The sequence below is a fragment of the Ostrinia furnacalis genome, unplaced genomic scaffold (genome assembly GCF_004193835.3).
Source record: "Ostrinia furnacalis isolate ACB-3 unplaced genomic scaffold, ASM419383v2 OfSCF7585, whole genome shotgun sequence".
NCBI classification, from domain to species: domain Eukaryota; kingdom Metazoa; phylum Arthropoda; class Insecta; order Lepidoptera; family Crambidae; genus Ostrinia; species Ostrinia furnacalis.
In genome coordinates, this window is record NW_021137824.1 from 138,846 (window position 1) to 281,650 (window position 142,805).

Below are 142,805 nucleotides of genomic sequence, written 5' to 3' on the forward strand. Positions count from 1 at the left end.
TTTCCCGCTAATTCCAGTTCCCGTGGGAATTTTGCAATATCCTATTGTAACTAAGCTTTAAGTTTACTAAGGTACCTGCATGCCAAATTTCAAGCGTCTATCTTACGTGGCTTAGATTTTTTCATACAAATGTTTTTTCTCGCTAATTCCCGTTCCCGTAGGAATTTTGCAATATCCTGTTATAACTAAGCTTTAAGTTTACTAAGGTACCTACTTGCCAAATTTCAAGCGTCTAACTTAAGCGGTTTAGATTTTTTATACAAAAGGATTTTCCCGCTAATACCCGTTCCCTTGGGAATTCCTAAGTATCCTATAACCTGCCCAGGAGTATGAAGAATAATTGTACCAAGTTTCGTTAAAATCCGTCAAGTAGTTTTTGTTTCTATAAGGAACATACAGACAGACAGACAGACAGACAAAATTTTTACTGATTGCATTTTTGGCATCAGTATCGATCACTAATCACCCCCTGATAGTTATTTTGAAAATATATTTCATGTGCAGAATTGACCTCTCTACAGATTTATTATAAGTATAGATTTTAGTTGTATCTCAATCTCAGAGCCTTGGTACAAATTACAATACAATTTAGCACCAAAGTGCTCGAAAAGAGAAATCCAACAAACTCAAACTCGATAAGCTTCCACCGTTTCGTTTAGGAATTCCTATGGCCACCTCTTGACTCCATCATCAGGACCCTGAGCCCCGATTACGGTAATTTTTAACGTCTCCAATCCAGACACGCTTCTCGATTCTGCGATACGATTGGTCGTTTAACAGCGTACGTCAGCTGTTTTGACCAATCGTATCGCAAAATCAGAAGCGCGTCTGGATTGGAAACGTTAAAAGTTACCGTAATCGGGGCTCTGGACATCATTTAGTACTAAAGTGCTCAAAATCCAACGAACCCAAATTCGATGCAATTCCGCCGTTTCATTTAGGAGTTTCTATGGCCACCTCTTGACTCCATCATCAGACCAGCTCAATGGTACTATAAAATTGCATTGTCAACATACTTACATAAGTATACCCAGCTCAATCGGTTGAGGAAAACTGAAATTCAGTTGTAAATAAATAAAAAAAAATCATTTTTTACATTGTTGCGTTGGTGATCGGTTACAAAAACTGTTGTTTTGGGTTCTGGAAGTTCTGGAAGCCCGAACGTACTTGTCAGAACGCGTTTTTCAGCGTGTCTGCTGTATGTTTTTGGTAAATAGTAGGTACTGGATTAACGATTAACGGACTTAGGATAATTTAACGGAAGTTAACGAGTCCGTTAACATTTTTTAAAGTTAACTTAAAAGTTAATCCGTTAATAGAAATGTTAACTTCGTTAATTAACGATTAACGGATTAACGAGTTAATGCCCAGCTATGCAATTAATTATGATTTATTCGTTTCAGCCGAAGCCGAAAGACGTCCACCGCTGGTCAAAGGCCTCCCCCAAGGATTTCCACAAAGACCGGTTCTGCGCCGCTCGCATCCAGGCACCTCCCGCGACCTTCACCAGATCGTCGGTACACCTAGTGGGAGGCCTGCCCACGCTACGTCTTCCGGCTCGTGGTCGCCTCTCAAGAATTTTCCTGCCCCAGCGGCCATCAGCTCTACGAGCTATGTGCCGCGTAGTTCGATAGTGGGAATCGAACCACGGACATAGGCCTAAGTAAGTACCTAAGCACTATGCCCAATATTGATGAAATAAACGCGGCTGCAACAGCGTATTAAAAAATTCAATACACTTTAAAATGTCGACTGGTTCATCTAGTGTCTAAGTAGCTCATGGAGAAGCAGGTTCGATTCCCGCCTTAGGCAGTTCGCTTTTTCAAGTCAACTTTAACTTTAATGAAAAACGTTATAGTTACGTTCTTTAACCCATCAGAAATAGGTTAGGGAAATGTTATCTTTTTAATTGGGCATTATGTAAGTAGAATTTTTTTCAAACTTCTATTACTTCTACTTTCATTAGAAGTGGAACTGACTGAATGCAAGAAAGCCAAGGAACAAACATACAGAGACATCTAGCAAAGCCTAATAGAACTATTTTATTTTTCAATCCGCTCAAAATGAATTTCGTGAAATTATGACTTAATCTTTTTTTTTATTTCTTCTTTATTCTTATTACCTAATAACTATAAAATTATTATTTACTTATGATCATGATAGTTAGTTAAATAATTAATGCAATAAAATATGTTAAGTTTTTTTATCGAACAAAACGTAAGTTTTGTCAACGTCAGGCGAATGCGATAAACGTCAATGTCATTGTCATATTCTACCACGAACGTACCTTGTGGTGTGTCATCATTGTAATTGAGAAATATTGTAATATAATAATTAAATGGATCAATTAATTAATAAAAATGCCCATACTTTAACAAGAGACATAGCCTCGTTTAAAAAGAAGTGACAGCAAGTGCCTTAAACTCTCGAAGCCGTCTACATTCCAGTGAAAAAAAAGCATTATCTATTCAGCTTTAAAACAGGTGTTTAAATCCGAGATTTCTCGTGAAATTCTAGTCAAATTGTTGATGAAAACCATTATGAATTGATGATATGTATGACCTCTACGAATTCGAAGACAGAAAAATGAGAGGCACTTTGCGCGATTGGCGGAAAGCCCTCAGAACTCCAGCTACGTACAGAGTGGGCAATGCGGTGAGACTTCAACCCCAGTTCATGTTTTTGATGGTGTTGCTGGGTTTGTTTCTTCTAATAATCATTTACTACAACTGGTGGACGACACAGATACCAACAGTCCATAGATGGTTGAATACTGGCAGGCCGTACAACGCGACGTATCCTCTCACGCCGCCAATAGTGACAGGTGATCTCGTGGCGTTCAGAATAGGCATCGTCGCGGACCTAGACACTAACTCCAAGAGTGCTACTAAGCCTCATACTTACAATAGCTACTTAAAGAAAGGGTACCTGAGTTATCACAAGACTAGACATTATGCGGAGATTTCCTGGGACCTATTGCCGGCCACACAGTTGTCGTCAACTTATTCCCATAAAGGCAGAGGGATGGAGTTGTCGGAACTCATTGTATACGATGGAAGATTGCTCAGTTTTGATGATAGGTCTGGAATTGTAAGTTATTTAAAATTGTCTACTGCTTTTGAATGATCAAAGTAGAATCCTACTTAGGTAATTGTAGAAAGATTATACACATCCTGCATGACCAAAGAATGCCCATGATTGTGGCTTGAATTGGTTATTTTATCTTTATAACAAAGTGATAAGAGATCTTTTTATAGATTGTTAAACACTTAAACCTATAACAATATAATATATCAAACATTATATCTCTCCCTGTAAATTGACCTTGGTATCCATAAACCTTGAAATCTATTTAGTAATTTTTTCATACAAAAATGTTACAAACTTTCACAATTCTTAGGTTTCCAAATAATTCAACATACAAAAAATACTAATTCTACTACCATTTGCAGGTATTCGAGATCATAGACGATAAAAAAATGGTGCCATGGATCGTCCTCACCGATGGCAATGGTCATACAGAGAAAGGACTCAAGTCTGAATGGGCCACTGTCAAAGATGAGATCTTGCACGTAGGGTCGATGGGCAAAGAGTGGACCACAGCAAGCGGAGAGTTTTCAAGTTATGATCCTATGTGGGTTAAGGCCATCAATGTAAATGGAGAGGTAGGATATTTTATAGTAGGTAAACATTTATTCTCGCTTGCAAAACTTCAATTTGTCCTTGCCCACATGTAATGTGAATTTGAAGTATTTGTCAGATAAACACATGTGATGGTGGGTTAAGCGTTCAGTATATAATAACTGAGTTGATTAAGATAACAGAAACATTAATATTAATGGACTGTTCAATAGTTTATCTTTTATTTAGCCTCTAGCACACATATTGTGCCTAGAGCTCATAATATTAACAACACTGTTGTTCATAGATACAGATCAAAATTCATGTTAGCCATCATTTACTATGCAAATTAATTTTAACCATTTAAAAATTAATTTTATTTGTACATTACAGGTTCACCATCAAAGCTGGATAAACCAATACAAAGCAATAAGAAGATCAATCGGCATCCACTGGCCAGGGTACATGATCCATGAATCCGGAGTTTGGTCACCGATCAAACAGAAATGGCATTTCCTACCTCGGCGGTGTAGCCACGATTCGTACAACGAAACAAAGGACGAAGTGATGGGCTGCAATTATTTGATTACAGCGGACAATAGCTTTAATAATGTACAAGCCATAGAGGTTGGTATCTTTTATGTTTGAATCGGTTCATTTGTTTCAGCCGAAAAATGTCCACTGCTGGACAAAGGCCTCCCCCAAGGATTTCCACAAAGACCGGTCCTGCGCCGCACGCATCCAGGCACCACCCGCGACCTTCACCAGATCGTCGGTCCACCTAGTGGGAGGCCTGCCCACGCTATGTCTTCCAGTCTTAAATCGATTGTTACACTTCTAATATTTTAAAATTTGTTATCCATTAATTTTAAGCAAGAATTAACAAAGTATTCAATTTATCATATTGAATTAATAGACGTGGAAATGAAACATAATGTTACTAGCTATTTCTTGAGTATTGAGTATGTACAGTCACGGAATGAAAAGGTTCGTCAGTTTTCAAATTGATTCCTTCAACGAATCGCGAGCACATATTACCTTTTGAAACTATGTTACAGAATAATCTCGAGTTAGAGAAAATAATCTTTAACTGTTCGTCAGTAAAGTTCAAAATTATTCAGATCAAAGTTGTTTGACGATTTATCTTGTCAAGAAGATTATTATGATTGATAAACTAAAACCTTCTTGTTGGTTCAACCTGCCATTATTATTTCTATTAAATAAAAAAAAACTATTGTCAATTGGTCAATGTCATCATTGCATTGCACTGATGGGATAGAAAAATAAACAAGCAAAACCTTATTTGTTAGCAAACGTCATATTTATTTAAATGTTAGCAGCTCTGTTTCTTGCACTGTTATGTTGGCAGGTTTGACTCTTACAGTATAGTTCCAAAATACTGGACTGTCCTGTCGATGACATTGACAGTGGGGCGCCACCGTCAATACCGGATCGCTGGTTCAGATTTTTGCCATGTTGGAAACCATATAGTTGAACGATGGTAGCGCCCCCCTGTCATTGAGTTTAGCGGGACAGTTCAGCGTGGGTCATCTATACCTAGTGCAAGCGAAAACCGACACTAAGATGACGAACCTTTTCATTCTGCGACTGTACTTCAGAATGTTTTGTAGTGTTCTAATTAAATTTCCCAAAGGAGTAAGAGCCAATAAAAATGTCATCTTATTTTTTCACATTTCAGATCACCAAGCATCAGCCAAAGCATGGTTTCTCTTCGTTCAAGTTCATTCCAGGAACAGAAGATGAAGCCATAGTCGCTTTGAAAACCACAGAGTTCGAGGGCAAGACTGCTACATACATTTGTGCATTTAAAACTGACGGCACAGTGTTATTGCACGACACTCTCATAGAGAACCTCAAATATGAAGGCCTTGAGTTTATATGAGACAAACTAGCCATTTATAGTAAATATCAAGTGTTGGCCTAGGCGCAGACCACCAACTGTTAGTTGGCCGATATTTGGGTCGGGCTGTTGATCAGTATGAACATGTATGGAAGTGCTAACACTACACAGATTTGGTATCGGCCGATTCTTCATACAAATTAGAAGTAACAAGGCCAACTAAAAGTCGGTGGTCTGCGCCTAGGCTTAACGAGATTGTAACAGTAAAACAATTGTGTAAATATGTAAAATAAATGACTAATAGTTTTGTTATATTTTATCTTGTTTCATTTATGGCAGTCTTCTCTTTATTTATGTAGTAAATGAAGATATTAACGTTTGCACGATCTAACCAAACTGCCGCTTGAAAAATCGCTAACTTACTCTGGATTCGCTTTACACTAATAGATAGAGCCACTGCGTTTAATGAAAAGTTTGCAAATAATTAGGTTTTCCCATGCGCTCACCAGTTGGCGCCACTAGCGGGTGACGATAAGACCCAGAAGAACACTCGAAAGCAACAATGTCTATGTGATTGAAATAATGCGATTTAATCCAACTATTTTGAAACGTCAAGTGGCAAAAACGGCTTATTCCACTATTCCCAGTATTGATAGTAGCGCCTTCCTGTAAATTTAATGTCATAATTATTATTATGGTCGCCATGCCAGGAACTAATAATCCAGTATAGATAGTAGCGCTCTCCTAGCAATGTCATAGCTGGGACGGTTCAGTGTATAGTTCCAAAATACTGAACTGTCCTATCAATGACATTGACAGTGGGGCGCCACCATCAATACCGGATCGCTGGTTCCGATTTTTGCCATGTTGGAAACCATATAGTTGAACGATGGTAGCGCCCCCCTGTCATTGAGTTTGGCGGGACAGTTCAGCGTGGGTCATCTATAGGTCATTTAAACTCCTCCTACCGCTTCAGCGCTCACTAGTTGACGCCACTGTCTTAGCCTCAAGCAAAATATCAATAAAGTTACTCGCCATTGGCGCCAATCGGTAAGCGCAGTTTAGTCGATTTATGGACACTCAAAGGTAAACAACATTAGTTCTGTGCATTTTTTATTCAACAAAATATCACATTTCATAACTATAACTAGAGTATTAACAAGTTAAATTCACAATATACAAATAATATGGTAACATAACGGCGATTCTACTCACTAACATTATAATTCTCGAAAAGCCCTTATGGTTAAATGTAAACTTAAAAAATAAAGACAAACATTGTAAAAGGATTATAAAATATAACAACGCATTTGATTACATAAATGACTAAATAAACAATTATTAAAAACTACGAATTAAAGCAATAACTATTCGAAAACGAAACCACTAGGAACTTAGCACCCTTCATGTCCAAATTTTAACTGCTCTGATATCAATTCAATTCTGTATTATTATTATTCAAAATTCATCCAAATGTTGTTTTAATTAAAGTACAATTTATATAATTTTCCACAAAAGGCAACATTTAAAATCAAGAAAAATTTAAATCTTAATTTCACTTAGTGCAATTTTTTTCAAAACCTCATTTAAACTCTGATACAAGAAGTAACATCTACTCTACTTTCAAGGACAACACAAAAATATAGTATTGGCAGATACAAAAATATTCCTAAAACTCCCCACAGAGGGCAGTCTATATCATTTCAATGTGGGCAGCTGAATCATTTCAAACCAATGGTTCGAGTTATTTCTTCAAATACCGTCCAAGCCATGGCAGCCATGAGGGTTCTACGCAACATTCTTGGCACTGCTCCCTTGAAGTAGCCCTTGATACCGTATGTCTGGAACAAAAAGAAACAATTGGTTAGCTCTATATTCAACCTTATTCTATAGTGTAAGGTTTTAAGGTTGTGTTTGCAATAATTAGAAAATCCATGATTATTTTTGTAAACAACAAATTCATAGAAAACGTTATAATAGACATGACAGTTCTCCCTCAAATTCTTTATTATGATTATCATACATATGGCTCGCGCAAGCAAAGCATTTAGCCAATGTGACGCCGCGTCATATCATAGACATGACAGTATTTGACTAAGGCTGGGTTGCATCATCTTACTTTGACATTAAAAACGCAAAAAAATTGTCAAGCTCCATACAAAAAACACCGGTTCTTGTTATAGTTACTGTTAAAGTTAGGTGGTGCAACTCAGCCTTAGTGAGCCACTGTAGGCATATGACAGCATGGCATGTCGACATAAACTACATTATTTTTTAACAAATCTAACTACCTACCTATTTGATTTAGACTTTCAGCACGCGTCGACATCAATATCATGCGATACCTAATTAAGTTTCAGATAATCTTTGACCATTTGAAGAATGCTATCACAATAATTGACATAATATACATATAAAAGCGCCCCCAGCATTGACCCCTGCGGGAGCCATGTATAATAGGTATTCATGGTCCGATAAGTAAAGAAACTGCGCAATTATGTATATGGCAAAAAACCGTTATCAATTATATCAGTCAACATTCTACTGTTCCTTAATAATTGTCGTTGAACCATTAGCAATATTGATGACTTTTTTTATACAGTGTAGACAAAACTATAAAAAAGAATACTGATAATTTGCTTATTCCGGGATATAAAGGTTACGTATCGTTTGACTAGTAGGTATTATTAATTCATTTACAAATTAAGTGCGAGAATTTAAGTACATTATTATCTTTAATTCAACGACCAGACCAACCGCGAAGACGCGTAGACATGTCAATAACATTGTATTATTATACAAACAACTCCATATTATCTCGTCTACTGTCCATTTCTAATAGACAAAAGAAAGTTATTCAATTTTGAAAATATGACAGGTGTAGAAAAGCAAGAAAATGTGACATTGTATTATTGGATTTCGAGAGACTTAGTTGAAAAATGTTTTAATATTTAATATGTAATAGATTTTGATAATGATTTAAACAATAATTAAGTGTGAGTATTGAAGTGTTGTTATGATTGAAGAATAACCTCCTAGGGTTGGGGTAAGAGTTCCCAGGAGTTATGTAATGAGAGGAACACTCCCGAACATGCTGTAGATGAGCGACGAGCGTATCGTTTACGATAAGTTTCTCGCCCAATTTAGCAATGATTTAAAGCACAGCTGCAAGTAAATTTGCACTTTATTGCTAAGAATCGAGAATAGTTACTTGCTTAACTCAGGCTGTGCTAATTTTGTTCTGTTCTGACACGCTAAACGCTCGTAAAAGAAAAAAACTATTAAAAGTGGCGCCGCCTGGCGATCAATCCTATAACCTTTTTTCTATTCGCATTTATGAAGTAACCAAAACCTATTCCTAACGACTTTTTAACACTTAACTATTGGTACTTCTGAGGGCTTAGTGGGAGTTTACATCAAAATTAAATGTCGTCACTAGCGAGCGCGTTAAAAAAATATATGACGATTTTAATTCTTGAAAGTTCCCGCTAGGGGCGCTGTACAATATCAAATGGCGGGACAGTCCATCCCAACAAAAAAGACATAAATTCACACTAGGCCCTCTGTACAGAAAGTGTAGAATTCTTACCTGATGAATATACAACGCAGCACCAAAAGCGTTTGGGAACTTATCAGGGTACAACTGCATTTTGGTCTTGAGTACGTCAGCCGGGTTGGTAGCGAGAGACGCAGCGATCCCAGCCACAATACCGCAACTGAAGTGTATGAGGCTGGCAGCCGTTGGTGTTTGCAGCCATTCTGTGGAAGAAGAAATGAAGTTAGCAAGCGAAATTAACTTTTATTTAAACTAAAGTATAGTGTAATTTCCTTTGGATAGATCTAGAAATTGTTTTTTTAAACCAAAGATAAGATGCTCCGAAATATAGTGAAATATTGCGTCATTCTACTACTTTATTATTTAATTTTATTATCAATCAAGTAAGTATATTTCGTCATCATCATCAGATCTTAAGCTGGCTTGAAGGGTTGGGGAGGCCTAATATTCGCGTAATCGTCCCTCAGTTGTATTTAAGAATAAGGACTACGTTGTCTCTCCTTTTCTCTTTATAAAAGTTTAAAAGAAACAGATATAATGTTTATGTCACGGTGACAAAACAAAAAAAAACCGTGAGCGCATATTCTTAGAAATTCAATCACGTTTTTTTACTACGTTAAGACAATGGTCTAGGTTAAAAAGTATGGTAAAAACACTAATGTGTCATCGAACTATCTGTTAACACGTTTGTTATTTATTATTTGCTCAAAGCCGCGTGCTAGGAAGGAAGTGAACTTGTAGGTACATAAGTGTTGACTAAAATAGTTGAATTTAAATTAAGCCTTTGCGTCACTTGTTAAGAAATGTTATGTGTTTACGTAGGTAAAAACATAACCCTTCTTCTGGCGCAATTGGGTAAAAATTAGAGAAGAGAATAAACAGTTTTAATATTAAGGATCTTTTTTGCTTATCACTAATTTAAAAAGTGCATTGTCCTTGCTAAAACTGATAACTACCTGAACAAACAGTTTTAAGCCTTGATAACAATGACGTATTGTTCAAAACATGTTTTGATGAACATCCATGATGATTGCAAGTACGTGTTGACTGACAAATATTGAATATCTGATAATTATGTAGTTTATCTAGAAATTGCTGGTGTAATAATGATATCTAAGATAATGTCATGGCGACTGTTTTTAACAGAATGGGAAAAACATTATTTAAAACCTTGAGTCGATATTAAAACATTGATAAGCCAATAAAATTATCAGTAATAAAACAATGGAATTTTCTAGAGATCTACATAAGGAAGAGTTATGGTATTGTATTTCCATTAATCTAATGATATTGAGGTGAGTTTTGGAGAAAGGATGTAATTTTTATCCGACGAAAAAACGGAGGAGGTTCTCAACGCGTATTTTTTAATGTAGGTATTTTACATTTCAATTTGTTGGCTTGCAAACCTAGGCTCTTCTGTGAACCTGACTATCGCGAAATAACTAACTATATCTCGAGATGCAACTAAAGGTTTTTTTTAAAAAGGTGTCTACAACTCTCTGAAATAGTAAAGCTGTTTATTGGTAGCAAAATTTCTAGAATTGTATTTATATAGGGTGTGGTTTTGTAAAACTACGCCCATTTCAGGGGTGGTGGTACACATGAAAGTAATTACAAGAAAAGTAGTACCGAGGATTAATATGCTTCTGTTATTTGTTGACCTTAATCGACCTTTCAGCAGGCGTGCACGGGTACGGCTGATAGCAACGAGCGTTCGGATAAGGGTGTGCTTAATTCATAATCGCCACAAATCGTCCGATTTCTAATCAATTGACGTCACTAATTTCAGATTGGCACAATCACGGTCAGTCAACTTTAAAATCCAGTCGCGTAGGACCGATAGTGATTTTGGTATGTTACTTTGTTTGATTAGAAAAATTATATTTTTAGTTAGTTATTTGAGATAGTAAAGTAACATTTTCAAAGGTTCGTATTCAGAAACTGCTCCCAATATAGATCCAAAGTAGTGATTGGTAGTATTTGAATTGAGCCCAAGTTTAAACTTCTTCAGCTTAGTGTAGTAGATACCTAGCTGATGCATACCTATTCACGAAAATAACATTTGAATGCGCAAGCACGGTTTAAATTAATCGACCAATTGAACGATTCTAACCAGATTGAGTACCTCAAAAATCGGCAGATGATGAAAATGGCTATGATAGCAGGTCCTCGCTAAATAGTAACATAGAGGTGATATATGATTCCTAAAAGTACAAAAAGTATATACAAAATACATGGTCTTAGCAATCGTTCATACCTTTAGGTACTGCTTGCTTGGTTTGTGTGTAGAACATCAGGTAGAGACCAGAAAACGGCGCATCCCTAGCTAGTGTAGGCCCGAGACCGCAAGAGAGGCCTCGGATTCCCTCCGCCCTGTATATGGCCTTTAGGGCACCACCCAGGCTGTTGTATTTGTACACTCCGGATTCGTATCTGTAAAGAGGGATGAATCTTTAAGTCTTAAGACAAGGAAAGTAAACATTTGAAGATCTCTAGCAAGATATTGACTTTATAGAGAGACTATAAAATAAGCCATTGGGTTCATCATTAACATTATTGTCAGCGTATTTTAAGCTGCAGGCCAGGTTTAGTAGTAGTTTCGCACGAATTACCCACCCAATCTTCTGTCAGGTTCTCTACACCTTTGAACTGATTTGATTTTGGCTATACAGAGGCGTTTTAAAAGCCTGTTTGTAGAAAATGCATTACTTTCATGACTTCTAACCACATAAAGATAGCCAAAAACAAATTATTTTCATTAATTTTAATGTAATTGTTTTTAAGTAACATAGGTGTGTTGCTTTCGTCACATATTTATCAAGACCCCCACAAACAACGCAATCATGATTGTAATTGTATGTTAATCTGAAATCAACTGCGTCGCGCCCGAATTACAGTGAAATGACCCGTTTGCGTATCATTTCATTGATATTTTAATCAAAGAACGCACTTCCTACTTTAAGTAGGTACTTACATGCATATTAATCGGAATTAATATTAATCACCATTGTTTACTTGGTCGGTAGAAATATTATGTTGTGCCACAGGTATATTGCCCACTAAATGAGGTGTTTGTTCGTGGGGTGTAATAAATCCTTTCAGTTATAGATAAGCATGTTTTGATTTAAGGTAATGAAATCAATAAGTAGATATTATGCAATTTTATCAGCAAGAAATTTTTGAATAACGCTTAAATGGGAATCACATTCCGCACATTTTAACTAGGATTTAAAATAGTTTGAATAGGTTCGTTCGTTCGTTTCAGCCAAATGACGTCCACTGCTGGACAAAGGCCTTCCCCAAGGTTTTCCAACAATGAACGGTCCTGCGCTGCCCGCATCCAGGCTCTTCCCGCGACCAATTACCAGATCGTCGGTCCATCTAGTATGCAGAATAGGTGCCTATTCATAATAAAAAACGTATAAAGTAGTCTAAGGTGCTATCGATCGGACTTACGCAATGTTGAAAATCACAACATAAACTATGAAGAAAACCCATTGAAATCTTATGAGGTAGAGAGAGACAAATAAATATTACAGAAGAGAAACTAACCTGGTCTTAATCACTGTCATCGGGATCAAGGCGACTCCGCTCATTCCCCTAGCCACCACTCCTAAAGCGACTGCCTCCAACGGCCCCAGGTCTTGGTTCCTGGTCTTCCCAAGCTTGGCCTTCAGCCAATGCAGCGACGAGAAGTATAAGCCCACTCCTGGCACGCATCTAGCTATGGACGGCACCATGCCACGCCATAGCCCGACGATTTGCTCTTGCCTAATGATGTTGGTGAAGATAGTTATCATGCCGGGTTGGATTCGGCCGCTGGAAAAGATGATTTAGATTAGTAACTAGACCATTTAGAACTTCTTTCCTTCACATGGGCGATAGCCTACGAAAACCCTGGTCACAGATTTTGATACTATTGCTTGATGTCAAACTTTATGAACCGGCATATCATAGGTGTCTGACAAACTACGGCTAACACCCTTCTTAGACTATGAACATCTACAAAATGGGATTTTTCACTTTATTTGTATGTAGGTACTACGACCTAGGAACCGAACTACAGGGACTGGTTCTTTTAATCAATCTCTATTCAAGAAATTGACGAATTAAAGTAAGGTTCTTAGGACGTGAATTCCATAGCAAAGATGATGATGATCTCCTAATAATATTTAATAGATATTATTATTAGATGAATTTCAAGTTCAATAATATATTTGTTTTAAAATTATCTCGATTTCGTAATCAATTAGGTAATTACAATTCCTTTGTATCTCCAAATACTTACTCTGAACCCATTTCAAAGTCAATGTTAATACATAATTCTTCGCAAATACTGATAAAACAACAAAACTATATTCAACATAGTAACAGGCGATTAAAATCATTATCTTGTTTACTTGAAATAATTCTACTCGAGTAATAATAAAAATAAAATACTCGTGTTTGTAATAAGTTTGTATGGAAAAAGCGACAATGTTTACATAGTAACAACTCGTGTTTGTGTAGATTAATAATCTTTGATAACTGTATTTTTTAAATGCTGTAGACAAGGAAATGATATAGCGTAATTTTATCTTCTGGCTACATACATTTTTTTATGATACCAGTCTCCTGATAAAGAGATCTAAAACAAATGAATTTGCTAGACAGACAATATGCCAAATTGTTGCTAAGCAAATTCAAGATAAGCATTAAAATTACTGTGGCATTCTAAAAAAGAAAAGGTAAAAACTGTACCACATGAGAAAGAAGATTTCATACAGCCTGTAGATACATTAGGCAGAAGGCAGTTAAATTAGCAAACAACGACAAACATGTAGGTTTTGGTGTACCTACCTACATACGTAAATCAAAGGACTTTGAAAGGTTTTTGCATTGTCATGAGATATTACAAATCTTTTAACGACAAACATGACAGAACTTTCATTATATGTAGGTAACTACTTACATTACATTACGTAAATCAAAGGTTGGAAAGGTTTTTTGCATTGTCATGGCATATGACTAGTCTAGATAAATATTAAAAAAAATAAAACCGACTTCAAATGCGTGAACACAAATAATACCTATTCAACAAAAAAATAATCGTTCAAATTGGTTCATAATCGGCGGAGATATTGCGTATAAAAAAGTTCATCCCCAATTTCCCACCCTTGGGGGTGAAATATTTTCTTCAAATTCGCATGAAACCACCCTTTTGATAATACCTATTCAACAAAAAAATAATCGTTCAAATTGGTTTATTATAATCGGCGGAGATATTGCGTATAAAAAAGTTCATCCCCAATTTTCCACCCTTGGGGGTTGTTTTTTTTATTATTAAATTTAAATGGGACCACCCTTGAGGTATTACCTATACGCCGAAAAAAGATTTGTCCAAATCGGTTCATAATTGGCGGAGTTATCGCGTAACAAACATAGAAAAAAAAAACATACGGGTCGAATTGAGAACCTCCTCCTTTTTTTGAAGTCGGTTAAAAATCATCTTTTTTTAATAAAAACAAAATCAGTAAAACTTCAGCACTTACTTGACAGTCGCCGCAACAACATTGTGAGTAGGGTTCTGCAGCCTCGTCTTCACCAAATCCAGAGGCTGGAACAGTATCGTGCTGAACGTCCCCGAGAACGACCCAGCCAAGAAGGCCTTGAAGACCGGGTGGTACTGTTAACAAAATAATAAACGCTATAAAACACTTCGATTAAGCAAAGAGAACGCAGGCAGATACACTATGACCCTCGTCATAAAATAATACATCGATAACAAAAGTTCAGCTACCGATTGTATACTTACATTTGCCACGATATCCATGATGATGAAATAAAAATTTCACAAGAGGAAGATAAACCAGCGTCAAGTAATATCCTTCGAATAAACTCCGAACTTGTAGTACTCGAAATGGTATAGCCAATGGCAGAAGGTGCTTTTAGCATAAAATAATTTCAGGTACAAGCCTAAATCGTATCCGAATAGTCCGAATAATATATGGGGTTTACACGGAACTTCAGGGAAATGGTCATTTTTTGCAGGAGATCGTTGTAAAAATGCATGTATGCTCTTGCCAGCTCGAATCGTAGCGAAGATCGGTGCCTGCGAGACTGAATCACAGGCGTTTTTACGCGCTTTCTCGTACCAGTCCAATGTTTATTAACACACAAACTAATTAATTTGGTGATAGGAAGTCACAGTACTTGATGAACTTAGCCATGGATGAAACTTGAAAATGGGATAGAAACAAAAGAGAAACGGTTAATTGGCTTCAAAATTTCACTGTTTGATAGACGTGTGTTCAGAGAGCAAACGCGGGGCGCACTGACAACTGAAGAATGGTGCGTTGCGATAACGTGTCCAATTTATAGGCGTCTGTTATCAGCAGCAGACGACTGCCGCGGGTGACGAGGCTAAGGGTCATGTAGCTCGTCCACCCCTGATAAGGCAGTGTCCGTGCCTGCTAACTAGGGGGTAATGAGTAAATGATAAGTGCCCAACAAAGACTGTTTGTCTTGATAGTTAATTGTTCCACTGGGACGATTCGATGTGCAAACAATTTATCTTTCTACTGAATTATTGGATGAGAGGGGAAATGAATGGCCAATAATATTATGTCATCTATGAAGGACTAGCTAATACAGAACAAATATGATGATACCAATTAAAATATCAGGTAGGAACCTAAAGATAAACCAAATAACCAGATTCAGTTGAAGTTTGGAAAAGAGACGGCAGCAGCTGTAAATGGCATGGTGACACCGCCTAATATTATTTCGTCATGCGCAGCACTAAAAATATTAAGTGAAATAACTTGATGAAACTTTTTACAAGGTGTAATCATATTAATTCAATCAAACATATTTTTACTTTATTTTAAGCAATTCTGCGAGCTATGTCGGTTACTTTGGTTCTCCTGCGGATCTCCTCATTTCTGATTCGATCACGCAGGGAAACTCCGAGCATAACCCGCTCCATCGCCCTTCGGGTGACCTTAAGCCTTCTTATGAGGCCCATAGTAAGCGACCACGTCTCAGATCCGTATACCATCACTCGGCGGGCGGGGCAGCTCGTAGAGACGATGGCCGTTGGGGCAGGAAAGTTCTCGAGTGGCGACCACGGGCTGAAAGACGTAGCGTGGGCAGGCCTCCTACTAGGTGGACCGACGATCTGGTAAAGGTCGCGGGAAGAGCATGGATGCGGGCAGCGCAGGACCGTTCATTGTGGAAAACCTTGGGGGAGGCCTTTGTCCAGCAGTGGACGTCATTTGGCTGAAACGATGACGATGATATTTTTACTTATTTTTTTAAATACTACCACTTTAAATATTCTATTTTTTAACTATAGGTGAAGTTTTATCTCCATGTTATTTATGTAAAATTATACCAACGTAATTCAAATTACCAACGTAATGACGTCAACATTTCCGTAGTGGAAATATGAAAGAAATAATATTAGTTATTATTGTTCATTGTTCAAAATATTTATCATTCAAAAGATTTTAAATCATAAACATCTAAAGATAGTGATAATGTACGTAATCAAATAACGCAAATGATCAATTACGTTACTTAGTCAAAGATAGCACAGTATCGGATGATGTGACCTCTATGCTAATTATAATGTAGGTTAAAATTATTATTTTTTTGCGCCTTAAAGTAGTATTTAATGTATAAAGTCTAGAAGTATGTATAAAGGTATACTCACATTATGTTCAATGTAAAAGTTAACATTAAATTTTTTGGAACACTAAAATTATGTAAATAAATAGTTATGCAATTATTGTATTTTGAACTTTTTTCCATTTTCTAATAACAACAGATTATAGACAAATCATTGTGAACGGAATAGAAGTTTGATTTCAGTTGGTTGGGTTAAGTAAATTATTATGTTGATTTTAATCAGGTTTTTACATCTAGATAAGGTAAGTATGTATTCATTGACACATAGGTACATGTATAATATTGACTTATCATTAGTCAAAAAGTAATTATCTTTTGACCAATGACTATTAATATCACTAAATAATTATGAATGAAACTTGTGACTGAAAATGTTAGATAACCTCAAAAAAGTTTCATTACCTGAATACAGGCTTCCACAACTTCCATGAAAACGAATTAAACTGCAATTTTTTCTTCAGTGTTCAGCACACAGTGTCTATACTTCTGCGTGTGGTAATAATATGAGTAAGAATAATAACAAAATATTCGCATCATGAAGAAGTGATGCCACAGACCTAAGACTTGCAGGAGCCTCTGATAAGCCAGGAATAAACGGCAATTTACGATCGGGTCAAAATAGAGGACGTTCGATAAGCAACACAAACAACTCTGCTGGGGGCAACTCACGTCCTTATCAGGAAGTTCGCTCTGGAGGTCAGGAGGCGGAGTGGTGTCGATCGCCCAACCATTCGCGTAAGCATCTGTTTGTGACATACTATTTATTCAAGTAATTTCATCAATACGAAAAACCGATTCTCTTCATCTTCACAAACATTGCAATTAATTTAGATTACCAACTATTAAAAATTTACACCAAAACAAACTTCGTACGAATTCAAAATTTTATTCTCTGTTGTAATTTTTATGTCAGCTGTGAAACGTCAATTTTTTAGCCAATCAAATTGTTGGAAAAAGGAAAACAAACCTCTATTGGCCAATGAAAAAAGTTTATTTTCAAAGATAAACAATTTTGACACATTGAAAACAGACAACTTTTTGACATTGACATTGATGCTGCACCAAAGAAACGTTCACCTTGAAAAATTAATAGGTATGCATTCCATTCAAAAATTTCCATAAATCTAGAGTCCAAAAGTATTTTTAAATCCACGCTATTTTTACGTGCACTCTTACTTGGAAACAATAGCAAGAAAATATGCTTGCATACTTCTTGAATATATTTATTTTTATTGTAAGTCATAAGTCCATCCTTATTTATAATTTTAGTAAATAACGACTATAAAGTAACGACATCATTAGGTTATCGCGGTGGGCATTTGTGATAAAAGCACTGCTGGGGGTGTCTGAGCATAAAAACTGAATAAGCATAGAAGGGAAACTTCTCACAATGATGAAGTTTGATGCTTTTTACCCGACTGCGCCAGAAGGAGAGTTATGTTTTAAACTGTAATTACCTAATTCGTTCACACTTTCACTACCGTGACTTAGTGGTTTTTTTTTAATCTAAAATTGTAAAGGTTTTAAAATGAAATATTTTTAAGAACTTTTTATGTAAGTTTTCCGTTTAAAAACAAGGGAAAATTCCGTGACAAGGAGGCGATACTTTTTAGGGCCATTTTACTAGGTATGCTAAATTATGAATTTTAAAACATTTAAAATTCAATCAATGATTTTATAAAAATGAGTGTTTAGTGTGTGAGTAAGTAGGTAGGAGAGGAGGATACAATAAGTACATTTTTATAATTTTTTACTTCTAAAACTTTTCAGTTATTCTCATCGTCTGAGTGCCTACGATCATGCGGTCGTCATGTGAACCTCGTTGTTAGTTGTAAGTAAGTAAACCTAATTAAAAATTGCACAGCTATCTTGTCTCTGTGAGGATTTTTTAGTCTTGTAACTAAGAAATTATTTGTTGATTATTCTTACATATTGTTACCGTTTGCGTTAATTGAATAAGCTTACCTTAAGCCTTATACTTTATAGCTTTAGGGTAGGTAACCATAACCATACATACAGTGGGTAAGTAGGTAGGTAGACCCAGCAAAATATGCAGTAACCTCCTAAGTAAGTAGGTACTTGCACAATTTGATTAAGTAAATATTTTTATTTTTAATCGATTTCAAAAAAGTTCAACTTTCTTAAAATTGGTTCAGTAGTTTAGTTCTAAGGCAAAAATTAATGGTAACTGGAACCTGGAAATAACTATGCCTTAATAAATGAATGTAAATAAAAATTGTACGTAGAATAGATAAACCATCGTGCCATCCTACACAAAAAATAAATAATGTTTCGCGATTTTATGGAATTACATTAGAAAATAATTGCGTTATCCTATAAGCTTTATTCTTATCGTAGTAAAGTAAACTATAAGGGTTCCGTTATTTGCCATTTGGCTACGGAACCCTAAAAAGGTAATGTACCAAAACCCTATTGAGTCAGTGAGGGCTAACTGGGGGGTTAACCGCTCAGTGGCGCCAACTAACTTCATGAGCGAAAATTCCGTAAGAAAAGCAGAAAAGCTTTGTGTACATGCGATTCGACACTTTATTCCTAGATGGCGCTAAATACGCTGCTATTATAATTAGTACAAACTACCCCAGTAGATGGCAATACCAGTCCGCAACTTTCGTCGGTCTAGTTGCTTTTTGTCTCCTTTTTTGATAAGTTAACAAGTTCTTATTTTACTTGTTTAATTTTAATTAAAAAAGAGTATTAATAAATTGTCTACTTATAAAATAGTAGGTATTTAAGTCATATTTATTTATAACGCGCATGATTTAGACTAGAAAAAAAAACACCCAATATATTTTTTACTTATTTATTTTATTCTACGTACTTCCATAAAGTAAAAGTACTTCATGAAACTTACATTCTTAATATTACGCGTCAAAGTACATAACTATAAATACGAAAATATAGTTAGAGATGTACATAATAATAAAATCATTAATCACAGTGTGTACTACAATTACTACAAAAACTGGAATGATGAGTTTTAATACGATATAATTATTTTAAATAAAGAGACAACTACAAGCCTTTAAAAAACTTTGCTGTTAGCCACGTATTAGTTTTAAAGTCCTTGGGAGCTTAAAAGGCACAATATAATAGAATTGTATTCAATTTTCAATATAATAGAATTTAGTGTAATAACTACACTTAGTAAGTTATATAAATTTGAAAAATATTATTTAACAAATTGTACTGTTAAGTGAAAAAGTGTCAATAAGTAAAAATAATATTGGCACATTATTAAGAAAAATAAATGTATAAACTTTATTATAATCAATCCTAAAAATTACAAAAATAGTTATGAATTAAACACGTAATTCTACATGACTTATAGTAATGAAATATAAATAAAACAAACCACTTTTTCATCAACATTAAAACAGCACAAAAATAAATTCCAAAATGCGGAATGACTCCGGAATGGTTATATTTTATACAAAACTAAATGCTAAATTATACGAATTAATGACTGACAGTCTGAGACTATACTTTTACAAAAATAAATTTTGACACCCAGAGATTCGAGTCCATAGAATCCTGTCTATTTTCAGGATGGTCCTTTAAACTAAGTCTTCTAAGTTTTAAGTAGAATCTAAGTACTGAGAAGTAACTTTATGTAAAGAGATAATTTGATTGATCAACACGGATAATAGTGAACTATTTCAATTCTAACATCCATTATAAAATAGGAGGTGTTAAAAATAGGCAGATAAAAACTTTAACATTGACTTTTGACTGTGTCCAGAGAGAGAAATTTACGAATTTCCCTTTTATTCAAAGCAAACAAAAGTGAAAATAATGTGAAGAAAAGACTTCCAAGATTGTGCGGTCTCGTAGTCAAATATGAAAGTTTTTGCCAACCTTTTCTTTACACCCTGTATATTCTGTTTCATTCTAAGCAAAAAATACTTGGAGATTAACTTGAGAAGAAAATGAGTATGTCATCGAGGTACGTCTTATCCTCTACAAATATACGTTTATATAACGGTAATAATTAGTTGCCAGAGTAGACAGACAAATAGGTAAAAAGAGGTATCGTATACACAAAGTAGACAAAGTTATTTAAACATTACCAAAACTAGAAGGTAGTTATACAACTGCAGAAATCTATAGCTTTTTGCTTAGAACGATCCTGTTTTAAATTAAATTTTAATGTCAACCAGTTCAATGTGATGTTAGGATGTCGGGGTTTACATGTGTCTCGTGTTGCCGAAGTTGATGCCACTCTGGTTGGCGCCCTTGTTGGAGCCATACTGGAGGGAGATCACTCCCTGGCCAGCCCTCAGCTGCTCCTCCGAGAAGTTCCGAACGTTTTTCTCGGCTTCCTTCGGGCCTATGGATGGCTTGCCGAAATTGTGGGCCTGGAACGAAGAGAGAAATGTTAAAATGACGCAATTCTAAAACCATTTTTATACTAACATTTTGCAACAGAAAATGTAGTTAGCCTTCTACTTATGTAAGTATACGGTAACGCAAGAAATATTGCTGCTACTTGAGCCCATGAAAGAAAATTACAATAAATTCCTTACGGAAAACTTCTGTGCTTCTGTGTCATTAATATTTCGAAACAAACTTCATGATGATTTTTTCTTGCAGAACATGGCATACCTATTTGGCGACAATTTTAAAGAAACACGTCACGAGCTGGGGAGAAATTAAATTCCAGTTGTCCTTATAGTCACCATTTTATGGTGGTTCAAACTACGCTATTGAACGGATAGTTACCTTCCTGCCAAGACTCTGGAGGCATATGACCACGGAGTTCAGGTTCTGTCTCTCCCACAGATCGACAGTCTGGAAGGTCTCCTGCGCAGGCACGCCGAGGTTCTTTGCCGCTTCCAGGAACGCGTTGATGTTCTCCATGCATTTGAACGCCATCTTTGATTCGTTTACCTTCTTCACTATGCCAGGCTGGATGTTGTTCACCAACCTGTAAAGAATGAGTTGTTGTCGTCAGTAAATGTAAATTGTTTCATTCCTAAGTAAATGGCGACGTCTGTTATCGGAGGTCAATACACTCTTTCGAGTCGCTGTACCATAGGAGTAGCCTAGGTAAACTTAAGAAAATATGTATTAATAATAATATTCCAGCAGGATGTTGTGATGGTGTAGTAAAAGAGTTTGACTTGACTTGATTTGATTCGAGGGTTCCTAGTTAAGTTACTAGATAGGACACACAAATTGAAAAATCACTTTTCTTTGCAATATTTAAAGTTCTGATTAATTTCGTTGCGGGGTCCAATGACAGTTTAACTTTCCCTGGAACAAACTTGGCCTTCACTGGTTGGGTTTTTATTGGCGGTAGTGTAGATCCTGGCTACACAGGAATTGCAGTGGTGGAAATAAGAGATGGGAATAGTCCCGTTTTTTCTTTGCAATAATTCTAAATCTGACACTAAAATTACATAAGAAAGAAGAAGTCCAAAAACTGAATGCTACTCACTTGCACAGCAAAGTCCCGTCTTTCAGGACTTCATAGAAGTTGTCCATGTCCCCAGACACGTTTTCCGGCTGGCCGGTGATCGTGCGCACCCACTCCAGGCATTCCTGAGCGAGCTCCTCGCTGTATTTGCTGTTGATCTGCAAAGATGGAGAGGATTTTTTGAACTAGTGGTCTATAATAATTGGAAGCGTTGTCTGATCAATGGCAGAAGTGGAAGAATTTTTTGAGCTAATGGTCTGTTGCAAGCCGTCAGGCCTGGTGGTTGCAAGGGCAGTGGGCTCGAGTCTTGCGGGTTTCAAAATATGCAGGTAAAGTGTAATGAGCATTAGTGGTAATGGTTTCCAACTAACACCATTGGCAAGTACGTCTATCGCCACACGATTTTAAGTAGTCTAAAATGTCGCTAAATTCGCTGTCCACCACATTTCGTTTGGCCATAACCAGAACTGCGATGGAGAAGTTGAGGAAGTTATGGAGGAATCGCAACATTACCAAAGCCACCAAAGTTAGACTTGTGCGAGCGCTTGTATTCCCCGTCTTTCTTTACGCAGCAGAGACATGGACAGTACGCGACTTGGAAAAGAGGAAGATAGATGCCCTAGAGATGTGGTGCTGGAGAAAGATGCTCGGGATATCATGGACAGAGTTCCGTACCAATGTGTCCATACTCCAGGAGCTCGGTGTCACTCAGCGTTTATCAACCGTAGTACAGTCGCGCATACTGCAATACTTCGGACATGTCTCGAGGCGGGATGACAACTCCATAGAACGACTGGTCGTCCAGGGATAAGTCGAAGGAACCCGATCACGTGGCAGGTCACCAATGCGCTGGACCGACCAAGTGAAAGCAGCAGTGGGAGACGGCTTATGTGACTGCACCAGAAAGTCTGCCAATAGAGAGAGATGGAGGGAGATCGTGCGGAGAGTTGTATCCGCCTCTACAACCGATGTAAACAACGCCTCAACGTGACCACGACCGCTCTGCCAAGAGCGTAACGACTAAGAAGAAGACATTTCGTTTTAGGACTCTACATTGTAAATACCCATTAATCTAGTCAAAACACAAGAAATGCTATCATCTGATCCTTAACTAATTAATTGTATACTTCGTACTTATTTATGTCATATTGTGATTAGTATTATCAGTGCAGTCCACAGGGGACTCTATAAGCAATGTAGGTAAGTAAGCTACAGTGCTGCCTTTTCCCTGGGGCCGACAATGAGGATGGTTGTGCACGCCATCGAAATTATTAAACGAGTCGACCATTCATACATGCTTATCGTTGGTATATGACCAGAAATAATAAATAACTATGCAGCAGTGTGTCTATGCGATGAATTCGATTCAGAATAGGTAGTACAGAATGAAACTAAGTCATATTTATCATATTAGCATGATGAAAATTCTAAATTCTCGATTTAAGTCATTAGAAAAGTTTGTCAATATTGCTGAAATATGGTTTTTAGTCTCAACTTATTATAAAGAAAACAAGTTTATTATATTACGTATGATGTCATAAAGCACACAAAATATTGTAATTTTACTACTTGGTATCATTAAAGTAAAGGATAATAAAATTAAAATATTATTAATACCAGAAATCAAACTGAAATGTCACGCGTAAATCATGGTAGAGCCACAGAATAACTTAATTAGTAGAGTTTTGTTTTCCGCAATATTTAGTTCAAGGATGAAATAAAATCATATTCGTCATTATTCATGTTCCTGTAGGTATTTTAATGAGACCACATCATAATGATGTCAAGCATTTCACAATAAACAATACATAGGAATTTCATGACGAATACTTTAGGCTTTATATAGATAAAGGGATGCCCCCTGAAGGGGCATTCTATGTGCATTGAATTTTATTTAAATAAATAGGTAGGTACGTAGTAATTTCAACTTTAAAGCCACACAAGACTATTTCTAATAGGTACAAGTATTATTGAGGAAATAGTTATCTGGCGAAATTTTTTAAATATCATGCAGGATTATTCATTCATCAACAAAAACCAGAAATGACGTAATGCGTTAAGGATGCGTGCACGTGACTCAGAAACCTGCTAATGTTTGCAAAAAACACTGACAAATGTTAGTAGAATTCAGACTGTGTGGGTTCCGTATCCGCATGAAAAAAAGAAAAGGAAAAATGGAACGTTGCAATGAGGGTTTTCGCGATTGAAAAATCCGCCAGATGGCAATACGTATTTTTGACATAACATTGACAGATATGTCAAAATCCACCAATCACGCAGCATTTGGACCTCGCGTCTACGTATTGCCATCTGGCGGATTTTTCAATCGCGAAAACCCTCATTCGCAAATTTAAAATTTTAAAAATAGAATTATTGAGGAGCTGAACAACGATGAAAAGTCTAAAAAAGATCATATTTTTTTACTTTAAAATGTTATCGCTGGCCAGGATTCTTGTGTAAAAAGGCTTGTAAAAATGGCTTCTAATAGCTAACCTGTTTGTTGGAACAGTGTGGTTATAAAAGGCGGGACTTTGCTTACTATGATGTCATCGTTTCCCTACCCTAGTTTCATGGGATTTCTCATGTTAGTTATGTCATGAGGACTACGTGACATACGCTAAAGAATGTTATCTAAAATGTTCGAATACACGTACAAATGATTCAAAGTCGGTATTTGTGTCATCAGTAATGAGTGTTCAACAATCACCTTGTTCTCAAAGCCTGTCAAAAAGTATGAGCCTGTTCTAATACTTTCTTTCAAACAAAATCATATTATAATTTTTTGCCTGTTTTGTAGCCATGTTTATGTTTAAAACCTTTTGTGCAAAATTATAAACGCGAACGCGGAACATTAATAAAATTGATAGTGGGAAACATCTTGCATTTAAATTAATTATTAATTCATAATTCAAATCAAATGCAAAATATTAAATAAATTCAAGAATATAAATAAAAAGAGAATGGCTGTTGCAGCGATATTTATTAATAACAACCCATTTATGCAATCATACATTTCCATAATAGATTTTTTCTATGACATTATGAGACATGATAAATATGATAGAATAATAAAGTTTTGCACTACGGACTTCTATTTGAAAGGTCCTCACTAGATTTAAAACTAGAGGTTTATGAATATTTACTTAGAACCCAATTTTCAAATTGACAGAATAGAAACAATTTTGCATTTTGTAGAACATTCCTTTGCAGTTATTTGAAAAAAATCGCTGGCCATTTTAATCTTAGTAACTGTATTTGTGATTTTTTTTAAACTCTAATAGAAAGCTTATTATTATGCTTGTGTAAACGATAACCGGTGCTTTTTGTATAGAGTTTGACACATTTTTGACGTTAGTCAAAGTTAAAGTAAGATGGTGCAACCCAGCCTAAGTGTTACGAGTGGGTTAAATGCAATAGTCCAGCAGTAGCGGGGTTGAACCAATGTCTGTCGGCCGTTTGGTGTAGTGGTTTGAAACGGACTACTATTCCGGAGGTAGCGGGTTCGATTCCCGCACAGTACAAACACTTGTGTGCATGAACATAATATTTGTTTGTACTGGACTGGGTGTTTTCTATGTATAATAAGTATGTATTTACAAAAAAAAAAAGTATTTAAGTATATTTATATCCGTTGTCTAGTACCCATAGTACAAGCTTTGCTTAGTTTGGGACTAGAAGCGCAGTGTAAAATGTCTAAGGATATTTATTTATTTATTTATAATGTTCTTCGGATCATTCAGCCAGTCTACAAAATCATTGGGCTATTGTCGCTTCGATATCGAAAGTCGATATTCTTTTAACATCACTAACTGACCGCAGTTCGTTTCTTGCATTGTAATTCTAAGGCGCTATCTAATTTGTGTTCCAATACAAAGGAAGTGGTTCTTGTAAGCTATGTCCTGTTTGGCCCGTTTTAGGCATCTGCCACATTGTAACAAATTAGAATGTGGGACTGTGTATTTTTATTAAGTTCCTTTGAATATAAACTGCGAGAGACTGTTAATTTTAAGTTCGTTAAAAGTGAGGACAAGAACGTCAATGACATTATTTATGGCCAGTGATAACGCCGTTTTTAAAAGACGAAGCGCCGTTGTCTTCTTTTTTTTGTTTTATTGGATTTTTTTAATTCAATGCAATTCGATTTTCGAACTTCAGCACTCCATGATCCAGCTTCTACTGGCAGTCGTGTTTATTTTTAAATGGCATTTTGTCTCAAGTCACGGTAATACTATCTATACAGTATTCCAACTCGGCCATATTTTTGAAATAAATGTCAACAGCCCCGCGGTACGTCACGGTATGACAACATGCGATAGGGCTGCTCACCTATAGTACCCATTCTAATTACATCTGTCTACTTAGAATTTCTATCTAGTTTTGTGATTGTAATTTTTTTTTTATTTAGACAAACAAAATACTTTGTGAATGGAATAGGATAAGAATGCTTGTTGTTTTGTGATTAGTAGATTTAATTTAAAAAAAATATAGGTACCTACTAAAATAATTTTGAATCTACTAATCATAATGAGTACTTAATGACCTGTTACTTTAATTTCAGGGGGGCGAAGTCGTGGGCCAAAGCTGGTTTTTTACAATATAATTTTCATTTCAAATCAAACTGACTGAAAATGACCATTTCTGACAGTTAATGACTAGTTTTTGACAAATTTGATCGTTTAAGACGGTCAGTCAAATTCCATCACCTTAGTCATTTTCAACGGTAGGCCATCGACGTCCGTTCGGCACTTTCGTGACACCCCTAACTTTTGGATTTCGACCACGTCCCGAGATTTGAAATTCGAAGGAAAGCTCGCGTTTCGTCGGTTTATGAAGTTACAATACTGTATGATATTATTACCGTGCTCAAGTCTTGCTTAATATTCGGTTGGCATTTGTTGTTTTAAAGCAAAATTGATTTGGCCAATATTAATTTCAACTAACACACTACCCAATGCAGCAAACGCCAGTGTTATCAATATGTTACTCATTACGTTTCTATCAAACTAACGCAGAAGGTCGTCGGGTTGAAATAATCCTGATAGCATGCATACCTACCTCGTTAGTTGGGTTTATGAAGCAAACTATTACGAAATTAATAACTTTATTTATCTGTACATAGAATTTATCAAAAATATGATAAATTACAATGTCAAAAATGTTGACGACCACAGATGTTTCCATAAATTGGTCATTGTCAAATAAATAATAACTCGGTCAAATTATTGATCTCAGGGATCTCGATTAATGATTTTGTAGTTCGTTCGTTCGTTTCAGCCGAAAGACGTCTACTACTGGAAAAAGGCCTTTTTAGTTAACTAATCGCTTTTATATTCATGTTAAGGACTTTTAGAAGTTTTTTTTCTAGCACTGAACCACAGATTACCTACTAATAATAAGTTACTACTGAACTTTCAATGAGTAGGAAAATTTTAGGCATGTTATTGCTATGTTCGTGGTTGCTAACCAGTACAGTATAGTTTAGTCAAGATAATTAGGTACCAACTGCAGCTAAATCTGCTGCTCTTAATTGCAACATCAAAGGCCTTTCTTAGTGCACCATATGTAAAAAGAGGTCAAGATAGATGGTATTACGGATATCAATGCTCCGGTAATGATATTAAGGCACGCGCTCACAGGCCACTGCTAATCTTTGTCCGGTCCAGCCATACACGGCTCAGCAACAAAAACGGTTGTAGCCATAAATAACTATGATTCAATGTCAACGGTTTCTGAGGCATCGTTGCGTCAGAGGCTGCCTTTATACCACACGCTGCTGGTGCGTTCCGTTTTTGGAGAATAAACTAGACAGGCGTCAAAAATGATTGAAATGCAGCAGCATGCATATTGCATCGAGGTAAAAACCGGATAGCCTTGCTGAGAATCATCGACAATAGTCCGGCGACTTGTAAGGAAGAAAGAATGGGGTCACCAGCGAGGTTGTTCCTCCGGTCAATGAAATGCACTGAGAAATCGATTCGCAAGAGCTGCCTTTAGAGCGCTTTGTAAGCTGCACGAGCTTGTGGCGAATGTTGCACATAAAATATCGCAAGATGAAGTAAAGAGGAGTTAGCCAATTGAGATGTAAATGTGAGGTCAGTCTGACTGACTAGATTAGGACCACAAATTCATTGAATTAACCATAAAAGGATATGACAGTTGGCAAGCCAAAGAATCATATCTGATTACATGAGGAGCTAGATACAATCTAAGGTTGAAGGACTATTTTGTCTAATTCATACAAATGTTTTAAACTACCAGGATGGTATGGAAACCGCAATATCGCAAGGAATGTTACATGAGGCCCGTAGAATACATGGCAATAGCCGATTGAAGGCCAAGGTTAGAACGATTAAACCATTGTTAAGCGTCTAGCCCCATGTCAGACGATACTTTATCTCAAATCAATCGAAAAGTTAATAGTGCGAGAAGAAGCACCAGAATTAAGTTAGTTAAAAATTGAAATATTATACAAATAAGGATTTATAGGAAAATTATAGCTATAGCAAAAGGAGAATGCATTTAACCCTCCGTGTACGAGGTGACTAAAAGTTACGTCCCGTACCAGGTGGGGTATGACACACCCCAATATACAAAGTGATAAAATTTTCATTCAACATTTTTTTAGGTGGAATTTAATATTTAATATTGATTATTTACGTATGCTAATTAGGTTTAAGAAATGCTCTGAGCTGAAAATATGTATCATAACATTTTTATCATAAAAAAACAATAAGACACAATTTCCGTTGTTCTTGTAATTTAGGAATCAGTTTCCTATGTATAATTTTTAATTAGTGCCTTTAATTATGACAACCGTTTTTATTTAACAAAGTACAAGTATTTACTTATAATTTAAAAGTAAATTAAAAACTAGAAGGGTGTAAATTTGTTTTGATCATCGGTTTTCAATTTACCACAATTCTGATGAAAGAAAATGAGTATGCTCAATGCATAAAATGGGAGCGTAACAATTTTATTTATTTATAAAATATGTTATTCCATTTCAGTAGCCCATAAATTGTATCACCAAGTATAAATTGTAGCCCATAAGTGTATGCTCACATACATCTTCGGATCTCAGTACTAAACTTCCAGATTCGCACTAAAAGTCATCTCATTTGACTAAAAGTGCTTGAAAATTTCAGATACCGTAAAAATCACGAAAAATAATATTTGTATTGAATTTTATTCAATTGACAAAGCTAAAAATATATAAATTACACCAAAACTGTTAGATTTTTTTTTAAACTTTTTAACAACGTCCCGTACCAGGTGGGGTGTGTGACACCCACACGCACTTTAAAGGCATGTAACTCAGTTGGTAGTCACCGCTGGACTGATTTTGCATCGCTGATCGAAGCAGCAGTGTCATAATTCCAGCTACTGAGAATTTCAAATTCAGCACTTGCAAATTTTTAAAATTGTGGCTATTTTTAATGGACTGGGGTGTGTCACACCCCACCTCGTACAGCGAGGGTTAAAGTGAATTCATCAAAATAATGGGTTTCTTTGCACCGTGCAGTGGACTTTGACTCATTACTCATTGTCTCATATTACAAAGTCATAAGAATTCATACTTTAGAATATAAACATGTCATTTGAACTGCAGAAAACAGAATTTAAGGCTATTCAATTTACATCAAGGAAACAGTGCTAGTAATATAAATAGAACCATACTTGAATCGAACGATATTTCGATAGTACGAGATAATTTAACATTACGATGCCACGGTTTAGTTAAATACTTAAATAAATATTGACAATAGATAATAACCACAAGGTTGGAGTTATGGTCGATTTGGTGGGCCGAATGGATGATCACAATGACAAAATGTATTCGTAAGAAGACGCCTTTGATTTGGCTTGTCTAGACGAATGAATATTCAAATCACAAAAACATACAATATCGAATTTCCTACTAAAGTGAAGGTGTCAAAGTATACGTTACAGCCTAGGCGTGTGGTAGCAATACGTTATAAACAAAGGGGCAATACAACAATAACATTAGTGGACGTATAGAATTTCATCCTAGGCCACACATTGTGTTTTGCTGAAGGTGGAAAGTTATGACGAATGTCAAACCTCTTGTACAAATAGAACTTGGGTATTCGTTCCTTTAAATTACTTGTTTTCTTTGTAGTAACTTACTTTTTCTATTTCATTTTATTCAAGAAACTATCACAGGGAGAGCCAAATGTTTAAAACAGAGTTGAAGACCAAAAAATTTGGAATCAACATTATTATCGTTGTAAATTTATATTACTGGAAGGGGTGTGGTGGTAACTGTCTATATGCGTGACCTTTTATATAAAAATTATGCCACGCAAAACACGAAAAATTAAAGAGAAATTCTGGCCAGTCAATCACAAACATATGGTTGGTTTTTGAAAGTGACCCGTATTATGCCTTATAAATATATCCTGCGTAAGGCCATACCATATAAGGCGTGGTTTGTGTTGTAAGTGAACTGCGAGTGAGTCACCGTTCCGACGATTTAGTATAAAGTAAACTCTGTGCTAATCGAACATCTGTTCTTTACCTGTTTGTTCACATGAGTACACAAATACGGTGACTACATAGGCCAAATTAAGTCACAAATTGATTGGCTATTTCAGTAATTCAGGTTTAAATTAACTGTAAATTCACAGTCGCAATTGACTTCCATTCATTCCCTTAAAGCATTATTTCTACCTTTTTATTTTCTACTTTATAAGACTTTCTACTTGTCGCTTGTAGTTTTGTTTTGTGAACTATGTAAAATTAGTTTTGTATTGCATCTTATTGATAGTCATGTGTTTCCTTATTTGAAATATCAAGAAACGGACTGTTAACTTTGCAGTAGATACGAGTATTAGTGACGCAAATATTGGCTGGTTCGAGCATGAAATGCTGATAAAGTGCATACCGACACGTTTCAAAAGAAATATAATAAAGGACAACAATTTTGTTTTGAACAACCCGACAAACGTTTTTGTAAACGTCTCGTACATATTCTTAATTAATATCGAAATTGATACACGAATTGATGAGTCTAATGAAGATAATTCATATTTGACAGTTACATTTTTTGTACAAGAGAAATCACGACGAATTACGAAAAATGCTAGTGTTTCAGACAAAGCTGATGCTAAAGAATGGAAACCGTTAATTTTTCCGTTATTCATATCGTCGTCTTCGCTAAGTTCATAAGTAAGATTATAGTCTTCAATAATAAGATCGTCGATACCGACTCAAATATCAGCTTCGTCTTAAAGCAAGTAATAAATGTTTTCACGTCGAACGTTAAACTCAGTACAAGTCCTTATAAGCGCGGGTCCATCACCTGCAGTGGCCCCAAATGTTTACAGAACCGGTTGTAAAAGCCGCATCGGTCCAATCTCCTTGACCCAAATTGTATGAAGAAAGGTGTCCTGACTGACCATTTTAAAATTTTCTTGTATTATTTGAATATTCCCACAGAAACCATGATCATTTTGGCGCTATTGACGTAGATCTAGTAGGTACATGTAGCTAAGTTATAGGAAATTGATTCTTATGTTTTTGTAATTTTTAATGTTTTGAGCTATAGAGCACGACCCCTTCCTACACCATACACTACGATCAAGTTGCTATACACATTGTAATAGTTATTAATTTGACAAAACAATATCGGAAATGGCTTACAGTAAATGATAAAATAAAAATACAAAGTACATTAAAGAAAAGTTTCACAAAACATTGAAATTGTTGCTCAGACCAGTTCCTACTTCAATTTAAAAAAAACACGTAGTAAATTTTAAGATAACGGGTTTACCAATTTATGGACTTAAAGTGGTGGAAGTTGCATAAGTGCAAGAGCAGTTCCGTGCAAAGTCTTATGTCTTTGACACACGTTATCTTAATTCTTATTAGATTCAGTTAGCCAATATTGGTAGAAATGATCCTAGTGTGATGCCTTTGTGCCACATGTAAGCCAGACCACAGAGTAATTTCCTTATATGATGGGCCATTGCAGTCAGTCCACTATAGCATAGAGGTTCCTACCTTCACTGTGGTATAAGCTTGGTTGACAGAGCGTATGACATGGGTCGACGAACTCACAAGCAACTAAATGTCTTAAGTTGTAAGCTTGGGTGGACCCAGGGGTATGCACGTTTGTACCTCCTGATAATTTAAGCAAAACTGTAAATTTTGGTGTAAAATTCCGCACATTGAAGTTAAAAACCGTTTCGGGGGTAATGAATATTTAATTTGTAACTGTTGATAACGTAAAAGATAATGGTTCAGTTCGAGTTAAACAAAAGTAGGCAGTCAGTTTTAAGTCAGGTCTTTATCAATCAAATTCCATTTACCTCATAAATTCCAGGATAAAAAGGCTGAAAGCTATCATGATCCTGAAAGGATATTACCTACTCATTCGAAGTGTTTAACGGAGTCCTGGAGGTAACATTAATGTGGGCTTATTAATGTGTAGAATGAAAAAGCTGCACATAGTAAGTAGTGATTGGAATAAGATCCATAGAGCTGATTCTAAGGACAGATAATCTGTAGCATAATAATGATAATAGATTTTAATAACAGTAGCATCACTAAATTCTTGAAGCCCATTAAAAATAACGCTCAATAAACATACATAATCTCAAACATGATTTTACTTTGTTCGTGGGACCAAGTCTCAGACGATTTTTGCGAGAGAAAAATGTTGCTTTCACTCATTGTTAAGTTTATTGATTCAAAATTAAGAAACACTTCGAATGAACATGATTGTTGTATTAAGGTGACTGTTGGCTACATTTACTGGAGAGTGGAAATACAGGTCTACTATCAAATTCGTATCATCATCATCAGGTAATTCTGGAACCATTTACGACCCTTTCCAATGAGAGGTAGGATAATCTTTTCTTAAAGGTTTTAAACCTTTGTTTGTCACCTGTCATCCGTTTTGCAATGGAGGGAAGTCGAACCTTAATTTCGAACTCCTATGTTCTTCTGATTAATTTCGTTGCGGGTCCAATGACAGTTTAACTTTCCCCCGGGACAAACTTGACCTTCATTGGTTGGGTTTTTGTGGCGGTCAAGCTGTAGATCCTGGCTACACAAGAGTTGCAGTGGTGGGAACGAGAGGTGGGAATAGTCCCGATTTCCAATGAGAGGGTCGTGTTCCTGCAGTGGAGACATGGAGATGTCAAGATGATGATACGAAATAGGCAAATGGAGGATTTGGTCTACACTTCTTACGATGGGACTGAAAGATTGGGGAGGCAAATTCATATTAAATGTCTAGCGTTCAACTCAGTGCCTGAGGTATGGAAGCGGCACAGGAGGGTGTTTTTGTGACGTCAAACTCCAGCGAGACTTCAGATGTCACGTCACAATATGTCAATGTCACCCCTCCTGTGCCGCTCCTTTGCCTCAGGTACTGATTGAGTTCACCGCTAGACCTATTGATAAGTAGATTTGTTATATTCCGTAATATGAATCGGAATTCTATCTAATGCTTCGAAAATACGTACGTTACTGCATTTTCTTCAACTATGCTGTTAACCTTGCTTCTATGAGGGAAATAAAATAAATTATTCACAGGAGATACGCTACATGTTTGCTAAAGAGGAACCTTGTCATTCAAATCGCCATTCTTGTATGAGAAAACAAACGTAGTACCTATAAATTGTCTGACTCTGGTGTAATCCAAAACTCTAGAATTAAATTATTAAAAAATAAAAATATCTACACCGTTTACCTAAATGATTGATTATTATAGTAATCAATATAAGAAATAAATTCATATTCTAACGTTCAACTGAATAATATAAAAAAAAACAAACGAATTATTATTAATAAAAAATAGTGACGTGAAAAACCTTTCACTGCATTTGAAATGTATCGATGAATTATTGCAGATTAAAAGCTATGTTTTTACGTTCAGAACATCGCAAAAAGTTGATTGCTCCAGGGATTTTCCTACTCAATGCGATAAGTCGATAATTTTAACCGACATGTCAACGAACTATTTACAAATTTACATAACCATCCGGTATTGAGGAATAGCAAAGCGTGCGGGTAATAAAACTTATTAGAGTAAGTAATTTATTAACGTAAATACAAGTGGTGACTAAGTTGCCGATTATTTATAACCGTGACATAGTATGTCACGTCATTTTCGTGTGACTAAATTATGAAACGCAGTGAGTAGGTATTACTATCAAAGGCGCATATTTCGCGCCGAAATCAACTCTAAATAAACTTTTTTATTTAACTGAAGCAGAAAATGGACTGTATTCGTCAACTATTTCACTTTCAATCAAATATTTTAGTTAAATCTTAAACTTTGACAAACATTTGTACGAAAAACCAGTCACACACACGAGTATGTTGATACGAATCCACATCAAGTTTAAAATCTTTGTTCTGATCAATGTTAATGACCCATTTTGGGACATGCCCTTGTCTCCAAGACGTCGGTTTTTGCTCTAAACGGGTTTATGTAGCTTACAAGGGTTACCTATGGGTATTATTATTCGTGTAGTACCGCTTAATATTATATGCATGGCTGGTGACATGGTGTATAAAAGTAAAAAATAAACATTTCAAATGTAAAAGAGTAAATCAACTGTAAAGTCACAATTTTATCGACAGTCTCCATGTTTTAAAACGGCTGTTATTACCATCACTAAAATGCTGTCATTGAACCGCTAAATATCGTTAATAGGATTAAAAGGTTTAAATTAGACCAAGCTGGTGGATTCATTTACTTAAATAGCCTTTTGGTAGAATATCGTTCACGTGGAAAGTGACAAATGAGAATGTTTTTATTATAGCTGCTTGATTATGTCACATGTTTTATGTTCAACAATCAGTAGAGTATTGACGTGCGGGTAGCTTGGAATAAGATTAGCTAAAAGAATTTCTAATGCCAAATCAGAAGTTAAAGATCATTGTAATTAGTTTTAATCGGTATTTTTGTTTCCAGCTTTGTGAAGATTCTGAGATTAATCCAAATATAAAACTAAGTTATGATTAATATTATTAGTAGCAAATCTAATTCGTTTCTACAGTAGAATCTTGATAACTCGAACCTTGTTAAGTCGTAATCCTCGGTAAATCGAAAAGATATGCTATTCCCTTCCGCCGAACCCCGAACGACGCTGTAACTCGAATTTTTTAGACTCGGTAACTCGAACAATAAGTTATTTCCCTGTGAGGCATTACTCGTACATGTTAATACTCAGTAACTCGAACTGCAAATACCTACCTCAGTAAGTCGAAGTTCATAAAATATAATGATTTCTTACTCGGGATTCCCGGAGCTCAAAACTCGTGGCAATAAAATCAAAAAGGAATGTTCGGAGCTCGGGGCCTCTTATCTATTGTTTTTGTTTTGCACACGTGCAAGGAATGAATACATTCAATAAACTTTCTAATGTCTAAGAAACACAGATGTTATGTTTCTTCATTTTTGGTCACTTTTGGTTACTTGGCTCAGTCAGTATTTGTTTGGCTGTTAACAAGCATCATATTATTATCTCGAAATTCTTGTTAAGTCGAAAACTTGCTATCTCGAATTTTTTTTGGTTTCCCTTGACATTCGAGTTATCAAGATTCTACTGTATTAGGTCTACAAATCCAAGTAAAGCAAGCATTTAAAATACCAGCCTAACTGCTTCGTACTCGTAGCACCGACTCGTTGGCATCTCAGTACATCACCGTACGTGTCCAATATTCACAAGCCTGCAATCCTGCATTGCCCATAATAATATTTAATGAACATCTGGCGCCCATGTCGCAAGTACCTACAACATGTGCCCAAATGTAGGTCAGGGCTGAGTCCTTGTAACACAATTCTGGACCTCACAGCATCCCGAATCAATACCTAGCCGCCATGCGACCTATTTACAGAGATCTAGGCTGAAAAGCGCGAGCGATTATGCACATAACTATGTAAAATAGCCGGTTAATAGCCCGGTCGAGATGAAAAAGTTTTGAAAACTCACCTTTCTCTGAGCTTCGGCGGCGAATCCAGATTTGGCGGCCCTGTTGTTTGCCATGTTGAACTAGGTAACTAATAACTATGTATTATAAATAATTAAATAAATAAATCACAGACACGGATTGTCGCCGTGAAGTCACTGCGTTCAGAATGTAAACAGCGCGGTTGCTTGCGAGCGGGCTCTATGTGTGAGTGTGTGCTGATGAATGACATCATGCAGCGGCGTCGCGACCGCCCGGCACACGGGTCTCGAGCAGGGCGAAGGCCTGGCTGCTATCGACGTTATTGCCGTCATATCGATAGCTTCAAAGGCGGCAAATACTCTCAGAGGTTAATTAATTTATTATTTCAGATATCTACCTAATTGGCATTCACTATACTTAACTTATTGCTCGATTATGACCTCAATTACGATCATTGTTATGTGCTCATCATGCTTTCAATGAAAACAAAATGCATTTTTACTAACTGTATATATTATGCATGCCTATGGATTTCAAGAGCTGTGTTACCTACAAATTCGCATAATTTTGTCATTGTAACCTTAATAAATTCGAAAATCTTTAACACGTTTGATTTTGTAGTAAAAAGTACGCAAGAGCGTAATACAACATTATAAGCTAAAGTTTCTTTCCTATTTGACATTTTACCATCAACATCAACAAGTCTCAGTGACTTTTATAGGAATCAAAGCCTTCTCGAAGGCTCTATTGTCGATACGCCCAAAAACTCGATAACCGCACATCACTATTAGCTCGAAATGTAAAACGAAAACCAAGTATGGAATACAATGAGTGTGAGAGAGCGAGGTGACTAGCTATTTCGCTCTACCGTCTCGACTAAACGGCGGCACCGCGCCGGGCATGGAAAGGTGATTGGGTCCAACCGAATGTTACAAATAATTTCCAAGAACTTTTGATAAGTGACCACAAAATATTACGTGGATATAGAAGTTTCATTAAGCTGCAGTGAACATGTATCATCTCAGTCTTGTTGCAAAAGAAAAATATTTTCAGTAATTATTTTATTAGGTAAATGCAGTTAGGTCTTAAAATAAGTAGTTTGGATGGTTTTTGAGTATATAAATAATACTCGTAGAAAACTTATGATCTAATGCCTGGATTCAGCATTTATAATAATTGTCAAATAATAATCGGTAATGGCATAATAGTTGAAGTAAAAGAAAAATTTTCATTATTTGAAAATTTAATTGCATGTCCGCGTTATTTTTCATCAATTAAAACAGTAGTTAATAAAAATCAACTATTTATAATTTAGGTGGCTCTAGTTGGCAATGCCCTCTATATTAACTTTTAAACATTAGGTGCCAGTATCAGTAGTGTTGTTATTTTGAGAGTAAAGAACCTACCGAGTATGTTGGTTCTAAACGGTAAGAAGTTAGTAGTTAATCCACCAGATGGCTCTAAATCATCACTTGAATTTTATACCACACAACTTTGCAGAACTTTTCATAAAAGATGTTGAAAAAATCCATAAGCCTAAAATTTTTTGATCAAAAACATACATAATATAGTGATGGATGAAAAAGTAGAATCGAGGCATCGAGGATTGGTTTACTCAAGGGTGTGTGTGCGTGTGCTATTTCTTGGAAGATGGAGGAGGAGAAGAGGATATAGACTAGAAAGTTAAGGTAACTGGCACACATAAATTATTAAAAAATCTAAAATAGGTACGACATATCAACTGGAAACATCTGTCAGAAAAGTTGAAAATAAAACATGACAGAAGCAAAATAGTGATTGCAAAAATTCAATAAAATCCGAAAAAATATTGGAAATGTAAATTAAAACCTGAAACGGCACATGAGAGTGGTTCAAAATCATTTGGATCTAAATTGGAAGTTGTAAAAAGCAAAAATGGATAGAAGAAGAAATCGCAGAGGACGTGGCCACTCTCATTCCAATCGGAATCTTCCACATACGTTTGTGCATCCCCAGAACTCCAAACCTTGGTCCTTTCTAGGAGGATTATACAGCTTTGTTATCATGACAAGTCTGATTGCACTGATCTATCTGATGCTGGAGTATCATTGCAATAATTGCAAAGATAAATGCGATTTTAAAAACATTACGAAGAGCATTGACGACATTGCGGTAAATATTTTTACAGTATAAGTACCTACTAAACTTTTGAATTAAATTACATTTCAGAATTTGTCATAGTATTTTGATCGGACACTTTTTGCATCCAATCGTTACAGAAATTAATAAGAAATCTAAAATGGTTCATTTCGTTTTATTTCAGAAAAATCTGTCGATAATAAAAGATAGTTACTACGACTTAGAGGTGAAGATTTCAAGATTCTCCCAAGATTTACCAAAACTGGAAGGTCAGATCGATATTTTGGAGGCACTAGCCAACACTATGGAGAAAAGCCATCATGGATGGGATCCCAAGACACAGTTGTCTCTTCCCAACGTCGATGTTTATCTAAACAAACCATTAGAAAAAAATATTTCGAAATGTTCCGCCCGTGTACCGAGAACTGTTGAAGTGAATCAAGATCAAGATTGACTAGATTTAGCGAAAATTGGAAGAAATCAATGTTTTGGAACGTTTTGATGCCCTTTAAGTGCAATAAAACCAAATAATTTAATGTAAAAAAAACTTTTATTGACCTTCAAAACTTTTCAGTCCCAACAATCTGGAATTTCTGGAAATAGTAAAAACACTTGGGTAGATCATAATGAATTAATAATAGTTATGAAGTTACACATTAAAATTTCCAATTATAAATGGGATTATAACAATCATACTCTTTACAACATTCATGTACATCGCTACTAGACTTTTTATACTTGCAGTATTCTTCATTTGGGCATACAATTTTACATTTGTTGGTATCCAAACCAACTCCTATGGACTTTTTAGGATACCTCGTCAAAGTTGAAATGTTTTTACCACTACATCTACTTTTCTCATGTACTAAATTTTGTGTTGTTTTATCCTTTTTCATATCCGGCATATTGTACTGGTTTGTTTTGTCAAAAAGGAGGGGAGTAGTTAATGTTGTGTGGTTTTTCTTTGTTTTCAATACTTTTACAGGAATGTTATCATGTTCTTTTATACACTGTTTCTTCTTACTTTGTGGCGTTTCTGGTTTGTGTTCGATAGGAGCTTCTGGAGGGTCTGGAGATTCCTTAGATTGTTTTTTTTCAGCGATTTCAGCTAAACCTAGTAGTTCTCGATGTAGATTATCATATGCGTAGCCAATTCTGTTTATTGTTTCCTGTGAAAATGAAATTCTCATAAATTTATGAATATACCAGATGAAAATGCAGCGTGAGATCTAGCTGATAGTTGGGTGGCTATAGGTTGGAGGTTGCAAAAAGAATTGATACAGGTTTTAGTTCGGTATGTCGAGAACCGACGTTCACAGTAAGTTCGTTCGTTCGTTTCAGCCAAATGACGTCCACTGCTGGACAACAGCCTCCCCCAAGGTTTTCCACAATGAACGGTCCTGCGCTGCCCGCAGAATTGCTAAAATCAAGTGGCAGTAGGCGGGGCACATAGCTCGTAGAGACAATGGCCGTTGGGGCAGGAAAGTTCTCGAGTGGCGACCACGGGCTGGAAGACGTAGCGTGGGCAGGCCTCCTACTAGGTGGACCGACGATCTGGTAAAGGTCGCGGGAAGAGCCTGGATGCGGGCAGCGCAGGACTATTCACAGTAAGTAGATAGACAGAAACGATATTGATAAAGCGAGTTTGATGAAATTTAATCTTACCTTTAACGAATGTAAGCTGGTCTTCATATTGGAAAGCTCGCTCTGGATAACAAATCGCTCCCAAAAGTTTATAGAGAGATGCCCCAGTAGTGCGAACATTCCAACGAACACGACCATGTCAATGAAAATTGATCTAAGAGTTCTCTGACGAGGCATTTTGCTGTATTATAATGATTTATTTCCCTACAAATAATTTTGTCTTTAACATTTTATTTTTATTAAATCATCGTGTAAATCCAAACATTAATTTCGAAATGTCATTTTGTGACCAATTTCAAAACATGTTCAAAACCAATTTGTAACTTCACAAAACTTTTTTTAAGATTTACAGACTTGGACGTTTCTATACAGCCGAAAATATTTTATGAATCCTATCTGTGGAAGGATTTAAATAGGTTCGGAATAAATTCTTCTCGGAGGGATTTTGTACTGGTATAGAGGCTTGGGAGTTTGCAACGCCTGAAATATAGCCTTGCATTTCGCGCTTCTCTGCGACTTTGCAGTTTTCAGGGGCTGGACTGAACGGCTATAGGACTATTTCCACTTTCCACTACCATCCTCCCATCACTGCTTCTCCTGTATGTGGGTAATGGTTAATCAATGATTAAAAGAATGTAAATGAACCAAAGTCGCTGACATAGCCCGATGGATTAGCAAGCTGAAGTGGCAATGGGCAGGGCACATAGTACGCAGAACTGACGGCCGATGGGGCAGAAGGTTCTGGAATGGAGGCCGCATACCGGAAAACGCAGCGTGGGACGTTTACCTACAAGGTGGTCCGACGACATCGTAAAGGTAGCAGGGAAGCGCTGGACGCAGGCCGCTACCAATCGATCAACATGGAAAGCATTGGGGGAGGCCTATGTTCAGCAGTGGACGTCCTATGGCTGAAATGATGATGATGATGATGAATCAATGATTGACATCTATTGAAACTGAAAGGGCGATAGGGCTATGTTGGTCCCGGTGAAAGTTAAAGTACTGTCATAGGATCGCAACAAAATCAGTTAAAAGAAAATTGGAGGAGTTTGAACTGTGGTTTAAAGTTCACCTTCCTCACTACAAAGCAAAAACGAATGAAATAGCCTCTCAATTCCGAAATATAATAAAAAAACCATAGAAAAGGGATAAATTGAACTGTACTTGTAGTAATAGAGCCATACTTACATATATACCTGTAGCCTGTAGGCATTACTCACTACCGTGATTAACGAATTGTCGATTACAGTTAAAAATTATGCTCCAGTTTAATCATAAAATGTTCCGAATGTTGTCTGGAACGCTTAATCCAGACTCCAGGGAGCTGATTTTTGAATAATTTATTGGTCATTAAACATGAAAGAGTAATTGTTGCACATTAATAACAGCTGATAAGCCTGCTGCTCATTTCCAATCAAATAAGTAAAACGAATCATCAATAAGATAATTTGTATTTATAATTTGCATTAGAGTGCAGTGATAAATAAATAGTTATGTGCGTTCCCTTCGAGAGGCCACTGTGGAAAACGAAGGTTTCGTATACATAAAGATTTAGCAGAACCTCTAAAAGAAATGTAGCCAGAATGATAAATTTGTAGATGTTGTAAGTTGGACGCTACAACTCGCCGTTTGGATATGTTGGTAGAAATAATGTATTATTAAGAGCCCTTCTGACCCTATTTATAGGAATATTTTTTCCCTTCTGCACTACCAAGTTACCGTACCTAACATGTACATAAGCCCTTTTAGGTAATATTTTATTTTCAGTAAATTCCGTCAAACAGCAAAATTGCACAGAGATTAGGGTTGCATATAAACATAATTTATTACAAAACAATCCAAAATTTTATAAATTTTACATTTAGTTATGGTAGTAGTGTCGATGGGAATGAAGATGTAAGGCCCTTAAAAATTACCCACGACACTACTGGCTTGGTAGTGTAGAAGGGAAAAAATATTCCCCACGACACTACTGGTAGTGTGGTTTGGTAGTGCGGTGGGTCAGAAGGGATTAAGAGTATTTATACAGCTTAGTTATGGAGTGCTTTGAGAGATACAAATTCCTGCTGCGTTTCATCACAAAATAATTCATAAATTCATAGATGGGTGTGTAACTATGTGTTTTGCATCAGGATCAGGTGTTAAGTGTAATCATTTATCAAGCTGTAACTTAGCGCTTAGCTTAATCAGTGCCTGAGGTTTGAGAGCGGCCCGGAAAAGGTAACATTGACATATTATTATTAGGACATGACAGAGCATATAACTCTGAAGTTTCGCTAACGTTTGACGGTTACAAAAACTGACCCTCCCGTGCCGTTCCCTTTCCTCAGGCACTGACTCAGTTAATCGCTATACCTATAGTAATTATTAAGCAACAACAAAATAGGTAAGCAATAGTTTATTTCCCTGTATTTTCCTGTTCAAATTGATAGACTTTATATGGTATGTGGACTGTGGATGGATAGAATTATTCACAATTTATCTTCAAGAACGGCAGCAGATCGGGACGGCAACACATCATATCCATCGGAGAGGTTTATCGTCTTTTGAGCGTCGAATGAGTTCGTGTATACGTAGGACATGATGGCGATTTCCTGGAAAAAAGGAATCCATTGTAAATTGCAGCACTTTTTGGCTCGTGTTGTAGAAAAAAGAGACAATAGCCCAATGGGGATACGGTCGGACTGATCGACTCGAGTCGAGGACCGAGGAGCTTGAGTGGAGAACCGAGGAACTTGAGTGGAGAACCGAGGAACTTGAGTGGAGAATCGAGGAACTTTAGTGAAGATCCGAGAAACGTGGGTTCGAAGAACCCCACCACCGTTGGACTGTTGGAATGAAACCACAAGTAACACAAGCATAATATTTAGCTTACAACGAGGCGGGGTTACAAAAAATATGTAGATGTACTTCTTCGGTCACATCGAGATAGTATCCACCCTTTTGAAGTCTTCGAGCTTCAAATGAGACGTCAACTTCGTACTCAACTCGATCAACTTATTGTTTAATTTCAAATTTTAACAGTATTTAGAGCTATATTTACTTTGTGGGATGTGTTTCTGTTGGGGTAGAATATTCTTCTGAAGAAACCAATCTTCCTTTCGACTTGTACGGGCTCGGACATGGTGGGTCGGATGCAGTGGCTGGTGCAGACTGACAGGTCTTTAACGTTTCTGGACTAAAATAATATAAGGTTGCATTAGTTCCCCTGTTCATGACAGTTTAACTTTCCCCCGGGGCAAACTTGACCTTCATTGGTTGGGTTTTTATTGGCGGTCAAGCTGTAGATCCTGGCTACATTGGAGTTGCAGTGGTGGGAACGAGAGGTGGGAATAGTCCCGTTCCCCTGTTCATGCAGCTAAAAGCACATATAGGACAGAAGACAAACTTCATACTAAGCGCCTAAAAGCTAGAAAGAAATAGAACACTTTAAAGGACTTATCCAATAGACTGTTCAACAATATAATAACTTAAACTTTAGAGGTGAAGACTTTTTAAGAAAGGCGACAATTCTAACAATAAGACTCCCATCAGACTACAATTTTTGTCGGCCGATAGATCGGCTTCTAATTTATATGAGGATTGGGCCGATATCAAATTGATCTAATGTGCGCACTTTCATATCATATTCATATTTTATAATGCTGACTAAACTATCGCCGACAAAAAGTCTGTAAACTGTAGTTGGCGGGGTCTCTAAGGGTTAGATCGACTTCTTTTAGAAGTAAAAAGTAAAACTATTACATAATATGAAAGAAATTGGTTTGTAATGACCTAATACTAACAGTTTCCGTGGCACCATCATGCATGGAGCAGTGGAGGTAGCAGATCTCATCGGCGGCTGTCAGGCACGCCACCTCGGCGCGGCTTACTTCGTTCTGTTAGAGAAAAAAGTATTTGGTATAGGAACTTTATTCCTTTTGTATAGGGGTCAAAAATCATGTGAGAATAGCCTTTAGCAAGAAGGCTGAATCTTGTGATCCTCACAAACCTTTATGGAATATGATCGATAGATTTTAAATGATTCGTTTGACATAAAATCCCATAATATCCAAAGCTCAAAAGGATTTCAGTGATAGTCATGTAATCACGAAATAAAATACCCACCTAACAAGGCAGTCCACGAAATAGTATGATTTAAGGAATTTAATAGAGTTCTCATTTTACCAGTCAAAGCAATGTTAATATTTGTATAGAGAACAATAGTGTCTATGTTATAGTCAAACCTCGAAGTTCCGGCACTCCTAGGTTTGACTAGTCAATCCTCAGGTCTGACTAGAAGTCTTAGTCAAAGCCCAAACATTTCGGCCTTTGACTAAAGAATATTAGTCAAACCTAGGAGTAACTAGTTTGGTCAGGCAAACGTCGAAACTCAATTTAATGAAATCGGGGTTTGACTAGTCAAACCTCAATAGACTTTAAACTAAACTTACTTTATTCAGATCTCGAACTTATTGCATAGGCGTTACGGTCGGTTTCTTATTAGGTGAAGGTACGAGTAACTAAACTTATTTACTGCGGTTGTACCTATGTCAGTGTTTCTAGACCGATCTTGAAATTACTAATTTTTAGGGTTCTGTTACCTTAAAGAATAAATACACTCAGCGGCACGGAATTTGGCCCAAGCCTAAACAACCAGATATGAGGCCAAATAGGTGTTGTATACCTAAGTTTCGTGTGACATGTTAACAGAACATTTGTTTTTGTTAATTTAAGAGGCTAGATTAATAAAAAAATGCGTCTGTTTAACTTTTTTGACTCTAGAAACTCATTTCGTTGTTGGAGCGTAAAGAGTACGGGTAGGTTTAAATTCGATATTAAATGTTGTAAGGGTTTGGCGTTTTATTTTTTGTTTTTAAATTAATCTTAGGGTTATTTTCGTTTCCATAATTTGAGAATAATGTCCATTACTTCAGCTCAAGTTGCTCAAAAAGTGCTGCTTAGAAGTCAAGGGCGTATACAGCGGGAGATGGCTGAAACTTTCAATTTATGGCGTACAAACTTAAGATACACGTTAAAAAGGCATGACCATACCGCCTTTTACACAAGAAGACCAAGAAGTGGGGAATTAAGGTGTAAATCAGCGCGCGATGACCCGATTATCGTGCTTGCAATATCAAGAAATCGGGTTCTCACTACGTTTGAGATACGCCAGCGTTTACAAACAGCAAGCCCAGTGAATGTCAGTGAGCACACAATAAGAAGAAGGATGGAGGATCATAACCTGCATACTCGAAGACCAGCTCGAGGACCAGAACTTCTCCGATACCTTCGCGAAGTGCGACTTACGTTTTCTAGAGAACATGCAAATTGTACGTTAGACTAATGGAGTAAACTCTTTATGAAAACTGTCTGTTTGCGTAGTAACTCTTCTCCGCACCTTCTCTATACACTTCCACGGCCGTCTGGAGCTCTTAAAGTGACTCTGCAATCATCGATCCATAGAACTTTACTCCATTAGCCTTGCGCCCAATTTGCATGTTCTCTAGAAAACGTAAGTCGCACTTCGCGGAGGTATCGGAGAAGTTCTGGTCCTCGAGCTGGTCTTCGAGTATGCAGGTTATGATCCTCCATCCTTCTTCTTATTGTGTGCTCACTAACATTCACTGGGCTTGCTGTTTGTAAACGCTGGCGTATCTCAAACGTAGTGAGAACCCGATTTCTTGATATTGCAAGCACGATTATCGGGTCATCGCGAGCTGATTTACTCCTTAATTCCCCACTTCTTGGTCTTCTTGTGTAAAAGGCGATCTAGTCATGCCTTTTTAACGTGTATCTTAAGTTTGTACGCTATAAATTCAAAGTTTCAGCCATCTCCCGCTGCATACCCCCTTGACTTCTAAGCAACACTATTTGAGCAACTTGAGCTGAAGTAATGGACATTATTCTCAAATTATGGAAACGAGAATAACCCTAAGATTAATTTAGAAACAAAAAACAAAACGCCAAACCCTTACAACATTTAATATCGAATTTAAACTTACCCGTACTCTTTACGCTCCAACAACGAAATGCGTTTCTAGAGTCAAAAAAGTTAAACAGACGCATTTTTTTATTAATCTAGCCTCTTAAATTAACAAAAACAAATGTTCTGTTAACATGTCACACGAAACTTAGGTATACAACACCTATTTGGCCTCATATCTGGTTGTTTAGGCTTGGGCCAAATTCCGTGCCGCTGAGTGTAGTTCAAACGGGACCCTATTACTATGACTTCGCTAAATGTTGTCTGTCACCCACCAGACTCGTATCTCATGAATCATTCTCAAAATATTTATGTTTCTATTCACTTTAAAAATAAATAAATAATTCAATAAAATACTTAAATATTTAAGGGAGCTCCTATACGCAAACGTGACTTTTTTGCAATTTTCTGCTTGATATTAAAATGTAAACAGGTGAACACTTGAAATATTCACATAATATTTAGTTGCATAAGTATCTACTTTAAAAATAAAGCACAACATTAAAATAAAAAAAAAATTAAGGGGGTGCTCCCATACAACAACAGAGTCGCACGGAACTCTTCGTGAGCGAATCCGACTCGCACTTGGCTGGTTTTCTATTTGCCGTCTACTTTTGATCGAGTCTGCCAGTCGTTTCTAGGATTGACTAGGCAAAGCCCGAAACAGATCATTTTAGTTAGTTTCGGCGTTTGACTGAACAGTTTAGGCACTTCTAGGTTTAACTTAGTCAAAGGCCGAAATAAGAATTCACTTCGGGGTTTGCCTGAAGACCTTGGTCAAACCTAGGATAGACCAGTCATTCCGCGAAGAGACTGCATATCGACCTTTGACTATGACATCTAGACAAACCTAAAGAGGATTTAGGACGCTATTTGGATCAAATATGTAATTGCTCAATAATGAATAATCTATACTTATAATAAATCTGTAGAGAGGTCAATTCTGTACATGAAATATATTTTCAAAATAACTATCAGGGGGTGATTAGTGATCGATACTGATGCCAAAAATGCAATCAGTAAAATTTTTGTCTGTCTGTCTGTCTGTCTGTCTGTCTGTCTGTCTGTGTGAATGTATGAACACCGATTCGCGAAAAATGTTTTGTATTGTCGTCACGCCGAGTCGCAGCCAAATAGTATAAAATAATAGAACAAGTTTTAGAAATACAACTCGGCATTCCACTTTTATAATATGCCCACATATTGCACGTAAATAAACAACATGAATCGTAGGTTGTTTCCACCCTTGTCATCTGACACATGAAATAAACTCCTATTGTATTATAGATATCGAAGCCGAATCGTATATAATAATAGAATGGGTTTTGGAGATCACTCGGGGTTCCACTTTTATAAAATACCTACATATTGCATAAAAATAACACGAATCATGAGTTTTCTTTTCACCATTTACATCTGACAAGAGATAACAAACTCCTATCTCCATGACTACCGTCGTAGTCTATGCCAAAGACTACAATATTTTAAGCAAGAAGTTTCAAACCTTAGCGGCTACGGTAACCCCTGGGCCACATACATCATGATAACATTCGGTCGACACCGGAACGAAGTCTTGCGATTATACAAAAAAGCATCGTATTCTAGTGCGGCTATATCACGTTCAACCGGGATTTTAATTATATTATATTATATTATACTAAAACGTTTGTTTTTATTTGTATAGAGAACAATAGTGTCTATGTTATAGTCAAACCTCGAAGTTCCGGCACTCCTAGGTTTGACTAGTCAATCCTCAGGTCTGACTAGAAGTCTTAGTCAAAGCCCAAACATTTCGGCCTTTGACTAAAGAATGTTAGTCAAACCTAGGAGTAACTAATTTGGTTAGGCAAACGTCGAAACTCAATTTTATGAAATCGGGGTTTGACTAGTCAAACCTCAATATTAAGAATTAGAATGTCTTACTTTGTTAGATTAGGTGTAATAAAACGATTTTTACTTTTGCCTTTGTATTGGGGCGCCGCTTATCCTACTTTAATATTATAAATTCTAAAGTTTGGATTTCCGGATGTCTGGATGGATGTTTGTTACTCTTTCACGTAAAACGGACTACTGAACGGATTTTGATGTAACTTTACAGTATTATTTTTTATAACCCAGAATAACATATAGGCTATATGACGATCTGTGACAAACTAAATTTCACGCGGGTGAAGCCGCGGGCAAAAGCTAGTTTACTATAATATAACTGAAGGTATCTAAACTTATTTACTGCGGTTATTTATCAGTCATAGTCATTTATTCCATAAACAATAAAGTGTTTCAAGACCGATGTTGAAATTACTATTTTACGGTTTTGTACCTTGAAGGATAAAAGAGTCGCACGGAACCCTTCGTGAGCGAATCCGAAGGCACTTGGCCGGTTTTCTATAATTGCCGTCTACTTTTAACCGAGTCTGCCAGTCGTTTCTAGGATTGACTAGGCAAAGCCCGAAACAGATTATTTTAGTTTCGACGTTTGACTGAACAGTTTAGGCACTTCTAGGTTTGACTAAGTCAAAGGCCGAAATAAGAATTTACTTCGGGGTTTGCCTGAAAGCCTTGGTCAATCCTAGGATAAACCAGACATTCCGCGGAGAGACTGCATATCGACCTTTGACTATGACATCTAGACAAACCTAAAGAGGATTTAGGACGCTATTTGGATCAAATATGTAATTGCTCAATAATGAATAATAAATAAATAAATAAATTCGACTAAAGTCCTGACTAAAGACTGGAAGAAAATACGCCGCATTGTATGAGCACTTCGTGTTCGTTAAAGCGGCTTCAGATCTAGAGCCCACATAGTTTTCTTTCCAATAATATCCGCAAGTAGCGCTGCATGATCTTTACAACAAAAACGGCAATAGTTATTAAGGTGCCAAAATTATATGATTACTTTGGCACGGTATTATACACGTTCGAAGATTTGTCATCATCATCATTTCAGCCACAGGACGTCCACTACTGAACATAGGCCTCCCCCAATGACTTCCACATCGCACGGTTGGTAGCGGCCTGCATCCAGCGCCTTCCCGCTACCTTTATCAGGTCGTCGGTCCACCTTGTGGTGGGTTGACATTGCAGAATATGACTTTTGATAGGTTCATCATAGAATTCAACGGGGATATCCTCACGGAGGAAGTTCGTAAAAGGGCGGAACAAGAACTTATAATAATGCAAGGCCGAAGCTGTAACTCGCGTGCTCCTACGTGTGATCCGGCGAGTATGCAATAAATAGTAATGTCTGGTAAATAGTACCACTATTTTCGTTCGTTCGNAAAATTTGGCATACAGGTACCTTAGTAAACTTAAAGCTTAGTTACAACAGGATATTGCAAAATTCCCACCTGAACGGGATAACTCCCGTTAGCGGGAAAAAAAAATTGTATGAAAAAATCTAAACCGCGTAAGATAATATATGAAGGGGGTAAAACGGGATCCACGCGTACAAAGTCGCGGGCGGCCGCTAGTAAATAAATAAAATAAAATAAATAAAAATATAATTAAAAAGCTTCCATTGCCAAAGTCTGGAGTGTAAGTGAAAATACGTAATAATCCTGTGCTTACTGTTGAGTTAAGAAACATAATTTACGATGAGACGGCGTAGAAAGTCGGAATGTTAATCAAAGGCACACTAATAAGCTCAGTTGTTATTATAATCATGCAAAACGAGAAAAAAAAATGTGGGCTACATTAAAAACATTTGTAATGACGTGTTTAGATAAACAAAAGCCTAATAATTTGGTTAGCCTGCGCAAAGGTTTCTAAAAAATTCTGGCCATTAATTACTTCATTGCATACTTCAATTCATTGATACCTTGGGACGAATTAAATTGATACACTTAGCAATAGTCAAATCTGGCCACGTCTTTCGAAATATTTTCCCAGAAACATCTCGTTCTCAGTCGTGAAGCCGTAGCCTTAGGGTTTTGTAAGGTAGGATTTTTCTTGTTGCGATGCAACAAGTTAAGCTGGATAAAGTAGTGCGGAACAATGGGTGGGAAGAATGTTTATTTTTAGACAAAACTCAGCCGGGGTCGTGGATGTGCTATCTTTTTTGTTTGCAAGTTACGTAAGAAATAGTTTACTTTTATTCTCTATTTGTGCATCAGATGTAAGTTTAAGTAGAACTAGAATAAATTATTGCTAATAAATTGCACAATGGACAAAGATCCCTAATAGAAGATGGCTTGTTTAAGAAGAATCCTAAAATTTTAGCAGCATAGTTTCCTAAATCTTGAAATTCACCTTAGTTAGTTTGCCTTAGCAAACGTAAATAGTATCACGTAAGTTAAAAACATCTGTGATTCAGATTTAGTATAAATTAATATTTTAATCGTTGATCACATCCTGACTATTAGAACTAATACTTGTAATCTTGATGCGCTGTGCACTCCACCAGTTTATCCTATTTGCATATTTTGCTAGACTTTTTCAAAAATCGTTTCCTTTAATCATTCAAAACGCTTGTCCATTATAAAAGCGGATCACGTTCCCAGCGAAATAAAATCGCTTGAACCGATTTTTTAGTTTGCCCAATACCATTTTCATTCTGCTGTGTCCATTAAATGTAGCATTTTCAGAGTATTTACTTGTTTCAATTGGGTTACAGCGAGCAATTGCCATGATTTTTTACTTTGAACTACGCAAAATAAATTGCAATACGCAAATAAATGTATCGCAACAAGTGTCTACTTTTCAAAAATCGTTAATTCGTGGAGCAGCAGAATTATTTCACATTTTGCATTTACTGGTTTTCATAGGGGTCTGATCTCACTTAACTTTTGACCTGTTTCTATCTAAGCAGTTGCTTTATTTATTCAAACGTCATGATAATGTGATGAATCAATCAAAGTTTTATCACAAATCATCATGTACCATACGATTGAGGTCAAACAGACTCAGGTCCAAAGAAAAAACAAAACGTTCAGGCTTACCGTCATCAAATTGAGCACCTTCTTCATATTCTTCAGCTCGCTGGTCGCGTGGATCTTCTGCGAGATGTCTGGTATTAAGAAACTCAGCAGCACCACGGCTATCACTGTGGCTAGAGCCAGGTAGTTCCCGTTCATCATGTTGTATGCTGCCCAGACGTACTGGGTGGCCAGGTTGGCGAGGCTCCGAAGGTCTTTGGGGGACTGCCGAGCGTTCTGGGCCATTGCTGCAGGACGGCGATGGAGGCGAGTATACATTCCTTGAAGTAAACCAGTAAATTGTCTAGTTTTTTTATCAATAAATATTTGAGTGACAGAGTGACACCCATTTTTTTTTTCACCAATTTTGGCAAAAATTAAATCACGCAACTTCGTCAAGTTTGGTAAAGATAGAACATGGAGAACAACAACGAAAAATTAAACTTAAAGAGGACGAGAAAAAATTGGAGAATCAATAGGCATATTATAGGTATTATGTGGAATATGGAACAAATAATTCCTCATTTCGCATCTGAACATATCATCTCGATTTCCTATGTAAATCTTACCATGGGACCTAGGAAGCTTTAACCCATGGCTTTAACTATATTTTTTAGTTACTTTTAGAAAAATGCCGTGCTTAGTTGATAGGTAACTTACCTGTATAAATATGCCGTCTCGCCATTATTGTTATTTGCAATATTTCAAACTACATAATGATAATTACTTAAATTGAAGAGTCTTTTAGCATCTTTTTATTTGATTTTGTAATTTTGTACATGGACCTATAAAAAAAGTCGGACGGATTCTCATCAAAAAAATACTGTGACATTAGGATACACCAGCTTGCCTGTACGTACAGGCCGGCACGCACACATTCACACCCTGTTACACCACTTCGAGTGCAAACTTCACACAGTTGACACATTTAAGCAGCGAAAAAACAACACGAATACGACATGTCTTGTGTGATGAAATTGTGTAAAAAACGTTCTGTTCGAACAAACAAAAATTAAGGAATCACATTTCACAGGCAAAATAATAATCCAATCACTTATTTCCCGATATTAAAATATTGAAATTATTTGAAATCAAACGTCATTCACTCGAAAAAATAATACGTCAAAGACCAGTGTTCTCAGTTATTTACGTGGGAAAATTACCCAAAATATGGGAAATTAATAATAATTTTAGGACTTTTTAGTTATTTATTACGCATACTATGGAAATAAAATAATTTATCATAATAATTGTGTTTTAGTGGGATATAATTTCATCGGCTTTGATCCTTCCCAAAAATGTGGAACTGCGAAATTCAAATTTTCTTACATTGATTGCAAGTCAGTGTCAGGTTGTATGTTAAAAAAATCTATCAGAGATAATAATAATATATTGATGATGTATAAGATTATAATTTACACAAGATTCGTAATTTGTAACTGCGAGAACCATTTTTGATCAACATTATGTACATACCCTGACACACTGACTTGCAAACAATGTAAGAAAATTTGAACATTGAAAATTTCGCGCCTACCTCAACGCATTCACCTTTCATCCTTTTAAAATGGCACGGAATAATTCTGTCTACATTTCCAAGTAACATCTGCCGATCTATGTTTTTCTTAAAATAAATGGGTAACATGTTTTGGCTAACATGGCATTCCTAAATTCACTCACACAATAGACAAACGCCAAAATTTTGCGTCACAGTTTTGTTGTAGCGCGAGTTCCGTCCGCCTTTTTTTATAGGTCCATGATTTTGTATTTTTTTGGGTTTTTGAAAGTTTCTAGATTTTTTTGGGTTTTTGAAAGTTTCTTTGATGCAGTCAACTGCAGTCAACCGTCAAACCTAGTCAACACATCAAGACATTGACAGAATACAAATCCTAGAGAATTTAAGGTCGTATTTAATTTTTTTTCTCGTCTTCTTTATTATTTTCTGTTGTTTTCTGTTAATAATATCTCTTTAATAAAGTATCTCTTAATGTAATGAGAAGTCTCACTAGGTCACGGACTAGGTGGACCGACGATCTGGTGAAGGTCGCGGGAGGTGCCTGGATGCGAGCGGAGCAGGACCGGTCTTTGTGAAAATCTTGGGGGAGGCCTTTGTCCAGCAGTGGACGTCTTTCGGCTGAAACGAACGAACGAATGAGAAGTCCAAACTTCAAACTACAAGGTATCTAATAATGCTCCAAATTATAATGATCTACTTTTGAATGGTAGGTAGGTAAGCATAGAATCGTTGGCTAATAATTTACTCCCCTATGTATTTTGATTTGTTGAATTATTGTAATGGTAAAGTAATAAATAAAAAACGTCATGTTCAAAATTCATTTTAATATAAAAAACAAAATACAATTTTGACAAAACTAAATATTTTTCCTAAAAACATTACATAATAAATACAAAAATAACATCCTATGCGCACCAACAAGAAATACTTTCATATTCTTACGATTCTACAATAAATTAAGACAATCGCATGAATAAATTTTAACATTATTCGATAATTTCTTTTACAATGTTGTAAATTGTTTTCATGTGACCATTCCAACTAGTATTTTTGTACTAAAAATATTTTGTTTTGTATTAATTTATTTAAAAGATAGCCTGGTATTAATTAATAATTTGGAAAATACACAAATCTTACTGTGTTTACCAATCTTTCAAAATTTTATTTTATAATAAAATTGCACCTGATGAGAGATAGAACTTAAATCAATTGCCTTATCTGATCAGTGTTGATGTTTTGACTGATCATCGTTGACCTTTGACTGATCATGACGTTGATGTTCACTTGTTCGTCATCGCCGATCGTCGTCTGCGCAGCACATCGAGCAGCAAGAGTTTCGGCTGGCCACGAACTTGGAGCAGGGGCGAGGAGTTGATATGTGGTCTGTGGATTAAAAAAAAGTTGGGGTGTCGTAAGTTTATTGGTAGCTATAGATCTTACGCATTAACTGAGTCAGTGCTTGTGAGGTATGGAAGCGGCACGGGACTGTGTTTTTGTGACGTCAAATGTCAGCGAGACTTCAGATGCGCTTCAGACTTGTCATTAAGTCACGTCATTATGACGTCATCTCTCCCGTGCCGCTTCCATCCCTAGGGTACAAAGTTATGCTTTAAACTTGTAAGTATAAAACAATGCAAGGTTGCAATTTTAATACTCACGATTTGGAATGCACGTTGGCATACTTGGAATTGCAAGCCTGAAAATAAGACACATAATTTTAATGAAATTATGTCGAGATACGAACAAAAATATTGTCTTGCATTTTGTGCCTTTACTTTTTGGGAAGAAAAGGACTTTTCCAATCAATGAAACCGATGTAAAAAATAAAGAGAAACTTACCTAGAAGCCGAACCATTACGTATCATATGCCGTTTGCTCTGAACGCAGCTCTGAAAAGAAACAATGTATGTTTCATTCCTTGTTTTCTGAATTCCCTGTATTTTTTCGAGGCACTGACTTCAGCAGCGTACACTGCTCGCCCTGGTGGTGTCCAAACGAAATTGAAATTGGTTAATTCTTTCGCGTTTAAAGCGATTCCTTTCAGTGAAATTTCGAGGTGAGGTAGAATTTTGAATAAATGAAATAGTTCTTTACGTACTTTTGTGGAAGTATAACCACGAAAGTGAGTAGATGTAATGGTTTTATTTGTTGGAGCCTTAATGGTCCCGGATTTGAATTATTAGTCGGGTCAGTTTTAAATTCAACCTGATGCCTAACGCTCGTATTTCTAAACTCAAAACTTGATTTAACTTAAGCATTGATATAAATTCTGTGATTGACTGATTTTAGATAATTTCTTTATACTTTGCTTGGCCTAAATAGGCAGGTGCCATGATATATTTTCAGCGCAAGAGAGTCTTAAATTACGATTTATCATCAATCATCATCATCATCATTTCAGCTACAGGACGTCCACTGCTGAACATAGACCCCCCAATGACTTCCACAATGACCGGTTAGTAGCGGCCTGCATCCAGCGCCTGCTACCTTGATGAGGTCTTAAAATGACCTTTATGAGAATTAAATTACGATTGATCATTTCACAACTTACTTTAGAACAGCTCGACAATCCAATATTCCTTAGCACTTTCTCATCAAAGCTCGGTGTGCTTGACAGAGGACCAGTATTCGCTGCAGCTGACATGGTCTTCCTGCAGTCCTTCCTGAAGCAAGGCATGGCTATGCTGTTGGTAGACTTTTGGGGGAGAGTGCTACTTTTGGACTTCTGGAGGTCATTCTGCACGTCAGGTTGGCTCGTTCGAGCTGAGCTGCAGCTTTGGGGGCACGAAGTTCTAGTCGTGTCTATTTGCTGAGCTACGGCTGAAAAATTTAAGGTATTTTGCATTTCATATTCCTTGCAAAGTGAACTTGCTCAGAAATTAATTTGTGCGTGCATTAGCATAGTTACTATCTAAGGGATTGCTACGGAGTTACTCCGTGATCATGGTCCTTGCAATAGTGCCGAAATATCGGAGGCTCGTAAATAAAAAGGTACATGGCAAGCAATAGCTATAGCAAGTTTAAACTTTTTTGACTTTCCAACTCGTCTGAGCAGCACTGATTGAGTGTACCTATGTCAAATTCTTCATTTACGTATCTAGTCAATTAGAGAAGGTCATGCTCTTGAGGATACTGAATGATGATGATGATTTGTTTCAAAAATTTTTTCACCTGGTGATCCCAAGAGTGGGACTTGCGCTCTCTCAGAGATGATCTTCAGAACGTATCCCAGCATCACGATGAGTGCTCCCACTGCTACGGAGATGATGAGGAGGGACTTCTTGACGAAATCCTCAAAGCAGTCCACCAGGTCGTCCATATAACACTCCAGGCTGTTCACTAGGCGTGCTGAGTTTGTACACATTTGTATTTTTTTTTTTCACTTAGAATGTATAATAAATATACCTAGAAGATAATAGAAATACATAATAGATACTGCGAAAAAATCCACAATTTATCTAGTGATAAAGGCATCATCCACATAATATTGGCTATTATTATGTATTTTCTCATCACAAAATGATTGGTGAAACTAATGCCCTATGTATGAAATACATTTCTATGATATCCACATGTAATTCATCATCATCAATCATCAGCGCCAACCTTGGTACCTAAACGATCATGCATGCCATTGTAAGGGCAATAATCTCTACATATTCGAATACAAAAAATGAGGATCCGAAGAAGCAGTTATTATGCAGCTCTAATGGCTTACAGTAAATAATGAACATCATTTTCTGACCAAAAGTGCACCAAAGGAGCACTGCCATTAAGTCCAAGTAAGTCCCTAATTTGTGCTTAAAAGACAATTGTGCTCCATGGGCCCACGTACTAGATTAACAAACAAAGTTGTAGCAAGGGTTTGCTAAGACCCCTTGAAGTAAATTCAAGTTAGAGAAGAACATTAACCCTTTTCCATTTAGCAACCAAGATTTATCGGTGCTGGCCAGGTATAGAAGTGGTGATTAGTCTTTGAAGTAAGCGACCTAGTCGTTATAGTTACAGGAGACGTTTTTAGGATATTGCCCTTGCTTTTAGACATTTTGGATTGCATTCAAGCGAATCTAAATTCTAATTTACCTTGATGTGAACTATATCTGATAAATAAACTATCCCTAATAATAATAATAGCCTTAGACTTGAAGAATAGGTAACTAAAAACGAAATAGAAGTTGTTGAGAGATTTTTGCCCTAAAATTATAAATACATAAATAATTCAATTACTTTACCAAACAATCCTTTTTACATTTTTAAAATATTGTGAATACTTCTTGTATACGAAAACGGGGCGCATAGTATGTTAAGTTTTGTTAATTTTTCACAAAATTCAGCGTCGCATATTATGACAGTCTTAAATCGACTGACAACACTGACATTTTGTTATTCTTCAGACACTTTACAGACTCAGAAAGAAATGATAAATGAGGTTACGTCCATATTTATGATATCTATGAAAGAAATAAATCGTCCCTTCAAGTAAAGTGTCTCAACACCGACGAGAAAAAGACTTTAACTTTACTTAGCAATAAACTGTTTTTACACGGATTTTTCACTCCTAAGCTCCCAAGATAACTTTTATCTGAAGCGAATTACCTAGACTGTCAATATGTCGAACTTATTCTTTAAGATAGTGAAAAAGTTACGTATCTGACTGAAAACATGTCCCTAAGTAATCTAGAAGTTTTATAAAAGGTCTGGAAGTATCTCTCACCCTTAATTTTGATACGATTAGACAGAATACGGTAAGTGTAGAGAAATTAAAGCTAGTTGTGGTAGCAGGTTAGAATTTCCCAGGGGTACCTATGATGAAAATTAAGGTTATGTTTTTTGAGTCCTTGCGGCCTTGTAAGGTCATAAACGAAATCAACCAAAGGTCCATCTTCATTCTAGAACTGATACTGCGACTCTGTGACAGTGAAAAACAGACACCAAACGTTAACCAGACCTCTATAAATGGACCCACTATAATCTGGCGGACTCCATAAATAAATTCCCTATCCCTACAGTTGGGACTTATCGCTAGCGACCGTTTTACCATAATCCATAGTAAAACGGCCATATTTTGCACGTCGCGTCACCGCGCCCGGTGATGGATAGTCCGGATCCGCTTTGATTTATTTCACTATTACGGATAGAAAAACGACTTTTATTATGTTTTTGTCTAGTGCTGATGGGCGATCCGGGAATTTATCGTGTTGGATTGGGATAAGTTCACTGCGTTTCTATAGTGGGGAGAAGGAAGTGTCTAGACAAAATGTTTTTAATGTTTGATTGATGAGTTCTGCAGTCTGTGGTGACTGTGACATGATATAGATCGATAAATATTTCGTGACATGTGAAACAGAGCAAACTTTGGAAAGACAGTATCCTCCAGGCCCAATTACATAAGACTCAGTATTATTCAGACAGTAGGTTTGTGGTCGACACGGCAAGAAGAAGTTTCAGACATTTTTGTGACTCTGCTTTAGATCCTCACATAGATTTACAAACTATGAGCTGAAAAGTTCTTTCATGAAGTCATCTTCTACATTTATTTTAGAGTCAGTAGGTATCCAACGACCTCTTTTAAATTTTAATGGAACTATAAATAAAGTAGATAACATTTTTGGTGAAACTTAATCTTAATAAAGTCACATGATCGGACAAAATATCTTCGCAGGGCCATTTAAGTAGAGTGGAAAAAGCATTGTTCTACCAAAGTTCTGAACCACAAACATAAACAAATACCTTGTAGTTATTAGTTCCATAATAGAAAGTCCCTTTGGATCAGGGATTTACCCAGCTAAATCCTGTTTTAGGACGGGCCACAATACCAACGAATTGGGTGTTTTATTTCTTTGTTGATGTCGGACGGAGATTTGTTAGTATGTGAATCGCGAGTAAGAACCTAAATGATTATTATAATTGTGGAGGAAAGTACAAATTATAGCCCAGCTTATTGGCAGATATTGTGCAAAGAAACATAAGGAATCATGCTATAGTTTTTAGTATTATGTTATTTTTTTAAACTATCTATTAGAGCTGTTGCTGACGACATGGTGAAGGTTGCTGAAGAACCTGGATGCGGGCAGCGCAGGACCGGTTGTTATGGAAATCTTTGGGAGAGATCTTTGTCCAGCAGTGGACGTCATTTGGCTGAAACGAAGAACAAAGAGATATTTGTAGTGCAGAATTACTATACTTGCTAACCCCTTCAGCTGAGTGTTAGTAGTGGATTTATCACAAGAATCGATTTATCCAGCGGTTGACGAGTATCGAAGTTCGAACTAGCTTGAAATTCTCCAATTAGCGATGTCTTAACCGTTGACATAATTATTGTAGCTTTAATTTTAAAGGGCAGAATTTAGTCAAAAACTAAGCAAAACTTGTCTCTAGTTTAAAAGAGTTATAGTAGTATAATCAAGAATAGATCAAAACGATATAGCGAATGTAATATTTGTAATTTCCATACCAAAAGTCACTTCCAAACCACAATTACCTAACATGCGAGGGTAAGAAACCGTCTAACTTACATTCCATTAGTTCTTATTCCCATAGCATTAGCGCATCCATCTCCCGTCGCCGCGCACATCAATCACTGTAACCCTCGGCATATGACCACTTAACATAGTAAAGAGTGTTTTGTTTTCTTTTTGGGTAGGAAAAATAAAGGCATAGGCATAATTTTCATTCGGCCGCACTATTTACGTATATGTATGAACGATAGAACGATAGGGATCATACAACTGCAACTCCTTACTGTCAAAATAGCGAATTTTAGCTTGGCTGGTTGTCCAACTACCCTGGACCTCTTAATCGGTTCTTCCATCTGATGTTCAGTTCAAAAAGTAATCTTAGAAGAATCCAAAAGTCAGTCATAAAAGGTTGTAAGATTTCATTACCTGATAGACAGTGTGCTGAATTTTTTTTACTAGAAAGTTGTTTTTTTACTCCTCATTTAGGAAATTTTCTGATTCACCTATTTTTTCAAGGGATTTTCTAATTTGTATACTTTAACTTCATGATAAAGGGAGGCTAGTCTAGCATTAGACTCAAGTCTCCTACTTATTTTTCATAATTTATATTTATCATAGAACAAACTTTTTTGCCTTATTGGTTTACCTTAATTTATAGCTAAGCTAAACTCTTATTTATTATTTCAAAATTACATTACAAATGATTACAAACCAAATTAGTGCACATGTAAGTACTAACACTACGGGTTGTTTCGCCTCTTCAATGGTAATTACCTTCTCTTAGTCCTGCCCTTTTCCTTTGAGAATTAGAAAAGTGCCACACTAATTAACTTAATTTAGATGAATTAGTTAATTTACCGGCTTGGGGAATGTAATGGACGAGAGTAATGTTTATTTTCGGAAAGTAAAAGAATATGGAGTGGATGTTTAAGATTATCCGTTTAGGTATATCAGTAGTTATTATTACTGTGCCTTTATTTTGAATGACCGAAATCTAAACAGTGCCAACTGCCAATAGATTTTGGCAAACTTAAATAGGATAATTCAATAAGAAAAACCTGTTCCACAAAATTAAATGATTTACGATCAGTTTTTTATTCAACTGCTTCACAAACAGTTTGTAACGAAAACCATTTCAATTAATTATCATCATTTCAGCCACAGGACGTCCACTGCTGAACATAGGCCTCCCCCAATGCTTTCCATGTTGATCGATTGGTAGCGGCCTGCGTCCAGCGCTTCCCTGCTATCTTTACAATTAATTATATTAAATGTAATAGTTCAATTGAAATAATAATAACGGGTACGGTACTACTAATCTAAGAGAAGAAGAAGAAATGAAGAAGAATGATACTGCTAATTTCAACTACTTCAAGCACGTGTCTCGAAATCTAGAAAATAAAAAAATAGTTGCTTTCGTTGAATCTTTAGAGGTGCCATGTCGTTTTAAAAAACTATGTTGTTTATTTTAGTTAGGAATCTTATATTTTTTATTGTAATAATCTCACGAAATAAATCCACACGTCAAACACAAAATAAGGGGCAAATGTTTACCATTTCCGTCGTCGAAATTGATTTTGGCGAAAAGTCAAAGAGCAAACGGGAAAAATAAGAAGGCGAAGCTTTAAACGTGGTATGTACGCACAATATTGACAGTGGGAATTTCAGTGAAGTCAGTAAGGAATAAGATTTGTGTGTCTAAACAAATTCACATTCACAAACGAAACTAAGGCTGAGTTACACCACCTTACTGGTGTGTTTTTGAATAGAGTTTGACAGGCTTTTGTCGTTTGTTATAGTTTAAGGTTAAAGTAAGATGGTAATAACCCAGCCCTAATAACGATTAAATTATACATTTGACTGTATGCCCATTTACATGTTTAACGTTCCAGAGTTTAATAAATAGCGATGTCCGTATGTTTTAGAAAAAGACCCAAAGGTGGAACCTCAAGTCGGTATATACGCGTATCAAGTTGCGAGTTGCGACCAAATCAAATAAGTACTATTTCTTGAGAATCAGTTTAATGAAAAATTATGGCTATAATAGGTACTAATCATTTAATGTCAATGTATTAATCAATTTATTCGGTGTTTAATGTAGAAACCATTAAATATGTGTATTGTATTAGGTAGTAAAGCAGTTTATAATTTGTTAGTGACTGATATCCCGTCCGTAATAATGCACGTCTATACTTTTTTATAATAAACACGTAAAAATGCCGATTTTAAGAAAAATACTTCTGTATTTTTCGTACGCGACTTTGTTATTTTTCGTGACAATACTTAGGATTTTAATCAACATATCAAAACCGAACAACAATGGTGACGTGAAAGTGCTTAGTCAAAGTAGAGACATGACATTAATGAATGAACCAAAATACGTAACAGGTATGAAGTACATTCTTCAATGGACATCGCCACAAAATATACCGTTGACCTATATGGGCCAAGGTCAAGAAGGATTCACGAGTAGGGACTGTCCTCACCAAAATTGCTATGTAACGGGTGACAAAAAGTATTTCAACGATATAACAAACTTCGATGTGGTTATTTTCTCTGGACCTGAAGTATTAACTCACCCAGAAATACTATTACCATCCAAAAGAGCTCAGCACCAAAAATATGTATTTGCGTCAATAGAATCATCTGATTATTACCCAGCTTGTACAAACAAATATGATGGATACTTCAACTGGACGTGGACGTTTAGACTTGACTCTGAAGTGCGATGGGGCTACTTAGATATAAGGGACTCAAAGAACAACCTTATTGGCCCTAATAAAGTAATGCACTGGCTGAAATTGGAAGAAATGGATCCCGTGAGTGAAGAGTTCAAGCATAAATTGAAAACTAAGAAAAAAGCAGCTGCGTGGTTTGTTTCTAATTGCAGGGACAAAGCAGAACGGATGAAAGTCGCTATGGAACTTAAAGATGAACTCGAAACGTATGGTCTTGAACTTGACATATACGGCAAGTGTGGAACACTGGAATGTTCTACATTAAATCATGAAGAATGCTTGAAAATGGTCGAAGAAACATACTACTTCTATTTGTCGTTTGAGAACTCGTTTAGCGAGGATTATGTGACTGAAAAATTGCTTCAACCTCTACGACATAACGTTGTGCCTATTGTTTATGGGGCAGCTAATTACACGAGGTAGGCACGGGCTTAAATTACCAACTACATAATATTATAACAAACGTCAATAGTCTGTCCAACTCCATACAAAAAATCACCAGTTATGGTTACAACCAGAACGAAACACCAAATTCTTGAGAATCTGTTTTAAAAACTATATGGCCATAATAGGTAATTATGACCTTTGCTAGTGAATCAAAAGTTGAGTTGAGCTTAAGCTGAAAATTCACGAGGCCAAAGCAAAAATCTTTAAAAATTACGATTGTGTTAAGTGATTGAATCTAAAATACTTAGGTCATTGCATCTTTTCATTATGAGTCACTACGAGTACTTGTTATCACATAATTTGTACGTACCATTAGATATCTAATTTTAATAAATGATAGCAGTAGTCATGATTATTTTCTCTTCCGATCACTAACAATAATTATCATCATCCATCAAGTACCGATTTTAATTTATGAATTATTTTACCTCCATTGTTAACACGAAACTTCTTTAAATTTGTATTATTAGTTTACCTTACTTAATTCCCATTACATGTGTGTATTTGTATTTGTAGTAGAGCAATTTGTATTTTGTTAGTAACTGATAGCCCGTCCGTAATAATGCACGTGTATACTTTTTGATAAAACTACGTTAAAAATGGGAACGCCGTTTCTAAGAAAAATTTTTTTGTGTCTTTCGTACGCGACTTTGTTATATTTCGTGTTTCTTTTAATAAGAGATTTAAACAATTTATCAAAAACGAACAAAAATGGTGAAGTGAAAGTGCTCACTCAAAGTGGAAACCTAATATTATTGAATGAACCAAAATACGTCACAGGTATGAAATACATTCTTCAATGGACATCGCCTCGAAATGTACCTTTGGCCTACATGGGCAAAGGTCAAGAAGGATTCACGAGCAGGGACTGCCCTTACCAAAATTGCTATGTTACGGGTGAAAAAAAGTATTTCAACGATATAACAAACTTCGATGTGGTTATTTTCTCTGGACCTGAAGTATTAACTCACCCAGAAATGCTCTTACCATCCAAAAGAGCTCAGCATCAAAAATATGTATTTGCCTCAATAGAATCATCTGATTATTACCCAGCTTGTACAAACAAATATGATGGATACTTCAACTGGACGTGGACGTTTAGACTTGACTCTGAAGTGCGATGGGGCTACTTAGATGTAAGGGACTCAAAGGACAACCTTATTGGCCCTAATAAAGTAATGCACTGGCTGAAATTGGAAGAAATGGATCCCGTGAGTGAAGAGTTCAAGCATAAATTGAAAACTAAGAAAAAAGCAGCTGCGTGGTTTGTTTCTAATTGCAGGGACAAAGCAGAACGGATGAAAGTCGCTATGGAACTTAAAAATGAACTCGAAACGTATGGTCTTGAACTTGACATATACGGCAAGTGTGGAACACTGGAATGTTCTACATTAAATCATGAAGAATGCTTGAAAATGGTCGAAGAAACATACTACTTCTATTTGTCGTTTGAGAACTCGTTTAGCGAGGATTATGTGACTGAAAAATTGCTTCAACCTCTACGACATAACGTTGTGCCTATTGTTTATGGGGCAGCTAATTACACGAGGTAGGCACGGGCTTAAATTACCAACTACATAATATTATAACAAACGTCAATAGTCTGTCCAACTCCATACAAAAAATCACCAGTTATGGTTACAACCAGAACGAAACACCAAATTCTTGAGAATCTGTTTTAAAAACTATATGGCCATAATAGGTAATTATGACCTTTGCTAGTGAATCAAAAGTTGAGTTGAGCTTAAGCTGAAAATTCACGAGGCCAAAGCAAAAATCTTTAAAAATTACGATTGTGTTAAGTGATTGAATCTAAAATACTTAGGTCATTGCATCTTTTCATTATGAGTCACTACGAGTACTTGTTATCACATAATTTGTACGTACCATTAGATATCTAATTTTAATAAATGATAGCAGTAGTCATGATTATTTTCTCTTCCGATCACTAACAATAATTATCATCATCCATCAAGTACCGATTTTAATTTATGAATTATTTTACCTCCATTGTTAACACGAAACTTCTTTAAATTTGTATTATTAGTTTACCTTACTTAATTCCCATTACATGTGTGTATTTGTATTTGTAGTAGAGCAATTTGTATTTTGTTAGTAACTGATAGCCCGTCCGTAATAATGCACGTGTATACTTTTTGATAAAACTACGTTAAAAATGGGAACGCCGTTTCTAAGAAAAATTTTTTTGTGTCTTTCGTACGCGACTTTGTTATATTTCGTGTTTCTTTTAATAAGAGATTTAAACAATTTATCAAAAACGAACAAAAATGGTGAAGTGAAAGTGCTCACTCAAAGTGGAAACCTAATATTATTGAATGAACCAAAATACGTCACAGGTATGAAATACATTCTTCAATGGACATCGCCTCGAAATGTACCTTTGGCCTACATGGGCAAAGGTCAAGAAGGATTCACGAGCAGGGACTGCCCTTACCAAAATTGCTATGTTACGGGTGAAAAAAAGTATTTCAACGATATAACAAACTTCGATGTGGTTATTTTCTCTGGACCTGAAGTATTAACTCACCCAGAAATGCTCTTACCATCCAAAAGAGCTCAGCATCAAAAATATGTATTTGCCTCAATAGAATCATCTGATTATTACCCAGCTTGTACAAACAAATATGATGGATACTTCAACTGGACGTGGACGTTTAGACTTGACTCTGAAGTGCGATGGGGCTACTTAGATGTAAGGGACTCAAAGGACAACCTTATTGGCCCTAATAAAGTAATGCACTGGCTGAAATTGAAAGAAATGGATCCTGTGAGTAAAGAGTTCAAGCAGAACTTGAAAACTAAGAACAAAGCGGCTGCGTGGTTTGTTTCTAATTGCAGGGACAAAGCAGGACGGATGAAAGTCGCTAAGGAACTTAAAGATGAACTCGAAACGTATGGTCTTGAACTTGATATATACGGCAAGTGTGGAACACTAGAATGTTCTACATCAAATCAAGAAGAATGCCTGAAAATGGTCGAAGACACATACTACTTTTATTTGTCGTTTGAGAACTCGTTTAGTGAGGATTATGTGACAGAAAAATTGCTTCAACCTCTACGACATAACGCTGTGCCTATTGTTTATGGGGCAGCTAATTACACGAGGTAGGCACATGCTTAAATTACCAACTACATAATATTATAACAAACGTTAAAAGTCTGTCCAACTTCATACAAAAACACCGGTTAATATGGCTATAATCAAAATGAAACACTAATTTCTGGAGAATTTGTTTAAAATAAAAAAATGGCTATAATAGGTAATTTTGACCTTTGCCAGTGAATCAAAAGTTGATTTGAGGTTAAACTGAAAATTCCCGAGGCAAAAGCAAAAAATCTTTAAAAAATACGATTGTGTTAAGTGATTGAATCTAAAATACTTAGGTCATTGCATCTTTTCATTATGAGTCACTACGAGTACTTGTTATCACATAATTTGTGCGTACCATTAGATATCTAATTTCAATAAATGATAGCAGTAGTCATGATTATTTTCTCTTCCGATCACTAACAATAATTATCATCATCCATCAAGTACCGATTTTAATTTATGAATTATTTTACCTCCATTCTTTATCAGCCAAATGACGTCCACTGCTGGACAAAGGCCTCCCCCAAGGTTTTCCACAATGAACGGTCCTGCGCTGCCCGCATCCAGGCTCTTCCCGCGACCTTTACCAGATCGTCGGTCCACCTAGTAGGAGGCCTGCCCACGCTACGTCTTCCAGCCCGTGGTCGCCACTCGAGAACTTTCCTGCCCTCCTTACCTCCATTGTTAACACGAAACTGCTTTAAATTTGTATTATTAGTTTACCTTACTTAATTTCCATTACATGTGTGTATTTGTATTTGTATTAGAGCAATTTGTATTTGAAGTTTGTTTTGGGCAGCCTTCGGGAGTGGACGTGCGCAACACGTGCGCTCCAGACGGTCCGACGACCCCAAAAGGCACTTACAAAGCCCTATGGCGTTTGTCGCCGATGCGGCGGTGAAACCCAAATGTTCTAACAGTTACACGAAATCATAGTCGCGATTAACTATTAACATAGTTAGCAGTGTAAAAATTAGTGGTTATAGATCAATTTTTTGAGTGAGAAAAACTGTACGTGAGAAAAAAGCATCGAGTGCACAGTGACTGGCACAGCGCCTAAGCTAAAAGCCTAGAAAACTAATCCGATGAAACCCGGTGAGATCGTTCCTTATCTTTCTTTCTTTAAAAATATTTGGTGGCAATTCTTCTTCTTGCCAAAAAACACCAAGACGAACGCATAATTATTATGATCTAGTATTTTCATTTTAAAATAATTATGTAACATAGATCATATAGGTAGTTTGTCAAATGAAAGACTCTTAACATTTGGTCCATCCATAAACTTTACTTTTTTATTAATAATTTTGATACATACAGATTCTACATTGCTCTAATGTCTACATAATTTATTTAGCCCAAGCCAGAAAAGAAAAAAACAATAATCAAGAAACATAAGAAACATTCGACCCAGGCAACAAAGACAACGAAGAAGACGACAAAAACCCAAAAATACAGTTATCGACAGAGTAATTAGTAAAAAACAAGAAAGTCAAGTGTTTCAGAGATTGTGGATAAATGGAACTAAAATTTAAACATCTACTATCCAAGAAATATAACAAAGTGAACTCAATTACGACAAAAAGAAATAAGAAATGAAGCATAAGAAATATCTGACCCGGAAGATGAAGCAAAGAAGAAGACGTCAACAACTCAGCAGTACCTACCTAACACAGACCTCAGGAGAAAAATGAAGCTAGTCTAGCAGCAGTACAAGAACCAAGACATCTCACCAAAGGCTAGACCGCCCATCTCATTGCATCAACGCTCAGTCCTACTAACGATATCAAGAAAAGAAGCATAAAATCGGAAAAACAATGAAGCTAGTCCAACATGCAAGAACCAAGAATAAACAAGCCACCTCTCTCACCAAAGGCTAGACCGCCCATCTCATCGCACCACGCGTTTAGTTCTTCCTTCCAACGACATTAAGAAAAGAAGTAGAAGAAATATTTAATCTGAAAGATACAGCGACGACAAAAACGTAGTACCACAAAAATCAAGAAAACAACTAAGCTAGTCTAGCAGCATTACAAGAACCAAGAACAACCAAAGCCATCTCATCAAAGGCCAGACTGCCCATCTCATCGCACCAACGCTCAGTCCTATCAACGATAACCCGTCTTTACCTATTTTCCTAGACCAGGCTCAGGATGCATATCTACTTGGTTGTGGTCGACCGGTTGCGGTTTAAAGACGCAGCGGCTAGTCGGCCGTCCTCTCCCATCCCAGAGCGTGTCTTTCCTTAAAATCGTGCCTCCTGGTATGCCGGTTTGACCGGAGCAGGCATCGTCCTGGCTGGGTGAGCACTATCGTATCGTATCGTATCGTATCGTAGTAGAGCAATTTGTATTTTGTTAGTAACTGATAGCCCGTCCTTAATAATGCACGTGTATACTTTTTGATAAAACCACTTTAAAAATGGGATCGCCGTTTCTAAGAAAAATATTTTTGTGTCTTTCGTACGCGACTTTGTTATATTTCGTGTTTCTTTTAATAAGAGATTTAAACAATTTATCAAAAACGAACAAAAATGGTGAAGTGAAAGTGCTCACTCAAAGTGGAGACCTAATATTATTGAATGAACCAAAATACGTCACAGGTATGAAATACATTCTTCAATGGACATCGCCTCGAAATGTACCTTTGGCCTACATGGGCAAAGGTCAAGAAGGATTCACGAGCAGGGACTGCCCTTACCAAAATTGCTATGTTACGGGTGACAAAAAGTATTTCAACGACATAACAAACTTCGATGTGGTTATTTTCTCTGGACCTGAAGTAGTAACTCACCGAGGAATCATCTTACCATCCAAAAGAGCTCCGCACCAAAAATATGTATTTGCGTCAATAGAATCATCTCATTATTACCCAGCTTGTACAAACAAATATGACGGATACTTCAACTGGACGTGGACGTTTAGACTTGACTCTGAAGTGCGATGGGGCTACTTAGATGTAAGGGACTCAAAGGACAACCTTATTGGCCCTAACAAAGTAATGCACTGGCTAAAATTGGAAGAAATGGATCCTGTGAGTGAAGAGTTCAAGCAGAAATTGAAAACTAAGAACAAAGCGGCTGCGTGGTTTGTTTCTAATTGCAGGGATAAAGCAGGAAGGATGAAAGTCGCTAAGGAACTTAAAGATGAACTCGAAACGTATGGTCTTGAACTTGATATATACGGCAAGTGTGGAACACTGAAATGTTCTGCATCAAATCAAGAAGAATGCTTGAAAATGGTCGAAGAAACATACTACTTTTATTTGTCGTTTGAGAACTCGTTTAGTGAGGATTATGTGACTGAAAAATTGCTTCAACCTCTACGACATAACGCTGTGCCTATTGTTTATGGGGCAGCTAATTACACGAGGTAGGTATGAGCTTAATTATCAACCTTTATACGACAATAATAAGGATAAATAAAATTCATTCTAACACGCAGCACCTGCGATAGTGATGAGTATTTTTAACCAATATATTTGCTTTGACATGCCTGTAGTATTTGATGTCAATTGTTAGTTTATTTAGATTTGCATAACAACTGTTTGCCTTGAAGGTTAGATTTCTTTTCATGAAATGGGCCAACTGAATTATCACTATGGTTATGGCTAGGATACTATCGACGCCAATAACTGAATTTAGAAAGACTTTAGAAAGTTTATGGTGTCTTTCTAATAATTGCTAAAATAAAATGGCAGTGAGCGGGAACATAGCTCCTAGAGCTGATAGCCGTAACGTGGGTAGCCCCCTAGTTTGACCGACGATCTGGTGAAGGTCGCTGGAAGAACCTGGATGCGGGCAGCGCAGGACCAGTCGTTATGGAAATTCTTGAGGGGTCTTTTGTCCAGCAGTCGAAGTCATTTGGCTGAAACGAACGAATGGTGTCTTTATAATACATAATTATAGATAATGATTCATCATGACACACACCTTTTGCATGATTAGCTCGATAATAATCCGGCATAGAAGATAAGGGGTGACTGAAAGATAAGATTGTGGTTCATTCAGGTGAATCAATATGATGGGCGGCGTGTAGTTACAGTTGTTGCATCTTAAACAGTTGTGATACGGGCGATTTTGCAGCAATGATTTGATGTGCTGTCATCCGTACGTTAACGAAAAAGTTACAAACTCACTCTAGACAAAATTTAATATTCATCGCGGTTGTTTGTTCGGTCTGACATTATGGCTCTAAAAAGAGAATCACCTCATTTGAAAAACAAATTACGAATTAAGGGGGGGTTAAAAATAGGCAATATTGTCTCACGTAATTAATGGACGCCCCCTAACACTGAAAAATAAGTCAACAAATTTTATTTTCACCGATTTCATTTTCAAGGTGAAAAGATTTAAGTGTAATAGCTGAAACATTATAAACATGTTTGATTTTTACAGCAACATTATATTTAATTGTTTAAAAGTACGTGACATTGGGTAAACATTGTGCACTAATTTCAAATAGGTACTACCTTTAAATAATTCGTAAACTCTGATTTTTAATTCGACGGAATTTTGACATTTCAGAAGTGTTGTCAACATTGAAACATTCCCATTATGAATGGAGAGCATTTTCACAAATTAAAAAATAATCCTTTCTTGAATTTAAGGTTTCACTTGATAAACTAAGGCTTAAAAATGTACTGATCATTTCAAAATGGTTATTTGAATTTTTATTATCATATTTTTGAAGTTACAAAAAAAATTGGGAAATTATTTTTCTATCACTGGACTCCCTGGCCAATAATCCATGGGTTACAAACCTTTTTTATGAAAATCCTTTTGTTAATAAAATCTTAGGTTCATAAAATAACCAATTTAACAAGATGCCAATTTTATAATCCAAGTTGATTATGACGACGATAATGTTGATTGATGATCAATACATATTTTCGTTAGTGATTTATGTTGTTTTACTGTGTTAAAAACACGTTTTTTTTCTATTTAAACTCTAAAATGTACATAATAATTAGGGTACATTGAATTGACACAACAAACAATAGTTCATTCTTGTAAGTTGTACTTGATGAAATTTCATTTCATATTATTTATTAATAATTCAAAGCAAAAATCTGAATTGTCAAAAAATGACAGCTGTCAGAATTCCGTCGAATTAAAAATCGGACTATAGGTTACTTAGGTACTTAGGAAGGATGATGAAGGTCACACCTGAATGCGGGCAGTACCGGATCAGTCGTTGTGGTAATTTATACAACATTGGACTTTATTTGGCTAAAAACAAACGAACCTATTAATACGGCTGCGATTTATTGAAAACTAGCTGACCCGGCGAACTTTGTTCCGCCTTAATGGCAATAAATAAGCAGACTTTTTTTTTATTTCGAACGGGATAAAAAGTATCCTATGTCCTTCTCCTGGCTCTAAACTAACTCCCTGACAATTTTCAGCTAAATCGGTTCTGCCGTTCTTGAGTTATAAGCGAAGTAACTAACACGACTTTCTTTTATATACTTATATAGATATAGATAACTAGTCATACTTAAAGATGCCTTTTAATTTTAACTTACAATCCGGTCGAGTTAACTGCGCACCTTGCGGCCGTGACGTCACATCGACGCTCTGAGGGTTGAGTGTGAGTTTACATCAAACGCGCTCACTAGTGAGCGCGTAAAAAAATGTCATTAAATGTATGACATTGTTCAGCAAACTTTCAAAAACTAAAATTTTCATACATTTTTTAAACGTTTGATGATAACTCACACTAAGCCTCTGGTAGTAACTAGGGCATGAATATCGGAATCTCGGAATCTCGTAATATCGGAATCTCGGACTGCGAGATCCGATATTTGAATTCCGATATTGAGCAATCCAATATCGTAATATCGGAATCAGATAAAAGTTTTAATTGAGATTTTAAACAAAGCGTTTAAACTCGCCACAACCTGCCACAAAGCCCAAAGTACATGATTGGCAAATACCAATGATTTTCTCATGTCTCTCACCATCACTTTTTGTTCCACAGCAAATATTTTACTATCTTTACTATTTATGGGTAATTTTAACTTGTTCTAAATCAATTTTAGCATTTGCCATAGGTACTTGGTCAACAAAGAACGACATCTCAACTCCCTTTCAAACATTAATTTTACTGGACTATGGACCGTCAGTTCTGCGTACTATGTGCTCTGCCCATTGCCACTTCAGCTTGCTAATCCGTCGGGCTATATCAGCGACTTTAGTTAGTTTACGGAGCTCCTCATTTCTGATTAGATCTCGTAAAGAAACACCAAGCTTATCCCTCTTCATAGCACGTTGTGTCCTATATTCAAATGCCACGTTTTCGAGCCGTATATCATCATTGGTAACACACACTAATTGAAGACTTCCGTCTTCGTATTCGACGATTTACCTCTTTCTCGAAATTGCATCTAACTACTTAGCTGATCGTTTGTCCGAGATAGATATACTTACTTGTCGACAATCTCGAGAATCGAGCTCCTAACCGAAACTGGGTAAGGCGCAACATGGACATTCGACATAAGCTTCGTTTTTTCCATATTCATCCGAAGGCCTACCTGTTGGGAAACTCGATTAAGGTCTTCGAGCATTGTAATAAGGTTTTCCAACGGTTCTGCCTTAGTACGCAAAACAGACGGACGATGAGGCAGCAAGGTTCTGAAGTGGAGGCCACGTACCGGAAAGCGCAGTGTAGGACTCATAACCACAAGGTGGACCGACGACCTCATAAAGGTAGCAGGAAGGCGCTGGATGCAGGCCGCCACCAACCGGCCATTGTGAAAATCAGCATCGGAGCCTGTGTTCAGCAGTGGACGTCCTATGGCTGACATGGTGATGATGATGGCTCGTGGTTTTGTGAGTTGTACATCGATAATCAAAAAGGAACAAATTACAAGCATATTCAAGTTTTTTACCACTCTCTACAATTTTTGTCACACGTGATTTGAATGACTCTAAAATTCGTTCCGCCAACATAAAACAGGGTACCTAATATAATGAAGGAGTAAAAGTTTGTTTGATAAATGTGATTTTACAAAAACACTTTAATTATTTGCTAGTCCATAATCCATATAGACCATTCATTATCAGGTGATCCGTCTGCTCGTTTGCCTCTTGTCACATAAAAAACCAAATGCAATGGATACCCATAACGTAAAAATGGTTTTAAAATACTTCAATTTTATGAAGTGCTATTTGTACCAAATTAAAGATTTTGATTAAAATCATTATTTAATTGTAAACAATCCAGAATTCTTACGAATATAACGAAATATTAATTTATAGCACATGAACTCAATTCCGATATTAATATCGGAATTCCGATATTGAGATCTAATATCGGAATCCAATATCGGAATTGAAAAGCTTCCGATATTACATGCCCTAGTAGTAACGCGACGGGGAGAGTGCGAGGGGGAGTCGCATTCCAGCCAAGTGCGCAGTTATGGTTGTAATTCGAATACTTTTATTGGAATATCTTTTGCTAATATACTCGTAATCGCTGTTCTTGTTGCCGTGTAAAAGCAAAGATTTTCATGAGGTGTACTGATAAAATTACAAGCCATGAATTTTTACTATACGTTACTAAAGCTTAATCATCGTTGGTTAGGTACTTGTGGACTACGTTATTGCACAATAATTATAATATCCTAATTATACCTATAATTACTGTTTTAATGCATGAACGTGACGAAAATGTGTAGTTTTATTTTACAATCGTTACCTCATATTTTTATTTTATTTTTGGCATAAATGGTATTATTAATATTTTTATGGCTGCATACAATTTGATGTTAATCTTTGTAAGTTTCTCATATTTTATTTTGTATCGTTTGGATGTATTAAATCTCAAACAAGATATTCACGCCTATTCGCGTTTCATTTCAGGGTAATTTAATTTAATGATATTTTTCAGGGTAGTAATAAGATTTTCCACGCTGCGTTTCTCTAGAACCTTGCTGCCCCATCGACTTGCTAATTGCTAATCCGTTAGACTATGTCAGCGAGTTCAGTTGGTTTACGGAACTCGTCATTTCTTATTCGATCTCGTAAAGAAATACCGAGCATAGCCCGGAAAACGTAGCGTGAGACGTCCACTCACAAGGTGGACAGACAACCTCATAAAGGTAGGAGGGAGGCGCTGGATGCAGGCCACTATCAACCGGGCTACATGGAAGTCATTGGAGGCCTATGTTCAGCAGTGGACGTCCTGTGGCTGAAATGATGATGATGATGATGATGAATAAGAATTTCGACTCTATATTTAATGAAAATTTTTATTTCTTTACAGATTCGCGCCAGATGGAGCCTATTTGAATGCTAAGGAGCTGGGTGTGACAGCTCTTGCAGCAAAAATGGCCGAAATCATCAGGAACCCGGAACAGTACACCAACTTCTTCAGGTGGAAGAACCACTACTCCTACCACCACAAACATGACAGACCTGAAACGGACGAGTACTGTAAAATGTGTGAAATATTGAACAATGAAGAGAAATTGAAAGAGACTACAATAATACAGAACTTTAGAGAGTGGTGGGACAGTCCAGACACGTGTTCTTTTAACAAATATTAGGGATTCTTGGCGATTATTTATTTTAAACTTTATTGCACACACTTTGATATTCAAAGTACGAAATCATACCTAAATCGGTGTCATTTTATTTTGATTGTTTTGACAATTTATAGTTTTCTTTACCTATTTATTTGTTGTTCAAATATATATTTCGCCTTCTACACTTGAGTCATAAAGTGATAGGTACCATAAAGGTTGATGTGTCTTGTTTTTTCACGTTTACCGACGAGTGTTTTGTTTTTGGTGAACAATTTAATCCGTACGCCCTTAGCATAAGATCTACCTACATTTATTTTATAAGTGAAACACCTTGTTTCTCATTTTAAGTGAAATACATGTACAATTTCTTTTGAGAAATACATTCTTAAACCTTAAAATTGTGTGCTGAAATATGTACCTACGTCATAAGCGTCATTTTATAAAACATCTGTGATTACACAATCGTACTTGTATGGAAAATCATTCTAAAAACACCTGTAAGTAAGCTGTAGGAGTGTAGGTATTCCATTGCAAATGTAATTAAAATGTTGCATATGAATATCTTTAATCACAACTATCGACAGCTAAATTTTAGATGGGATGACCAATCAGTTGATTATTGTATTTTCTATCTATACTTTATAGTAGGCTGAGTAGCACTACTTTATTTTAACCGTAACAATAAGGTAGTTTTTAGGGTTCCGTAGCCAAATGGCAAAAAACGGAACCCTTATAGATTCGTCATGTCTGTCTGTCTGTCCGTCCGTCTGTCCGTCCGTATATCACAGCCATTTTTTTCCGAAACCATAAGAGCTATACTGTTGAAACTTGGTAAGTAGATGTATTCTGTGAACCGCATTAAGATTTTGATGCAAAAATAAAATAATAATAATAAATATTGGGGGCTCCCCATACTTAGAACTGAAACTCAAAAATTTTTTTTTCTTCAAACACATACGTTAAGGGTATCTATGGATAGGTCTTCAAGCGCCTTCCTGCTACCTTTATGATGTCGTCGGTCCACCTTGTGAGTAGACGTACCACGCTGCGTTTTCCGATACGCGGCCTTCACTTCAGAACCTTGCTGCCCCACCCCACCAATTAAATTACAGTAATTTTGATTATTTATGCTTTCTTAGGCTGGGTTACATCATCTTACTTATTTTAACAAACGTTAAAAATCTATCAAACTCCATACAAAAGCACTGGTCATCGTTATAGTTACCGTTAAAGTTATGTGGTGCAACTCTACTTTCGTTATTATAACTACGAGTACTAATAAGTCTTATTAGATATCACATCTTAATTCGCTTAATTATATTGTGCCTTTTTTCCTTTTTTTTTTAAAGATTATTGACAGTTTCTTCGCTGAAAAATGTATCTTTTATTATCCGTCGTAATCACTCGTAATTACGCTGTAAACGTTCTGTTAAATGATAAGCAAATGTTAGCAATCGGCTTACCTTAGCAAATAATTATTTGAAATGATCTACATTCTCATACATACACGTGGTTCTTGAAGATTATATTATCTGACTTATCTAAGATCCAATTAAATGTCCACTCAACAACCCATCGTTGTGTGTGACCTAATTCTATATTATTTACTTATTTAGATGATTTATTTATATTTTTGACTTTTTGCGGATCTTTAATAAATATTACAACCCTTTAAAAACTACATATTTACTTTGAATTTAAATGTTTAAACCCTAAGGCTAAGTTAAACCAACTTACCTTAACCTTAGCTATAACAATAGCCAGTGTGTTTTGTATGAACTTTGACAGATTTTTGACGTTTGTTAAAGTTAAAGTAAAATGGTGCAACTCAGCCTAAATATTGCAGATAGCTAAAGCAGACACCCTGATGATATCCTGTACTTCCTTATGTCTGCCTGGTGATGGATACCCATAAAATAAAACCAAAAATAAACCCTAATAAATATGTATAGGTAACAAATAATATCTCTACTAGTTGATATCGCGCTCTACCAAGTAATATTTCAGATGCTGGAAGGATTTCTTACTCAACATAACTTCATGAATTTTCAGCGTCTGAAAATACCACGGATTGACTGGAAAATATTTAGGGAGCCCAAATTCCATTCGTATTCTGGAGTATTCCATTTTATTTCCGATGTGTATTCTCCGAACGAGTGTTCTCTTAACTCTTGTGAAAAATAAAACAAATTTGATCGCGAGCTCGTTAAAAGTGAACTTTGTGACGTCTTCCATTTGCAATGTTTCGAAATTGAGTTGGAGTACACAGAATCGGGGATTCCACATATTGTTTGCCTTTGTTATAAACGTAACTTGTAAGTACCTGCATAATTGAAAATTGAAATGAAAGCTACATTGTTTACTCTCAAACTTTTCTGAGAACGGTTTTTGGATCTTTGAGGTATACCTAATTGTAAAGTTTGATGAACTTTGATGATTCAAAATTTCATTTTATAATATGTCGCCTTTAAAATATTTCTTTGCGAGAAATAGTATATAGTATGTAGCCTATAAGCTTTTTCCCAGGTCTTATCTATATCTCTGCCAGAATCCAGCGCCTGAGCTCGTACTCACGGCAATTCGGTTCTGCGGGATCCAGTGATGCGGAATCCCGCAAAGCTGTAGGTACGAATTTGTAATTCGAATTTCTTCTTTCTTCTGTTCTGTAAAAAACAATTCCTGCAAAAAACGGGATGTCTCAGTGGAAACAAGTCCTAAGGCGTAAAAACATAACAGATCGTAACTTTCACATTCAAAATCGTTATCCTCATAGACGATTTTGTATGAACTATGAAGCAATGAAGTGTTTTTAATTTTATTCGTAATCGTAGGAACTGGTCGAATTTATAGACAACTATGCATTGTCGTACTGTCCGGTGTAATAAATGCCTTATTGCACAAAAATGTACCAATAGAGATTGCAACCCGGTATGTCCCTCAACCCGGCCGGGCCCGGTTGCATTTGTCGCCAACCCGGCCGGGTTGTGTATTACCGATGAAACCAATAAAGTATTTTATGAAAAGGCTCTATACATGAATGGAAAAAGACAATGATTAATTCATTTTTATAACTTTAAACAAGCAAGTCTTTCTCTTAACTCCTTATAGTGTTTATTTGAAAGCATAGTATTAAAATAAGGACTTACTAACGCAGCAGCTTAAAGTACATAACAATTAATAGCTTAGTCATACTTTGATAGCTTTGGTATCTATAACCAAAACCTTATTTGCTAAAAGTAGGTAAGTATTATGTTTTTTCTTAAACAAAAAAAAGTTTCTTGTCACTTGCTTACGGCAAAACAATTATTTTTCAGTCTGGAAAAATGATTTTAAAAAACAAATTGTATTACTGTTGATAGTTTTATCGCCTAACCTGGTTCGCAATTTACTGCAAATATACCCTGCCGCCGAAAAAGCCCTCTCGGCTTTAACATTCGTTAGTTTTATGGACATCATGTAGTTTCGAATAAGATTTAAATAATGACCGGGTCCGGTGACCGGGCCCGGCCATTTTTACCGGGCCCGGTGGGCGCCTAAAAGGGCACCGGGCCCGGCTGGGCCCGGCCCGCCCGGGTCCGGTTTGCATTCTCTAGTACCAAATCAAAATCTGAGTAGGTGGTGAGTGGCAACAGTCTAGTCATTTTGTATTTATTTCCATATCTCGGATCTAAAATCGAACTCAATGAAATGGGGAAGTATTTTAATAGAGGTAGTTATTCAATTTCATACTCATTATGTATTTTATTTGAATGTTTTTTTTTTTTTTTTTTTTTTTGCTAGACAAGGCAGGTATTTGACCGCAATCGCACCTGGTGTTAAGGTGATGCNTGTTTAATGATGGTCACCCTATTGCAACAATCATAGTCGAAATTTTATCAATTGAACGAGTTGCCAATTTGCCTTCGGCATTTCATAGAACAGCGACCGTTTGTAAATTGACGACGCCGTTTGTAAAATGCGGAATCATACAATTTGCCTGCGACATATACATAATTATATAGGTTTTATATTCGTTATCTACATAGGTAGTACCCATAGTATAGTGTAAGCTCTGTTTTGTTTGGTACTAGGGCATGAATATCGGAATCTCGGAATCTCGTAATATCGGAATCTCGGACTGCGAGATCCGATATTTCAATTCCGATATTGAGCGACCCAATATCGTAATATCGGAATAAGACAAAAGTTTTTGATTGAGGTTTTAAACAAAGCGTTTAAACTCGCCACAACCTGCCACAAAGCCCAAAGTACATGATTGGCAAAGACCAATGATTTTCTCATGTCTCTCACCATCACTTTTTGTTCCACTGCAAATATTTTAATATCTTTACTATTTATGGTTAATTTAACTTGTTCTAAATCAATTTTAGCATTTGCCATAGGTACTTGGTCAACAAAGAACGACATCTCAACTCCCTTTCAAACATTAATTTTACTGGACTATGGACCGTCAGTTCTGCGTACTATGTGAAAAAAAAACATATGAAGTAGGTACATTAAACTGAAGGGTAAACTGGTCGAGAATGCTTTAGTGCATTAAGTTCGCCTTATGTACAAATTTATATTGGCATCACAGTTTAAATAAATAAATACATTACTATAAAAACTACCAACTAAAATTGTTTTGAACTTGATCTAGTATTTTTTTTTAATATCTCGTAAATCGTAAACCGCTTATTAGGTACCGTCTTCGGTATTTTTCATACAAATAACTTAAATTAAATAATAATTTTAATTTCATAAATTAATAGTACGGAACCCTTTGTGCGTGAGTCCGACACGCACTTGGCTGGTTTTTTCAAATTTTATGACCTAGTAGGCTTTAAAAAACATATCTTTTTTTGGGTCGACTTGATTGATTAATTGCAGATGTTCTGCTAGAAACATAAAAAATATGCTTTTAGCAGAACATTCTAAAATTTTCAACTTAAAAGTTTGAGAAAGAAAATACATTCCATAGGACCAAAATAATTTTAAAAACTGCGCAGTTTTCTGAACTTTCATAATAACACAAAAAACCATGTACTTAATAGGCCACTATTTTCTGTAATCGCTCCACTATAGTGCGAAGTCGGAGATTCGGATACGTCATGTTTTTGACTTTTTTAGAACTAACTAATGATTGCAATCCCCTAAGTTTACGTTATGTAGAACACATTTAGAGACAATAACTGAAAAGAACATTTTTTTATTCACAATGCGGAAGCTCTTTCATTTTCATATTCCCTGTTTTTTTCTGTAATCACAAATTAACGATAACTTCTAAACTAATAGTACATCAGGTGTCATCATTTTGTACCTACCTATGCACAAATCACATAAACTTTACGCTTTAAAAAATGTTTTATAACATTGTTACTAACTTAAATGGTATCTGGAAGATGAATAAATAAAATTATTTATAATACTTTAATGATGATTTCCTATTATTACTTTGTATGAATTTTGACTAAATGGTAAAATTTGAAATCAAGTGAAAGCAATTTTTACAAATTTTTGCAGTCAAAAGTTGATTTGACCGATTATGAGTTTTGACTGCATCATAATATTTAACGCAAATCTATAATATGGACCAATAATAATGTACATCAACTAATTAAATAAAAAAAAGAAATGTGTGACGCGACTCCATTGTTTCCATGTTCGTTTTCATTCAATTTCAAATTTTACTCTGATTTTACGAAGCGAGCGACGCGTCGCGACGAGTGACGCTTTCGCGGGTGCGGAGCCTGCGGGGGGAATGGGCGGAGCTTGTTGAAAACAAATTTTACAAGGTAGCGCCTTAAGTGAGATGCAGTCTAGGATGGTACATATCTGCCCTGTAAGTGCCTATTCACTCTCGTAATATGTAATACAAACTAAAAGCATAAGGTCATAATAATGTCACGGATGGAAGAGTAACGGATGAGATAAATAAAATTATGCAAAGCAGCGATAATGAGATGAATAATAACAGTAATCCAGACGTATCAAAAATTCGCATAAAAATGTATATTAATTGATTTTTCCTAACTATCTTTTGTCAGCGGCTTCATACTCCTGCCGGGCTAGGATACGCGCCATGATAAAATCTTATCGACGATTTTAGACGACAAATGTGTGGGTTTATCGAGCAAAATCGACAAAAGGCCTCGATAAAAGTAATTGTACCATGCATACGCATCCTTGGCCTATACTGGAGTTGTGTGCCTCCTGATGTCCTTCGGCTGGGTTGCACCATTTTACTTCAACTTTAATAAACGTCAAAAGTCTGCCAAGAAGCTTCACAAAAAAAAAAACCGGTTACGGTTATAGTCACAGTTAAAATAAGGTGGTCCAACTCAGCCTTAGTTTCTAAGGTAAGTTTTGTTCAAACAAAGTAATCCAAATTTTCGTCTTTTAAAATACAAAATAACCTCTCAAACGTCGTGACCAAGTAATTAATGACTAAAACATTGAATTAATTAGAGATAAATTAGGGATAATGAGATAACCTCACATTTTACTCTTTTCACCATTAAATATACAAATTCCAACTGTGGTAAGTATGATTAAGTAATCCAATCCCAAACCCTTTTAATTACTGCGTTCTCTAAAACTGGTTGGGCTGTAACGGATATTTTGTTAGAACATAATATCCGAATAATGATTTTATTGATAGAACATTTTATTGAAATTATTTACAGTAAAAACTATAAAATTAGAGACGTGAATAGTTAAGAGGGATTTACAAAACCAAACCCAATTCACCTTATTGAATGAAGTTGATGATGTTCTAGCTTAGCATAATGTGCTTGTCCAATTTGATCGAGGGATATATCCCGTATCTGGAACACGATCTAATTCGTTGAAGAAAAGCTTGTACCTATGCACATCAGGAATCGCAAGTTGGTTGGCATCTCAAAGATTCACAGTCATCAAAAAAGAAACGAAGAGTATGATATGACTCTCTGTTTGACCTAAAGGTTAACTGGTAGAGAACGCCTCACGAAATTTAGTTCGCCTTTTGTATCGAAATTTTTGTGTGCAATAAAGATTAAAGAACTTATCGCACTCTTAGGTTGAGTTGCACCACCTAACTTTAACGGTAACTATAACGATAACCGGTGATTTGTATGGAGTTTGACAGATTTTTGACGTTTGTTAAAGGTAAAGTAAGATGGTGTAATCCAGCCTTGTATTCCAAGGTATAAATCGAATCCGTAGCTCTTGACCGTCACATCACTAGTAGCTTATATTTTCTTTGCCGCTGCCCAGCTGCCTGTGTCCCAAATAATCCGCTTGTCGGCGCACACACGAGTGGCCGGGCTTGACCTTCGGTGGGTCTATCAGACCACAATAAAGAGTGACAGCATCAAAGCCATCTTCGTTACGAACGAGGATTACCATGTGGAACGTTGCCTTTTGTTTTCTATCTTTCTTTTGTTTCTGTTTGAATTTCGAAAATTGAACGCTTTGTGAGCTTTGCTTACGTCACGCTTTTCATTTGTTTATCTTCTAGTTCTTCTTTTTTGACGATGTTGGCAATACACGTCGAGGTCGACTTGATTTGTGCCATTTTCAAGTATAAGTGATTCGAGTTAGAAAATGAGATCAAGTAATGATATAATGAAGGATGATAGATGATACCCCTTCCCACCCTTTGAGTCTCAGTAAAGTTGTGGTGCTTTACTGAGACCTCCTATGAACAACTTGAGAGAACCAGAAGAATCACGATGCACTGTTTTGCTTCCCTTGCCCACACTCATGCACGTTCACGAACACTCAATGGTTAACAATCCACCATTATCACACATTAATAGTCGCCCACACACGAATTTGAGGAAATAAAACAAAACCGCTAACATGACCACCTCTGTAACATTATGGATGCAATAAAGAATTGAGTATTGAGTATTGACGCTTCAGATTCCCGCCAAGAAGTCCTATCTTCTAGTTAATTATGATGTTATGATAGATTAAAGTTTTAAGGAGTATGCAATTCAGATGATAATGCCTACCACGAGTATAATTTAGTAGAGATGATCCACGTTTGGATCATTTATTGAGTCTATTACTTAACCCTTTATGATGAGGTTTAAATGTAGAAGTCAGAAAGCAAATTGCTTCTTAAACTTAAAGTAAATTAAGGCTCATTTGGTTTGCACTTAACTTACAAGTTACACTACTTGATGACAAGGGGGCTGCTGATGACTCTATTCTGCCATGCCCCAAAATAAGTTGAGTAGTCTTTGCATCAGACCGCAATAAACACGAGGGAGCCCTTTCAGATGCATAATATTTTTAATCATAATGTAGTCTGACATATTCAAGGTATCCTTGATTATCATAAAAATAAACATGTGACGTGCAAAGGTAAAAACAAAAATTGTGTACCTACATTATGTATATTGGTGGTTAAGGAAAATGAAATAAAGTAGGTACGTCTAATGATTTTATGATGCAATCCAAAGTAAAGCTTTGAGAGGTGTTTTTGGCCGTGAAGTGTTATCGCATTTAAAATGTAAGTTATACTGGTGTTTTTTAAAATAATGTAGCTGTATAGGTACTATGTTTTGTCTAAATAAAGAATTTTATTATGAAAAGAAGATTAAGTATGTAATCCAAAGTGAACCCGATGACTTTTAATAAGCATAATTAGTAGTAGGTACTTATCGGGATTTAGCTCGTTTCACAGAATGTAAATAGGTACCTACTTTTTATTAGACACTATTTCACACGATTACTTTACAAACGTCGCTTACGGATAATATATTTTGTGGCGTCCATACGTGAAACAGTTATTTTTTAGTGATGGACCGCCCGCGCATACTCATGCACGTTTATGCGTCCCGATATAAAACGCATTAAAAATGCGCGCGCCGTTACTGGGAAAAACACTTTTCTGTGTTTCAAACGTGGCCGTGTTAGTTTTCGTGTTATATTCACTCACAGATTTCACCAAAATATCCCTAACAAAGTACAACGACACCGTTATAGCGTCTGTCAATAATATAAAAGATTCAAACTCTGAAAATAGAACTGTGTTAAAGTATATACTGCAATGGACTTCGCCTCGGAACGTGCCTTTCAACAGCATGGGTGTCGGTCAAGAAGGATTCATAAGCAGGAACTGTTCTTACAAAAACTGTTTCGTCACAGGAGACAGAAAATACCTCGGCGATGTGACTAAATTCGACGTAATCGTATTTGCCGGGCCAGAAGTCGTAACGCTTCCGAGTTTTTATTTGCCTCAAAGCAGAGCGCATCACCAAAAGTACGTTTTTGCGTCAATAGAATCATCTGGCTACTACCCAGTTTGTTCAAATAGATTCGACGGGTTTTTCAATTGGACGTGGACTTTCAGACTGGACTCTGACGTGCGATGGGGTTACATGCTTGTAAAAGATGCGGAGAACAATATAATTGGTCCAAACAAAATTATGCATTGGATGAAATTGGAAGATATGAGTCCTGTGAGTGAGGAGTTTAAACAGAAGTTGAAGACTAAGAAGAAAGCAGCAGCGTGGTTTGTTTCGAATTGCTTCGACAGATCTGGCCGCTTCGAATTTGCTGAAAAACTGAAATATAAACTGAAATCGTACAATCTTATGCTTGATATATACGGAAAATGTGGACAACTGTCGTGCCCACCATCAGAACATGAGAAATGTCTTAAAATGCTTGATGAAACGTACTATTTCTACTTATCTTTCGAGAATTCGTTTAGTGAAGACTATGCTACAGAGAAGTTACTAATGGCACTACAAAACAATGTTGTGCCTATAGTCTACGGTGGAGCTAATTATACAAGGTATTTGATAAATATACGAATTTTATGCTATGCAGTCTTTTAAATTATAAATGCAAAAATTACTCTGTCTGTCTGCCTGTTACGTTTTCACGCCTAGATTACTTATCACTTTCTACGAACTTTAGGAAATATATTTATATTATATTTAATATCTTGAAAGAAATGGACAGAAATCCATGAAAAAGCAGAATTCATACGATCGAAGACTGACGATGATGACTCAATATTTTTCTGTTTTTGTTAAAGACAAATGAATAAAAACACGGAAAATACCCAGATCAGTGTAAACACAGTAATTTTGTGCTGGAATCGAACCTGCGAAAGGCTTTCCAACATTCCAACGGAGTTCTTGTTGACCACGTCAAATAATCATCAATTACAAAACAACCATTGTTTTTAGGCACAAATTACTTTATTGTAGTTATGTAATGGGGTCATGTTATGGGGTTTTAGCACTAACAATGACCACATAAAGTGAATTGTGAACAATACCGTTAAAATTGAGAGTGACGGAAGCTTAACACATTGGAATTTGAAGCAGATGTGGATTGAAATCTATAAATATACTAGAACGAGTGCAACCAAACTATTCGCGTAAAAAATAAAAACGTCTTAACGGAAAAAACTACAAGCAATAATGTTGCGTAGGTTTATGAAGTTATAATCACAGATGAAATTATGCGTTCAACTTCCAACATTTATTGGTTAGTACAACAATGAAACTGCAGCTCATTATGGAATTTCAGCTTTCAGTGCATCGATAATTTTTATTTCAGTAATCATGACTCATGTGATTGACAACAACAGAGTCACAATTGTCACGTAATAATTGAGTTTGGAAGCAAACCGTATTATTTAAACAAAATAATATTATATTTTTGGTGTAACCTTGTTGAGGATAAAATAGAAATTTTAATAGAAAACGAAGCTACATAAACCACATTTAATATTTGATAAACATAATTCAATGTTAGTAGGTAAAAACATGGTAGGTATATTCTTAAGCACTAAGCAGTCTTAGTATAGTACTAACAACGATCTAATACCATCATCTAATACTAATGGTATTTGTTTTTAAGTAGGTACCTTCTTCGTTTGAAAGTTTTTGTTCTAAGTAATTAATTTCAACCTTTTTGAATAAATAATAATATTTAATGGAACATCTACAGTAAGTGACCAGGTTTCACCAGCTTCTGAGGATATTCTAAAACTGCCACGAATGGTACAAAATTTTTCCTGAATAAAATCTCTACTGGAAACCACAACTCAAGTGAACTGAACTCAAGTAGATTTGGGAGCTTGTGCTAATTGGTACCGTTAAAATGGTGCTATATACTGTTACTCTGTAAACGGACTATCAACTTACTTGCTTAATATTTGTAATGCGCGTTAACGAGACTGGGCAGTGGGCACTCTATAATGTATTATGCAAAGTAGTATAGAGTTGTAAGTGTGATACAACTAAAGTCTACAGTGTAGCAATCTTGCAAAATTAAATTATTTATTTATTATTACATAATATTATATTTAGCCGTTACATCTTTAATTTAAATAGTGTCTTAAATCCTCTTGAGGTTTTTCCAGACACTATTGTTCTCTATACAAATAAAATAAACGTTTTAGTATAATAGGTATGTGAGACTCAAATTGACACTAAATTGTCTAAGTAGGGTAATTGCGCCGGTTTTCCGTCCAGCTCCTGTTTTCGTCCATTTGACCGACTTGCCACAAACAAATACGGAAAATTAGAATACAAACCTAACTTTCCGTGCAAGTTTGGACTTGTTACAATCTATAATATCTAAGTAACAGTTCTGCCTGCATGAAAATGTAATTTGACAAGTAATAATTCCAAAAAAATCTACGGAAGTTGCTGCTGCACACAGGTGAATGGAAAACGTCGTCAAGTTAGAAAAAAAAACGTGCCGGTAGGGAACTTACATGGTATGTTTAATTACTGTTTTAGCTACTTTACGTAATGTTTTTGGCACGTATGTCTAATTATTAGCATAACAAACACTATTTTAAGGGTTTATTAAAGTATTTGTATAGAAATCTTAGATAATTAAGTGGACTAATATTAGCATAATAATTTTGCAAGATTTTGGTTTTCGTCCACGTGGACGGAAACCCTGACACCTAGTTAATATTTTTAATAATCATTTTACTTTAATGGACCTACAAAACACAATGTTTTTTCTTCCAATATTATGATCTTTATTGCTATTACATTAAACATTTTAGTTTACGTCCACTTTTTAACAGTGATAAACCCATAAAAACCGTTAAAAAGATGTGGACGAAAACAAAAAACAGCTTTAAACGTTGTTGTGTTTTCGTCCATGACGTCATGAGCAAGCACTGGGGTGGACGAAAACCAAAATTAGCTATTCCTGTAGATTAGTTTTCGTCCATTTGTCCTTCGACCTATTGCAATATTTTCCTAAATTTAGGTAAGAAACTTATTTAAATCTTTTTGATATCATTTGAAAGCTAACAAAATTACCTTTCAAATGATATACCACAATCCATAGTTACTGTATTGTAGAATTGGTTTTAAGTTAATAATTCAACTGCACCCTTTTTTCTACACAGTGGTCGAAAACTAGCGTACACTAGGACGAAAACTGATTTTTTTGGACGAAAACTAGTGAAATCGCCTCTTTTGCATAAAATATTTTTTATAAAAAAACCCGTGGTATTTACTTATTGTCATATAATATTAACGTAAAGTAGACTATATAAGGACTAAAATGACATATGATACATATGAGTAAGGGTATTTTAAGATATTAATTTCGCATCACAAAGTTGGCAACTCCGATAATTGGACGAAAACTAGCGCACTTACCCTATGTGCTGTCTATGTCTGTAGTGATGTGCAGAATTTACCTTTTATTGCATATTATTCCATCCAGAACTAAGGGTGCCATCAATTTGATGGCATCAAATTGGAGGCGTGGGGAAACGTTGTAGTGGCTGTAGCGTTATTGTGTGCCACTACTAGTTTTTATATGCGACGCGTTTGTCATGGTAGTGGCGCTTCTCTACAGCTCTTCTTCATGTGTCTCTAAAGGCGTCATGAACCTAATTGATGTAACTAGAACTAGCTACGTACCACGACCTGTCGATCGTGAAGTTTTCCATAAGAGCGCCTGAACGAATTATCTTCTTACCGAAAGAAACGACCGCTGAAAACAATTTTTCGGAAACGTATGCCGTTTGTGAGAGATTGCTCGTAAATACTTTTTAGGCGTATTCATTATAAACAAATCAAATGTTTACAGCCTACTAACCTTATTTTGACAACAGGCATAACATCGTATTATAAGAAAAAGCTTTTACATCGATTTTTTCAGAAAATCCTAACTCTATTTTTTACTTCTGTCAGTTGTGTTGTGTTTACATAATAATATTTCAATAAGAATGTGTTATTAAACATTTTACCGCTTTTATGTCTATCACTCTCACACTTGTGACTATATGGACCGACGATCTGGCGAGGGTTGCGGGAAGTACCTGGATACGGGAAGCGTAGGAGCGGTTGTTGTGGAGATTCTAGGGGGAGGCATTTGTCTAGGTATAGTGGACGTCATTTGGCTGAAACGCACTCATGTTGTAGTGAGTTGTGTCAGAACTAGGATTTCATCATCATCATTTCAGCCACAGGACGTCCACTGCTGTACATAGGCCTCCCCCAATGATTCCCACATCGCCAGGTTTGTAGCGGCCTGCATCCTTCCTGCAACCTTTATGAGGTCGTCGGATGAACTAGGATTTATTGTGATTTTTTCCAACAGATTCATGCCCTACGGGATCTACCTGAATGCTAAAGAGCTGGGCGTGACAGCTCTTGCAGCAAAGATGGCTGAAATCATCAAGAACCCGGAACAGTACGCCAACTTCTTCAGGTGGAAGAACCACTACTCCTACCACAGCAAGCATGAGATTCCAGAAACGAATGAGTATTGTAAGATGTGCGAGCTGTTAAATAATGAAGAAAAGTTGAAGAAGACTAGCATTATAAGTAATTTTAAAGACTGGTGGGACAGCCCTAACATGTGCAATAGATCTTTGTTTTAAGTATTGCTTCAACCACACCAACGCGTGCAGATCGCCATTGCCAGCGCTTTTTTTTTTTTTTTTTTTTTTTTTTTTTTTTTTTTTTTTTTGAAGGGACGCGCGCTGGTAGCTTGAGGAGCTTTTCCAGCTTCACCGGGCAGAGTGGCGAGTACAGAAGGTACTCTAGCCGTTTGGCGATCGTCGGTGCGCGTGCCGACGAGGCCGAGTGTGGGTCGGCCGGTCGCAGACCGACGTTCGCGATCGGGCCGTATCGAGCGCATAAGGCGCCCGATCAGTGGCGAACCCAACTAGAGGGTTGCCCACCGCGGTGTTGGACCAAAGTCCAGCCTACGGCGGGCTCACTCTAATGGGCCCGATCGAGGGGACTACGGACGCGGCCTGAGGGCGCCACGGTAGGCTCGGACCTCGGCTCAGGCCGTGTCCGGGGGACGGATAGGGGAGAACCGGCCCGGTACATGTCTGTACCGTCCGAAATGGAAAGCAGGGCCTCGTACTCGCCGGCGAGTACGGTGTAACGAGCTATTGCCAGCGCGATCACGGCGTGATCATAGGCCAATGACAAGTCGCGCGGACTGTTCGTGGGTCGCGCGGATTGTTCGTGGGTCGCGCGGACTGTTCGTGGGTCGCGCGACCTGTCATAGGCCTATGATCGCGCCGGCGATGGCGATCTGCACGCGTTGGTGTGGTTGAAGCTTATAACATAACTTTCAATTAGGTAGTCGGCACCATTTACTGTTTTTCTAAAATAATACTACATTTCTAGTCCTGAAAACCAAATTACATTTTCAAAGCTAGATTTTTAGTTGCTTCAAATTAAATAAGTTGTTCCCCAAATCCCAAATTGGTAAACAAGTGACGTCACAGTTTGTGCATTGCCACGCGAAATCTGTGGTAAAATCACGTTTTGACAGTTTAAAAAAGTATATCAATAATTTAATTGATCGGTGGCGTCAGCTAACCTAATGTGAGGTATTTATTAATGTCTTTTGATATTATTACACAATCTTAAGTTGATAATGATTATAATAAAAATCTTTAGGGATCTTTTGTTAAGTATTTATGTGATTATTAGGTATTTGTAAATCAATTAGTCCATCAATACTACGCTTATTTGGGTTCACAACTAAGTCTGAGTTGCACCATCTTACTTTAAATAACGACAAAAATCTGTCAAACTCAAAAAAAAAACACCGGTTATTGTTAAACTTACCGTTAAAGTAATTTGGTGCAACTCAGCCTAAGTCAGGAGACATGCAGATTTATGTCACCTTCGTTTTACTTTACTCTCTTCAACACACCAGGCACTTGACTCTACTTGATCATAAGAGCTTTGTCGCTCCTTAAAATTCCATAGTAATTTCGCTAACATAGGTACTAAAATGTTGTGAGAACTATAACATAAGAATTGTTTCCTACATAATAATATTTGTGTTCTGAGAATGGTTCCCTATAATAAATAAAAAGTTGACTTTTAATTTGATAGAGTTTCTTCTACCATTTCTTTGCGCGACAATTTATATTGAGGCGTATATAGGACGGACCTACTTACATACCTACTAATAAATTAATCAATAGAATTTGAGTAGGATTGATGTCCCTCGATGTCGTCATTTTGTCTGGTGGGATGAGGGTTCTAGGGATGAGGGTCGTCGTGGCGCCGCGGCGCCGTCTCTTAATTTGGTGGTGTAGGTGGCGCCTGTTTATCCTGTTTGATTTGGGCGTAATGTTCGTTTCAAAGTTGATAGCCGGTGTATTCTTAAAGACAGATAAAAAACGCTAGAAAAACGCAGTAGGTCATTGAACTAACAACAAGGTCAACCAAAGGATGATGGGCACTTTTCTATGGAATCTGGGCGTAAAACCAACAGAAATGTAACTACTATTATTTGTTAGGACTTAATATCAGAAATATATTGTCATATAAATAACTAACAAAAACTCCCGGGTTTGCTTGGAAATTGACATAATGTGAAAATAGTAATAGGTGCTTTATTGCGCAAACAAAAAATATTATTAATTAATATACTTATCTACTTACATTTTAAATACATTAAGTTATTTATCCATTATTATGTCCAACAGTTCAGGAGTGGGGCCAACAAATGGTATATTTAAACCATGTTCTACATTATAAGCGTAGGACCATACCTAGGTACCATTTAGAGAAATGACATGAACACAGTCATGTTTCAATGGGTTTCTATCTACCAGTTAAGTTGTATTGTTGTCGCATAATCGATCACGGATCGATTATTACTCGATATTGCCAAATAACGATTTATCGATTAATAATTCGATTAATCGATTTTATTGATTACCATCATTACTATCATTTGATTGTTAATTAAATTCTTTATTTTCAGCAATACAATCGATTATTGCAATCGAATAATCGATTATTATTTATTCGGTATACATACTTACTAAATCGATAGAATCTATAGTAAGACTCTCAATATGATCGATAAAAGCAATCTAATTGACCTAATACTATTTTTATAACCCTAATGTGATGTGAAATACTATGGAAACTTTGCATATTCAACGACCTCTATCTCCGTATCCCCGCGTATTTCAGGATTGTTGTCATACTATGAAATGAAGAATTAGTATTAAACTTTAATTTAGTATACTTTTTGTTTCTGTTGGTCGCCCTTTGCACAAATCTACATACGAGTACATATACTAATATTATAAATGCGAAAGTAACTCTGTCTGTCTGTCTTGCTTTCACGCCTAAACCACTGAACCGATTTTGATGACATTTGTTTGAGTCCCGGGAAAAGACATAGGATAGTTTTTATCCCGGTTTTTGAAACAGGGACGCGCGCGATAAAGTCTTTCTTTGACAGACAAAATTCCACGCGGGCGAAGCCGCGGGCGGAAAGCTAGTATTATAATAAGGCATGTAGAGACGAGGCATTTTTTGTCTATCAATAAATACTTACTTACCTATCATCAATGGTGTCAATTTATTGGTGAACCAAATAAATAAAATAATATAAAAATTACCAAGTGTTACCTAAACCCCATCCCTAAAAAAATTCGATCATCTACTCGCAACGAGGAAAAGGAATCCGCTCAGCACATTAGTTGTCGGCCGACTCTAAAACATAACACGCGTGGCCTCTGAGCGTTGAGCAAGTGCGTTAAATGAGTCTAATGCGCGTTCACATTAAAAAAGCCATTGCCATCGGGGCAATCGGCACCTGTGCTATTGTTCTTTTCATACATATTTTTTACAAGTATTCGACGTTAAACGAAAGTGAACCTTACTGGTTGATCAAAAGTGATTTTATCTTATCCAACGATACAAATTTAAAGTACATTTTACAATGGACGTCGCCCTCAACTGATCCGTTCGTTTATATGGGAGTCGGCCAAGAAGTTTTTAAGCGACGGAACTGTACTTACACGAACTGTGTGATTACTGCCTACAGATCCCTGCTTGACCTGCAGGAATATGATGCTATAATATTTCACGGACCAGAAGTCGTGCGTATGCAAAACAAAGATCTGCCACAGAAGAGGTCAGCGCACCAGAAGTATGTTTTTGCATCAATGGAATCATCACACTACTACCCAGTCTGTTCAAGAAGGTTTGACGATTACTTCAATTGGACTTGGACGTTTAGACTGGACTCTGTTTTGCGGTGGTCGTATATAACGGTATGGGATTCGAAAAATAATGTTATCGGGCCCGAAAAGAACATGCACTGGATCAAGCCTGAAGAGATGGACCCTGTCAGTGAGAGGTTCAAGCAGAAGTTGATGTCCAAGACGAAAGCGGCTGTATGGTTCGTTTCCAATTGCGCCGACAAATCTGGACGCTTAAGATTTGCTGAAAAACTGAAAGATACACTTAAAGAGTATAATCTTGAGCTCGATATAATTGGAGCTTGTGGATCAAATTCTTGTCCTAGATCAAAGAGAGATGAGTGCAATAAAATGGTTGGCGAAAGATACTTCTTTTACTTGTCGTTTGAGAATTCATTTAATAAGGATTATGTAACAGAAAAATTGCTGACTGCACTAAATAATGATGTGGTACCCATCGTGTATGGTTTCGCCAATTATACAAGGTATGTGTTTTTTAAAAGTTGGTAGGTCTGTATATGTCGCAGGCAAATTGTATGATTCCGCATTTTACAAACGGCGTCGTCAATTCACAAACGCTCGCTGTTCTATGAAATGCCGAAGGCAAAATGTAAATTGCCTTGGCACTTTATAATATGCCAAAACATTTGATAGCCAATTCAATCGCTGTTTACAAAATGCCGCGGCAAATTGAAGTATTTAGTTCTTTTTCTCACCACGCGAGGCGCTGCTAATCAAAACAAGAAAAATGGCGTCGGATAGTGGTGTTGTGATACAGAAAACAGTCCAAATTCTACGTATTCAAAGGACTTTTCACAAAAAAAGACCTTTACTATACTTACTGAATTAAGAAAATTATACGATTCACAAATAGGAGCAGTGAAAAAGCTATGGAAAAATAAAATAGTTTTGAGGTTATCCGGCACGTAAAACACGCTAAGGTGACAATGGAATCTGGTGCTCGGAGGACTGCTGTGGAATATATTGGTATAAAAAATATTGTGTTATGTCTTCTAGACTTCTTCTTGGTATAATTAAAAGTAAGACTTATCTAAAGGACTGACTATCGAAACTTATTTAATGTCATATTTTTATGTACCTACCTATAGGTACGTCAATAGTTTAAATTAGTCTAGTGTTGTTTTTGTTACGAAAATATTTTAATTACTTTAGGGGTAGCAAGTATTTTAGGTTTTTCTTACTTGAATAGATACCTACCTGATTTCTGAAATTATGTCTGATTTGTCCAACATGTGTTTAATGATGGTCACCCTATTGCAACAATCATAGTCGAAATTTTATCAATTGAACGAGTTGCCAATTTGCCTTCGGCATTTCATAGAACAGCGACCGTTTGTAAATTGACGACGCCGTTTGTAAAATGCGGAATCATACAATTTGCCTGCGACATATACATAATTATATAGGTTTTATATTCGTTATCTACATAGGTAGTACCCATAGTATAGTGTAAGCTCTGTTTTGTTTGGTACTAGGGCATGAATATCGGAATCTCGGAATCTCGTAATATCGGAATCTCGGACTGCGAGATCCGATATTTCAATTCCGATATTGAGCGACCCAATATCGTAATATCGGAATAAGACAAAAGTTTTTGATTGAGGTTTTAAACAAAGCGTTTAAACTCGCCACAACCTGCCACAAAGCCCAAAGTACATGATTGGCAAAGACCAATGATTTTCTCATGTCTCTCACCATCACTTTTTGTTCCACTGCAAATATTTTAATATCTTTACTATTTATGGTTAATTTAACTTGTTCTAAATCAATTTTAGCATTTGCCATAGGTACTTGGTCAACAAAGAACGACATCTCAACTCCCTTTCAAACATTAATTTTACTGGACTATGGACCGTCAGTTCTGCGTACTATGTGTCCTGCCCATTGCCTCTTCAGCTTGCTAATCCGTCGAGCTATGTCAGCGACCTTAGTTTACGGAGCTCCTCATTTCTGATTAGATATCGTAAAGAAACACCAAGCTTATCCCTCTCCATAGCACGTTGTGCCCTATATTCAAAGGCCACGTTTTCGAGCCGTATATCATCACTGGTAACACATGCTGATTGAAGATTTTCGTCTTCGTATTCGACGATTTACCTCTTTCTCGAAATTGCATCTAACTACCTAGCTGATTGTTTGTCCGAGATAGACATACTTACTTGTCAACAATCTCGAGAATCGAGGTCCTAACCGAAACTGGGTAAGGAGCAACATGGACATTCGACATAAGCTTCGTTTTTTCCATATTCATCCGAAGGCCTACCTGTTGGGAAACTCGATTACGGTCTTCGAGCATTGTGATAAGGTCTTCCAACGGTTCTGCCTTAGTACGCAAAACAGACAGACGATGAGGCAGCAAGGTTCTGAAGTGTAGGCCACGTACCGAAAAGCGCAGCGTAGGACTCATAACCACAAGGTGAATGAACCGACGACCTCATAAAGGTAGCAGGAAGGCGCTGGATACAGGCGTCCATCAACCGGCCATTGTGAAAATCAGCATCGGAGCCTGTGTTCAGCAGTGGACGTCTTATGGCTGACATATGGCTGGCTAGTGGTTTTGTGAGTTGAACATCGATAATCAAAGGAACAAATTACAAGCATATTCAAGTTTTTTACCACTCTCTACAATTTTTGTAACACGTGATTTGAATGACTCTAAAATTCGTTCCGCCAATATAAAACAGGGTAATATTATAATGAAGGAGTAAAAGTTTGTTTGATACCTGTGATTTTACAAAAACACTTTAATTATTTGCTAGTCCATATAGGCTCATTATCAGTAACCCTTCATTATCAGGTGATCCGTCTGCTCGTTTGCCTTTTGTCACATAAAAAACCAAATGCAATGGATACCCATAACGTAAAAATGGTTTTAAAATACTTCAATTTTGAAGTGCTGTTTTGTACCAAATTAAAGATTTTGGTTAAAATCTTTCTTTTATTGTAAACAATCCAGAATTCTTACGAATATAACCAAATATTAATTTTATAGCACATGAACTCAATTCCGATACTAATATCGGAATTCCGATATTGAGATCTAATATCGGAATCCAATATCGGAATTGAAAACCTTCCGATATTACATGCCCTATTTGGTACCTACTGGATGGTTTGTGGAATGTCCAAGGTTATTACCCGGAAGATGGTTAATTTATAATTATTATTTACTAGCTGTGCCCGCGACTTCATACGCGTGAAAATAAGTTTGAATAATATTTCCTGTTTTTGCAACATTTTTCTTTACTGCTCCGCCCCTATTAGCTGTAGGGATATACAATATACAATGTGAGTCACGATAAAGTGCACATATGAAAATAGATGAAACTAGATCTATTTTTATCGACAATAAAGAGGTCAAAATTTTTTGAGTTTTTTTATCGGAACAATACTAATTTTCAAGCAGATTTTTTGTAAAAAGTATATTTTTTTATTATGTGTTGCCATTTTCTGAGTATTTTATGTATTTTTTTAGTATCGCCTGTTATTTAGCATTATTACTGTTTTTATTTTATCAGGATACTAGCTGTGCCCGCGACTTCGTCCGCGTGGAATAATGACTTTGGGTAGGCACTTTTAATAATTTAGTCTAATTATTTTACAAAGGCCTATGTTCAGCAGTGGACGTCCNTCCTTATGGTGGTTGAACGTCATATTCCATAACTTCAGCTTTATAATATTAGTATAGATACCTCTTAGTTTAAAAGTTTATTACGTTTTCTTTACAATAAGTAATTGGAAGATAAAATAAATTCTATAAAAAATTTAAAATTTAAAACAAAACTTAAAAAAAAATTGACTTTTTTTTTGTCGATAAAAATAGGTCTAGTTTCACCTATTTTCATGTGTGCACTTTATCGTGACTCACACTGTATAGCCTAAAGCTTTCCTCGATATCCAACACAATTTTTTTTTAAATTGGACCAGTAGTTCTTGACATTAGCACGTTTAAGCCAACAAACTCTTCAGCTTTATAAGTACCTACCTATAGATTTTGTTCATTCGTGTTATCTCATGTTCTAATAAATACGTTATTATCAGTACTCCACGTGATTAGGATTAACGATAAAGATATTGATATCACAATGATTAGAAACACTTTAAAAGGGACTTTGTCCAACTAGAACAAATTATAGTCCCGTGAAATTAGGACAAGGTTACAACAATTCGCATGAAATAGTTAAAATAATGCAAATTCTCTAAGTTTTTTATCTTTCTCTATGTTGTTAATGTGACGCAAGTAGACGCAGCTAAATTTAGTGTCTTATGAAGGTCAAAGAAATATTCTTTTCAAATATAGAAAAATCGGATTGAAATTTCGCACTGCATAAAAAAAGTAAATTTTAACCTTGAATTCAAAACTATTTTATCTAAACAATCGTAAGTAATGGAAGCGTTTTAATCATTCAGGAATATAATAGGTACCTACTTAGGTATACACTCCATTATGTTTTACACCTAACATTAACTGAATAAAATTTAAACGATGTTGATTAAACAATTAATGTTCAAAATTGTAACTTTGTCCATGAGCAATAGAGTGGTGTGGACGTTTGAACAAAAAGTGTCAAATGTTTTAAATAACTTTATTAGATGGCCGCAAAATAAATGTGTTATTCCTATTTTTGAATCGGAGTAACTTTGTTTTTGGTGGACTAGGTGGACCGACGATCTGGTAAAGGTCGCGGGAAGAGCCTGGATGCGGGCAGCGCAGGACCGTTCATTGTGGAAAACCTTGGGGGAGGCCTTTGTCCAGCAGTGGACGTCATTTGGCTGAAAAGAAAGAAAGAAAGAAGAACTTTGTTTTTGACGATTTTGGCCATAAATTACGTAAAATTCACCTGTGTGCACCGTGTAAATACCGTCTGGTTTGGCGTTCTACATACCTACTTTACTTAATTATAATTTGTGACAGTAGCGCCCGACCTTGAATTTCTTTTTAGCACATGTCGGATCGATGGAGACTTTTAATGGAGCTTCGAACATTCGTACCAATTAATCAACTATATGCGAAATATTGTAATTTGACCGGACTATTAACATAACCATACGTGTATTAATTATTTTGCAACATTGTAATTTGTCGTCTGCATAGATGGGTATAATAGTTAATCGTTATTTCGTTAGCAAAAAAAAAACTTACTGGGTCAATTGGTAGAACGTTAAAAGTTAACCATTTAAAATGTTGCTTTTTTTTTTAAAGAAATCCTACTAATATTTAAATGCGAAAGTTTGTATGGATGTTTGGTTGTTACACTTTCACGCAAATCTACAGAACGGATTTTGATGAAACTTTACAGTATTATTTTTTATCACCCAGAAAAACATAATATAGGCGATAATTTATGACGACCTGTGACAAACTAAATTTCACGTGCACGGCAAAAGGTAGTAGGTAAATAAAATAAAAACAAATTATTAAACGCACATTTATTTCAATTTTTTCCAAACAAAAGAATGTTTTGCCCACTAGAATCAGCCTTTAGATAATATGGATTTTTTTACATACCGTACGTTTTATTTTCCAGGTTCATGCCCGACGGAAGTTACTTGAATGCTCGGGAGCTGGGCGTGACAAATCTGGCACAGATGATGGCCGATATCATTAGAGACCCAGAACGGTATGCCAACTTCTTCAGATGGAAGAACTATTATTCGTACAACTATAAGGATCCAAATCCCGACAGCAACTCTTACTGCCAAATGTGTGCCCTGATGAACGATGAAGAAAAAATTGGAGAGACAACAATTGTACATAATTTTAGAGACTGGTGGGATACTTGGGACATTCCTGGATTATGTGATAGCTAAAATATTTTATAGTTGTCATAGAACGCAGGACTGACGGCCGATGGGGCAGCAAGGTTCTGGAGTGGACGCCACGTACTGGAAAACGCAGCGTGGGACGTCCACCGTCAAGGTGGACCGATGACATAAAGGTAGCAGGAAAGCGCTGGATGCAGGCAGCTACCAACCGGGTGATATTGGAAATCATTGAAGGAGGCCTATATTCAGCAGTGGACGTCCTGTTGCTGAAATGATGATGATGATGAAGTTATTTTATAGTCTAATAGTAATAATTATTATTTGCAATCCACACAGCGTTTATATTTGTGGCAAAATTTTGTGCTCTGAATAAGTTATATCTTGTAAGTAATTATGTGGTCTTTTTAGAACCCATTTATTGTTAACATCGAATGGTATGGACAGTTTGGACAGAGTAATTTGTTTTTTCTATGGTATGGATGGATGAAATAAGTAATATTAAACAAATAGTTACAAGTAACCACAATGATATACCTACCTATTTATATTTATATCAGTACTTCAACTACGATGTTCACTAACAACACTAGATAACAACACTCCAGTCTGTAGGCACAACAGTAGGCAGATACTTGATATAAAGAGAAATTAAATTTTAATTAATTTATTGCGGAGATAATATTACAACCATGTGCACACACAAATATGGTCGGAAAGCGCCTTTACCTCGTGGCCAAACTAAAATGCCAAACTAATTTGGCCATGAGGAAAATAGCCAAACCGCGTGGTCATAGTTTAAAAATAACACACACCGTAAATGTTCTAGTCACATCACGGAGAAATAAGAGACCAACAGAAATGAAAAAATATTTGTATTTGACAAAAAAACTACATCTTATAGCCAAATCTCTATAAGAGACTACCAGATTATAAAATATTTTTGTTTTTGACAATAAATATTTTTTTCTTCTTCTTAAAAATAAAACCGGCCAAGTGCGAGTCGGACTCGCGCACCGAGGATTCCGTATGAACCTGTAGGTATATAACTTTGATTTTGTTACAGCTTTTAAGAGACTTTAAACCTGAATATTTGATATAAATTTAAATTTAATACCTCTACGCGTTCATGAGGAAAGTAGTAGTAACTTTAAAATTTAAAAAAATGTATTAAAAAAACTACTTACTAGATCTCGTTTTTTTTAGTTGTAACAATCATGATGTAATAATGTGTAAGTATTATTATGTCCAATGACTTTATTGTAAACAACAACAGACTTAACTAACAACACACTTAAACGAAATAGCAACTCTACAACACATTTTGGCAAGCATATAGCTAGAGCAAGATGAAAGAGCGAGCGAACATGTGGCTTAGCCGTTTCATTATAGGTACAAGAACTATTGTAGGTATAACTGAAAAGTAATGAACAGTCAATAAAATTTTCACCTCACGCTCATGTTGATGTAGCGAAATGGCAAAGCCACATAATTTGAGAATATAGCGAAATAGCCAAGCCACATAAAAGTTGTAGAGTTTGTGAATTTAGGCCTTATAGAGTTAGGGCGTGTAGAGTTAAAAGCCTGGCTCTACATGAGATCTGATAACTTTTTGTCAGTGCGAGTAATATAGTCTCGTCTTAGCAACATTTTACATGAAAATGTTTTTGATGGGATTAAATCTTACGGGATTGCTACCATGTACCTTAATTTTGAGTTTCCGATATTTCTGCACTGTTGCAAGCGCCATGGTCGCGGAGTAACTGAAGAAACTTGCGGGTGAGATGTTTAAAACAATATATCTAACTACATTAAGCTAAATACTGTAGGATATTATGCTGTTGTATAGAGGCTGTCTTCGTACAGTCGACAGCACATCAACCTATACAATTTTGTTGCAAAATAGCCTGTAATACAACAAGATAAGACGCCGGTTTAGGTTGATGTGCTGTCGTACATCCAACTAAAGGCTCGTTCCCATGGTAATCCAGCTTTGCGGGATCCGGTGATGCAGGATACTGCAAAACATATGTATGTGTGCTAAAAATTCGAATTACTTACAAATTCGAACGGATCCGTTTATTGCGGGACACTGCGAATGGTATGTTCATGTGAACGTTATTATTAAAACACGTATTAATAATAACAGGATCCTGCAAAAAACTGGATGTCTCAGTACTTTATACAGGGTGTTAGGTAAATGGGTATATGAGCCGACACTAGCCCATGTTAACATGGGCATAATAATATAAATGGTATGGTGAAGTCAGAAATTTTATACATATATCATTTTAATTTTTTTAATTTTCATACAAAATATTTTTTATAAAATCCGATTTGTATGAAAATTAAAATAATTTAAATTAAGATATCAATTTTCTGACTTCACCATACCATTTATATGACCATGTTAACATGGGCTAGTGTCGGCTCACATACCCATTTACCTAACACCTTGTATACAAGCCTTTTAGGAAAAATTACGAAATAACATTAGAGGTGAATCACTTCTATTTTATCTGAATAAATAATAATTATGTTTTAATAATTATTTGGCTCTTACCTAAATTAATTGTTTTTTATTTCAGTACTTAGAAAAAAAAATAAGTATCAGATTACTATTGTAGAAATAAGACTGACTTTATTGACATAAGACTTCGTTGCTACCGCTTAAATAATGAGTTACTACTTAGTACAAATAAAAGTATTTCTAAAAGTTCTTAATAATAGATTTTAATTCATTATGCCTACTCTAATTAAACTCTATCTGTTAATTAATCCGTTTACACGCCTAAGGCTGAGTGGCACCACCTAACTTTGAGCTTAACTTTGACAATAACCGGTGTTTATTGTATGTAGTTTGACAGATTTTTTACGTTTATTATAGTTAAATTACGATGGTGCATGCAACCCAGCCTAAGCGATAGTCAAGTATGAAAGTGCGCACATTACACCGAATTGCACCCTGTAGATGCACCCACTCGCGAGAAATGCCTCTGAACCCAAGGTTTCACTTCGATCACCGTAGGGCGGACGGGTGTGTGCTCAGATCATAGAAGGGATTCTCTTTCTATGATCTGAGGTGTGTGGTATCTCTTGCATATCACCAACCAACATGCATGGTTGGGTTGTTGAAATTATGTAGGTGCAAAATATTGCTTTGTATAAGTTATTTTACAGGCATACTTAGTTAAAAATTATGTAAAAGACGAACTCCACCTTAACACTAGTTGATAAGTAAACTGAGACCAGCGCTGTTGGATTCATAATAATAATGTCCATTATTTTATACTATCTTCTTTATATAAATTCTGATTGTGAATCTGTTTGTGGTTCTATGAGAATAAATAAAAAAAAAATTGCTATCGGCCGATTCCTCATACAAATTGTAAGCCGACTAAACTATCAGCTGGTTAAAAGTCTGTAGTCAGGGGCTCTGACATTATAGTACGAGTATAAATAATAGTTGATAACAAAGAAAGATCCCTACAAAACTTTCACCAAACACATTCTATAAAAGACGTGTATTCCACAAAATTTCAAAGCGCATACCCAAGAAAGGTCAATAATTATCTGGTCGCCATAAAACGTTTCCAAAAGCAATACAACTTTACTTCAATATTGTACTAAATAGTAGATGGACACTTTGAAACACATTTGCCACAAAATATACAAAAAAAGAGGTGCCCTGACTAAAACTTTGCTTAAAGCATCTTAAAAACAAAAGACAACGCTTTGACAATACCGTAATTCACTAATCCTCTAGTTATAAGTCCCTTTCCACAGCCAAATATGAAATACACTTTCAAACTACCTGGCGATGGAAAATATCTACTTTGAGAAAATGCTTAGGTACCAAATCAATGAACCTATGTATCTCAGAATTGGTAAAAAGCAAGATCTTGTACATTTTAACGAGAGAAATAAACCTAGCGGATGAAACAAGTGAATCAATCAAAGACCAGACTTACTTTTTGTATGTTATTCTATACAACCTCGAACTGCGTCTCTACTCCCATTAGTAGTGTGTTATTGGGCGTTCTAACTCACATTCGTTCGGTCGCAGTTTGCGACCTCACTCTGTGCGTTAGATCGCCCAATAACACGAACGTAAGTAGGTAAACCATGCCTGCAGTAGTGCAGAATAGCCTAATTCCATGTTAAAAATTTGACTTACCTTACACGGCTACTAGCACAACATGAGCTTTTTTCGTTAAATCCACGCACTTTTGATCACACGATAAAACCCAATTGGAATTCACAATTCCTTTTTAGAAGTCTGTATACATGGGTCAGTTTGACGCATGCCCTTATACAGCGGTAGCACCATAGGTAAACCTTAAAACCATGCGGATGAGCAGCTTGCCTCGAGAGAACACACAGAATTTACTTTTATGTAATTTTCTGTACCAGCTTGGCTCATGACTCTCCATCCAACACGAGTAAAAATGTTATACCAATAGCAGCTTACTGTTAGGTTACATCCATGTATACGAGAACCTCAAATATGAGAATTATAAACCGATTGAGTTACACACTATAATATCTTGAGTGAGAGTCAATAATAATTCATAAGTTCTATAAGATTCGTATTCATGGGCCAATATGACGCATGCCCTTATACAGCGGTAGCACCATGGGTAAACCGTTCAACCATGTGGATGAGCCGATTGCCTCGAGAGAACACACAGAATTACAGTATGTATGTATATTCTGTACCAGCTTGGCTCATGTCTCTCCATCCAACATAGGTAAAATGTTATACCAATGGCAGCTTACTGTTAGGTTACATCCAAGAATACAAAACCTAAAAGATATTCCTTATGAATTAATTAGGCTCCCACTATGTACACTACTAACACTTTCACACAAATTGACACAACTGGCTACTGAAGGCGGGATATGCATGTTCAGCAGTGTTGCGGTCCAAGCGCATAAACTGTAGCGATTTTGATGATTAAAATTAGCGAGCATCGAAACCAAATGAGTAATAAGGCAATACTGCAAGTATTTATACATTTTTAAATATGTTAATAGTAGATACGTATGAATGCAGGTTTTTAATTAATTTTCAGCTGTACATTAATAGTTATAGCATCTTTATGATATTATCTTAATTTATCTTGTACATTGATTAGATTTTCCTAAAAGGAACTCTTTAACTTATTAATTCTACAAAATAAAATAATAAAAGATTGTCTTTGTATATCTTTCTAATATTCTTGTCACTTGGACCAAACATACATTGGTCTAACTTGAAATCATAGTCAAAGAACAGTATGCAAACATTCAATATAGTTCAACATAGGTTGAATGATAGTTCTAAAAATAAGTTAAGAATATCACTAAATAAAATATTAAGCATAATAATTATCTTCCTAATTTCTTATGACTTGGACCAAACGTAACTTCCATGTAACATGAAGTCATAGTCAAGGAGCTGTATGCAATCTTTCAATTTAATCCATCATAGGTTGACTGGTAGCCATTTTCATCTCAAAGCTTAAGTTTTATTTAACAGATAATAAATACTAATAAATTTAGACCAGATTTTTCAATAGTTGGATAAGTTTTAACTGTAGAATAAGTTTGGCGTATTGACAATTTCAATATGGGAAATAATTCAAAATGAGTCCTATTCTTTAGTTAAAACTAACGATTCAAAAATCTGCCCTTAAAGAATTATCTTTATCGAGCAATTAATTCATCAAATATTTTTATCAATACTTTCATCATAGTCCATCTTTTTGAGAATAAATTAGTGACGACATGACTTAACTTAAACATAAAAAAAGGTTATTAATATAATATTAGCTATTGGTTACGTTAAATTAAAAATGATGTGACACATTTTAAAACTTAGTTTGGTTTACTGTCCCTGCAATGAACCTTGGCTCTTACACTATTATCAGAGCGTCGACTAACATACCATTTTTGCTGTGTCAAACTGTAACATAAAGCGCAATGTTGCAATGCTGTTGTATTGACGTCACATTCTCATAATGCTTGAGCTCTTTGATTGCTATAAATACAATCCATACTAACATGCTATAAAAATGATTACAATTCATTTATTTATAATATGATTTTATAGCTTGCACTGTGATGTAAGAATTAGGTAAATTGTTAAATTGCATTATTAAAGTATGNTGCTCCGCCAGCGCTGTCACCTGCCATGTTGTATGCTCACCTGAGCTGCGCCTCGCAGGTGAGGTGCGCGCAGAAGTGCGCGTAGGTGTGGCGCGGCGCGGGCGCGCACGTGTTGAGCAGCGCGGCCAGCCCCAGCGGCTTGAGGCGCGCCAGGTGCTCCGCCAGCGCTGTCACCTGCCATGTTGTATGCTCACCTGAGCNTGTACACTACTAACACTTTCACACAAATTGACACAACTGGCTACTGAAGGCGGGATATGCATGTTCAGCAGTGTTGCGGTCCAAGCGCATAAACTGTAGCGATTTTGATGATTAAAATTAGCGAGCATCGAAACCAAATGAGTAATAAGGCAATACTGCAAGTATTTATACATTTTTAAATATGTTAATAGTAGATACGTATGAATGCAGGTTTTTAATTAATTTTCAGCTGTACATTAATAGTTATAGCATCTTTATGATATTATCTTAATTTATCTTGTACATTGATTAGATTTTCCTAAAAGGAACTCTTTAACTTATTAATTCTACAAAATAAAATAATAAAAGATTGTCTTTGTATATCTTTCTAATATTCTTGTCACTTGGACCAAACATACATTGGTCTAACTTGAAATCATAGTCAAAGAACAGTATGCAAACATTCAATATAGTTCAACATAGGTTGAATGATAGTTCTAAAAATAAGTTAAGAATATCACTAAATAAAATATTAAGCATAATAATTATCTTCCTAATTTCTTATGACTTGGACCAAACGTAACTTCCATGTAACATGAAGTCATAGTCAAGGAGCTGTATGCAATCTTTCAATTTAATCCATCATAGGTTGACTGGTAGCCATTTTCATCTCAAAGCTTAAGTTTTATTTAACAGATAATAAATACTAATAAATTTAGACCAGATTTTTCAATAGTTGGATAAGTTTTAACTGTAGAATAAGTTTGGCGTATTGACAATTTCAATATGGGAAATAATTCAAAATGAGTCCTATTCTTTAGTTAAAACTAACGATTCAAAAATCTGCCCTTAAAGAATTATCTTTATCGAGCAATTAATTCATCAAATATTTTTATCAATACTTTCATCATAGTCCATCTTTTTGAGAATAAATTAGTGACGACATGACTTAACTTAAACATAAAAAAAGGTTATTAATATAATATTAGCTATTGGTTACGTTAAATTAAAAATGATGTGACACATTTTAAAACTTAGTTTGGTTTACTGTCCCTGCAATGAACCTTGGCTCTTACACTATTATCAGAGCGTCGACTAACATACCATTTTTGCTGTGTCAAACTGTAACATAAAGCGCAATGTTGCAATGCTGTTGTATTGACGTCACATTCTCATAATGCTTGAGCTCTTTGATTGCTATAAATACAATCCATACTAACATGCTATAAAAATGATTACAATTCATTTATTTATAATATGATTTTATAGCTTGCACTGTGATGTAAGAATTAGGTAAATTGTTAAATTGCATTATTAAAGTATGATTCTATTGAAATGGTCCGACATCCGGTAGCTAAATCGATGATATTTTAACGAGTAAACAATTATACCACGGCTTTGCCTCTTTACTAATAGGTATAGGTAATTATTTTAATGAGGAATAAAAAACCTGATTTTTTATTCCCACCTAGCAACAACTACTTAACATACACAAGTTATAATAAGGCAAAGAAGTCAAACCTAGGATGCAGGGAGATAGTTACGGTGTACATCTTATCGCTAAAAAGCGATCTCTTCCAGCCAACCTTCATACCATTGCTAAAACATTATATTGATTGACTAATTAATTATGTAAAAGTTTATTAACTATGTATTGTATGTATGCATCATTATTATGAACAATCTGAATTAATTATGAAAACAAATCATAACTAATTTTAACGTAAAACTAATTTTCGAAGCGTAATAATTTCAATAAGTCTAGTATATTTTTTACATAATAAGTTAAATCAACATTTTAGGATAAGATGATTTTATCATTTCAAGTTTAATTTTAAACTACAATAACGTCAAATATTTTAAAATGTTAATTAAACCTTCAAAATCATGCAGTATTTATAAAGTTTTAGTTTAAATCAAATCATGATTTTGTATAATATTTAATTCGTCTTCACCATGGTTATTTTCATACAGGCATTCGCATCATTGTCCCAGTTTTCGTAAATACCTGAGTGTGCATAAGCATTAGGCCTGGCGTGAACGCAATGCGCAAGCTGTATAAACCGACTGCAGAAAGAGAGAATAATGTTTCAATAAATTTCGAATACCTATTATGTTTTATAAAATATTTATGTTCATACTAACAAAAATTTGTATTGAGCGGGAATCGAACACGCAACCTCTGACCTATTAGTCCTGCTGCACGCCACTACTCCATAGGAGAGTTGTTAAGCAGATACGTATGTAACGTTTGTGATGAGCCTAACTTTATTGCTGAATTATCAATATTTTCCCTTTAAATTTGGAGGCTCGCAGTATGAGCTTCATTCTGTATTTCGAAGTGCTTCAGAAGAAGGAACTAGCTCCAGTGACGTCATATCTTCAGTAAATTGTGAGTGTTCAATATGTGAGTACATTTTTATCTTGATTGTTTTTAACTGTGACTTGTTTCGATTTGATGCAGATGCGTTATTTTAGTACATAGTTAACTAAGCATCATCCAAATCATGTTAATTTAATTTTTTACATCACAGACTGGGTTATAGTTTAAAAGTGAGGAATTTTGTTAGGAAATATTGAATTTTAAAACTAACTTTAATGTTTCAGGTCTGATTCAGAGTTTGAAGTGTTTGAGCCTGTGCAGAAAGCCAAGCCGAAGAGAAAACTAACATCTCGAGACACCGTTAGGTAAGACAGAAGTTCTTTTGCTGTTATTGTATCAATCTTAGTTATTTTCGTATTGACGATTTCGATAACTGCATCATGACCGAGTACGGGTTTAAAGTGCAAGATTTACTTACTTTACAAGTTGCGAGATAACCGACTTTAACATTGACTTTAATCTTTCAGGTCTGACTCCGAGTTTGAAGCGTCTGAACCCGTGCAGAGAGCCAAGCCTAAACGAAAACCAACATCTCGAGACAGGTAAGACAAAATATTTTTGCAGTTTTTGTTTCTAAGTATTTCATGTTTCATAGTAATTATTAGCTAAAATGTTTCGTCGCGTTGTAATTGTATGCAAGTAATCATTGTTACATCATAACTTTAAACTTTAACTGTATCCATTATGAATACGTTACTTCATGTATCCATTAAAGTGAATACGACAACTTCACTGCGAAAAAATTATAATATTATTTATGTATTAATTTTATAATGTCTTTCTCGATCACAGATCCCATTCTTCAAAGAAGCCGAAGTCGAATCCAAAGGAATCGTTCGACGTGCTGGGAGTTCTGTCGGACGAGGAGGAAGCCATAGAGAAGGCCACGCGCGCATCCAACGAGCCGAGGCGGCTCGACAGCAGCTTCAGCAGCAAGACCGCGCACGGCTCGCTGGTGTGGCGCGCGCCGCTGGCCGGCCGCTACTACGTGGAGACGCGCGTCTACAGCGCGGACGACGCGCGCAAGGCGCCCCCGGACCAGCGCTACACCAAGGCGCTCGTCACGCTCAAGGCGCAGCTGGACTCGGAGCAGGCTGAGTGGGACTACTTGCAGAGGTTCCTGAAGAAAGCTAAAACACTGTTTAGCGATACTAAACCTGTATTTTATGATAATAAAATAAATAAAGTAGGTTTAAAATAATATTGACTTAGGTTTTTTTCCTTTATTGACCTCGAGTGCCCAGGCAGGTTATGATTTTACATGTAAAATTTAGATAGGTTAGGATACATAATAAGTAAAACTAAGATAGTTAAAAATAACTTTTAGACTAAGTATTTGTACCTAAGTAAAGTTTTAGATAGCTAAAAGTAAGTTTTATAAAGAGCTAGAAAGTTATTAACAAGTTATTAATCTAATCTAACTACTAAAATGCCTTTTTGCTCTGAGTGTTGTATCCAAGTAGATAGCAGGCGGTGGGTAGGTCACCTGCGCAGCGCCGCACACAAAGGTCGGTGCAACGCGTTGCAGGCGCAAGACTTTGATGGTGTGGTTGAACTTGCAACTGCTTTCCAGGGTCGCATCGTGTCCTACAGGATCACTCCTACAGATGAGTACGTACACTCTTTGCCTGATATGTTTTTGCACAGTATATTTTCTAAAATCGATAACTTATTGAAACTCTCATTGAAAAAGCATATAAGTTTAAAAGTTAATTTCGAATATTTCGCTAATTTCTTTTTATTTAAGAATGAGCAAAGTGAAGTCAAGTCATTTGTTATTAAAAACTTTTTAGTTACTCGCAATTATGACTTTGATAAGATATTTGAAACACTTGTTGGTAGTATTAAAAACAAAGTTGAGGAATTCGAAGACCGCGATAGCGGCTGGACTTTTTTGAGCAATGTTTCCCTGGAAGTCAATATTAATAGGTACGATCCTCTTAGAGGGTCGGGTTCAACTTACGTTGATTTACCACTTACAATAAAAAAGAAAAAGGCGTGTATTAATATCCGGAATAAGGATGAATATTGTTTTCTGTGGAGCATTGTTGCTGCTCTGTACCCGGTGAAAAAGAACGGTGATCGTACATCCTCATATCCAAACTTTGAACAGGTTCTAAACATTGATGGCATGTCATTCCCAGTAACGTTCAGCGATATCGCAAAGTTTGAAAATAATAATCCTGAAATAAGTGTAAATGTATACGCTTTAAAAAATAATCGTACCGTAGTAGGACCTATATANAATTAGACCCTGCCTTTTACTTAACAGCCCCAAGTCTTTCATTTGATGCTATGTTACTTAAAACAGGCGTTCAGTTAGATTTATTAACAGACTTGGAAATCATTCGTTTTATACAGAAAGGGATAAGAGGAGGGATCTGTTTGTGTTCAACAAGATATGCTCAGGCAAATAATAAATACATACCTCATTATGATCCTAGCGAACCCGATTCTTTTCTGGTTTACATTGATTGCAATAATTTATATGGTTATAGCATGTGCCAATATTTACCTGTTTCGGATTTCCGTCTTTTAGATCAATCCGAAATAGATCTCTTGAATATTATAGACGTAGACGATAACGCTGAATTTGGATACATTCTTGAAGTCGATTTAATTTATCCTGAAGAGTTACATCATAGTCACAATGATTACCCTTTTTGTCCAGAAAAGTTCACACCGCCTGGTGGTAAGACTTCAAAACTAATTCCTAACTTGTATCCTAAATATCAGTACGTAATTCACTATGTATATTTAAAGACATGTATTAAAAATGGTCTAGTGTTAGATAAAATTCATCGCGTTTTATGTTTTAGACAAAGCCCATTTTTAGCTAAATATATTAATTTAAACACAGATCTAAGAAAGAAAGCTGTAACATCTTTTCAGCAAGACCTTTTCAAATTAATGAATAATTCAGTATTTGGAAAAACCCTAGAAGACAGCGAAAAAAGAGTAGATGTACGTTTGGTTAATAAGTGGTGTGATAAATCTAACAAAACTAAAAAGTTCATAACTGCAGACAGATTAATCGCAAGGCCTAATTTTCATAGTGCTACTATTTATTCAAATAATTTAGTCGCGGTACAAATGAAACAGGAAAGGATTATTTTAGATAAACCGATTTATATTGGTTTTGCTGTTTTGGAACTCTCTAAGAGTCATATGTATGATTTCCATTACTCAGTTGTAAAGCCTCACTACGGAGATAAAGTACAGCTATGCTACACTGATACCGATAGCTTTGTTTACAGAATTGAAACTGAAGATTTTTATAGAGACTTAAAGAAAAATTTTATAAACTATTTTGATACAAGCAATTATAGTTCTGACAATGTATTTGGATTACCACTAAAAAATAAGAAAATACCAGGTCTGTTTAAAGACGAGTTAGGAGGTAAAATTATGACCGAATTTGTGGGTCTTCGTAATTGGTTGGTGTTAAATCATCTTTATTGGGGCTGTCAAACAATCCTTTGGTTGACTTACGCAAGATTCGAACGTGTGGTCGTATTCAGCTTCGTACGTGCAAAGTTGAATTTACAAGACTATGTATTATATTGTACTAGCTTTCCGCCCGCGGCTTCGCCCGCGTGGAATTTTGTCTGTCACAGAAAAACTTTATCGCGCGCGTCCCTGTTTCAAAAACCGGGATAAAAACTATCCTATGTTCTTTCCCGGGACTCAAACTATCTCTATGCCAAATTTCATCAAAATCGGTTGCGAGGTTTAAGCGGGAAAGCGTAACAGACAAACAGACAGACAGACAGACAGACAGACAGACAGACAGACAGAGTTACTTTCGCATTTATAATATTAGTTGGGATTAAAACAGAATCTACATTAATCAAAAAGGCAAAAGGTGTTAAGAAAAATGTAATCAGAGATTTGTTGTCATCTGATTATAAATCGGTTTTGTTAGATGATAAAATAATTAGAAAAAAAAAATATTTTGTTTAGATGCATTAAACATGAGATTTTCACGCAGAGTGTAAACAAGGTAGCTTTATCAAACCAAGATGATAAACGTTTTATTTCATCCGATAAAATTACCACCTGGGCATGGGGTCATCATAGGAATTTATTTTAGATTTAATTAATTAGTTTGTTAAAATTTATTATATTTTATAGAAGGTATAATATTAATTTCATTTAGATTTTAAAATTCCATTTTATAAATGTGATATTTAAATAAAGGTATTACATGTTTTTTATGGTTTTCTTTATAATCCTGTTTAGAATAATATTATTTGATAAATATTTGTGCAATAATCTTTCTAATAAACTTAATAACCTAATTTTATATTACAATATGCAATTTGCAATATGCTGACACAAAACATCCGTTCGCGTTTGCAAAGTCAACGATTTCGCAATAAAGCATATCACATGTTTTTTACAATATTTCACCGAGAAGCTCATTCACTCCATATCACTGCTCGTCTTCAGACTACCGACGGGTTAATTATTTTGTAAGTATTCAAGTTTTTAATTTTATGACTGTACCATCAGCTATTTTTGTAAATTTATGATGATCACTAACAATTATTATTTTTACTTTTCAGATGATGCAAAACTCCGATATGAACATCATGCTTCCCCCGTTCACCTATGATCCCTGGGAGGGATTAACACAAGCTTGTCCAGATGTCTCGGGGCAGGTTGGCGAGCCTCAAACCTCCCGGGAAAAGAGGGTTAGACGGAAGACTGAGCAACCGACACGAAAGAAGGCACGTAGTTCAGCTAAGTCCTACGTCATTTCTAAGGAGCGAACTAGAGGCTTACGACTTATACAAATAAAAGTGTGCGACCTGACGAGTGAGCCTTCCTGTTCAACGGCATGGGATCCGGATGAGCACAGTGAAAGTGACGATAATGTGATGCTTAGTGCACAGTATGTAGTGACTGAAAATTATGATGAAATAATGGACATGACTGAATCAGTTATTAAAAAAATCTCTAAAAATTTGTGTAATGATAATCTTTAGTATTTAGTTTAGTTTATAATTAAGTGTAATTATGAAAAATGTTTAGTGCGAAGTTAAAAGTTTAAATAAAGTTTATGTATAAATGAAAGTGTTATTTTTTTATTCCCTTACATAGGTAACTAATAATTTAACTCTTTTTTATCAAGGATTAATAAAATAAAAACAATTAGTTTTTTTAGAATAATAATACAGTTTATTTATTATNTAATGTTAAAAGTTTATAATAAAGTTTATGAATATGAAAGTGTTATTTTTTTTCCCTTACATATGTAATAATTTAAATCTTTATCAAGGATTGTTAAAATAAAAATAATCAGTTTTTTAGAATAATAAATTTATTTATCATATTGCTACATTTTTTTCAACACACCATTTCTTTATACACATAACATTTTTTAATGCACAATATTTCTTGTGAGCAAAACAGTTAAATAATGTGGGGTTATCCAAACAATAAAGATTGTAAAGAGTACTTAAATTTGGAGCGCCGAAACAAGTTACGTCTAGGACGTCATTTTGATTACATAAATTATGCACCCATTTGATCTTTTCTTCTCCTTTTACTAAAATATATTTACCTTTTAAATAAGGTACGATAAGTCTTTGAAATTCTCTATAGTCAATATATCCTTCATTCCACCGATAGCCTCTGTTTTTCTCGATCCAGCAAACTTGCTTTTTCTCTTCAGCAGTTAATGAAGAGAACGGGTATGGAGGCTTAATCAAAAATATGTGAGTATGCTCTTGAGTAGCTATAGCAAATTCTTTTATGATAAATTCATTTCTGCTATTTTTAAATCCTTGCAGATCTACGATTATATTATTGCTATTCATGATATTTTCTTGACGATATTACTCAGAGGTTTGTATTCAAATATACAATCGTTTAGAATCAAGCAATNCGGGTATGGAGGCTTAATCAAAAATATGTGAGTATGCTCTTGAGTAGCTATAGCAAATTCTTTTATTATAAATTCATTTTTGCTATTTTTAAATCCTTGCAGATCTACGATTATATTATTGCTATTCATGATATTTTCTTGACGATATTACTCAGAGGTTTGTATTCAAATATACAATCGTTTAGAATCAAGCAATAAGCAGCTGTCTGATCTGGTATCTCTTGGTCTGTTTCAATTTCAACTCTTACGTCGATCGAACCTTTTAAAGTTTCGTGTTGTCTTGAACAGTCGATAACAAATAAGGGAGCTACGTCTCTGAATTCTTTCAAGCTCAACAACGGCTCTGACCGGCGTCCGTGATACGACTGCTGAAATCTTGAATACTGTTCGTATAATAAAGCAATTTTTTCCTCTGAAAAACTGACATTTAGTCCTTCATACGGATAATATGTTGAATTTAAAAAGACTCTTACATCTCGCACATGACAATGATCAAACTCCGCCATTGACAACACAGCATTATGTTTGCGATTGGTTTGTAAGGCAATTACAACAAATCGTGGTTTTTCTATTTGCGATGAAGTTTTTATAGACCAAGTGTGCTTACGTGTTTTAGGTAGTAATGGATATTCATACAGATCCCAATTACGAAACACTAATGGAATAGCTCGATCTTTCNAAAGTTTCGTGTTGTCTCGAACAGTCGATAACAATTAAAGGAGCTATGTCTCTGAATTCTTTCAAACTTAACAACGGCTCTGACCGACGTCCGTAATACGACTGTTGAAATCTTGCATACTGATCGTATAATAAAGAAAACCTATCTTCTGAAAAACTAACATTTAGTCCTTCATACGGATAATATGATGAATTTAAAAACACTCTTACATCACGCACATGACAATGATCAAACTCTGCCATTGACAATGCAACATTATGTTTACGGTTGGTTTGTAAGGCAATGACAACAAATCGTGGTTTCTCTATTTGCGAAGAAGTTTTTATAGACCAAGTATGCTTACGTGTTTTAGGTAGTAATGGATATTCATACAGATCCCAATTACGGAACGCTAATGGAATAGCTCGATCTTTCTCCAAGTGTTTCAATAGGTTAATCCTCTCACGGTCTGAAACTTTGATGTGTGGAACGCGCCAAATAATTTTATTGATTATTATGTCATCTACTACTTCACCTGCATTTAACTTGACTGCATTAAGGTTAGTATTACTTCTCAGTAACACTAACTCGTGTTTACAGTTAATGATAATTTTTTCATAATCCTCTGCAAATCCCAGTATTCTATTTAATGGTATAGATGCAGAAAATGCTCCACCACTGGTATTGTTTGTTCCTGCGGTTGACCACCCCCAAACTCGACCACATTTGGATTCATTTTCATTTAAGGATAGGTAAGATTTCATTGTTGTAGTAATACCAGCATTTTTAATTTTATCAATTTCGACTCCATTAAGTTCATATCTTATGTCTTGGAAGAGGAATAAGCCTGGATTATTAACGAAGTGCACATTTGATACTTTTTCTTTGGTGGTGCTGTTATACACAACTACTTTACCTTCGATATATAGACTACTAAGTGAAGGTAACACGTACAAGTCTTGTTGGTTGATAGGTATTCGTATTTCATCATTCTTGTTGAAACTTGTCACGTATGGTTTGTATGAATGATACTCGAAACTTTCAATGCTGTTATCGTATGATGTTTGTTGAGATATGTTTAAAATATTCATTTTATTAAACCAATTAATTTGAGAAATTCTTTATTGGTCTTTGTTAGCTTCTTTTTAAGCTGAAGCGGTCTGTCTTTGTGGAATGTTCTTTTAGAACTGAGTGGAGTGCGCAATGTAGAAGGATTTTTATTGAAGTTAATCATTTTTTTCTGAAATGTAAATAAAGTTGTACTTCTTCACCTCGTAAGTTTATCTCTTTGTTTTCAGCATCCAACAGCCTGATATTGATAGCGCTTATAGAACTTTGATTGACAGGAAAGTAAATTAAATTTTTAGGTATTTCAATTATTCGATAACCAGGTGGTACATTAGGCACGAATTCATAAATTATATGGCTTGCTTTCCCGTTCACAAATGAACCACTGACTACATCGCATTCGATCCTCACAATGGTTGTTGATAGAATGCTCACAGGATACTTTGATTCAGTACTTATATTTGCATTTATTGTTTGCATTCCAAAACCTAAAATTTTACCAATTGAGCTACTTTTATGAAAATGAACGTCTTTAGAACAAAAAATATTTGTTTTCAATGTGTTATTATTGCAAGTAAGTTTTAATGTAGTGTTCTTGATGTTATTTTTTAAGTAATCACAAATATCCTGAAGCTCGTAAGACCCTTCAGGAATTTCGATGATCTCATTTTCACCATAGTAAAACTTGTTGTTTCTTTCATCTATGTTGGGAATTGAATTGAAGGTTGAAAAATATAAAAGACCGCATTCGTAGTCCTCTCGAAGCTCTAAAGTCGGTGAATAATTTGTTGTTAAGGAGGCTCCTGTTCCGGTTATAGACACAGTGAAAGACATTATTATACTGACACGTTTATTTATAATTTTCATTATATAAATGTTTTTTCCAATAATTTCTTAAAAATTTCAGACACAAATGACCACAGTTTATTGTACCAAAGGCTTGATGTCGTACATAATTATAGTTTATAGATAAGTTACTAAAATATTTGACTAATTCTAATGGTGGTTTTAAATTACCAAAACTGTCATAATATTCAACATAATCATTTTGCTTTACAAAGGCTACCCAATGTGTACCAGGATTTTTATTACTATCCAAATTCATGATTGCACATTCTATCTTCTTAGGTTTCGCAGGTAATGTATCTCTCATGAATACACCACGAAAGAATGGAATATCACTAGCATGTTCTAATATATCCAAGTTAGTGAGCGCACGTCTAGGTAGCCGCTTAATCAGTTTTTTGAGGGATTGAGATATAAACCGGCTCCTTTTTTATGAGGCTTTATATACAGTCCTTTTCCAAGGGCTACTGCTTCCATCATTCTGTTATGCCTTTCTGATTCCATTAGACTCTTTTGTGCGGCTTTAGAATCATTAACAGCTTTTGCTATACCAGCTGCTCCTCCAGCAAGAGAACCTAAAGCCGATAACCCCGCAAAAATAGGAATAAGTGGTAAAAGTCCACCACATTTTGGAAGAGGAATACATCGAGGTAATCGTATTCCTTTTTTGTTAGCGAAAAGTTTTTTTGCAGCTGCATAAGCATATTTTATAGCAGAGTGATTATCTTTAGATTTAATTTTTTTTAATTCTGTTTTTATTTTCTTTATCCCTTTCTTAAATGACGTTATACCTCGACCGGCTCTGATTTTGGCTTTCATCGCATTTTTAACTATCCATGAAGCAATTTTTTCTCCTCTTCCAACATCTTTTGATTTTAACCTTTTCTTAGCCATATTTAACAATTCTAAGTCAGCCTTTTGTCGAGCACCAGAATCTTTATTCAAATAAGCAATATCGTGGTGCATACAAGCCTCGTCCAATTTGTTAATCCCACGGTCGCCTTGAAGTAATCGTTTCTGAAGTTTAGTTCCTGGACCACAAAATTGATATCCAGGTAAGTGTAACTCAAACGGTAAATGATCTATCAATGTATTAATTATACCACTGCCTCCCTTCATCGATTATCACAAAGTGAGTTATAGAGGAATTTATGTTTTATTTATATACACATTCACTTTTGTCAACCCAACTGTTTTCCTTATCACTTAAGCCTAACCATTTAACAAAAAGTTTGTTTCCTTTCCTTTTTATAACTTTTTCGATAAGATAAAGATCAGGCAGTGTCGTTTTTTGTAATTCATATCCGTAAAAAGAACCAAGAATAATTTGATTGTGTTTATCTTCAATTTGATACGTTTGTGGATTTGTTTGTTTGATTTTTATGATACGAAAAATTTCGGTAGACCAATTAGGTGTATAACCTTTATAAAAATCTCCTTTGAATTTACTAATACGAACAAAGTCGCCAACTTGAAAAGATGATCGTTTACGCGTTTGTGGCTTATGGCTTTTAATAATATTAGATCTAACAACAATCTCATTGGAATCATTAACATTTATTGGTTTGAATTTTGTAACCCGATGCAAAGTGTTATTGTACTGCAGTACAACTGCATCTAAATTATTTTTAAACCATTGATAACGACCGCATAAACTAAATATTTTGTAGAGATGTGATTTTATCGTCCTTATTACTCGTTCCACAATTGCAGCCTTCTTAATAGAGTATGTGGAATAGTGATTTATGTTATAACTTTTTGTTAACTGTTTAAAACAATCGTTATAAAACTCTGTACCCAGATCTGTTTGCAAATTTCTAGGCTTTCGTGTTGATTCGGTAAATATACTTCTCATTGCATTCGTAACACTTTGTTTGGATTTAGATTTCAACGGTCTAACCCATACGTATTTTGAAAAAGCGTCAATAACAACTAGAACATATTTATATCCTTTATTAAATGATGAATATTTTTGAAAATCCATAAGGTCAGCTTGCCATAAATCATCTATCCCTTTAATAATCGTATGTCGACGGATGAAATTTCTTCTCGCTGCTTTGTGTAGCTCGTTGACTATATCTTGTTTACTCATTCTTGATAGATTTTGCTGCAATCATCCGATCGATTTCTTCTTTCGTGTAATAAAATGTAGATAAATTATTAGTTGTTAATTTTTCCAAATTATTAAGATACTTCTTAATATTACTTTGAATGGTTTTCAATTCATTTTTTAAATCTTGAACACATTTATCCACATACTCTTTATTTACAGCCTCGTCATCGTTTTTAGGAGTTGGTAGTCCTTTTAATCTCGATGATTTTAAATCAAAGTCGCCTGTATCTGATCTTACTAATGTGTCATCTGTAAGAATATTAGTAAACTCAGACAGTCGTAAACGCTTATGAACGTGATGACCAAATTTATCTATATTCATTGCCGTCTGCTCGGCTTCTGTAGTGTAATGGTACTGCCAAACCCTCCTGTTGGAAGCTTTATATATTTTATATCTTTTATGATACCAGCTTCATGCAATTCCTCTATTATTGAATAAATTTCATTTTGTACTCCAGTGTTACCAGCTGCCCATGATCCAAATAGTAATTTTAACCTTTCCACTAATTCATTTGGATCATCCCAATAAACCAAATCAGTATCCTTCTTAACTTCTTTCAAAATATCGACACCTTCACCTCGTGAGAGACTTTCTACACTACTTGTGTGACTTCTAGAGAACTTAAACAAAGGTTTGATCACGTTCATATATTTAAATCCCTTGTTACTGTTTATTGGCTTTGATGGATCACAGTTTCGTTTGTGTGCATTGGTATCTATAAGTACTAATTTATAATTTTGTAAGTCCTCATTCGTAATAATTTTTAAATCTGGGATTTTTTTGTACAACAATTCTTTTAAGCCTGGAGTCTTTTTTAGGCTACGGTTTCCAATTTTCAAAATGCGGTCATCATCATGAACACGCGTATTACCGAGCATCAGCTTTCCCTTTACATTTCTAATACCATAAGGTACATCACTCATCACTTCAGATGACACCGACCACGATAAAGAATCGTTATTGGTACTCGGTGACGATTGAAGAGATTTAAATGAGTTTTCATGTACATCATAATCCACCGAGGGCGATGTAGTAAGGGTTTTATTAGATGTTTTGCAAACATCTATATTATCTAAATCCTCTTCATCATCGTCGCTTTCTTCATAATCTTCAGCAGAAGTATTTGATGCTTCACTTTCACTGTATTTAGTTCTTTTAGCTTCTGAGTTTTGCTCCGATCCTTCATTTATAAGACGTTTTTCATCAGTTTGGTTTGTTAGTAGTTTCAGCGGGTCAATGATAGGTTTAAATATCGTGTCCAAAGCCATATCATTTGAATTTTTTACATCTTTTATCATTTCTACTTTTCTTTTTACAGCTGCAGCAGATTTTACTATTTGTTCCTTTAAGTTTCGTTCCATTATTAAGATTCCTGCTCTGTTTGACTTCTCCAATTAAACTGAATGTTTGATAACTTAACATCTATACTTATAAAAAGTTTAGTCCATTACTATGAATGTATCAAACTTCATTCGATAACAGCCTTTGTTTCGTTCACAATCTTTATTGATAACCACATAACTGTAAGGTTTACTCCATACAGTTGAGCACATTTCACGAAACTGTGACCATGACATGTCAGACCCAACATGTTCGTCGTAAACGTGTCTTAGATTTATATCATCTTGCTTAAACAATATGATAAGATTTGCATTATCTCTTACCAGTTGCTTAGGTATTTTAGTATAAGTTTGATTCATATAAAAACAATCAATGTTTTTATGCCGACCCATGGCGAAATAATCGCGTATATTGTTTTGATTTTCACAAGCAACATCGTCAAATATGATAATCGACTCAGGCAATGCTTCGTGGGGACTTAAAATTTCACTATTATGATTATACTTGTTATAAGATGTGCCTGCAACCTTGTCCAATACTTTTTCTAAAAATACGTACTTGGGTTGGTATAAAGACTTAGAATACACATACAGGTTACGAAAACGTGGTCCATCCTTATGTAACAATAAACTGATAACTAAATTGGTCTTCCCACAGTTCGATGGACCGCACACGATACTACGTATAGTATTTGGCAATAATTTCCCGTGACGCTTAAGCTCGTTCGATGCTTCAGGACAGACGCATTCCAATTTAAGTGATTCTTTTTGTTTCAGAAATTTCATAACAGAATTTTTTAACTTGACTGTTGTGATCGGTGGGTTTCAAAGAACTGAGGACAATATACTCACGTCGATGGTTAAAAGATGTAGTTCGAAAAAGGTTCATATTCATCGTGCATGGTTTACTTACGATCGTGTTATTGGGCGATCTAACGCACAGAGTGAGGTCGCAAACTGCGACCGAACGAATGTGAGTTAGAACGCCCAATAACACACTACTAACAAGACTGATTAATTATAACAGCTAATCCTATCCGTACGCAGCCGGCCGCGCAAAACGACGCATGTTGTTGACTGCCCCTGCGACCAATTACACGTATTTGGCAAACATTTGGCAAACAACCTCCAATTCTGTAGTTCGGCTGCGAAGAATCACCCTGTTTACCTCCCTTGCTATGATATGCCTCGATATTCCTTGGGGTAATGAACACGCAGGGGTGCGACTTGCGAATATTATGCGTGATAAAAAATATTGATAGAGATAGAAGTCATTGAAATATTAACTGAATATTTATTTAGAAGTACGACTAGTGTGGACACTTGCATAAAAAAGGTAGCGAGTTTTTTGGTGGAAATTGTATTTAGGATTAGTTAGGATTAGTTTTTTTCTGAATGAGTTGTAATAAGTAGTGTATGAATTCGAAGAAATAGACCATTACATTACATGCATCACTAAACATCAGTTGTGATTGCAAATGCCTGCTTTTTGCTGCATAAAAAATACTTGACTTACTGACTTATGGTCCTATGTCCCCTAGATGGGGCAGAGGGCGTCCACAACAGTCCTCCATCTCGTTCGGTCTTGAGCTTCTCGCTTGATCTCGCTCCAGGTCTTGCCGATCTTCTTCGCCTCATAAAAAATACTTGGTTGAAAAAACAGTGCAGAATTGAATTAGTACTTATAGGGTCCTAACCTCCTAAGCCCCATGTGTTAAGAAATACACAAATAATTTTATATCTTTATCATAAAATCTTTATGTACTAAGTGATATTTGTTGCCTCACAGTTGTCATAAAGCGATGTAACATCCCTAGTAAGAGGCTGAGAGATTGTTTCCGTGAGTTCTGTTCCTTCGTTTGATGGAGGGGACCTACTTACTGAACATGGAACTTGATGCGGTAGGTTCACTATATTGGTAACGCTAAACGATATTGTTATTAGAAATACCTATAAAATATAGTGCTATTCTTACTGTTCCAAGTACCCATTCGATATTGCTCCTATGTATGAAAGAACTAGCTTTTGCCCGCGGCTTCACTCGCGTGAAATTTAGTTTGTCACAGATCGTCATAAATTATAGCCTATATTTTATTCTGGGTTATAAACAATAATACTGTAAAGTTTCATCAAAAGCATTTATAATATTAGTAGGATTGTATGCCTAGCTAGACTATTTGCTACCTAAAACACCACACAAGACAGAAGCATAAATTAAAATTTAGGCCGTCTTACAGGAAATTATAAGATTGTGTATACTTATGAAGATTCTAAACCCAGGTCACAATGAACATTAGATATTTTTAAACGATTTCCAAATTTTTTGGTGTTTATTTTATGTTTTAACTAGCTTTCCGCCCGCGGCTTCGCCCACGTGGAATTTTGTCTGTCACTGAAAAACTTTATCGCGCGCGTCCCTGTTTCAAAAACCGGGATAAAAACTATCCTATGTCCTTTCCCGGGACTCAAACTATCTTTATGCCAAATTTCATCAAAATCGGTTCAGTGGTTTAAGCGTGAAATCGAGACAGACAGACAGACAGACAGACAGACCGACAGACAGACACTGCACTGCTTCCTACGGGAATCATAGGCGTACAGGACCTTCTTAACTTCTTAAGTACACTTATTAATCCTGCTCAACTATTCTTTATTGTGTCACCTATTTGCAGGTAGGTTCTGCTCACCTCGCCGGTTTACAGCCGATCTGAGCGGCTCGATCATGTGTAAATGAAACTACAGGAGTGTATGTTTGTTCCTAGTTGCTGACCAAAACAAAAACCAAATGAAAATTTAATTAAGGCTCTGTAAAAAACCAATATGAAAACTGCTGTATAAAACTGCAATTTATTAATGTAATATTTAGAATTGAAAATCATTCAAAGACGCGATACACTGCTGCCTCTAAAAACCACGTCTGTTTAGATGAGCGAGCAGTTGTAACTAGAGATATACATAATTGTATAATACGTTTCAGTATGTTAGCTCAGTATTTGAAGGGCTGATTTTTCAATCGTCAGATAAGGGCATTTCTACTGTACGGTGTATTTTTTCTCAATTCGGTGCTAAAATTTATATTTAGTTTTTTAAGTAGTTTCAATACAAAAAAATAAATGTTACTCCATTCTGAATGTAAAAATAGCATTGTCACTAAATATTGTGAAGTGGTATATGAGAAATGTTAAGCATCGAATTGAGAGAGCACCGAATTGAGAAAATGAATCACGGAATTGAGAAATGAATCTCCAAATATAAAAATCGCTCCGCAAACTTAGAATTGATGACATTATGAAGAAATACCTAATGTATTTCAATAATTAATATAATAAATAATTAAAACGTTTTGATATCTGATTGCTGGTCTATTAGTTAGATGGTTCATTTTAGGTTTATGTGTCTGAAATACCAAAGGAATAAAACAAAAATCCTAATCAATATGTTTAATTTTTTAATAAGCAACTATAATAAATTTTTAATTTTTATATAATATTATTTTAATTTTATTAAAATAAAACAACTAAAATACATAACACAGGGTCTCTTTGTTTATTTATTCTTAACCTTAAACATAAAACAAATATTGCAAAACCCAAGAGCTAGATTGACCTGACACTATACCGAAGATATTATATGTATAGGACGTCAGTTTGTACACGATTAAAATGGCACTCAAATAGCTGAAATACAACAAGGCACCAGGTGTTACGGCATTATAGCTGAGCTTCGCCGGTACTAAAGGCTCTACAGAAGCAGTTCAATTCCGTCATTCTCGAAGAAAAAACGCCTCCGGCATGGTACAGAAGTGTGGTGATAGCATTATAGACTCATCTCACTTATGAGGTGTGTTTACAAGCTGTTTTCGAGAGTCCTTACAAAAAATCATCTCACTCGCAAACTCGACGACTTCCAGTCTTCCGAACAAGCTTGTTTCCGAAAAGGCTTTAGTATTGTGGTACACACACAGGTACGCTACGGCAGATTATACAGAAGACCAAGGAGTCGCGATATCGGGGATGATATCGGAGTCATGGCCTCCGTAGAGCCTTTCAACAAGTGGGTCTTAAAATGAACATGGTGTCATAGTGTTTTGTGTCATTAATGCATGTGAATTATTAATTTATCCATTGATTTATTAATCACTTATATTATTGTATGCCAACCAGGCGAAACATAGTGAGACTATCACCATGTAATATTTTTATCTGTAAACACCTATGTTTCACAATAAATAATTTTGAATTGAATTTTGAATGGACAAGACAAAAATCATGTCAAATGTCCGTGTTGCACCCACTCCTGTGAAGGTTGGAGACTACACTCGAAGTTGTGTATGCCTGGGACAAGAGTCCAGATAGTTAGGTTCAACTTTGAGAAAGAGGTCTATCGCTGAATTCAACTCAGCTAAGCATCGATCGGGAAGCTTCGCTATTACGTCTGAAATACCGCAGCGTCTTAAGACAAAAGTCTTCTACCAGTGTGTGTTGCCAGTTATGGTGTATGGATGTGAAACTTGGTCGCTTACTATGAGCCTAATAAGAATCAGAAATGTGAATATCGGCAAGAGAACCAAAGTGACCGGCATAGCTCGTACAGATTATAACGGCTGTTGGGACTGAAAAGTTGTCGAGTGGAAACCACGGACCAGTGAGCAGGCCCCCACTAGGTAGACCGACGATCTGGTGAAGGTCGAGCGAAGAACCTGGAAGAATTATTTTAATAAGATAGCAATAGCAGTGCATTTTTTTAAATGAAACCTCAAAAAATTAGTTTTATTGTCTTCTGTCCAATGACTGGTACGGTCCAATGATTGGTAGTTCACCCTATTATTATGCTCTATCGATTTCATTTATTTTAAGTTACACAAACAATTTATAGCACAACAAAAGTATCTATTTTCATTTAATATCAATTCGGTGTACGTGTTTTCTCAATTCGATGCCCCAAATTCCGCGGAATTGAGATCCACGGAATTGAGGAAAAATCACATTTGTTCAAATTACTCGAAAATATTATAAATTACAACGATTTCTACCAAACGTAATGGCAGATATCAGTTAAATACTTAATTAATTCAGCAGTAATCTCATTAAATACTTCATGAACATTATTAATTTTTTTTGGTTATTTGATAAATTTCTCCAAAAAATGCCCCTATAACCGGTAGTTTTTATTACTTTGTATTATTCTCTATCGTATTATCTTTGTAAAACCAAAAATCGCATGTCTCTATCCCTATCACAACATTTGCTATGATCGTTTGAACAAAGGCCTGCCACAACATTATTCTCCGCTACAGGTAGAGACAATTTTAATTTTAACTAAAATGCTTATTTTACTTCGAAATCTTTTGTTTTTATTTGAAATCTAACTTGTCTTTATCAAAATTACAAATCTAGAGCCATTTTCAGTTTTGTTGTTAACGAAGCGTTGAATGGCGCGCTCGGAGAGGCTTAGTTCAAACGATCATTGCAAACGTTGTGATAGGGATAGAGACATGCGATTTTTGGTTTTACGAAGGTAATACGATAGAAAATAATACAAAGTAATAAAAACCACCAGTTATAGGGGCATTTTTTGGAGAAATTTATCAAATAACCAAAAAAAAACACGAATTTTTAAGCAGATTTTTTTCAAAAATTATCATTTTTTATTATTTGTTAGCCTTTTTTGTGTATTTTATGTATTTTTTTAGTATTGCCTGTTATTTAGCATTATTACTGTTTTTATTTTATCAGGATATACCGCTTAGTTTAAAAGTTATTACGTTTTCTTTACAATAAGTAATTGGAAGAAAAAAAATTCTATAAATTTTTTTAAAAAATTCTCTAAAAAATTTTGACCTCTTTTTTGTCGATAAAAATAGGTCTAGTTTCATCTATTTTCATATGTACACTTTAACGTGACTCACACTGTAGTAATCCGACGATTGAAAAATCAGCCCTAAATGTCCTAAATCTCTACTTTTGAACTATGTAGGTACTAGTTCAGCAAATCATTCGGATAAGGATGTATTTTCAGTATCTATTAGCTGAATTTAGCTGAAGAAATTCTTAACATGTTTTACAAAAAAAAAAAACAAACAGCATCAAATCTACCTTATTTTATACAACATTGTAAGTACGTGTAATATACTTTTAAAGTCTCATTTTTCTGAGAAAATGGAAAAATGATAACTCGGTACAGGTTAATCCTTACAACCAGTTACTTGGTATTTATAAATAAAAATACGAAAGGATCAGTGAAACGAGAAAATATAAACGATTGTAAACAATTTCCGAGCAAGAAAATCCTTGCGTTTCAGTGACTCTCTTAAGAAAATAGAGACGGTAGGCTCAGCTATTCCTATATTTTGAATTTTTCTTTTAAGATTTATTTTCATGAAACTTTTTGTTTTTTTTCCTTAGTGGATGTGAAAACCCAAAAAAACAGCCGTCCTCATTTTTTATATTTATTTAATCTTACATATCTACAACAACACAATAAGCTTACAGAATAACCAAAGCGCTTACATGTTTTGTCACATTTTTAATAAAATTATTTTCAGTCTAACGAAATGTCAAATTCTGAAGCTGCGTGAAAATGCATTTTTTAAGTTGTAAAAGATGACAACTCCTTTTTTACAAGCTTTATATTGACTTTACACACTGGTTACAAGTACACAAAATGCCGCACTAAACATGATTTTTGGTCAAATCAGGTAGGTAACTTGCTTAAAGAAACCGGTGCAAAGACCTTCTGTATTTACTTCAATTGTAATGCCACCTCGCCTCGTTTGCTTCAATTTATTTTGAAATGAAAATATGCCTTGTCATCTCATCCCGCTCTTTCGTGTAAGGGAATTAACTCGACACAATCGAGGACGTTTAATATCCACAGGAGTGAATAAATTGGGAGATTCCCATCGACATTTGTGATTTTCGTTTGTTTTCTTTTGAGGAAAAATGTTTTGGAGGAGTTAGGATGTGTAGTAGGCCCAATATTGTGTAAAAACAACTTTTGCTGCACTTTTTGGAGATTCTTGTGATTTTAAGCTAAAAATATAAATTCCAGTGGAAAACTATTTCACAATGCAGCTTTTATTTAAAAGAAACTAATTCTCTACCTCGGGTCTCACTGCGGAAATGAACTTTCAACTGCTTTAACGACAGACTCAAAATTCAAGAGCAAGAATACAGAAGTAGAATTTCGAAATGTTTCATTTAAGCAATATACGAGTAAGTAGGTCTAGACCTAGCCAGGTTGAAACATAGTGACAGACTGTAGTATTTACTGACAAATATGTCGTCAAATTAGTTCATCATCATCATCATTTTAACCTATGTCAGTCCACCTAACTAACGTCCTAACCCTCTCCCGCTTTTTTCGTCCAGGTCATTGGTCTATTGAGCTGGAGGACTTTCCACACAATATTTACCAAAATGTGGTCTTCACTTAAGAATACGTTTACTGTCACTTCTGCTATACATGTGGCTTGACCTGGTTGGATTTTTATTGGCGGTCAAGCCAAGATCCTGGCTACACAGGAGTTGCAGCGGTGGGAACGAAAGGTGGAAAGAGTCATGTGGCTGCCCCCAGTCAAATGCCACTTCTTACTTACTTCTTCCAAACACCCCGTTATTAAACATTATAATTCCCGAGCAGAGGCAGGGCGTGCCGCTAGTCGAATTAAAGTGGCTCGTCCGTAGCGTATATTAACCGATTAATTCCATTAGCGAGTGGCAACAATCGATCATGGCGTTTAGTCGATGCGACCGTCGCTAATGTAAGCGATGAGCGTGCGGTTTCTATTCGTGCTGCCCTCTATCGGACGTTATCTTATTGAGATTAGATTTTTGCGCAGTCAGTTGTTTACGAGAGGCACTTGTTTTGTTTTCTACTATCTTTCACGTAATACGTTATATTATATTCGTTATTGCTGTGCACGCGACTTTGTGCGCGAGTTTGTTTTCGAGGTGTACGAGTAGGTAAAGCTTTTTGTTGGAGCTTTTGAAAAAGTTTGATTAGGGACTATAATTAACTCATTAAGCTTAGAGAAAAGCTGGTAATGAGAACTACTTATCATGAAATTATCATAACAATACAGCATAATCGTAATATTTATGCTGTAAACAAGAAATCTGTAAACTCTTTTAACATTTGCAAACTATGCCTCTACTTACTGAAAGAATTTCAATTCGATAATGTTACTTAGGTACACACGTCATCTACAGTTTTACACGTATCAAAGCTGTATGTATTTATACCTTTTATTGTCCATAGAAGTTTGTTCTTTCTCATTATTGATATTAAAGGTTCGGCCAAACCAACGCATGCAGCCTGCGTGCGCGATGGCTTTCAGATGTCGTGTACGAATTTGTAGCGATGAGTTCACATCAACGCGTCCTGTCATTGGTCGCGGCGATTTATGCACGCTACGCGCAGTGATCGCCATTGTCATCGCCATCGCTGCACGCGTTGATTTGGCCGAAGCTTAAAACTCTTTGAAACAATTAACTAGTTTTGAACGACTTCTGAACTCCTCTGGGTATTCTTCAAATAATAATTGCGGCATAGACATCAACGAAAGGAAGTGCAGTTCTTGGCCGCTTGCCTGCATCTGTTTTGTCCGTAATAGTCCGGAGACTGACCTTTTTGTAAACTAATTTCGTTTTTTATCTTTTGAAATTTTCGGCGGGGCTATCTTAGGGAAAAATGGTTTTGTAAGTTGTACTAAGTGAAATAATAAGCGTGGTATTTTCTGTTTATACTTATTTTCTCTTATGAAATTGCTTGATAATGATAACTTTTAAGTAGAAATAGAGCATAAATAGCTTTATTTTTAAGGCTTAATACTTTACTGTATGTTTACGCCCATCAGTTTTTTAGGTTTCCGTACGGCCTTAAAAACCACAGAAGCCAAGTTTGTCACAGGATATTTGGTTTGATAATACCAAATAGATATCAAATGACAGTTTTAGTTAAGAAGATTTCAGAATTTCCCTTTATTCATGTAGCTAATGAATATCAAACTCAATGTTTATATAGGAAAACTGAAGTCAGTCATTATTAAACATTATTGTAAGTATTAGAACATATTAAGTACTAGCGGCCGCCTGCGACTTCGTACGCGTGGATCCCGTTTTACCCCCTTCATCTATCTTACGCGGTTTAGATTTTTTCATACAAATGTTTTTTTCCGCTAACTCTCGTTCCCGTGGGAATTTCGGGAATTCCTTTCTTAGTGCACCTCTACGGTATCTAAGCTACGTCCCTTCCAAATTTTAAGTGCCTACGTTTAGCCGTTTAGGCTGTGCGTTGATATGTCAGTCAGTCAGTCAGTTTCTCCTTTTATAATTGGACATTTTTTCGGGAACTTAGAACTAATGGAAATGAAACTATTCTAATCCCAACATTAACCGATGTCCAACACAAAACTAATATACGGAACTTTAGACGCAAACACAACTCGCACCCGGTTTTTTCAGCGAGATTACACAATCGAATAGCTGGCGGCGGTGATAAATCCGCCCTACTTCTGAGGTCGCGGGCAGTCGGAAATACGGTCATCGGCTAATGATTTTTGATCTGTTTGCTGTTTATGAGGGTAGATAGATAGACTGGTAGAGAAAGAGATCTAATTTTTATTGCACACCATGCAAAACTGTCAATAGAGAAATAAATGGCACAATTAATGGTATGGTGCACTTTTACTTAGATTATAATTACCAACTCGACGCAAGAGCATAAAATTCCACACTGAAACATATCAAACTCCTACTATCTACAGTTGCACCACTTTACTTTAACCCTAACTACCTATAACAACAATAACCGGTGTTGGTCGGTATTTTTGTATGGAGTTTGACAGAGTTTTGGCGTTTTAGTAAGGTGGTGCAATCCTGATTCGCCCTTTATTCCTTAAGTATATCCCTGTATATCCCCTATAATAAAGTTTCACGCTTAACCGCCTTAATGAATTAAAAGCTAAGTGTAGTAAATCATAGTAATACATCGACAGCAGTATGCAAACAGCGCGGCATAAAGCATGGATAAGGTCTGTCATTACGCGACGCTCCACCAATGATTTAGCCTAACGTCACTGTAATAGGCGGTAGCGGCAGCGGGAGCGGGTTATTTTCAGTGGGCTGAATGTGAGTTTACTGAGCGAGTTTAAAAATGTATGAAAATTTTAGTTTTTGAAAGTTTCCCGCTAGGGGCGCTGTACAATCCGTCATACATTTAATGTCATTTTAAAAAAAAAGCACTCAGCCCTCAGAAGGATTATCTGGCAGTCGTAGGCGGCATTTCCAGCTTTACTGGGTAAAAGGTGAGCGCAGAGGGCTCTCAGTTTCAAAATTAAAGTAACGAGTGAAGCTAGAATCGAGAGGGGGCGGGTAGAGCTTCATGACTCGTCTCTTGTCTTGTAATGCAATTATTGTTTGGAGTATTCAAATAATTGGTTCTCTAACAATGCCTGTTAGCAAGTTCTTAATGATCTTTTTGAGTAACCTAATGTTATTTTGTAGGATTTAAAGACAATGTTAATTCATTCGCTATCGAAAAATTTCAGCTAAAGTAAGTTTTGTTATGTGTTACGTTATTACTCTGAATATTTATTAGTTATAGCTTTTAGGGTCGTGATACCAAAATCCAGCTATTACATGGGTATATTTTAGGTATATAGAAGACACATGAAACTCTAACACCAACACGAAGTAACAGGACAAAAAACAAACAGAAAGAAGAAAATAGATTAGGTATTTACTTTGTTCATAAGATTACAAAGTTTAGTTAAATAATGAAATTAGTTATTATCTAGAACCAAAATGGCAATCATTCGGCATGTGTCATCCAGAACATTTATAGTTGTTATAGTGTAATAATAGGAAACGTATAACGTTTACACAAAACAACTCGCTCTCGCTACCGCTAGCGCCTCTACCGTATTTCAGCCTCTTGCATCACTTATTCAGATTCGCTGCTCGGCCTATTAGATTACGGAATATTCTGCCGTGGACATTAAGATAATGGTAGTTCCACTGACGGCTTCGAACTGAATCCCAAATCAGACCTAAGGTCACGCGGGTTCAGCCATTACGCCTCGAGGAAAAGTTTCGTGAACTGTTTATGGTGTCCTAGACAATGGTTTTATGGCAGTTTTTCGTAAAAGTAAAGTATTTTTGTTAAGTTTTCTGAAGGTTTTTTTGTGGTGCTAAAAATTCGATTTACTTGATAATTTTTAGATCATAGATTCTAGAGATTTTAAAGGTACATATTGACATGGATCTAGAATCGTTTTGTTATGCCAGTAATGGTTATTCTCAATTAAAATAGAAGGCACATTCAGAGATTAGACACTATTATTAGATTTATGCCCGTTTTCATCATCAATCCCTAATTTTTAAGTTACCCCTATGAAAACAAAATTCCTGTTATGTGTTACCATAGGGGCCACTTCAAAATTAGGGAACGATGGTGAAAACGGGCATTAGGCTCTTATAAAACCAATTTACAATACCCTTCAAATTACATTGAAGCTGAATTTTTGTCTGGCCTTTTACCCCGTGTTAGTCAAACGTCAATAAGTATAAGTCTTCATTTTTATCATCATTAGTCACAGAGCTCGTCCTCAATTTTCCATCGCTGACACTAATCAATATTGGAAGGGAAATGAAGTGGTGCAAAAAATAAAAATACCCACGCTCAGTGAAGAGCGCTTGATTACGTTACAGCGACGCAATCAGCCGGTCTGCTTTTGCTTTTCTGCAGCGGATGCAGGCTGCAAACAGATTTGCAATTATTTTATGTTTTTTTATTGCATAAAACTTTTTTGTAGTCGCTTCTTTGGCTCTGGTCGTCTTCTTTTTTTAAATATAGCCTTTGTTGTCTTCTTTTTTTTAAATAGTTTAGCAAATGGGTGACGGCAGCAGGCTAGGGTCATAAACTATACTGCCTAGAGTTGCGTGCACATAACTATTATAGTTTTTACATGATACTGGTCATCGTGTGTCGCATATATCATGTAAATTAAAAACTGAGAAATAAAGAAATAAGACACAATACTGCAGTTTTGTTAGGTAAAATTGTTCATTAGAAGAATGCCACAAATGAACTTACTCATCCCAAAAATATTTCGATCTGCCATATTGATTGCAATATGGCTTATTTTCTTATTTACTTCAATTATCTACTTAAGTAAAATTTCCTGAAAATCCTTATTACAACATTGTTTCCCATTTCAAACTTTATAGCTTACGGCTTAATGGCACACCGCGTAAAGTAATAAAATATTACTAAAACGCACATGCCGCCTTATCTTTAATTCGCCTATTATAGGCGTAACGGCCTGTAAATATGACCCATATTACAATGTCACAAATTCACCTAGGACAAGGTCACAATACTTTCGTCATTTATTCATCGTTTCGCCACACAAAGCACGTAGTGATGTGCTTCAAATAAAGGTTGTATTTCCGATTCATTTTCATGGATTCAGAATTCATTGCAAGTCATATTTTTCAGACATTAATCTTGATCCTAATTTGGCGGACGTGATTTTAATTTTTTTATTGCATGAACTTTCCAAACTGGACGCTAATCTTGCCTAGACGATTCTATGTAAAACTAATTTTGTGTATTTATGAAAAAATATACTAGAAAAGGTTGAAACCTTTGTGTCATTTAATTTATAATGGAAACATCTGAACAAAAATTTCCAAGTTACTTTTTTCTTCATATTAAGTAAAATTAATTTAATTCGGTATAAACTTCGTACTACGAGTAGAAGGTACATGTCTCTTGATTTTAATTTTCTTTTTAAGTAACATAACACAAATGTCAAGTCGATATCTACGTATTTTAGTAAGTCGTGTGTCGACTACAGTGTTACATCACTACAAGGAATTTTGTTTGCACCCGCGGGACGTCGTAAAACCAAAACGACACTCGTTTCAGCCAAATGACGTCCACTGCTGGACAAAGGCCTCCCCCAAGGTTTTCCACAATGAACGGTCCTGCGCTGCCCGCATCCAGGCTCTTCCCGCGACCTTTACCAGATCGTCGGTCCACCTAGTAGGAGGCCTGCCCACGCTACGTTTTCCAGCCCGTGGTCGCCACTCGAGAACTTTCCTGCCCCAACGGCCATCGTCTCTACGAGCTATGTGCCCCGCCCACTGCCACTTGATTTTAGCAATTCTGCGAGCTATGAAACGACACTACGACAGTTTTATTGAAGGCTGATTCCTGGCATTTGGGCGTGTTGACGGGACAGAATACTGACGAATGACCTTTCATCCAAGATTACAGAAAAAAATTATGACGCACTGCGAGGTAAATGTCTTCTTTACTTTATTTTAATTCAAGCAAAATGAACTTAAAATTAATTAAACTTTACTTTAAATTTTTACTAACAATTTTATTAAATTAGCCATTGGTTTTGGAATTCGAAAAAGATTTCTCAATGCTAAAGATAATGTCATTATGCCAGTATCAAAAAAAAACTAATTTACAAATCATGAACATTTTTAAACTTTATAATTCGAATAGGTGTATTAATTATGCTACTGGTCGATAATAAACATGCAAGTCAGAAAAGAAAAATGTTTCTAAATAATTAAAAAGTATTACTGGCCAGTTTTAAAACTTTACACCATGAAGGTGAATTGTATTCCTGTAAGCAACAAATGAATGCTGGAACAAATCTCTGAAGAGGCACAATGCCGGCTCAAACAATGGCGGCCCGAGCAATGCCCGTTTCCTATTTTCCGCTCCAAGAAAACTACGGCTTAGGCTCGTTTTCCACCAAGACGGAGCGGAGCAGAGAAGTTTTTTGAATAATCAATCAGATTCCATTATTTGCACATCTCCGCCTCAGTGGAAATGGACCGAGAGAAGAGCGGAGAGCACTTGTTTTTCTATACATAGAATTTGACAGTGGCGGCGGCGCGGTATTTCATAGATAGCAAAAGACTGACAGCTGACAGCTACGCACAGCTCACACATCTCTGCACCACTCCGCTTTTCTCCGCTGTTCTCCGCTCCGCTTTGGTGGAAACCGGGCCTTAATAACCCCGGGACGTATCCGGGATTGAACTAGTGCTTCCCTGCAGGCTCTGACGAGATTGGAGGGTTCTAGGTATTCCTTTGCATTATTGGCTGGAGGGCTGGTATTAAAATAGGAGAAGATAGTTTATACTTTGTGGGATTTCGTGTTCACATTTTGTTAGTTGTTTATTGATGAAATAGCTGACACGAAGAATTTCGTACCGGCTATGTTCATCAGAAATAATGTAGAATTCTGATTGTGAAAGAATTTTTCAAATCGGTCCTGTAGTTTCGGAGCCAATATTTAAACAAGCAATGAAATCTTTCCTCTTTATGATATTACTGTAACTAGTTAATGTAACAGATATTTAAAGCTGTTCCCACTCCATAGTGCACTATTTTCAAGAAAGTAAATGTAAATCTTTTAAAGCGTGCCTAAAAGTAGGATTTAAATCGCTTTTCATGCAGATAAAAAGCGGCTTACAAACATCAAATCGGCGTAGGCTTTATGTTCATCAAACATTATTTAAAAAAATCTCCAGTAAAAAGTGTAATTGAAAGCGTTGAAGTGAAAGGCCTCAACGTAAAATGCAATAAAGTTTCCAGCCGAAAATCCTAAAGTACAATCACGTGGAGTGCCGCTGCAAAGTGCAACCGCACGGCGCGTCGTTAGACGTGAGGACCCTAAAATACAAGTTTTGCACTTACGTCAGTTCACGCTGCAGCGTTTTTGGGGTTTGCGAACTTACAAATTAACTGAAGTACGAATGGGAACTGTATTCATGTTGAATAAATAGACTTACTTTAAAATGCACGTTACTTTTTAGTGACCTATTTAGGATTTTTTTAACTTTTAGGATTTGCTCTTTAGAACTTACTATTTCTTTCAAAATTCAAAGTTGTAGCTTTTCTCGTGGTAGCTAAATGAGGGTGAAATAAGTAATTATTAAAAGTACTAGGTACATTGCAAAAATATCAACTGATCTTTCGTGGAGTTAACCACTCTATAATGATCAACTAACTACTCTCATTTCTATTAGTGAAAGAAACAGACATCAATTATGTAGTAATAAGAAGCTCTACGAACATACCCATTGCTTCCACTGTCCCACGAGCGAGCCATTGTTCGCAGATTTAGAGGCATGTGTGAGCCGTAATGTAGGCTTAAGAAGAAGGATCGATTCATTCACTTAGGCCCAGAACAGACGGTGAAACGCAACTGCAACGAAACTGCAACTGCTAGTTACTATTGCATCTAAGTTTCTGCCATAGCGTCCATTGAGAGACCACACATGACGCGACCAGTTTGAAACTTTCAGTTTCAGTTTCATTCATCAGAATCATCAGAAAGTTGCAATTTCGTTGCAGTTGCGTTTTACCGTCTGTTCTGGGCATATCTCCTACTGATTATACTCTATTGAATTGCCTTTGGTCTCATTGGCTTTCCTGCGATAATCAATCTTGTGTAGATTTAGTACCAGTACCTGTCTACTCTCGAATTCTCTAACTTATACATATTTTGACTTAGGGTAAGGTGGGGCACAATGTTACACGGGGTACAATGTTACAATGCATATTTCTCTGTCCCTTTCTATAGTTGTATGATGTTCAGCGGCTCAGTTCAGCAGCTCTTATGAGCTTGACAAACGTGTATACCAACATCATACAACTAATAGAAAGGGACAGAGAAATATGCATTGTAACATTGTACCCCGTGTAACATTGTGCCCCACCTTACCCTACACTTTGGTATTAGGTACCGAGTTTGGTAAAAAAATCCACCTGAAGTTGACGAATTGGAAGAATTCATTAAATTTATGTGCAAAAAGGCTATTATCTAAAAAGCTGAAAATATAATAAGTAGATCAGTGACTTCAAAAAACAACAAGCATAGGACAACAGATAATGAGCGTTTAGGCAAGTTTTATTTCTAACTTATCCTTTCCAACATAATATGGTGGGAGTGGGGCTACTGTATCCACTCCAATTACGTCAAGTGCTGTAGCGTAGTCCCCCGGGACCGCTATTTGTGTTCTCGCATGCATGTTTGTTACAAACGGACTATTTTACAAATGGGCACAACGTTTAAAGTATTTAGCACGATTCACTGACGTTATTCTGCTGGGAGCACGATTCGTCTGCGTAGGTAGAGGATGGTCATTATCATCATTTCAGCCACAGGACGTCCACTGATGAACATAGGCTTCACCCAATGACTTCCACATCGCACGATTGGTAGCGGCTTGCATCCAGCGCCTTCCTGCTACCTTTATCAGGTCGTCGGTCCACTTGTGGGTGGACGTCACTCGCTGCGTTTTTCAGTACCTACGCTAATTAAGCTAATTGTTTAATTTTTGAACATTAAGTGCTAGCCCAAACTTCTACTTAGAGCGTTTTAAAGCACAAAATCCTAAAATTGATAATTTGCTTACTGACATAAAGGCGTTAAATTATTCTGATTGCTGAAAAAAGTTTCAGTATTTCGGTTTCTTTAGATATTTGTTTATTGATGTGTAAACAGTTTTTCTGTAAATGGTAGAAGAAATCACACACAAGAACACTCTTTGATAGCACGTTATGACCTCATCAACAGATATATTATGCAATTCATCACAGAAATTAACTTTTTACCTACCTTAATGTTACTCCTAATCGTTACCGTAGTTCTTTAGAAGATAGTAGATGCTGAATTGTTATTTATTTATCGTAATGTTGTAAGCTCGATACTGAATGTTGGAAGAAATCAGCATGTTTTTTCATTTGCTGACTTCAGATAGGAAAGTTCGTGGTAATGCTGCTACGACATAAATCATAGCAATATATCAAGGAAGATTTTATGTAGAGGCTACATGATAATACCTGTAGGAGTTAAACGATGTGATTTAGTGGGTACTATGTATGTACCTAGTTGGAAATAATAACCTAATGTAAGATTTCAGCTTAGATTACCAGTTTGCTATTTTTGTAATGAGAATACGATTATAGCTTTTCATTCAAGTTGTGCCTTGAATTAGTGTATGGGAGAGGTTAAGGTCTCTTACAGCGTCTTAAAACTAATATAGGGCGGGTGATACGTTGAGACAGTCGCTGAAAAACATTGAAATGGTAAAAATTTGGATTTCAATGGTTTGAATGTTAAAGAGAGAGAGAGATAGAGAGAATAAACTAAGCTCTAACATAATGTTTGTGGTTTACGAATGCAATTTGAGTTGCTGCAACTTGAAATTTCACTGCTTCTTCGCATGAAATCACTGATATTTATTCAATTTGTTTCACTAACGGGAAAAGACCGGCTTGCAGTGTAGCTGTTGTTTCTTCTTAAATACATTTCGTAAGATACGATACTGGACTTACAGGTAATGACAGATGAGACCCAAAATGCTACCGAAAGTGGAACTGGGCTAAATGATTATGATCATTTTTACGTTTGACACCTAATTGAGCAAAAACAATAACCCTCAGTGGTGTCTCTCTCTTGTGTGTCAGAATAAGAAGAATTTTTTTTAAAGTCATTATTTCATATCGAGGACGCTACCAACTAAGTAAATAAAGAACAACAGACTTCAGTATTATTACATTTCTATGCAGTATTCGTTAGATACGATTTATAAGTTAGGTCTCGCTTTGTCGGTATTTATTGAGATGAAGGATTATTACAGCGTGTAATTCGTTTAAGTGATAACTGAATTCAATATATGCGTTATGTTACATCACTAGAGGTCTAGTAACTAAAGCCACCCTGTATGTTTATATGGAAAATTTATTTTCTTCTCCATTCTCCACTGTGACCTGTGCGTCTGAACACCATCCGAGATCTAATGGCCTGGATTTACGAGTGAGATAATGCTAACTCGTTTTGTTGGAACCAAGGTTAGTGCGAACGAGATAGAATGCAATGTGCGTGGGAAGAAAAGAGACAGATTTATGTTAGAGCAATATTTATTGTAGGTATCTCGATGCGTACAGGGCGAGTTAAAGAAGCGCACTCGGGAGGATAGTCTGCAAATATTGAACACAGTTAAATCCCGAAAAGAATTTCAGCCTTGCAATGGATTCATTCGAACCAAATACCTTCTGATCTCACTAGGCTGTGAGGTATTTTGTTACTGAATCATTAACAACTAACTACACGACATGAAAAGTTTTTAGTATTCTTGAAACTACTAATTTCATTTGGATGACAGTTCGATAAGCATTAAGTAAAATAGGTTAAAAATGAAGAAACTCCTGAAAACAACTTTGTGCCTTACGTAGAAAATTTTTAAAATAAACTTTCCTTGATAAAGTATTATGGTAAAGATGGGTCGTTTTCTTGAGCCCTTGACTAAGAAATTGCTTTTTATTTTTGACTCTCCTAACGTGTATTCCTTTGACCACCCTGTATAAGGCTGGACATGAAATAGTTAGGATTGCACGCACAGCGTCTGCAACTGGAGTGGTGGCATATCGTGGAAATTCATAAATAATTCCAATAGTTCGTTTGAGTGTATGAGATATAAAGTTATGATCAGGTTAAAGAAATGATGTTATCAAACGAATGATATTTGGTTTCGTATTAGTAGAAAGGATTTCTGGTTTGGGTACGAAATTCTTTTAAAGTGTAATAGACATCATAATATTCAAAAGACATTATATTTTTTATATTACACTGCTGCATAGACCCTGTATGTAGGAAATAAAGTACAACAGTTTCAGAAAAGTAAGTTTTTATAATAATGCTAATACCTATAGGTATCCTATCCCTTTACCTACAATGTCCACAACCAAGTTAAGTAATCTATGAAAATAAAACGGTACTATAAGGATGTATTTAACATACAGGGTGACAGCGATACTGGACCTATTCCTTGAAAGGGGTAATACAAGGGGGAGATCATTAGCAACAAATTTCGTCCAGTGAAAATAATAAAAAAAAAACAACTTACAGAAAACACAAAAATTTTACATAATGAACTTTTATTTCTGAGATTATGTAGGTTTTGGCTAAGTGCTTTTTTCATAATGAACAGATTTCAGAAAAGCATTAATTCAATGTTTAGGCTGGAGTAGTTTCTTTACAATTTAAAATTTTCTGAAACATCGAAAAACCGGCACTTTCACTGGACTTAATTTGTTACTAATGACCTCTAGTACAACTTTCAGGAATAGGTCGAGTGTCCCAATCACCCTGTATAACTATCAAAGCAATATCTTTAGTGGAATCGAAATCTAACACTGAATAACCTATACCCTCCAAGTATTAATGATTCAGCTAGGCCGAACATTCTTGGCATTTACTATGAATAGAGAGATTAACCTAGCCGATACATTAAATACTCACTCGTTATTTGATCTAGCTGTTTGCTGTGGCAATCATTCAGACAACTAATCACATGAGGTCAATCGTTTCATGGATTACTAGCGGCCGCCCGCGACTTCGTACGCGTGGATCCCGTTTTACCCCCTTCATCTATCTTACGCGGTTTAGATTTTTTCATACAAATGTTTTATACCGCTAATAAGCTAGTTTCCTAAACAATTTTTTTAATCCGTCATGTTTAATATCAAAAAATATTGGACACCTATATTTTTATTTGTCAATCTAACAAATAATTACATAGTTATGGTGCGTTGAAGTTCCGCGCGACGTCACAAAGTGCGGCACTTTTATGCACTCATTGACGTCACGGGCCTCTTCTTATGAACTTTAGCGCGCTTTATCTGTTTAAATTTTCATTAGTTTGAAAAAGTGAAAAATACGTGTAGAGTATTTTTTGATAAGTTAACTGACGGACTAATTAAAACTCTTGCTTTTTGTCCCAGGAAACATCCCTATTCTCGTTCCTGTGGGAATTTCGGAAATTTCTTTCTTAGTGCACCTCTACGGTACCTAAGCTACGTCCCTTCCAAATTTCAAGTGCCTACGTTTAGGGGTTTAGGATGTGCGTTGATATGTCAGTCGGTCAGTCAGTCAGTCAGTTTCTCCTTTTATATATTTAGATTTAGTAGTGTAGTACATTACATACAACATTTACTTATATTTATAATCAACTTCGGCAAATCATTAATTCTAAAAGTGTAAATATTCATACATTTGTGTGAACATTCGTAATCTTGAAACGTACTTGCTTTAGAGTAATCCTAAATAGGAGTCATGGTGACCCATTCATACCATTTTTTTAATTGGCCGGCACATTCAGAATTGGCCCAAAAATGTATGGAGACTGAATGATCTCCTTTATTTATTGCATGAAGTGTTTACAGCAAACAGTTTATAGCAACAACGTTATATTCAGCATTATTCATTAATCAAATAATTTATAGTGTTATTCATCGATTTTGCGTCATTTTTCTCCCATTACAGCTGCAAGGTTTATTCTCTTTTAACTTATTGAAGAAAAAAAATTTTAGCGTTGCAGCTTTAAAGTTTAAAGTAATGTGGCGTCTATTGTGCTCAGTGATCTACGGACACCATATTGAACTGTCCGGAGTTATTCGCTGCTTACATAAGCACGGGCGGGTTTGCTCAGGTTTACAGCTGGTAAACGGTCGCCGATCGATGTCATATGGATTGTTAAGACGCGACTCAATATGTTTTAACCGACTTCAAAAGATGAGGTTGTATATTTTTTTTATGTTTGCACCGACTTCAAAAAAGAAGGTTGTATTTTTGTGTTTGTTTACCTAAGGACTCCGACATTCATTTTATGAGTCGTGCCCACCCCAGAAATGGTCTAGTGCCTTCTCCCTGAAAAATAACCCTAGATATGCCAATGCATAGGTAATTATGTACCTACTACTTAGTTAGAATTATTAATAGATTCAGTAAGAACATTAGAACATTTTTCAATTTATCTACTTGGCTATCCATATTCGTTACTATTTTGCATCGCCTCTACTCAAACTCTCTGTTATACCCTAAAGGTTAGCTGGTAGAGAATGCCACATAGTATTAAGTTCGCTTTTTGTACCATATGTTTTTGTGTGTGCAATAAAGATTTTAAATTTAAATAATATAAATAAATAAATTTGCTACTCTGTGGCGCTACCGAACACTGGCCACAAATGAGAGCCATTTGAAAAATGGTTCATTCTATTTTTATAGAGGGTTAATGCTCTGTTCGGCGTTCACTTAAATAGGTAATTAAGGGTTTTGCCTACGAAACAAAGGACGATAAAACCGTACAATTAATTGAACTTTTTACTTACTTGGTAGATTCTTAAAAAAGTATTTTAAAGTTCAGAGATTAACCATTATTTGCTCATTGCATTTTGTCTTTAGTGATTTATGGGCACTTAAATTGATTTATTTAAGCTTTAATGCCATATACCTAATTGGTAGGTACATACGGGTAACTAATGCCTGTATCATCATACATAATTATTTGAAGTATTTTGTTAGCTGTTACACCTGTAAGTTGTCTGACATGAATTAACGGTTAATTAATTTAGCACAATAAATAAAAATTAATTATGAATTGCGCTGTTTTGTAAGAATTGTAGTCACACTAGCTTTTCGCTCGCGGCTTCGCCCGCGTGGAATTTTGTCTGCCACAGAAAAACTTTATCGCGCGCGTCTCTGTTTCAATAATCGGGATAAAAATTATCCTATGTATCATATACGTAAGTATCCCGGGACTCAAACTATCTCCATGCCAAATTTAATCAAAATCGGTTCAGTGGTTTAGGCGTGAAAGCAAGACAGACAGACAGAGTTACTTTCGCATTTATAATATTAGTATAGATATTAGTATAACCTAGTATAGACACTCGTACCTACTAGCACACACTTGTGTATATTTTATAAGGTTAATTAATTCAGAATACAGTCTGTATTGTGGAAAACCTTGGAGGAGGCCTTTGTCCAGCAGTGGACGTCATTTGGCTGAAACGAACGAACGAACAGTCTGTATTTTCATTATGTCCAATACAGAACCGTCCCAGCTATGGCATTGTCAGGAGCCCGGGCTACTATCAATACCGGATTATTAGTTCCGATTTTTGCCACAATGGACAACCATTATAGTTATGAAATTTACAGGAGGTCGCTATTATCTATACCGGTAGTTATTTAGATTTTTGCCACTTGACGTTTTAAAATCGCTTTACTATAACACCCGTATTCACAAACGATGCTTGCTTAAGTGACGCAGCAAATATAACGCACAGCATTGAATAGAGCTCTGTCTTTGTTTCGTGTGTGACCCTGTGCATCCACGCGCACTGTGAGACCTCATAGTATTAATGTTTGTGAATACGGGCGTAAATCTGTTATCATAAATTGGATGGAACCTGTCAAGTGTCATCCGCTACTCTGTGGCGCGTTCCGAAACTGAATACTCGACAATTAGCGCACGAGAAGTGGATCACGCCCTCCCACCCCCCATTTTTATGCGGGCTTAATTTTCCGCTTATTCAGCTTTAAAGCAAAACAAACGCTCCAGTTAAGCGCTTTTGTTATTCATGAGCTGCAGGCATTGACGCTTTGTTTTTTTGTGGCGAATTTTACTGTTATGTTAATCCTAGAAATTATTATTGAGGTTTTCATAATATTTTATGCTAAAAATGACTGCCTCAAATGGGACTTGTACTTTGAGGGTTCGATTTCTTAAAACGTATTCAATAAATCGATTTCGGTAAAAAGTTAGTCCCTGCGTTGCTTGTAAATATAGAGTTAATATTTTTAAAGTAGTGTAGTTTCTTAGGATACGAAAAATTTTACTTATTTTTAATAGTTACGAATAGTTATTTCTTAATACACAGCGATAAAGCTTTGAAAAAGCTCTGTAAAAGTTTATTTTTTAACTTTCATAGTCAGATGATTTAGCACATAACTAAGAGTGCGTGTTTTTATTTCTAATGGTAATCCACGTGTAAGGGGCTTAAATAAAATTTATTTGCAGTACAGTTATTGTATATACTCGTAACATTACACATGGAGCTTTCACGGTCTGATGATTACAGATCTGAATTCTCTGGATGGAGGTCCGGAAATTTGAGTCCCACGGTGGGACACACGCGAAATTTCATGCAAGTTCCTTGTATATGTGCTATAAATTAGTATAAATCAACCTAATTTTTAATAAACTACACAAATTAACCATTTCTCTCAAGTTTTCTGCACACAAAAATGGCACATTATTCGCTAATTTTTACCGACTTCATTAATGGTATTATGTGGTATTATCGGCAACTGCCCACGTCAGACCACAACAGGGCTAACCTAAATAAATACTTACTTTTCGAGGCCTTACGATTACCTATACCTACATTTTTGTCGAAGCTATTTTCATCCACAGTAAGGAGTTTAACTATCCGTTACATCATCATCAAGACTCTGGGTTGAAAACACAGAAACGCTATTAAACAAATCAAAAAGACAAATTAATTAGTTTTTCAATCCATAGTGCAGACCGTGCCTTATAATTGAGGGTGTGTTAGTCAAAGTATTTTCACGAACGGCTGCTATCCTGAAATCGCTCGCGAGTGTTATCGAACGATATCTGTATCGATAGAATTAGGTAAAGAGAGCATTAAAACGACGTGATGCCAAAGTAAGTAGCAAGACAATGAAATAGAAAAACAATTATTATTGTTATCGGCCATTCTCACGATTAGGCGTTCTCAGCCTAATTACCATATTATTTTTGAAATTTGGCTTAATTGACTTAAACGTATTTAAATATAAAACACATGAAAAGTACGAATGTAAAAATCGTAAAGGCGTCAAATTATTCAAAGCGGTTTTCGCGTAAATGAGATCCAAAAATTTTATGGTCACGGTAATTAGATAAGGCTAATACTTAATCTAACGGTAATTAGAAAATATATGTAAAATAGCAAAAAAAAACAACATCATGCATTGATAAATTTGTACACAAACAATAGCGTCATATTATAAAAAGCTGTAGGTACTCTTAATAGCCCTTTGCAAAAAGAACACTAATTTCTATTATTTATTGTATCATTATATTTTCAGTATACTGCAAGAATCGAGGCTATAACAGGAACACTTAGTTTCAGCAAGAAGGGGCTATGTGTCACATTTAAAATGAGAGCATTTAGCTGAATCAGAATCTGAATTTTGCAATTTGCTTTAAATGTGGTACAAACGATGGATACAGATAATGGATCAGGAAATTTGACTTTTTGGATATGCATAAATCGAAAAATGTATTAATGATATTAGTGTTTTTTCCTCTTTTTAATCTATCTGTGAGCAGCCATCACCCATTATCAGACTAAATTGAATTTGTAATAATGACAGTTCCAGCTCTGCATATCCCATGATTTGTCACCTCGATTCTTTTACAATAAGTTTTCAGATTGATGCTAATCGCTTTCTCCTGAGCCTGAATGCAGAATTCTCAGAACTTAGAAGGGATGCAGCAAATAGATTTCATGACGGTCTAGTCTTTGTTTGTAAGCTTTACAGGAATTTTCTACATCCTCTTTGACGTTTGGTATCACTTCAGTGGACTTTGTAAACCGGTCGATGCCATAAATGTCTACATGGGTTTTAGGATGCATTTGTATTTTGTTTGTTCTCCAAGCTTCTTCTGCCCAGTATCCATTGCATATCACGAAGTTTTTTGCATAACAAAGCAGGTAGGATGCAGTCTAGGATGGTACAAAGTGCCTAAACACTCTCGTTTTAAAAAGGCCCATTGTCTGTTCATTTGTTCCCTTTTGTTCTTAATGTGATCACGCTAGGTAAGTGTTACTGTTGGACAATCTCATCTTCTTAGGGCAAAGTTAACATGGATAGATTTTAATGGTATTATATTAGAATTAATTAATGATTTAACATGTTAATATCAATTATATTAATAGTAAAAATAAATATCTGGTACGAGACATGTTTCACGCAGGGGACATCTCCTGGCCATCAGGAAGCCCCGATTTCACTCCAGCTAACTTTTTTTTGTGGGGTTACCTTAGGGGTTAAAATATACTCTAAAATCCAACAACCATGCAGCAACTGAAGCTGAACATTCGTCATGAAATCGAATCTATTTCGAGGTAACTATAACGAAAGCTTTTCAAAATTTTGATGTCAGATTGGAAGAAAAGTCCGTAAAGTTGTTATGCGAAAGTCTAGGTATTTTATAATCATACTTATTCAATCGTGAGTGCAATTTGTAGGTAATAACTTCATACAACGGTGATTATAAATATATGGTAATTAGTACATGGAAATTAGAAAACGATAGTTTTTCTTCAAAATTTCCAAAATCTGCAGGGTATGCAAATACTGTCTTACTATAACGTATGGAGGCCAAAATACTGATTCTATTTAAATCAACAACGTGGATCTACCTTCAAAAATCTAGTTTAAAAATAAGGACATGGTAAATAGAAAAATTGAAAACCAAAGATATGGTAATTATACTCTTACGCAATTCATCGACGGTACGCCAA

General features: G+C 35.9%; 16 protein-coding genes across 21 annotated transcripts; 10 read left to right on the forward strand and 6 right to left on the reverse strand.

Annotated features, from left to right (window-relative positions):
• The first annotated feature begins 2,278 nt into the window (after positions 1 to 2,278).
• On the forward strand, positions 2,279 to 5,656 carry LOC114365373 (soluble calcium-activated nucleotidase 1). Its single transcript, XM_028321926.1, has 4 exons — positions 2,279 to 3,090; positions 3,453 to 3,665; positions 4,015 to 4,248; positions 5,321 to 5,656. The coding sequence occupies exons 1-4, from the start codon at positions 2,554 to 2,556 to the stop codon at positions 5,522 to 5,524; spliced, it is 1,188 nt and encodes a 395-aa protein (XP_028177727.1). The 5' UTR covers positions 2,279 to 2,553; the 3' UTR covers positions 5,525 to 5,656.
• Positions 5,657 to 6,653: 997 nt separating this feature from the next.
• Positions 6,654 to 17,591, reverse strand: LOC114365368 (mitochondrial glycine transporter B). 2 transcript variants are annotated; one of them, XM_028321917.1, is made up of 6 exons: positions 17,379 to 17,591; positions 14,570 to 14,703; positions 12,591 to 12,857; positions 11,296 to 11,471; positions 9,072 to 9,241; positions 6,654 to 7,323 (listed from the first exon to the last, which is right to left on the reverse strand). In XM_028321917.1, exons 1-6 carry the CDS (start codon positions 17,463 to 17,465, stop codon positions 7,204 to 7,206), a joined length of 954 nt encoding a protein of 317 aa, XP_028177718.1. In that variant the 5' UTR covers positions 17,466 to 17,591; the 3' UTR covers positions 6,654 to 7,203. The 2 variants fall into 2 exon arrangements, with proteins under 2 accessions (XP_028177718.1, XP_028177719.1); XM_028321918.1 differs by lacking the exon at positions 17,379 to 17,591 and adding an exon at positions 14,833 to 15,498.
• Positions 17,592 to 19,582: 1,991 nt separating this feature from the next.
• Chd64 (transgelin calponin-3) lies at positions 19,583 to 36,326 on the reverse strand. The gene is made up of 4 exons (XM_028321916.1): positions 36,117 to 36,326; positions 22,168 to 22,304; positions 21,450 to 21,654; positions 19,583 to 21,085 (listed from the first exon to the last, which is right to left on the reverse strand). Exons 1-4 carry the CDS (start codon positions 36,168 to 36,170, stop codon positions 20,915 to 20,917), a joined length of 567 nt encoding a protein of 188 aa, XP_028177717.1. The 5' UTR covers positions 36,171 to 36,326; the 3' UTR covers positions 19,583 to 20,914.
• A 1,334-nt stretch (positions 36,327 to 37,660) lies between these two features.
• LOC114365379 (uncharacterized) lies at positions 37,661 to 38,713 on the forward strand. The gene is made up of 2 exons (XM_028321935.1): positions 37,661 to 38,226; positions 38,378 to 38,713. The coding sequence occupies exons 1-2, from the start codon at positions 37,990 to 37,992 to the stop codon at positions 38,645 to 38,647; spliced, it is 507 nt and encodes a 168-aa protein (XP_028177736.1). The 5' UTR covers positions 37,661 to 37,989; the 3' UTR covers positions 38,648 to 38,713.
• A 136-nt stretch (positions 38,714 to 38,849) lies between these two features.
• On the reverse strand, positions 38,850 to 40,014 carry LOC114365381 (uncharacterized). Its single transcript, XM_028321936.1, has 2 exons — positions 39,859 to 40,014; positions 38,850 to 39,362 (listed from the first exon to the last, which is right to left on the reverse strand). Exons 1-2 carry the CDS (start codon positions 40,012 to 40,014, stop codon positions 38,850 to 38,852), a joined length of 669 nt encoding a protein of 222 aa, XP_028177737.1.
• A 2,233-nt stretch (positions 40,015 to 42,247) lies between these two features.
• Positions 42,248 to 51,490, reverse strand: LOC114365370 (uncharacterized). Of its 2 annotated transcripts, none has more exons than XM_028321921.1 (5): positions 51,379 to 51,490; positions 50,743 to 50,999; positions 43,623 to 43,715; positions 42,881 to 43,015; positions 42,248 to 42,431 (listed from the first exon to the last, which is right to left on the reverse strand). In XM_028321921.1, the coding sequence occupies exons 1-5, from the start codon at positions 51,401 to 51,403 to the stop codon at positions 42,309 to 42,311; spliced, it is 633 nt and encodes a 210-aa protein (XP_028177722.1). In that variant the 5' UTR covers positions 51,404 to 51,490; the 3' UTR covers positions 42,248 to 42,308. The 2 variants fall into 2 exon arrangements, with proteins under 2 accessions (XP_028177722.1, XP_028177723.1); XM_028321922.1 differs by having other exon boundaries at positions 42,283 to 42,431; positions 43,612 to 43,715.
• A 1,608-nt stretch (positions 51,491 to 53,098) lies between these two features.
• Positions 53,099 to 56,588, reverse strand: LOC114365378 (uncharacterized). Of its 2 annotated transcripts, XM_028321933.1 has the most exons (6): positions 56,467 to 56,588; positions 55,406 to 55,639; positions 54,786 to 55,054; positions 54,074 to 54,123; positions 53,893 to 53,930; positions 53,099 to 53,617 (listed from the first exon to the last, which is right to left on the reverse strand). In XM_028321933.1, exons 2-6 carry the CDS (start codon positions 55,596 to 55,598, stop codon positions 53,526 to 53,528), a joined length of 642 nt encoding a protein of 213 aa, XP_028177734.1. In that variant the 5' UTR covers positions 55,599 to 55,639; positions 56,467 to 56,588; the 3' UTR covers positions 53,099 to 53,525. The 2 variants fall into 2 exon arrangements, with proteins under 2 accessions (XP_028177734.1, XP_028177735.1); XM_028321934.1 differs by lacking the exons at positions 53,099 to 53,617; positions 53,893 to 53,930; positions 54,074 to 54,123 and adding an exon at positions 54,136 to 54,214.
• Positions 56,589 to 61,046: 4,458 nt separating this feature from the next.
• On the forward strand, positions 61,047 to 61,853 carry LOC114365364 (alpha-(1,3)-fucosyltransferase C-like). Its single transcript, XM_028321914.1, has one exon. It carries the CDS (start codon positions 61,047 to 61,049, stop codon positions 61,851 to 61,853), a length of 807 nt encoding a protein of 268 aa, XP_028177715.1.
• Positions 61,854 to 62,431: 578 nt separating this feature from the next.
• Positions 62,432 to 74,250, forward strand: LOC114365376 (alpha-(1,3)-fucosyltransferase C-like). 2 transcript variants are annotated; one of them, XM_028321931.1, is made up of 2 exons: positions 62,432 to 63,426; positions 73,254 to 74,250. In XM_028321931.1, the coding sequence occupies exons 1-2, from the start codon at positions 62,477 to 62,479 to the stop codon at positions 73,534 to 73,536; spliced, it is 1,233 nt and encodes a 410-aa protein (XP_028177732.1). In that variant the 5' UTR covers positions 62,432 to 62,476; the 3' UTR covers positions 73,537 to 74,250. The 2 variants fall into 2 exon arrangements, with proteins under 2 accessions (XP_028177732.1, XP_028177731.1); XM_028321930.1 differs by lacking the exon at positions 62,432 to 63,426 and adding an exon at positions 67,343 to 68,357.
• On the forward strand, positions 64,009 to 65,007 carry LOC114365377 (alpha-(1,3)-fucosyltransferase C-like). The gene has a single exon (XM_028321932.1). The coding sequence runs from the start codon at positions 64,054 to 64,056 to the stop codon at positions 65,005 to 65,007; it is 954 nt and encodes a 317-aa protein (XP_028177733.1). The 5' UTR covers positions 64,009 to 64,053.
• An 8,047-nt stretch (positions 74,251 to 82,297) lies between the features above and the next one.
• On the forward strand, positions 82,298 to 88,179 carry LOC114365369 (alpha-(1,3)-fucosyltransferase C-like). Its single transcript, XM_028321920.1, has 3 exons — positions 82,298 to 83,287; positions 87,088 to 87,406; positions 87,892 to 88,179. Exons 1-2 carry the CDS (start codon positions 82,347 to 82,349, stop codon positions 87,368 to 87,370), a joined length of 1,224 nt encoding a protein of 407 aa, XP_028177721.1. The 5' UTR covers positions 82,298 to 82,346; the 3' UTR covers positions 87,371 to 87,406; positions 87,892 to 88,179.
• A 2,259-nt stretch (positions 88,180 to 90,438) lies between these two features.
• LOC114365375 (alpha-(1,3)-fucosyltransferase C-like) lies at positions 90,439 to 97,718 on the forward strand. Its single transcript, XM_028321929.1, has 2 exons — positions 90,439 to 91,452; positions 96,517 to 97,718. The coding sequence occupies exons 1-2, from the start codon at positions 90,524 to 90,526 to the stop codon at positions 96,797 to 96,799; spliced, it is 1,212 nt and encodes a 403-aa protein (XP_028177730.1). The 5' UTR covers positions 90,439 to 90,523; the 3' UTR covers positions 96,800 to 97,718.
• Positions 97,719 to 103,128: 5,410 nt separating this feature from the next.
• On the forward strand, positions 103,129 to 106,703 carry LOC114365371 (uncharacterized). The gene is made up of 4 exons (XM_028321923.1): positions 103,129 to 105,488; positions 105,689 to 105,769; positions 105,932 to 106,006; positions 106,257 to 106,703. Coding segments are annotated over exons 1-4 (567 nt in total). The 5' UTR covers positions 103,129 to 105,486; the 3' UTR covers positions 106,666 to 106,703.
• A 97-nt stretch (positions 106,704 to 106,800) lies between these two features.
• Positions 106,801 to 107,715, forward strand: LOC114365365 (uncharacterized). The gene has a single exon (XM_028321915.1). It carries the CDS (start codon positions 106,894 to 106,896, stop codon positions 107,713 to 107,715), a length of 822 nt encoding a protein of 273 aa, XP_028177716.1. The 5' UTR covers positions 106,801 to 106,893.
• A 2,006-nt stretch (positions 107,716 to 109,721) lies between these two features.
• LOC114365374 (uncharacterized) lies at positions 109,722 to 110,502 on the forward strand. Its single transcript, XM_028321928.1, has 2 exons — positions 109,722 to 109,939; positions 110,033 to 110,502. Exon 2 carries the CDS (start codon positions 110,033 to 110,035, stop codon positions 110,453 to 110,455), a length of 423 nt encoding a protein of 140 aa, XP_028177729.1. The 5' UTR covers positions 109,722 to 109,939; the 3' UTR covers positions 110,456 to 110,502.
• Positions 110,503 to 111,266: 764 nt separating this feature from the next.
• LOC114365372 (uncharacterized) lies at positions 111,267 to 114,212 on the reverse strand. 2 transcript variants are annotated; one of them, XM_028321925.1, is made up of 3 exons: positions 112,446 to 114,212; positions 111,492 to 112,030; positions 111,267 to 111,294 (listed from the first exon to the last, which is right to left on the reverse strand). In XM_028321925.1, exons 1-3 carry the CDS (start codon positions 113,104 to 113,106, stop codon positions 111,286 to 111,288), a joined length of 1,209 nt encoding a protein of 402 aa, XP_028177726.1. In that variant the 5' UTR covers positions 113,107 to 114,212; the 3' UTR covers positions 111,267 to 111,285. The 2 variants fall into 2 exon arrangements, with proteins under 2 accessions (XP_028177726.1, XP_028177725.1); XM_028321924.1 differs by lacking the exon at positions 111,267 to 111,294 and having other exon boundaries at positions 111,364 to 112,030.
• Between the last annotated feature and the right edge of the window lie 28,593 nt (positions 114,213 to 142,805).

What these genes read in the sequence shown, in the direction of transcription:
- LOC114365373 (XM_028321926.1), top strand. Translation starts at nt 2,554, where the DNA reads ATGTATGACCTCTACGAATTCGAAGACAGAAAAATGAGAGGCACTTTG. An exon ending in CCATCAATGTAAATGGAGAG is followed by an intron (nt 3,666 to 4,014) that starts GTAGGATATTTT and finishes TGTACATTACAG; the next exon opens with GTTCACCATCAAAGCTGGAT. An exon ending in ATAATGTACAAGCCATAGAG is followed by an intron (nt 4,249 to 5,320) that starts GTTGGTATCTTT and finishes TTCACATTTCAG; the next exon opens with ATCACCAAGCATCAGCCAAA.
- LOC114365368 (XM_028321917.1), bottom strand. Translation starts at nt 17,465, where the DNA reads ATGTCACAAACAGATGCTTACGCGAATGGTTGGGCGATCGACACCACT. An exon ending in GTTGTTGCGGCGACTGTCAA is followed by an intron (nt 12,858 to 14,569) that starts GTAAGTGCTGAA and finishes CATCTTTTCCAG; the next exon opens with CGGCCGAATCCAACCCGGCA. An exon ending in CAAGCAAGCAGTACCTAAAG is followed by an intron (nt 9,242 to 11,295) that starts GTATGAACGATT and finishes CTTCTTCCACAG; the next exon opens with AATGGCTGCAAACACCAACG.
- Chd64 (XM_028321916.1), bottom strand. Translation starts at nt 36,170, where the DNA reads ATGGCAAACAACAGGGCCGCCAAATCTGGATTCGCCGCCGAAGCTCAG. An exon ending in GACGGGACTTTGCTGTGCAA is followed by an intron (nt 21,655 to 22,167) that starts GTGAGTAGCATT and finishes CATTCTTTACAG; the next exon opens with GTTGGTGAACAACATCCAGC. An exon ending in TCCAGAGTCTTGGCAGGAAG is followed by an intron (nt 21,086 to 21,449) that starts GTAACTATCCGT and finishes TCTTCGTTCCAG; the next exon opens with GCCCACAATTTCGGCAAGCC.
- LOC114365379 (XM_028321935.1), top strand. Translation starts at nt 37,990, where the DNA reads ATGGATAGAAGAAGAAATCGCAGAGGACGTGGCCACTCTCATTCCAAT. An exon ending in AGAGCATTGACGACATTGCG is followed by an intron (nt 38,227 to 38,377) that starts GTAAATATTTTT and finishes GTTTTATTTCAG; the next exon opens with AAAAATCTGTCGATAATAAA.
- LOC114365381 (XM_028321936.1), bottom strand. Translation starts at nt 40,014, where the DNA reads ATGCCTCGTCAGAGAACTCTTAGATCAATTTTCATTGACATGGTCGTG. An exon ending in CCAGCTTACATTCGTTAAAG is followed by an intron (nt 39,363 to 39,858) that starts GTAAGATTAAAT and finishes TCATTTTCACAG; the next exon opens with GAAACAATAAACAGAATTGG.
- LOC114365370 (XM_028321921.1), bottom strand. Translation starts at nt 51,403, where the DNA reads ATGGCGAGACGGCATATTTATACAG. An exon ending in GAGACGGCATATTTATACAG is followed by an intron (nt 51,000 to 51,378) that starts GTAAGTTACCTA and finishes GTTTACTTCAAG; the next exon opens with GAATGTATACTCGCCTCCAT. An exon ending in AGGTGCTCAATTTGATGACG is followed by an intron (nt 43,716 to 50,742) that starts GTAAGCCTGAAC and finishes TTTCTCTAACAG; the next exon opens with AACGAAGTAAGCCGCGCCGA.
- LOC114365378 (XM_028321933.1), bottom strand. Translation starts at nt 55,598, where the DNA reads ATGTGTACAAACTCAGCACGCCTAGTGAACAGCCTGGAGTGTTATATG. An exon ending in GATTGTCGAGCTGTTCTAAA is followed by an intron (nt 54,124 to 54,785) that starts GTAAGTTGTGAA and finishes GTTTCTTTTCAG; the next exon opens with AGCTGCGTTCAGAGCAAACG. An exon ending in GCCAACGTGCATTCCAAATC is followed by an intron (nt 53,618 to 53,892) that starts GTGAGTATTAAA and finishes TTTAATCCACAG; the next exon opens with ACCACATATCAACTCCTCGC.
- LOC114365364 (XM_028321914.1), top strand. Translation starts at nt 61,047, where the DNA reads ATGACATTAATGAATGAACCAAAATACGTAACAGGTATGAAGTACATT.
- LOC114365376 (XM_028321931.1), top strand. Translation starts at nt 62,477, where the DNA reads ATGGGAACGCCGTTTCTAAGAAAAATTTTTTTGTGTCTTTCGTACGCG. An exon ending in GGGGCAGCTAATTACACGAG is followed by an intron (nt 63,427 to 73,253) that starts GTAGGCACGGGC and finishes ATTTCTTTACAG; the next exon opens with ATTCGCGCCAGATGGAGCCT.
- LOC114365377 (XM_028321932.1), top strand. Translation starts at nt 64,054, where the DNA reads ATGGGAACGCCGTTTCTAAGAAAAATTTTTTTGTGTCTTTCGTACGCG.
- LOC114365369 (XM_028321920.1), top strand. Translation starts at nt 82,347, where the DNA reads ATGCGCGCGCCGTTACTGGGAAAAACACTTTTCTGTGTTTCAAACGTG. An exon ending in GGTGGAGCTAATTATACAAG is followed by an intron (nt 83,288 to 87,087) that starts GTATTTGATAAA and finishes TTTTTCCAACAG; the next exon opens with ATTCATGCCCTACGGGATCT.
- LOC114365375 (XM_028321929.1), top strand. Translation starts at nt 90,524, where the DNA reads ATGAGTCTAATGCGCGTTCACATTAAAAAAGCCATTGCCATCGGGGCA. An exon ending in GGTTTCGCCAATTATACAAG is followed by an intron (nt 91,453 to 96,516) that starts GTATGTGTTTTT and finishes TTTATTTTCCAG; the next exon opens with GTTCATGCCCGACGGAAGTT.
- LOC114365371 (XM_028321923.1), top strand. An exon ending in ACATCTCGAGACACCGTTAG is followed by an intron (nt 105,770 to 105,931) that starts GTAAGACAGAAG and finishes TTAATCTTTCAG; the next exon opens with GTCTGACTCCGAGTTTGAAG. An exon ending in AAACCAACATCTCGAGACAG is followed by an intron (nt 106,007 to 106,256) that starts GTAAGACAAAAT and finishes TCTCGATCACAG; the next exon opens with ATCCCATTCTTCAAAGAAGC.
- LOC114365374 (XM_028321928.1), top strand. Translation starts at nt 110,033, where the DNA reads ATGATGCAAAACTCCGATATGAACATCATGCTTCCCCCGTTCACCTAT.
- LOC114365372 (XM_028321925.1), bottom strand. Translation starts at nt 113,106, where the DNA reads ATGAATATTTTAAACATATCTCAACAAACATCATACGATAACAGCATT.